The sequence below is a fragment of the Oncorhynchus mykiss genome, chromosome 15 (assembly GCF_013265735.2).
Source record: "Oncorhynchus mykiss isolate Arlee chromosome 15, USDA_OmykA_1.1, whole genome shotgun sequence".
In the NCBI taxonomy this organism is placed as follows: Eukaryota; Metazoa; Chordata; class Actinopteri; order Salmoniformes; family Salmonidae; genus Oncorhynchus; species Oncorhynchus mykiss.
The window spans coordinates 7,050,170-7,194,348 of NC_048579.1; the positions used below are offsets into that span (position 1 = coordinate 7,050,170).

General features: G+C 42.9%; 5 protein-coding genes across 8 annotated transcripts; 2 read left to right on the forward strand and 3 right to left on the reverse strand.

Moving 5' to 3' along the window:
• Positions 1 to 24,945: 24,945 nt before the first annotated feature.
• On the forward strand, positions 24,946 to 35,719 carry LOC110489539 (tissue factor). Its single transcript, XM_036945691.1, has 6 exons — positions 24,946 to 25,315; positions 29,478 to 29,586; positions 31,438 to 31,631; positions 32,054 to 32,238; positions 33,341 to 33,515; positions 34,465 to 35,719. The coding sequence occupies exons 1-6, from the start codon at positions 25,243 to 25,245 to the stop codon at positions 34,608 to 34,610; spliced, it is 882 nt and encodes a 293-aa protein (XP_036801586.1). The 5' UTR covers positions 24,946 to 25,242; the 3' UTR covers positions 34,611 to 35,719.
• A 329-nt stretch (positions 35,720 to 36,048) lies between these two features.
• LOC110489538 (tartrate-resistant acid phosphatase type 5) lies at positions 36,049 to 40,411 on the reverse strand. Its single transcript, XM_021562258.2, has 6 exons — positions 40,193 to 40,411; positions 39,521 to 39,711; positions 38,286 to 38,413; positions 37,855 to 38,046; positions 36,839 to 36,986; positions 36,049 to 36,723 (listed from the first exon to the last, which is right to left on the reverse strand). The coding sequence occupies exons 1-6, from the start codon at positions 40,260 to 40,262 to the stop codon at positions 36,484 to 36,486; spliced, it is 969 nt and encodes a 322-aa protein (XP_021417933.2). The 5' UTR covers positions 40,263 to 40,411; the 3' UTR covers positions 36,049 to 36,483.
• A 2,797-nt stretch (positions 40,412 to 43,208) lies between these two features.
• Positions 43,209 to 58,540, reverse strand: LOC110489540 (ATP-binding cassette sub-family D member 3). The gene is made up of 20 exons (XM_021562260.2): positions 58,333 to 58,540; positions 56,830 to 56,866; positions 56,629 to 56,730; positions 54,216 to 54,304; positions 53,468 to 53,537; positions 52,794 to 52,891; positions 51,874 to 51,997; positions 51,437 to 51,493; positions 51,192 to 51,334; positions 50,970 to 51,039; positions 50,763 to 50,832; positions 50,346 to 50,535; positions 49,953 to 50,117; positions 49,730 to 49,793; positions 49,326 to 49,403; positions 49,124 to 49,189; positions 47,088 to 47,297; positions 45,357 to 45,461; positions 45,115 to 45,171; positions 43,209 to 44,876 (listed from the first exon to the last, which is right to left on the reverse strand). Exons 1-20 carry the CDS (start codon positions 58,443 to 58,445, stop codon positions 44,799 to 44,801), a joined length of 1,986 nt encoding a protein of 661 aa, XP_021417935.2. The 5' UTR covers positions 58,446 to 58,540; the 3' UTR covers positions 43,209 to 44,798.
• A 1,497-nt stretch (positions 58,541 to 60,037) lies between these two features.
• LOC110489541 (rho GTPase-activating protein 29-like) lies at positions 60,038 to 89,394 on the forward strand. 2 transcript variants are annotated; one of them, XM_036945694.1, is made up of 11 exons: positions 60,038 to 60,222; positions 70,107 to 70,268; positions 70,743 to 70,852; positions 72,823 to 72,953; positions 74,228 to 74,320; positions 76,168 to 76,347; positions 76,744 to 76,881; positions 77,260 to 77,453; positions 84,788 to 84,890; positions 85,097 to 85,690; positions 89,262 to 89,394. In XM_036945694.1, the coding sequence occupies exons 5-9, from the start codon at positions 74,285 to 74,287 to the stop codon at positions 84,837 to 84,839; spliced, it is 600 nt and encodes a 199-aa protein (XP_036801589.1). In that variant the 5' UTR covers positions 60,038 to 60,222; positions 70,107 to 70,268; positions 70,743 to 70,852; positions 72,823 to 72,953; positions 74,228 to 74,284; the 3' UTR covers positions 84,840 to 84,890; positions 85,097 to 85,690; positions 89,262 to 89,394. The 2 variants fall into 2 exon arrangements, with proteins under 2 accessions (XP_036801589.1, XP_036801590.1); XM_036945695.1 differs by lacking the exon at positions 85,097 to 85,690 and having other exon boundaries at positions 89,262 to 89,393.
• Positions 89,300 to 111,053, reverse strand: LOC110489543 (very-long-chain enoyl-CoA reductase). Of its 3 annotated transcripts, XR_005036348.1 has the most exons (15): positions 110,916 to 111,053; positions 105,696 to 105,713; positions 104,963 to 104,983; positions 101,797 to 101,847; positions 101,619 to 101,670; positions 100,960 to 101,004; positions 98,111 to 98,214; positions 97,811 to 97,926; positions 97,222 to 97,327; positions 96,019 to 96,091; positions 95,820 to 95,863; positions 95,564 to 95,713; positions 95,390 to 95,435; positions 94,978 to 95,182; positions 89,300 to 89,409 (listed from the first exon to the last, which is right to left on the reverse strand). XR_005036348.1 is itself a non-coding variant. In XM_036945692.1 (14 exons), exons 1-14 carry the CDS (start codon positions 110,937 to 110,939, stop codon positions 95,055 to 95,057), a joined length of 978 nt encoding a protein of 325 aa, XP_036801587.1. In that variant the 5' UTR covers positions 110,940 to 111,053; the 3' UTR covers positions 93,689 to 95,054. The 3 variants fall into 3 exon arrangements, 2 of the variants coding, with proteins under 2 accessions (XP_036801587.1, XP_036801588.1); XM_036945692.1 differs by lacking the exon at positions 89,300 to 89,409 and having other exon boundaries at positions 93,689 to 95,182; XM_036945693.1 differs by lacking the exons at positions 89,300 to 89,409; positions 104,963 to 104,983; positions 105,696 to 105,713 and having other exon boundaries at positions 93,689 to 95,182.
• Between the last annotated feature and the right edge of the window lie 33,126 nt (positions 111,054 to 144,179).

A 144,179-nucleotide genomic window follows, 5' to 3' on the forward strand; every position in this document is an offset into this window, starting at 1 on the left:
TCACTCACTCTTCCTCGGTGTTCACATCCCTAAGGACATATCATGGTCCAAACACACCAAGACAGCCGTGAAGAGGGCACGACAACATCTCTTCCCCCTCTCAGGAGACTGAAAAGATTTGGCACGAGGCCTCAGATACTCAAGAAGTTCTCCAGCTGCACCATAGAGAGGCTCCTGACTGCCTGCAACTTTTATGTCTCATCACGTGCACTGCTGCTTCTGTTTATTATCTATCCTGACGTCTAGTCACTTTATCCCTACCTATATGTACATATCCACCTCAATGACCTCGTACCCCTGCACATCGACTCGGTACTGGTACCCCGTGTATATAGCCATGTTATTACCTCATACCCCTGCACATTGACTCAGTACTGGAACCCTGTATTCTGGTATGGAGGGGGCATTATAATCTGGTATGGAGGGGCATTATATTCTGGTATGGAGGGGGCATTATATTCTGGTAGGGAGGGGGCATTATATTCTGGTATGGAGGGGGCATTATATTCTGATAGGGAGGGGGTATTATATTCTGGTAGGGAGGGGGCATTATATTCTGGTATGGAGGGGGCATTATATTCTGGTATGGAGGGGGCATTATATTCTGGTAGGGAGGGGGCATTATATTCTGATAGGGAGGGGGTATTATATTCTGGTAGGGAGGGGGCATTATATTCTGATAGGGAGGGGGTATTATATTCTGGTAGGGAGGGGGCATTATATTCTGATAGGGAGGGGGCATTATATTCTGGTATGGAGGGGGCATTATATTCTGGTAGGGAGGGGGCATTATATTCTGATAGGGAGGGGGTATTATATTCTGGTAGGGAGGGGGCATTATATTCTGATAGGGAGGGGGTATTATATTCTGGTAGGGAGGGGGCATTATATTCTGATATGGAGGGGGCCTAATATTCTGGTATGGAGGGGGCATTATATTCTGATAGGGAGGGGGCATTATATTCTGGTAGGGAGGGGGCTTTATATTCTGGTAGGGAGGGGGCATTATATTCTGGTATGGAGGGGGCATTATATTCTGGTAGGGAGGGGGCATTATATTCTGGTATGGAGGGGGCATTATATTCTGGTAGGGAGGGGGCATTATATTCTGGTATGGAGGGGGCATTATATTCTGGTAGGGAGGGGGCATTATATTCTGGTATGGAGGGGGCATTATATTCTGGTATGGAGGGGGCATTATATTCTGGAATGGAGGGGGCATTATATTCTGGTATGGAGGGGGCATTATATTCTGGTATGGAGGGGGCATTATTTTTCTGGTATGGAGGGGGCGTTATTTAACACAGTTCTACTTGTTAATCCATAGTTTCTGCCAAATATCTGACAGCCAGCAGATTGTGTAAACACATAAGTTTCAGTTATCACACTAAGGATCACATTGATTTACTGTTTGATCTCTGACGACCGTGAGAAAAACTACAAACTGCTGTGACAGAACTGACTCATCTCAAATGGATTCTTCATCATAGTGTCCCTCCCATTAATCAGACATGTTTGGACAGAGATGTGTGGATAGGTGCTTATTTTATTGTGCTCTATTTCATCATGGGTTTTAGACTGGCTCTGTGGTTTATATCATGGGTTTTAGACTGGCTCTGTGGTTTATATCATGGGTTTTAGACTGGCTCTGTGGTTTATATCATGGGTTTTAGACTGGCTCTGTGGTTTATATCATGGGTTTTAGACTGGCTCTGTGGTTTATATCATGGGTTTTAGACTGGCTCTGTGGTTTATATCATGGGTTTTAGACTGGCTCTGTGGTTTATATCATGGGTTTTAGACTGACTCTGTGGTTTATATCATGGGTTTTAGACTGGCTGTTTGTGGTTTATATCATGGGTTTTAGACTGGCTGTTTGTGGTTTATATCATGGGTTTTAGACTGGCTCTGTGGTTTATATCATGGGTTTTAGACTGGCTCTGTGGTTTATATCATGGGTTTTATACTGGCTCTGTTATTTATATCATGGGTTTTAGACTGGCTCTGTGGTTTATATCATGGGTTTTAGACTGGCTCTGTGGTTTATATCATGGGTTTTAGACTGACTCTGTGGTTTATATCATGGGTTTTAGACTGGCTGTTTGTGGTTTATATCATGGGTTTTAGACTGGCTGTTTGTGGTGTATATCATGGGTTTTAGACTGGCTCTGTGGTGTATATCATGGGTTTTAGACTGGCTCTGTGGTGTATATCATGGGTTTTAGACTGGCTCTGTGGTGTATATCATGGGTTTTAGACTGGCTCTGTTATTTATATCATGGGTTTTAGACTGGCTCTGTGGTGTATATCATGGGTTTTAGACTGGCTCTGTGGTGTATATCATGGGTTTTAGACTGGCTCTGTGGTGTATATCATGGGTTTTAGACTGGCTCTGTGGTGTATATCATGGGTTTTAGACTGGCTCTGTGGTGTATATCATGGGTTTTAGACTGGCTCTGTGGTGTATATCATGGGTTTTAGACTGGCTCTGTGGTGTATATCATGGGTTTTAGACTGACTCTGTGGTGTATATCATGGGTTTTAGACTGGCTCTGTGGTTTATATCATGGGTTTTATACTGGCTCTGTTATTTATATCATGGGTTTTAGACTGGCTCTGTGGTTTATATCATGGGTTTTATACTGGCTCTGTTATTTATATCATGGGTTTTAGACTGGCTCTGTGGTGTATATCATGGGTTTTAGACTGGCTCTGTGGTTTATATCATGGGTTTTAGACTGGCTCTGTGGTGTATATCATGGGTTTTAGACTGGCTCTGTGGTGTATATCATGGGTTTTAGACTGGCTCTGTGGTTTATATCATGGGTTTTAGACTGGCTCTGTGGTGTATATCATGGGTTTTAGACTGGCTCTGTTATTTATATCATGGGTTTTAGACTGGCTCTGTGGTGTATATCATGGGTTTTAGACTGGCTCTGTGGTGTATATCATGGGTTTTAGACTGGCTCTGTGGTGTATATCATGGGTTTTAGACTGGCTCTGTGGTGTATATCATGGGTTTTAGACTGGCTCTGTGGTGTATATCATGGGTTTTAGACTGGCTCTGTGGTGTATATCATGGGTTTTAGACTGGCTCTGTGGTGTATATCATGGGTTTTAGACTGACTCTGTGGTGTATATCATGGGTTTTAGACTGGCTCTGTGGTTTATATCATGGGTTTTAGACTGGCTCTGTGGTTTATATCATGGGTTTTATACTGGCTCTGTTATTTATATCATGGGTTTTAGACTGGCTCTGTGGTGTATATCATGGGTTTTAGACTGGCTCTGTGGTTTATATCATGGGTTTTAGACTGGCTCTGTGGTGTATATCATGGGTTTTAGACTGGCTCTGTGGTGTATATCATGGGTTTTAGACTGGCTCTGTGGTTTATATCATGGGTTTTAGACTGGCTCTGTGGTGTATATCATGGGTTTTATACTGGCTCTGTGGTGTATATCATGGGTTTTAGACTGGCTCTGTGGTGTATATCATGGGTTTTAGACTGGCTCTGTGGTGTATATCATGGGTTTTAGACTGGCTCTGTGGTGTATATCATGGGTTTTAGACTGGCTCTGTGGTGTATATCATGGGTTTTAGACTGGCTCTGTGGTGTATATCATGGGTTTTAGACTGGCTCTGTGGTGTATATCATGGGTTTTAGACTGGCTCTGTGGTGTATATCATGGGTTTTAGACTGGCTCTGTGGTGTATATCATGGGTTTTAGACTGGCTCTGTGGTGTATATCATGGGTTTTAGACTGGCTCTGTGGTGTATATCATGGGTTTTAGACTGGCTCTGTGGTGTATATCATGGGTTTTAGACTGGCTCTGTGGTGTATATAATGGGTTTTAGACTGGCTCTGTGGTGTATATCATGGGTTTTAGACTGGCTCTGTGGTGTATATCTTGGGTTTTAGACTGGCTCTGTGGTGTATATCATGGGTTTTAGACTGGCTCTGTGGTGTATATCATGGGTTTTAGACTGGCTCTGTGGTGTATATCATGGGTTTTAGACTGGCTCTGTGGTGTATATCATGGGTTTTAGACTGGCTCTGTGGTGTATATCATGGGTTTTAGACTGGCTCTGTGGTGTATATAATGGGTTTTAGACTGGCTCTGTGGTGTATATCATGGGTTTTAGACTGGCTCTGTGGTGTATATCATGGGTTTTAGACTGGCTCTGTGGTGTATATCATGGGTTTTAGACTGGCTCTGTGGTGTATATCATGGGTTTTAGACTGGCTCTGTGGTGTATATCATGGGTTTTAGACTGGCTCTGTGGTGTATATCATGGGTTTTAGACTGGCTCTGTGGTGTATATCATGGGTTTTAGACTGGCTCTGTGGTGTATATCATGGGTTTTAGACTGGCTCTGTGGTGTATATCATGGGTTTTAGACTGGCTCTGTGGTGTATATCATGGGTTTTAGACTGGCTCTGTGGTTTATATAATGGGTTTTAGACTGGCTCTGTGGTGTATATCATGGGTTTTAGACTGGCTCTGTGGTGTATATCATGGGTTTTAGACTGGCTCTGTGGTGTATATCATGGGTTTTAGACTGGCTCTGTGGTGTATATCATGGGTTTTAGACTGGCTCTGTGGTGTATATCATGGGTTTTAGACTGGCTCTGTGGTGTATATCATGGGTTTTAGACTGGCTCTGTGGTGTATATCATGGGTTTTAGACTGGCTCTGTGGTGTATATCATGGGTTTTAGACTGGCTCTGTGGTGTATATCATGGGTTTTAGACTGGCTCTGTGGTGTATATCATGGGTTTTAGACTGGCTCTGTGGTGTATATCATGGGTTTTAGACTGGCTCTGTGGTGTATATCATGGGTTTTAGACTGGCTCTGTGGTGTATATCATGGGTTTTAGACTGGCTCTGTGGTGTATATCATGGGTTTTAGACTGGCTCTGTGGTGTATATCATGGGTTTTAGACTGGCTCTGTGGTGTATATCATGGGTTTTAGACTGGCTCTGTGGTGTATATCATGGGTTTTAGACTGGCTCTGTGGTGTATATCATGGGTTTTAGACTGGCTCTGTGGTGTATATCATGGGTTTTAGACTGGCTCTGTGGTGTATATCATGGGTTTTAGACTGGCTCTGTGGTGTATATCATGGGTTTTAGACTGGCTCTGTGGTGTATATCATGGGTTTTAGACTGGCTCTGTGGTGTATATCATGGGTTTTAGACTGGCTCTGTGGTGTATATCATGGGTTTTAGACTGGCTCTGTGGTGTATATCATGGGTTTTAGACTGGCTCTGTGGTGTATATCATGGGTTTTAGACTGGCTCTGTGGTGTATATCATGGGTTTTAGACTGGCTCTGTGGTGTATATCATGGGTTTTAGACTGGCTCTGTGGTGTATATCATGGGTTTTAGACTGGCTCTGTGGTGCATATCATGGGTTTTAGACTGGCTCTGTGGTGTATATCATGGGTTTTAGACTGGCTCTGTGGTGTATATCATGGGTTTTAGACTGGCTCTGTGGTGTATATCATGGGTTTTAGACTGGCTCTGTGGTGTATATCATGGGTTTTAGACTGGCTCTGTGGTGTATATCATGGGTTTTAGACTGGCTCTGTGGTGTATATCATGGGTTTTAGACTGGCTCTGTGGTGTATATCATGGGTTTTAGACTGGCTCTGTGGTGTATATCATGGGTTTTAGACTGGCTCTGTGGTGTATATCATGGGTTTTAGACTGGCTCTGTGGTGTATATCATGGGTTTTAGACTGGCTCTGTGGTGTATATCATGGGTTTTAGACTGGCTCTGTGGTGTATATCATGGGTTTTAGACTGGCTCTGTGGTGTATATCATGGGTTTTAGACTGGCAGTCCAGCAGCGTGCATGGAACAAGAAGATCCAAGCTGTTCCCAAGCCGGCCACAAGGGGGCAGATGACTGGTGTTTCAATGCAGGAGACAAGTGTGGAAATTGAGAAAGAAAACAATTGAATGTCCTCGGTTGACTTCAGTTTGTTATATCCTCTGATCTCATCATCGAAGTTTCCCTTGTCAGCTTTGGGGATTGTCTTATTCTGGCTGTCATTCCTTGGTGCATGACCTTCAATTGAAATGTTTATTTTTTTAACCTTTATTTAACTAGGCAAGTCAGTTAAGAACAAATTCTTATTTTCAGTGACGGCCTATGAAGAATGGGTTAACTGCCTGTTCAGGGGGAGAACAGATTTTTACCTTGTCAGCTCAGGGATTCGAGCTTGCAACCTCTCGGTTACTGGCCCAACGCTCTAACAACTAGGCTACCTGCCTCCCCAAAGCTACTGTCCAGTGTTTCCAGATTTCTATGAAATATTACCTATAATTAATTACCATTTCACTTTTATTGTACGTTAAAAAAGCATTAAAAATGTTCATGAGAGTAGACAGCTGATTGGCCAGATCATCCTCCTCTAGACCCGGGTCTCCCAAGGTGTTTCTGGTCACCTGATTAACTTTTATTATCAGCGGTGTGACAACTGCTCATCAATATCTGCCCCTACATTCTTAATAACCCTTTCCTGGTCAACAAGCACATCTGTGTGCTCGTCCTCCTCACCAGGTTCTTGACCTGACTGCCGTTCGGAGTCGTAAACCGACTTCGGTGGGAAAATGTTTACCTACGATGGCCACTGGCACGCTGGAGAAGTGTGCTCTTCACGGATGAATCACAGTTTCAACTGTACCGGGCGGATAGCAGACAGTGTCTGAATGAACTCAGTCCCTCTCCTGTCTACAGTGTCTGAATGAACTCAGTCCCTCTCCTGTCTACAGTGTCTGAATGAACTCAGTCCCTCTCCTGTCTACAGTGTCTGAATGAACTCAGTCCCTCTCCTGTCTACAGTGTCTGAATGAACGTGAATGAACTCAGTCCCTCTCCTTTCTACAGTGTCTGAATGAACTCAGTCCCTCTCCTGTCTACAGTGTCTGAATGAACTCAGTCCCTCTCCTGTCTACAGTGTCTGAATGAACGTGAATGAACTCAGTCCCTCTCCTTTCTACAGTGTCTGAATGAACTCAGTCCATCTCCTTTCTACAGTGTGTTGTGAATGAACTCAGTCCCTCTCCTGTCTACAGTGTCTGAATGAACTCAGTCCCTCTCCTGTCTACAGTGTCTGAACTCAGTCCCTCTCCTGTCTACAGTGTCTGAATGAACTCAGTCCCTCTCCTGTCTACAGTGTCTGAATGAACTCAGTCCCTCTCCTGTCTACAGTGTCTGAATGAACTCAGTCCCTCTCCTGTCTACAGTGTCTGAATGAACTCAGTCCCTCTCCTGTCTACAGTGTCTAAATGAACTCAGTCCCTCTCCTGTCTACAGTGTCTAAATGAACTCAGTCCCTTTCCTGTCTACAGTGTCTAAATGAACTCAGTCCCTCTCCTGTCTACAGTGTCTGAATGAACGTGAATGAACTCAGTCCCTCTCCTTTCTACAGTGTCTGAATGAACTCAGTCCCTCTCCTTTCTACAGTGTGTTGTGAATGAACTCAGTCCCTCTCCTGTCTACAGTGTCTGAATGAACTCAGTCCCTCTCCTGTCTACAGTGTCTAAATGAACTCAGTCCCTCTCCTGTCTACAGTGTCTGAATGAACTCAGTCCCTCTCCTTTCTACAGTGTGTTGTGAATGAACTCAGTCCCTCTCCTTTCTACAGTGTGTTGTGAATTAACTCAGTCCCTCTCCTTTCTACAGTGTCTGAATGAACTCAGTCCCTCTCCTGTCTACAGTGTCTGAATGAACTCAGTCCCTCTCCTGTCTACAGTGTGTTGTGAATTAACTCAGTCCCTCTCCTTTCTACAGTGTCTGAATGAACTCAGTCCCTCTCCTGTCTACAGTGTCTGAATGAACTCAGTCCCTCTCCTTTCTACAGTGTGTTGTGAATGAACTCAGTCCCTCTCCTTTCTACAGTGTCTGAATGAACTCAGTCCCTCTCCTGTCTACAGTGTCTGAACTCAGTCCCTCTCCTGTCTACAGTGTCTGAATGAACTCAGTCCCTCTCCTGTCTACAGTGTCTGAATGAACTCAGTCCCTCTCCTGTCTACAGTGTCTGAATGAACTCAGTCACTCTCCTGTCTACAGTGTCTGAATGAACTCAGTCCCTCTCCTGTCTACAGTGTCTAAATGAACTCAGTCCCTCTCCTGTCTACAGTGTCTAAATGAACTCAGTCCCTTTCCTGTCTACAGTGTCTAAATGAACTCAGTCCCTCTCCTGTCTACAGTGTCTGAATGAACGTGAATGAACTCAGTCCCTCTCCTTTCTACAGTGTCTGAATGAACTCAGTCCCTCTCCTTTCTACAGTGTGTTGTGAATGAACTCAGTCCCTCTCCTGTCTACAGTGTCTGAATGAACTCAGTCCCTCTCCTGTCTACAGTGTCTAAATGAACTCAGTCCCTCTCCTGTCTACAGTGTCTGAATGAACTCAGTCCCTCTCCTTTCTACAGTGTGTTGTGAATGAACTCAGTCCCTCTCCTTTCTACAGTGTGTTGTGAATTAACTCAGTCCCTCTCCTTTCTACAGTGTCTGAATGAACTCAGTCCCTCTCCTGTCTACAGTGTCTGAATGAACTCAGTCCCTCTCCTGTCTACAGTGTGTTGTGAATGAACTCAGTCCCTCTCCTTTCTACAGTGTGTTGTGAATGAACTCAGTCCCTCTCCTTTCTACAGTGTCTGAATGAACTCAGTCCCTCTCCTGTCTACAGTGTCTGAATGAACTCAGTCACTCTCCTGTCTACAGTGTCTGAATGAACTCAGTCCCTCTCCTGTCTACAGTGTCTGAATGAACTCAGTCCCTCTCCTGTCTACAGTGTCTGAATGAACTCAGTCCCTCTCCTGTCTACAGTGTCTGAATGAACTCAGTCCCTCTCCTGTCTACAGTGTCTGAATGAACTCAGTCCCTCTCCTGTCTACAGTGTCTGAATGAACTCAGTCCCTCTCCTGTCTACAGTGTGTTGTGAATGAACTCAGTCCCTCTCCTGTCTACAGTGTCTGAATGAACTCAGTCCCTCTCCTGTCTACAGTGTGTTGTGAATGAACTCAGTCCCTCTCTTGTCTACAGTGTGTTGTGAATGAACTCAGTCCCTCTCCTGTCTACAGTATCTGAATGAACTCAGTCCCTCTCCTGTCTACAGTGTGTTGTGAATGAACTCAGTCCCTCTCCTGTCTACAGTGTCTGAATGAACTCAGTCCCTCTCCTGTCTACAGTGTCTGAATGAACTCAGTCCCTCTCCTTTCTACAGTGTTGTGAATGAACTCAGTCCCTCTCCTTTCTACAGTGCATTGTGAATGAACTCAGTCCCTCTCCTGTCTACAGTGTCTGAATGAACTCAGTCCCTCTCCTGTCTACAGTGTGTTGTGAATGAACTCAGTCCCTCTCCTGTCTACAGTGTCTGAATGAACTGTCCCTCTGCTTTCTACAGGTTTTCACATGTGACTATGTGACTGGTGATTGTTACCAAAACCAACTTTGAATTTTAAACAATAACCCTGTGTTCGGGGCAGTTGTATGAAGTTGCTTAAAACACCATTCAACTGCATGTTAATGACAGGAACGTGTTCCTGTTGAGAGTGAACATTTACTATAGCCTGCTCCCCGATCTGTTTGTGCTTGTTTTGTCAACTCCTGTGGTCGTTGTATAGGAGCTGGGCAAGACAACACAAACAGATCTGAGACCAGGCTAGAAGCACCAGGTTGGCTACTTCCTGGGAGGTGGTGACCACAGGAACAAAGCCCCGTATTCTTCTACAGTCTTGGCAAAGCAGACACAGCCATGTGGCATGCCAGGTACCCAATCTCATTGGGACAAACTCAAACCTTGTCCCAGATCTGTTTGTGTTGTAAAGACAAATCCTATGACTACGAACGTAAGAACTTGCCTAACAGATCTGGGACCAGATTAAAATAAAATAAACAATTGGAATCATAAATGTGGTGAAATATTGGAATTTACATACCAGGAGGTTAATCATCTGTTAGATTATTACATCTGTTACTGACTGAGTGACAGTTTGAGTGATATTATAGGTTGGAGTATCTGTCATGACCTTACCTTTAAAAGAAATGTGCCTGTCACAATGCAGGCAGACTTAACACACTTGAACCTTTACTAAATATTGACAAATAATAAAATGGATGGAGCCCTGGCAGCATGGAGCCCTGGCAGGATGGGGCCCTGGCAGCATGGGGCCCTGGCAGGATGGGGCCCTGGCAGCATGGGGCCCTGGCAGCATGGAGCCCTGGCAGCATGGAGTCCTGGCAGGATGGGGCCCTGGTAGAATGGGGCCCTGGCAGAATGGGGCCCTAGCAGCATGGAGCCCTGGCAGGATGGGGCCCTGGCAGCATGGGACCCTGGCAGCATGGAGCCCTGGCAGGATGGGGCCCTGGCAGGATGGAGCCCTGGCAGCATGGAGCCCTGGCAGCATGGGGCCCTGGCAGCATGGAGCCCTGGCAGCATGGAGCCCTGGCAGGATGGGGCCCTGGTAGAATGGGGCCCTGGCAGCATGGGGCCCTGGCAGCATGGAGCCCTGGCAGAATGGGGCCCTGGCAGCATGGAGCCCTGGCAGGATGGGGCCCTGGCAGGATGGAGCCCTGGCAGCATGGAGCCCTGGCAGCATGGGGCCCTGGCAGGATGGGGCCCTGGCAGAATGGGGCCCTGGCAGAATGGGGCCCTGGCAGGATGGGGCCCTGGCAGCATGGAGCCCTGGCAGGATGGAGCTTTGGCAGGATGGGGTCCTGGCAGAATGGGGCCCTGGCAGAATGGGGCCCTAGCAGCATGGAGCCCTGGCAGGATGGGGCACTGGCAGGATGGGGCCCTGGCAGGATGGAGCCCTGGCAGCATGGAGCCCTGGCAGCATGGGGCCCTGGCAGCATGGATCCCTGGCAGGATGGGGCCCTGGCAGCATGGAGCCCTGGCAGCATGGGGCCCTGGCAGGATGGGTCCCTGGCAGAATGGGGCCCTGGCAGCATGGGGCCCTGGCAGAATGGGGCCCTGCACCATGGAGCCCTGGCAGAATGGGACCATTGCAGGATGGTGCTCTGGCAGCATGGGGCCCTGGCAGGATGGAGCCCTGGCAGAATGGAGCCCTGACAGGATGGGGCCCTGGCAGGATGGGGCCCTGGCAGGATGGGGCCCTGGCAGGATGGGGCCCTGGCAGGATGGGGCCCTGGCAGGATGGAGCCCTGGCAGCATGGAGCCCTGGCAGCATGGAGCCCTGGCAGCATGGAGCCCTGGCAGGATGGGGCCCTGGCAGGATGGGGCCCTGGCAGGATGGAGCCCTGGCAGGATGGAGCCCTGGCAGGATGGGGCCCTGGCAGGATGGGGCCCTGGCAGGATGGGGCCCTGGCAGGATGGGGCCCTGGCAGGATGGGGCCCTGGCAGCATGGAGCCCTGGCAGCATGGAGCCCTGGCAGCATGGAGCCCTGGCAGGATGGGGCCCTGGCAGCATGGAGCCCTGGCAGCATGGGGCCCTGGCAGGATGGGGCCCTGGCAGCATGGGGCCCTGGCAGCATGGGGCCCTGGCAGAATGGGGCCCTGGCAGCATGGGGCCCTGGCAGAATGGGGCCCTGCACCATGGAGCCCTGGCAGAATGGGTCCCTGGCAGGATGGGGCCCTGGCAGGGGGCATTGTTTCCTGGGTGTATCATCGAGGTAAGGAGGGGGCTCACCTTCACCTCCCTCAGAGATTCACATATGCATAAAAGGAAGTCACACTGCAGTGACGATGAAAATAAAAGGAGGGGTGTCTCCCCATGGCGTGTCCCACTCAGAGAATCAGAGAATCAACGTAGAGATAAGAAGGTTTAACTTACAGTTGAAGTCGGAAATTTACATACACCTTAGCCAAATACATTTAAACTCAGTTTGTAACAATTCCTGACATTTAATCCTAGTAAAAATTCCCTGTCTTATGTCAGTTAGTATCACCACTTTATTTTAACAATGTGAAATGTCAGAATAATAGTAGAGAGAATGATCTATTTCAGCTTTTATTTCTTTTATCACATTCCCAGTGGGTCAGAAGTTTACATACACTCAATTAGTATTTGGTAGCATTGCCTTTAAATTGGGTCAAACTTTTTGGGTGGCCTTCCACAAGCTTCCCACAATAAATTGGGTGAATGTTGGCCCATTCCTCATGACATAGCAGGTGTAACTGAGTCAGGTTTATAGGCCTCCTTGCTCTCACACGCTTTTTCAGTTCTGCCCACACATTTTCTATGGGATTGAGCTCAGGGCTTTGCGATGGGGACTCCAATACCTTGACTGTTGCCCTTAAGCAATTTAGCCACAACTTTGGAAGTATGCTTGGGGTCATTTTCCATTTGGAAGATCCATTTGCGACCAAGCTTTAACTTCCTGACTGAGATGTTGCTTCAAGATGTCCTAACTGACTTGCCAAAACTCTAGATTGTTAACAAGAAATTTGTGGAGAGGTTGAAAAACAAGTTTTATTAATGACTCCAACCTAAGTGAATGGAAACTTCGACCTAAACTGTATGTGGTTTCAGTCACAACACAGAGGGTACACAGCAGTCACAACACAGAGGATACACAGCATTCACAACACAGAGGATATACAGAAGTCACAACACAGAGGGTACACAGCAGTCACAACACAGAGGATATACAGCAGTCACAACACAGAGGATATACAGCAGTCACAACACAGAGGGTACACAGCAGTCACAACACAGAGGATACACAGCAGTCACAACACAGAGGATACACAGCAGTCACAACACAGAGGGTACACAGCATTCACAACACAGAGGATACACAGCATTCACAACACAGAGGATATACAGAAGTCACAACACAGAGGGTACACAGCAGTCACAACACAGAGGATATACAGAAGTCACAACACAGAGGGTACACAGCAGTCACAACACAGAGGATATACAGAAGTCACAACACAGAGGGTACACAGCAGTCACAACACAGAGGATATACAGAAGTCACAACACAGAGGGTACACAGCAGTCAACACAGAGGGTACACAGCATTCACAACACAGAGGATATACAGAAGTCACAACACAGAGGGTACACAGCAGTCACAACACAGAGGGTACACAGCAGTCACAACACAGAGGATATACAGAAGTCACAACACAGAGGGTACACAGCAGTCAACACACAGAGGGTACACAGCAGTCACAACACAGAGGGTACACAGCAGTCACAACACAGAGGGTACACAGCAGTCAACACAGAGGATACACAGCAGTCACAACACAGAGGGTACACAGCAGTCAACACAGAGGGTACACAGCAGTCAACACAGAGGATACACAGCAGTCACAACACAGAGGGTACACAGCAGTCACAACACAGAGGGTACACAGCAGTCAACACAGAGGGTACACAGCAGTCAACACAGAGGATACACAGCAGTCACAACACAGAGGGTACACAGCAGTCAACACAGAGGGTACACAGCAGTCACAACACAGAGGGTACACAGCAGTCACAACACAGAGGGTACACAGCAGTCAACACAGAGGGTACACAGCAGTCACAACACAGAGGGTACACAGCAGTCACAACACAGAGGGTACACAGCAGTCAACACAGAGGGTACACAGCAGTCAACACAGAGGATACACAGCAGTCACAACACAGAGGGTACACAGCAGTCAACACAGAGGGTACACAGCAGTCACAACACAGAGGGTACACAGCAGTCACAACACAGAGGGTACACAGCAGTCACAACACAGAGGGTCTACAGCAGTCAACACAGAGGATACACAGCAGTCACAACACAGAGAGTACACAGCAGTCACAACACAGAGGATAAACAGCATTCACAACACAGAGGGTATACAGAAGTCACAACACAGAGTGTCTTGACTGAACTATTTGAGCATAATGTGTGTGTACCAACAAAACCAATTGAGCAAATCCCATAACATTTTCATGTCGAAATAGCTTTTGGTTTCTACTATATAGCCTACAGTAGCCAATACAGTATGTGGTGTCGAAAACGTCTTGAGGCTAGGGGGCAGTATTCGGAAGGTCGGATGACTGACGTGTCCGAAGTAAACTGCCTGCTACTCAGGCCCAGAAGCTAGGATATGCATATAATTGGTAGTATTGGATGGTAAACACAGTTCCTAGGGTTTCCACACGATGTCAACAGTCTTTAGAAAGGGTTTCAGGCTTGTTTTTTGAAAAATGAGCTGGAATTTGTAGTTTTTCAAAGTGGCTTTCATTTGGATTGTAGTCTTGTGGCGCGCGTGGATGAGGGCGAGCACTTCGTTATTTATCTCCGGAATTGAACATACTATTCTCCGTCTTAAATGTTATAGTTTATTTACATATTAGGGTATCTGAGGATTGATTAGAAACGTTGTTTGACTTGTTTGGATGAAGTTTACCGGTAACTTTTGGGATTCCTTTGTCTACCTGTAGAACAAGTGGAACAGGTGGATTACTGAATCAAGTGTGCCAACTAAACGTAGTTTTTTGGGATATAAAGAAGGACTTTATCGAACAAAACTACCATTTTTGTAAAGGGAGGCCAGATGCTCGCTGGCTTTCCTTGCCTTCAATGCTACGGGCGGCAACAATGTCATCCTCGTCTGGACCAGACAGCATCAGATAGATGTGCTACACATAGAGAGACAGACAGAGGGCGCTGTTTCTCTCACTCGGATGCTTTCTCCTGTGAGATACATTGCAAATTGAACGAGAATCATGAAACACAGAAATATGAAAGATAAATTATGTTTAATATTTTTTTTTTCTCTGTACATTTTTTTTGGTAAGCCTGACTTCCCTTGGCATTCATGAATGCACGCCACTGGATACAAGAAACCACTTTCCAAAATAAAAGTCATTATTATTACCATACAGTGAATTAGACCATGTAGACGACCCCTCTGCCTATTGGCTTATTTGCATATTCAACCCTGTCTCATGGGCTACCCCCTCCAATAGAATTCACCCTGGCTCTACCTACAACAAATAATAGATTCAATCTTGCCAAATGTTGATTTGTTGCATTGGAAAGGGGCTGATATAATGTTAATTCGATCACAGAGAAAACATTGATCTATATAGTGCCAACTGTTGGGGCAAAATCAGTGAGTTCAATCTCTTGCATGGCAGTCCTGGTGGAGGTGTGTGGCCACACATTTTTTAACAATTTCAACTAGGCAAGTCAGTTAAGAACAAATTATTATTTTCAGTGAGAGCCTAGGAATAGTGGGTTAACTGCTTTGTTCAAGGACAGAACTACATATTTTTTACCTTGACTGCTTGGGGATTCAATCTTGCAACCTTTCGGTTACTAATCCAATGCTCTAACCACTAGTCTACTGCCGCCCCATGCCCCATGCTCTCAGCTTAGAGGGAACACTGGTAGAGAGGCCAAGTATCATACGTATATTTACAGTGTCCAATCCCGGTAGTCAAGGTTGGAGACGTATCTGTTTTGGGGAATTGCTTTATACTCTAACTAACTGCCTTAGTTAGCACAAAGTACAGCTATTCAGTATTTTGTATTTTTTGAAATTGTACCTTTATTTATACAGGTTTTTTATCATTGAGATAACATCTCTTTTCCAATAGAGACCTGGTCCAATAGCAGCAGGAGGAACAACGTTCCAGACAAAACAACTTACGTACACTAACACAACATTAAACAAAACTATAAACACACATACAGGCCAACAAAAACATTTCACGAAAGTCTTGACTAAAAACAGCTGTCCCAACGACAATTACACTCTTCTATGATATAAACATCGATCAAGTGTTTAAACTCCACCAACGAAACTAGATCATCACATTTTAAAATGTTCAGGAGAGAATTCCAGGACCACGGAGCTAAGTCACTAAAACTATTTCTACCATGACCTGTTCTAATTTTTGGTACTGTTAGAAGCAAATCAGAATGGGACCGTAATTGATGTTTATTTACTGACCTGACTAAAAAAGAATGGCCTTATAAATCATTGTATACCAGTGTTTAAGCCTACAATATGGCCTTATAAATCAGTGTATACCAGTGTTTAAGCCTACAATATGGCCTTATAAATCAGTGTATACCAGTGTTTAAGCCTACAATATGGCCTTATAAATCAGTGTATACCAGTGTTTAAGCCTACAATATGGCCTTATAAATCAGTGTATACCAGTGTTTAAGCCTACAATATGGCCTTATAAATCAGTGTATACCAGTGTTTAAGCCTACAATATGGCCTTATAAATCATTGTATACCAGTGTTTAAGCCTACAATATGGCCTTATAAATCAGTGTATACCCGTGTTTAAGCCTACAATATGGCCTTATAAATCAGTGTATACCAGTGTTTAAGCCTACAATATGGCCTTATAAATCAGTGTATACCAGTGTTTAAGCCTACAATATGGCCTTATAAATCAGTGTATACCAGTGTTTAAGCCTACAATATGGCCTTATAAATCAGTGTATACCAGTGTTTAAGCCTACAATATGGCCTTATAAATCAGTGTATACCAGTGTTTAAGCCTACAATATGGCCTTATAAATCATTGTATACCAGTGTTTAAGCCTACAATATGGCCTTATAAATCAGTGTATACCAGTGTTTAAGCCTACAATATGGCCTTATAAATCAGTGTATACCAGTGTTTAAGCCTACAATATGGCCTTATAAATCAGTGTATACCAGTGTTTAAGCCTACAATATGGCCTTATAAATCAGTGTATACCAGTGTTTAAGCCTACAATATGGCCTTATAAATCAGTGTATACCAGTGTTTAAGCCTACAATATGGCCTTATAAATCAGTGTATACCAGTGTTTAAGCCTACGATATGGCCTTATAAATCAGTGTATACCAGTGTTTCAGCCTACACAAGGTCAATGACGACCAGCCAACAGCGCTGTAGAGATCACAATGATGTGTTAGACGTTTCTGATTTGTAATGAACCTGAGGGCTGCATGACACACTGAATCAAGGCTGAGGCCTGCATATATATAACATCACTAAAATCTAAAACTGACAGTAATGTACACCAGTAATGTACCAGCTCCTTCCTGGCCTCCAGAGAAAAACAAGCATTATGCCTTTAATAAAAACTTATTCTCAGCTTGAGCTTCCTTATCAAGTTCTCTACATGCACAGTGAAGCTCAGCTTATCATCAACCCACACACCCAAATATTTGTACAATTTAACTTGCTCTATAGTATGTCCAGCCAATGTAGCAATGACATGATTTGTAACATGCCTGACATTTGAAAATACCATGCATTTAGTTTAACCTGAATTTAGAAATCATACAGATTCTGTTGTATGATGTAAAATGCTCTTTGAGCAGTTTCAAAAGCTAAAGATAAACTACTACCACTTGAATAAAGAACAGTATCATCTGCATAACAATGAACATCCGCTGTTTCAATAAGATCCCCAATGTTGTTCATATGCAAAATGAACCACAGTGGGCCCAAAATAGAACCTTGCGGAACACCTGAGCACCACCTCTACGGACTCAGATTTACAACCATCCACCATTACACATTGTGTACGATTTGATAGGTAATTTATAAACCAATCTAGAGCATGACCAGTAATTCCACAACATTTTAACCTTTGCACTAACACAGCATGGTCAAAATACTTTGATAAATCAATAAAAACAGACACACAATGTAACTTCTTATCAAGAGCACAGTGGATGTCATTTAAAACCTTCAATGTTGCTGAAACAGTGCTGTGGCCAGACCTAAAACCTGGCTGCATTCCATTTAAGATGTTGTTTTCATGGTGGTAGACCTTTAGCTGTCTACTAACTAAGGACTCCAGTACCTTTGACAGTACAGACCATTTTGATATGGGTCGATAGTTGTCAAGTAGCGAGGGATCTCCACCTTTCAGGAGAGGCAGTACAAAAGCAGATTTCCATAACTTGGGGATTTCCTGAACATCAAGTGTGAGGTTAAAAATACATGTTAAGGGGAGAGCAATGATGTCTGCGACTAGGTGTAGGAGGCAGGGGTCTAGTTCATCAGGACCAGGGGATTTTTCTGCATCAATTTCTTTCAGGGCTTTACACACTTCTGAAACAGAGAAGGATGAAAATGAGAACCTGGTGAACCTGCACTATAACAACAGCCACCTAATTAAAACAGCTTTCAGAGTTCCCAGAATACTTGTGTAAAAGCCCAGTTGAAGATCCTTGCTTTAATTAAATCAATCTCCCTAAACTCTCTTGGCCAGAGTGGCTGTGGAATGCAGAGCAGAGCAGAGCAGGGCTAAAGCCAAGTAACACTACAGCCTGATCAATCTTCATCCCTGTCCAGACCAGACCCTTGCTCAGCTGATGAAGTCAGCGCGTGCATCCAACATGGTACACTACTCCCTACTCACTGCACTATATCACATCAGACCATAGGGATCTGGTCAATAGTAGTGCACTACAGGGAATAGTGTGACATTCGGGACATACACAGGATCTTGTGTACATCACGTCTTCCTGTTGCACAAAACACACACAGGAAGTTCACTCACTGGAACTTTGAATTTGATTAAAATGTAAAGATAAAAGTGAAGTGTAATTTAGTTGTAGCGCCTAAGTTGAATCAAATTAAGAACAAACTAATGATGATAATCACTGAACTACTACAAGGTGCAGGTCTGCGGTCTAAGTCTAGTGATAGCCTGGTTCATGTATCGCTATTGGCTGATACATTCTTTACGCGTCTATACAAAGTCCATGGAGTCACTCACTATGAGCCTCCTTACGTGTCTTTCAGTAAACTATTTAGATATAATGTGAGCGAAAACTGTGAGAAAGTCAAGACTACATTCTTAGAATGATAATGGTTCCTAAAGGGTTCTTGTTCGGCTGTCCCCATAGGAGAACCCTTTTTGGTTTCAGGTAGAACCCTTTTTGGTTCCAGGTAGAACTCTTTTGGGTTCCTTGTAGAACCCTCCGTGGAAAGGGAACCACAAGGGTTCTACCAGGAACCAAAAAGGGTTCTTCAAATGGTCCTCCTATGGCGACAGCCGAATAACCATTTTAGGTTCTAGATAGAACCTTTTTTTCGAACAGTGTATAATCTAAGTTTCTGGAGAATGTTTCCTCTTCAGGTTTTCTTTCAAACCTCCAAAGGAGCTTTAGAATGAAATCTCTCAGAGGCAGATCTAAATAGATTATATTTTCTGCTTATCTGACCTATCCTCTGGTCTCTCCTTCTCTCATATCTCCTTCTCTGGTCTCTCCTTCTCTGATCTCTCCTTCTCTGATCTCTCTTAATGTTGCACATATTGTTATAAAGTTAAACCAATGGTCACCAGCTGTAGACACAGTAGCATTACTCTGGTATGAGAGCTACATACTCTAGAATTACAGGAAGTGTAAAATGGGACTCTTTCAGGGAAGGGGCTGCTTGTTGCTGTAACTAGCCACTGACATTGTTTCCCAATCTGTTTGCAATTACCATAAGGGTTAACAGAAGGTTTACTAAATATGGTTGGTCATTGGCCCCCTGGGAATAACTGACCTTGGCTCCAGAAAATGAAGGATGGTTACTCCCGACCAAGGTTCTTGGCAAAGAAATGTTGCTATGCAGTATAGGTCCTATAGGAAATATCATCAGTAATGTAATCTATTTGAATCAATCAAAGATTTGATCAATTCACCTGCTGTCAAGTGTACTGTTGTCTTGTGGTAGAAGAGCATGTGGTCGATGAGTCCATGAGATGTAAAACATTCTATGAGCCACAGACACGTTCAGAATGATTTACAGCAGGATTAGTATGTGTATGTTGTCTTGTTATCACAACACAAGGAGAGGATCAGGACAATGAGACATCCCTCAAGGAGTGCGTTTCTTTCACGCAACATCGTTGTTCACAAACACACCCACAGTCTAACCTTGTGGGGACACACAATTCAGTCCCATTCAAAATCATATTTTCCCTAAACCTAACCCCTAACCCTAACCCTTAACGTAAGTCTAACCTAAACCCCCTAGAAATAGCATTTGACCTCTTGGGGACTAACAAAATGTCCCCAGTTAGTCAAACTTTCGTTCATTTGCGATTCTTTTGGGGACTTCTGGTCTCCACAAAAATAGTTAAACACGTCCACACACACACACACACGCACACGTACACACGCACGCACGCACACACACACACACACACACACACACACACACACACACACACACGCACACGCACACGCACACACACACAGACGCAGTGGTTGGGGAAACTCCTGGTCCCGATCAGACTGGATAGTGTGTCAGATTTCAGACGAGCAGTCAGTGTAAGCTGGGGTGTGGATGTCTGTGTGAATTCCCAATTGGTGAACATGATAGTTGCGACAATAGTGTGTATGTTTTACCACACCCAGCTCACTCTTGTGACATTATTCATCAGTCATGCTTTTTAATCATAACATGAATTTGGCTCTGGAACAATGTTATCAAAGTTGAGATCGGTAAGATAGCGACGTTTGCTTGATTTGGCAGGATGTACAGTTACCATGTGTCTTGTTGCTGTAACAGCATAGTGTGTACATATCAGTCAAGACCTGTAACTTTAGATATTAGTCATTGGGCCATTTCAACTATGTTCCAGGAATCTAGTGGGCTACATCGAGATATCCGATATCATCTTCTAGACACGTTGTACAGCCACAGGATTGTAGGGGGGGGGGAAAAGAACTATGTCTGTATATAAACACAATTATAAACTGGGTGGTTAGAGCCCTGAATGTTGATTGGCTGAAAGCCGTGTTATATCAGACCTTATAACACAGGTATGACAAAACAGTTTTTTTTACTGCTCTAATTATCTTGGTAACCAGTATCTAATAGCAATAAGGCACCTCAAGGGGTTTGTGATATATGGCCAATATACCATGGCTAAGGGATGTGTCCGGGCACGCCGCGTTGCGTCGTGCTAAACAACAGCCCTTAGCCGTGATATATTGGCCATACAATGCATTCGGAAAGTATTCAGACCCCTTGACTTTTTCCACGTTTTGTTACGTTACAGCCTTATTCTAAAATGGATGAATTATTTGTTGTTTTTTCTCATTAGTCTACACATAATACCCCATAATGAAGAATGGCGCCGAAGGAGAAGGCTGCCGTTTAACGGGCTCCTAACCAATAGTGCTATTGTGTGTTTTTTTTGTTTTTTTTGCGTTATTTGTAACTTATTTCGTACATAATGTTGCTGCTACCGTCTCTTATGACCGAAAAGAGCTTCTGGACATCAGAACAGAGATTACTCACCGCGAACTGGATGAAGGTTTTTAATTTAATGAGTCGGACGCAATGGATTTACTTCAGACATCGGACAAGGCCCAAATCCCCGTCATTCGCACGAAGAAGAGACATGAAGAAGAGACACGAAGAAGAGACACGAAGAAGAGACACGAAGAAGAGACACGAAGAAGAGACACGAAGAAGAGACACGAAGAAGAGACACGAAGAAGAGACATGAAGAAGAGACATAGGGAACGTACACTACCAGTCAACAGTTTGGACACACCTACTCATTCAAGGGCTTTTCTTTATTTCTTTATTTATTATTTTCTACATTGTAGAATAATAGTGAAGATTTTAAAACGATGAAATAACACATATGGAATCATGTACTAACCAAAAAAAAAAAGGGTTAAACAAATCAAAATATATTTTAGATTTGAGATTCTTCAAAGTAGTAGGGTGCCTTGTAAGGATCCGACGGTGAATGGGTAATCTGCCTCTACCATCCGTCCTATTAGATAACGTGGATCCGATGGGGAGTGGGTAATCTGCCTCTACCATCCGTCCTATTAACCAACGTGGATCCGACAGCGAGTGGGTAACCTGCCTCTACCATCCGTCCTATTAACCAACGTGGATCCGACAGCGAGTGGGTAACCTGCCTCTACCATCCGTCCTATTAGATAACGTGGATCCGATGGGGAGTGGTTAGTCTGCCTCTACCATCCGTCCTATTAGATAACGTGGATCCGACAGCGAGTGGTTAATCTGCCTCTACCATCCGTCCTATTAACCAACGTGGATCCGACAGCGAGTGGGTAACCTGCCTCTACCATCCGTCCTATTAGATAACGTGGATCCGACAGCGAGTGGTTAATCTGCCTCTACCATCCGTCCTATTAACCAACGTGGATCCGACAGCGAGTGGGTAACCTGCCTCTACCATCCGTCCTATTAGCCAACGTGGATCCGATGGGGAGTGGTTAGTCTGCCTCTACCATCCGTCCTATTAGCCAACGTGGATCCGATGGGGAGTGGTTAATCTGCCTCTACCATCCGTCCTATTAGCCAACGTGGATCCGATGGGGAGTGGGTAATCTGCCTCTACCATCCGTCCTATTAGATAACGTGGATCCGACAGCGAGTGGGTTACCTGCCTCTACCATCCGTCCTATTAGCCAAAGTGGATCCGACAGCGAGTGGTTAATCTGCCTCTACCATCCGTCCTATTAACCAACGTGGATCCGACAGCGAGTGGGTAATCTGCCTCTACCATCCGTCCTATTAGCCAACGTGGATCCGATGGGGAGTGGGTAATCTGCCTCTACCATCCGTCCTGTTAGCCAACGTGGATCCGACAACGAGTGGGTAATCTGCCTCTACCATCCGTCCTATTAGATAACGTGGATCCGATGGGGAGTGGGTAATCTGCCTCTACCATCCGTCCTATTAGATAACGTGGATCCGACAACGAGTGGGTAATCTGCCTCTACCATCCGTCCTATTAGATAACGTGGATCCGATGTGGAGTGGGTAATCTGCCTCTACCATCTGTCCTATTAGATAACGTGGATCCGACAGCGAGTGGGTTACCTGCCTCTACCATCCGTCCTATTAGCCAACGTGGATCCGACAGCGAGTGGGTAACCTGCCTCTACCATCCGTACTATTAGATAACGTGGATCCGATGGGGAGTGGTTAATCTGCCTCTACCATCCGTCCTATTAGCCAACGTGGATCCAACGGGGAGTGGTTAATCTGCCTCTACCATCCGTCCTATTAACCAACGTGCAATCATTGGATAATAAACTGGATGAGGTCCGATCAAGACTATCCTACCAACGGGACATTAAAAACTGTAATATCTTGTGTTTCACCGAGCCGTGGCTGAACGACGACATGGATAACATACAGATGGTGGGTTTTTAGTCCATCTGGAAGATAGAACAGCTGTCTCCGGTAAGACAAGTGGAGGAGGTCTGTGTCTATTTGTAAATAACAGCTGGTGCACAAAATCTAATATTAAGGAAGTACCGAGTTTAGGACTCTGGGTCTGAACACCTCGCTCTGCATCTGGATCCTGGACTTCCTGACGTGCCGACCACAGGTGGTGAGGGTAGGCAACATCACCTCCTCTGAACTGACCCTGCATATAGTATGGTATTTAACTGACCCTGTATATAGTATGGTATTAACTGACCCTGTATATAGTATGGTATTAACTGACCCTGTATATAGTATGGTATTGAACTGACCCTGTATATAGTATGGTATTGACCTGACCCTGTATATAGTATGGTATTAACTGACCCTGTATATAGTATGGTATTAACTGACCCCGTATATAGTATGGTATTAACTGACCCTGTATATAGTATGGTATTAACTGACCCCGTATATAGTATGGTATTAACTGACCCTGTATATAGTATGGTATTAACTGACCCCGTATATAGTATGGTATTAACTGACCCTGTATATAGTATGGTATTAACTGACCCTGTATATAGTATGGTATTAACTGACCCTGTATATAGTATGGTATTGAACTGACCCTGTATATAGTATGGTATTGAACTGACCCTGTATATAGTATGGTATTGACCTGACCCTGTATATAGTATGGTATTAACTGACCCTGTATATAGTATGGTATTAACTGACCCTGTATATAGTATGGTATTAACTGACCCTGTATATAGTATGGTATTGACCTGACCCTGTATATAGTATGGTATTAACTGACCCTGTATATAGTATGGTATTAACTGACCCTGTATATAGTATGGTATTAACTGACCCTGTATATAGTGTGGTATTAACTGACCCTGTATATAGTATGGTATTGAACTGGTCCTGTATCTGTGACCAACAGATGCATATCTGTATTCCCAGTCATGTGAAATCCATTGATTAGGCCTTAAATCATTTATTTAAATTGACTGATTTCATTATATGAACTGTAACTCAGTAAAATCTTTGAAATTGTTACATGTTGCATTTATATTTTTGTTCAGTGGAACTAGAAACGATCAATACAATAGAATGGCCGGCCCTGTTCTTCATTCACAATGATTACATAATTATGCATCCTTCGCTTCCCCTCACTCATCAACTCACCCATTCACCTCCTTTCTCCCCATCATACGTTACCTAATTTATCTCATCTGTTGTTATATGTGTGAAATTAGTTTCGGTATGAACCAATTATCTGGGAGATTATTCGCTAGGGTCACTGCACTTTCAACTGTCGGGAGAAGAAGAGGCGATGGGGGAAACCATTAAAAAAATGGTTATAAAATCCAGTTCTGTATGTGATATTAAGATTCTAACACGGACAGTGGGTTGTATAGACTTATTTAAGAATAGTCAAGGAAGTCGGGGGGGGGGGGGGGCATGATAAAACAAATGGCAAATGGCATGATAAAACAAATGGCAGATTAATTAATTCATGAGCAGCCAAAATGTCTTATTTCGCGGTTCTAGTGTTAAAATTACATTTTCTCTACACCCCATGGGGAATTTTTTTTAATAGAATTGCAGGAAACTAACTTTAAACATAGCATGTACTCACCGCAGTCAACTGGGGGGCCACTAAAATGTTTGTTTTTTTCTCGCATGATGTCATATGCTCGTGCGCTAATGTAATGTATTTGCACATGTCCATAAAACGTATTTGCAATGAATGACATTTTACGAGGCTACTTACAGGAAGCTATACACCAGCTGTTCGTTGTACAGTAGGCTACGATGCTTTTGTCATCACAAAACAAGTTAAGCAAGTTGCATACACTAGTATCAGAAGCCCATCCCACCCGGCAATAAACCACAACGCGTCTTTTTCTTTTTTAGACAGCGCGTTTAAACACGGACTGACAGTAGCTGGCCAAGACAAGGGAGCGGATTTCAATCAGAGGTGCATCGGTGCCGACTCGTTTCAGTGGCGCCCAGAGACCCGAGTCACGTTTCACTTCTACCTCCACTGGATTGCGGTTTTCACACGGACCTGTTGGAATATAACATGTTGAAAATGGAAAGGAAAACGTTTTGTATGAGATTGTGTACTGTACTATTTTTTACGAACTGTGTTTCAGGTGAGTCAAAAACTCCACGTGCAATTAAAATATAAAACTAGCCTCTACAATCCTAAAAGCTGTACACTAGACAAATAGTCCAGACGGGTTTAGCTGACAACATCACGAAAACGATGCACACGCTTCAATGGGGCAGAAGTCCACGTGTCGTTGTGATTCTGGATGTTCAGATAGTTAGGAACAATGAGCATGTTTACATGCGCACAGTATCCGGGATAGTAGCTCATAACCCACTTAATAGCTAATATCCCGTTTAAGATTTTATTCGGGGTAAACTGTTTACATTCACTTTTAATATCCCGCTCACGAGTATCCCTGTACCATACATAAAGACAATTCCTAATTTAAATTCATATAGGTTACATGGAATAGTAACTGAAATATGGACAATGACTGTAGGCCTATAATATAATATTAACTCCTAGTAAAATAGTACAATACAGTTTAATTTTGTCTCGGGAACAGCAACGGATAAATATTTTTTGTTTGTTTACATTTTAGTCATTTAGCAAACGCTCTTTTCCAGAGCAACTTATGATTTATTTTTTTCAGCATCTCTTGAGGAAATACGAATGTGAGTGTAACGCGTTATCTTTAACACTGTTATGCAAGAATACAGTATTTCGACCACATCAAATATGCAACTCAAGATGAACTGAAGTCTAATCAGAAACGTGTTTCATCGTTTTCTCAGCTTTAAAATGTCCTTAAAACCGGTCAAACCGATGACATTTTGGACCATGTTGCACAGGACAAATTTTTCCACTGTTTTGGAGTTCTTGCACATTTTTCTCCCCGGTCCCTAAATGAAACAGACAACTTTAGCGTTGTTAAATAGATTACTAATGCATTCATTCTGCCAATGTAAGACATTATTCTGGTGAGAACTACTTTATTTAGTCTTCTGGGGGCAACAAGTTATGACAGAAGAGAAGCTGCATGTATCAAACTATAGTTGACACACAGTGGCCTAACAAATGTAGGAAATCATAATAGGGCCTAACAAATGTAGGAAATTATAATAGGGCCTAACAAATGTAGGAAATTATAATAGGGCCTAACAAATGTAGGAAATTATAATAGGGCCTAACAAATGTAGGAAATTATAATAGGGCCTAACAAATGTAGGAAATTATAATAGGGCCTAACAAATGTAGGAAATTATAATAGGGCCTAACAAATGTAGGAAATTATAATAGGGCCTAACAAATGTAGGAAATTATAATAGGGCCTAACAAATGTAGGAAATTATAATAGGGCCTAACAAATGTAGGAAATTATAATAGGGCCTAACAAATGTCGGAAATTATAATAGCGCCTAACAAATGTAGGAAATTATAATAGGGCCTAACAAATGTCGGAAATTATAATAGGGCCTGACAAATGTAGGAAATTATAAGTAGAAACGTGTCTAAATTATGGTCAAGTAACGTTAGGCTACAATGTCCAGTACAGAGTATCAGCAAAAAAATAAAGATGATTATGGAATTATTATGAAGGATTGAAATGCTCAGGTAGCCTACTTTTTGAAGTAATTTGTTTGACAATCGGACTGAGTCATCACACAACACACATGACATGCGAAACTGAATACATACGTATCCTGAATAATAACGGGATATTGGTGTGCATGTAAACGGGTCAATGACAAGACGCTGTCTTGTGGAGAATCATGTGTCTAAATTCAGATCGTTTAATCTTGTTGTTGTTCTTGATACCATGTCTTGTTTTGAGAAGTATTGACTGATGTCATGTCTATGCTAATATGTCAAAAAAATTCGCTCGCTGGCTAACCAACAACTGTAACAATGTATTTGAGAGACAACAAGTGCTCATTGTGAAAATGTATTTATGTTTTCAATAAACATAGGAGACTAAATATAGTTTACACGTTGTCAACAACCTAAGCCAATCCCGTCTGTTTTACACACCTGTTGGTTTTGTTGCTAAACAACACACAAGTCTATATGGATAAATCACATACTGCATTTAAAAGCCACAATGTCCTCACTTTTTGCTGGCAACTTCTTGGATCAGGCTTAGTACAGGGAATGTCCCATGTGATGCTCTTCTGCAAAGGCACACTGTCCTAACTATTTCACTTTCACTCATTGTCATTGTCTAACATTACATGTAGGTAACTGATCTTGTCCTTCATGTAGGTAACTGATCTTGTCCTTCATGTAGGTAACTGATATTGTTCTTCATGTAGGTAACTGATATTGTTCTTCATGTAGGTAACTGATCTTGTCCTTCATGTAGGTAACTGATATTGTTCTTCATGTAGGTAACTGATCTTGTCCTTCATGTAGGTAACTGATATTGTTCTTCATGTAGGTAACTGATCTTGTTCTTCATGTAGGTAACTGATCTTGTCCTTCATGTAGGTAACTGATCTTGTTTTTCATGTAGGTAACTGATCTTGTTAATCATGTAGGTAACTGATCTTGTCCTTCATGTAGGTAACTGATCTTGTTCTTCATGTAGGTAACTGATCTTGTCCTTCATGTAGGTAACTGATCTTGTTAATCATGTAGGTAACTGATCTTGTTAATCATGTAGGTAACTGATCTTGTCCTTCATGTAGGTAACTAATCTTGTTAATCATGTAGGTAACTGATCTTGTCCTTCATGTAGGTAACTGATCTTGTTCTTCATGTAGGTCACTGATCTTGTTCTTCATGTAGGTAACTGATCTTGTCCTTCATGTAGGTTACTGATCTTGTTCTTCATGTAGGTAACTGATCTTGTTCTTCATGTAGGTAACTGATCTTGTCCTTCATGTAGGTTACTGATCTTGTTCTTCATGTAGGTAACTGATCTTGTCCTTCATGTAGGTTACTGATCTTGTTCTTCATGTAGGTAACTGATCTTGTTCTTCATGTAGGTAACTGATCTTGTCCTTCATGTAGGTAACTGATCTTGTCCTTCATGTAGGTAACTGATCTTGTCCTTCATGTAGGTAACTGATCTTGTCCTTCATGTAGGTAACTGATCTTGTTAATCATGTAGGTAACTGATCTTGTTCTTCATGTAGGTAACTGATCTTGTTCTTCATGTAGGTAACTGATCTTGTCCTTCATGTAGGTAACTGATCTTGTTCTTCATGTAGGTAACTGATCTTGTTCTTCATGTAGGTAACTGATCTTGTTAATCATGTAGGTAACTGATCTTGTTCTTCATGTAGGTAACTGATCTTGTTAATCATGTAGGTAACTGATCTTGTTCTTCATGTAGGTAACTGATCTTGTTCTTCATGTAGGTAACTGATCTTGTTCTTCATGTAGGTAACTGATTTTGTCCTTCATGTAGGTAACTGATTTTGTCCTTCATGTAGGTAACTGATCTTGTTAATCATGTAGGTAACTGATCTTGTTAATCATGTAGGTAACTGATCTTGTCCTTCATGTAGGTAACTGATCTTGTTCTTCATGTAGGTAACTGATCTTGTCCTTCATGTATGTAACTGATCTTGTTCTTCATGTAGGTAACTGATCTTGTTCTTCATGTAGGTAACTGATCTTGTTCTTCATGTAGGTAACTGATCTTGTCCTTAATGTAGGTAACTGATCTTGTTCTTCGTGTAGGTAACTGATCTTGTTCTTCATGTAGGTAACTGATCTTGTTAATCATGTAGGTAACTGATCTTGTTCTTCATGTAGGTAACTGATCTTGTTCTTCATGTAGGTAACTGATCTTGTTCTTCATGTAGGTAACTGATCTTGTCCTTCATGTAGGTAACTGATCTTGTCCTTCATGTAGGTAACTGATCTTGTCCTTCATGTAGGTAACTGATCTTGTCATTCATGTAGGTAACTGATCTTGTTAATCATGTAGGTAACTGATCTTGTTCTTCATGTAGGTAGCTGATCTTGTTCTTCATGTAGGTAACTGATCTTGTCCTTCGTGTAGGTAACTGATCTTGTTCTTCATGTAGGTAACTGATCTTGTTCTTCATGTAGGTAACTGATCTTGTTAATCATGTAGGTAACTGATCTTGTTCTTCATGTAGGTAACTGATCTTGTTAATCATGTAGGTAACTGATCTTGTTCTTCATGTAGGTAACTGATCTTGTCCTTCATGTAGGTAACTGATCTTGTTAATCATGTAGGTAACTGATCTTGTTCTTCATGTAGGTAACTGATCTTGTTCTTCATGTAGGTAACTATCCCAAGGCACAGAACGTTTCCTGGTTGTCTATCAACTTCAAAACACTGCTTATGTGGGATTCTAAACCTTTCAACTATTCATACACTGTTGAATATTCTGTGTAAGTAAATCATTTACATGCTGATATTACAGTGTTGTGAACTTACATGAAGACCGAACAATTCCATAAAATAGTGTATTTAACTGCCACTTCAATTATTATTAACTAAACATTGAAAAAGCTCCAGTTTCCTACATATCATGAGCCAAATGCTTTTATTACTTCCTACTACTATTCAAGAAATGAAAAGTCTCCATGAAACATAAAAAAGATGGTGCCTATAATCCCATGACCATGGGAGGCCTGCACTAATCTATTCTTCCCAGACTCAGTGGGTCAGGTCGATGTGTTGGAGACTCAGTCTCTGAAGGGTCAGGTCGATGTGTTGGAGACTTAGTCTCTGAAGAGTCAGGTCGATGTGTTGGAGACTCAGTCTCTGAAGGGTCAGGTCGATGTGTTGGAGACTTAGTCCCTGAAGAGTCAGGTCGATGTGTTGGAGACTCAGTCTCTGAAGGGTCAGGTCGATGTGTTGGAGACTTAGTCTCTGAAGGGTCAGGTCGATGTGTTGGAGACTCAGTCTCTGAAGGGTCAGGTCGATGTGTTGGAGACTCAGTCTCTGAAGGGTCAGGTCGATGTGTTGGAGACTCAGTCGTCTCTGACCTTGAAGAGTCAGGTCGATGTGTTGGAGACTCAGTCTCTGAAGGGTCAGGTCGATGTGTTGGAGACTTAGTCTCTGAAGAGTCAGGTCGATGTGTTGGAGACTCAGTCTCTGAAGGGTCAGGTCGATGTGTTGGAGACTTAGTCCCTGAAGAGTCAGGTCGATGTGTTGGAGACTCAGTCTCTGAAGGGTCAGGTCGATGTGTTGGAGACTTAGTCTCTGAAGGGTCAGGTCGATGTGTTGGAGACTCAGTCTCTGAAGGGTCAGGTCGATGTGTTGGAGACTCAGTCTCTGAAGGGTCAGGTCGATGTGTTGGAGACTCAGTCGTCTCTGACCTTGAAGAGTCAGGTCGATGTGTTGGAGACTCAGTCTCTGAAGGGTCAGGTCGATGTGTTGGAGACTTAGTCCCTGAAGAGTCAGGTCGATGTGTTGGAGACTCAGTCTCTGAAGGGTCAGGTCGATGTGTTGGAGACTTAGTCTCTGAAGGGTCAGGTCGATGTGTTGGAGACTCAGTCTCTGAAGGGTCAGGTCGATGTGTTGGAGACTCAGTCTCTGAAGGGTCAGGTCGATGTGTTGGAGACTTAGTCCCTGAAGAGTCAGGTCGATGTGTTGGAGACTCAGTCTCTGAAGGGTCAGGTCGATGTGTTGGAGACTTAGTCTCTGAAGGGTCAGGTCGATGTGTTGGAGACTCAGTCTCTGAAGAGTCAGGTCGATGTGTTGGAGACTCAGTCTCTGAAGGGTCAGGTCGATGTGTTGGAGACTCAGTCTCTGAAGGGTCAGGTCGATGTGTTGGAGACCTAGTCTCTGATCTTGAAGAGTCAGGTCGATGTGTTGGAGACCTAGTCTCTGATCTTGAAGAGTCAGGTCGATGTGTTGGAGACTCAGTCTCTGACCTTGAAGAGTCAGGTCGATGTGTTGGAGACTCAGTCTCTGACCTTGAAGAGTCAGGTCGATGCGTTGGAGGGCAGTAGGAGGGAGAAGGAATACTCGTCTCTGTTTAATTGAAGTACATTGTGTGTGACGTGGTGCAATGAGTTCAAGATTATAACTCAAGTTCCAAAATTGCAATTTTGTACTTTTTTTAGTGTTCAACCAAGCATTTAACTGTTAGTTACACCTGTTGTCTACGAAGCATGTGACAAATACAACCTGATTTGATTTGTAATGTTAATTCAGACCCAATGAATGACCTAATGCAACAAAACAAACATGTTTTGAAGATAACGATAACCCTACCATTCCATCTATTTAAGTGTTGGTCAGATAAGAGAGTGGAACCAACACTGTATTCGGACCATGGAGACTGAGTGTGACCTGTCCAACGTTCTGACTGACCTGAAGGCCACATACTCAGCTGACGTCTTCTCAGAACCCCTACACAGAGTGAACTCTGACCTCACAGAGTTCCCCCACACCAGTTCGGAAGGGTTCACCCCTTACCAAGACAGTAGGTACTCCCGCTGTAACAACCACCTGACTACTGTCATATTTTCCACATGCCATATTCTTTAAAATCACTGGGAAAAGAGGGTTCTTCTATAAATCACTGGGAAATGAGGGTTCTTCTATAAATCCCTGGGAAAAGAGGGTTCTTCTATAGATCACTGGGAAAAGAGGGTTCTTCTATTAATCACTGGGAAAAAAGGGTTCTTCTATAAATCACTGGGAAAAGAGGGTTCTTCTATAAATCACTGGGAAAAGAGGGTTCTTCTATAAATCACTGGGAAAAGAGGGTTCTTCTATAAATCAGTGGGAAAAGAGGGTTCTTCTATAAATCACTGGGATAGTTCAACAGCATGCCAGTGTCACCAAGTGGGCGCCAGGTGTGACAAGGAAGCATGTTGACGTCTCGTGGTATTTCCCTTCCAGCTCTTATAGGCAGACCTGAGTTCAAGATTGAGGTGAGCAAAGATAAGAGGAAGATCACCCTGTATGTGGAAGACCCTCCCGTAGCCCTGTTCAACGAGCAGAACAAACTAAAGACCATGCGGGATGTCTTCGCTGATGAGCTGCAGTACAAAGTCACCTTTGGGAAAGCAACGAGCACGGGCAAGGTAAGCTCAAAAGGGAGGACAGACCTACACTAGAGTAATATTTACAGTTCCTCAGAGTACTCTAGGGCCTGGGGCTATAGTACTCTAGGGCCTGGGGCTATAGTACTCTAGGGCCTGGGGCTATAGTACTCTAGGGCCTGGGGATGGAGTACTCTAGGGCCTACACTAGAGTAATATTTACAGTTCCTCAGAGTACTCTAGGGCCTGGGGCTAGAGTACTCTAGGGCCTACACTAGAGTAATATTTACAGTTCCTCAGAGTACTCTAGGGCCTGGGGCTAGAGTACTCTAGGGCCTACACTAGAGTAATATTTACAGTTCCTCAGAGTACTCTAGGGCCTGGGGCTAGAGTACTCTAGGGCCTACACTAGAGTAATATTTACAGTTCCTCAGAGTACTCTAGGGCCTGGGGCTAGAGTACTCTAGGGCCTACACTAGAGTAATATTTACAGTTCCTCAGAGTACTCTAGGGCCTGGGGCTAGAGTACTCTAGGGCCTACACTAGAGTAATATTTACAGTTCCTCAGAGTACTCTAGGGCCTGGGGCTAGAGTACTCTAGGGCCTACACTAGAGTAATATTTACAGTTCCTCAGAGTACTCTAGGGCCTGGGGCTATAGTACTCTAGGGCCTGGGGCTGGAGTACTCTAGGGCCTACACTAGAGTAATATTTACAGTTCCTCAGAGTACTCTAGGGCCTGGGGCTAGAGTACTCTAGGGCCTACGCTAGAGTAATATTTACAGTTCCTCAGAGTACTCTAGGGCCTGGGGCTAGAGTAATATTTACAGTTCCTCAGAGTACTCTAGGGCCTGGGGCTAGAGTAATATTTACAGTTCCTCAGAGTACTCTAGGGCCTGGGGCTGAACCCAGTGAGATAGAGGACATTTCTCAATGGTGTAGGAGGAGCAAGTCAAGGAATATAACTAAATAAGAGTTTGGCCAACGTGAAACTTCTGATTATATTGCATGGGAAATCTCTCCCATGTGTGTCATTAATATATACTATTTTAATGACGTTATACAACAGTATTGAACAAGTAATAGAAATTGAACTACAGAAGAAGACATAATACAAGCCCTTCGTTATGTAATTGTCCCTCTAGAAAACCAAGATGTCTGCCAGCAGTGAGATAGAGCTAGACAGGAGGGATATAGATCCTGGGGTGAGCTACTGCTTCAACGTCCAGGCCTACATCCCCTCCCGCAGCACAGACAAACAGCTGGGAGAGCTCAGTCAAACACAATGTTCACCGGGTGCCAATAAGTCCTTCTTTGAAGGTAAGGATACTAGCAATGCCACGGTTATCGGTTCAAGTCCCACAGGGATCACATGCTAATAATATAACGGATGCTGTCACTCACAGGTGGCTGGCGAGGGGAGGACGGCTCCTAATAATGTCTGGAACGGAGCAAATGGAATGATACCATTCCACTTAAACCGCTCCTGTCATTGGACGAGCCCGTCCTCCCCAATTAAGGTTCCACCAACCTCCTGTGCTGTCCCTGTACCTATTACCTATTACTTGTGCATCGGTTAAGTGGCATGTTACTGCATTCATTAAGGAAATCTGTGCCTGTTTTAATATATATATATATATATATATATATATATAACTCCATAATTCATGTTGGACATTATAATGAAGGGAGTTGATATTCATATGTTCTACTGAGAATATTGAACACTTAGCTAATGCCAAGACCTGGTATTACAAATATAGAATTACTCACTGTGAGTGATGAGGAGAAGAGGGTTTTAGGTGCTTATCGTTTACTCACTGTGAGTGATGAGGAGAAGAGGGTTTTAGGTGCTTATCATTTACTCACTGTGAGTGATGAGGAGAAGAGGGTTTTCTGTGCTTATCATTTACTCACTGTGAGTGATGAGGAAAATTGGGTTTTCGGTGCTTATCATTTGTCATAGTGGGTCGATGTGTATGGGATGCAAAAGGTGAAATAAATATTATTGACTCATGTTTAGACTCATGTGAAGTGCAACACTGCAAAAATTCCAGTGTGTGTGTGTGCGCTCGTGTGTGTGTGTGTGCGCTCGTGTGTGTGTGTCTGCGTGCACTCGTGTGTGTGTGTCTGCGTGCGCTCGTGTGTGTGTGTGTGTTTGTGTGCGTGCGCTCGTGTGTGTGTGTGTTTGTGTGCGTGCGCTCGTGCGTGTGTATATGTGAATCATCATGCAGCCCAATAACAGCCCACCATCCCGTTTCCTCTCCAGAGTTTGGAATCGGTGTGATCGCTGGGTTCCTCCTCCTCGTCATTACGATCATAGTAGTGGCTATCGTAGTCACAGTGGTGTGCTGCCAACGCACAAGGAAAGCCAACACAAGTGGGAAAGAAGGAGTGCCACTAAGAAGTGTGTAAAAAAAAAAAATGTATCGTCGACACACAATTGGGAACACAATGTACAGCTAAACTGGACTTTGAAATGGAGGCTGCAGGTCAACATTCTTCTGTGAAGTCGCACAGTGAATATGGTACACATAACTGTAGTGTAGATTTTGTTTCCGTACAAATATGTTCCTTTTTATTTGTTGAAGTGGCACATAATATTAGCTTTCAGAAACACTACCAACGTGTTTTATATATATATATATATAATTTTTTAAAAACTTGATATCGTCTTTGGGAAAATATATTTTGATTTTGGGAGACGGCTGAAAAAGAAATGATCTGGGAAATGATGATTAGTAGGATAGATCATTTTTTTCCGACGATCCCTAATGTATTATGTGTAGTCATTCTGGAAGTACTATTTGTTCATTTGGTTATATTAAGATATATTTATGTTTTAGAGCAGGGATCAACAGCTACATTCAGCCGCGGGCTGATTGTCTTCTTGAGCGGATGGTCGGGCCGGGAACATCATTACAAATCATTTGTACACTGTAAATTGACCACAAGAAGCCCAAACAGAAAGTCATTTCAAATCTTCACTACATTTGTATAAGATCACGTTTTGTCTCCATTATGCGTGGGAATATTTAGGAACAGACTTCTTCAAATTAAAATCATTAGGAGGCTGATTTCCTGGTGTTTTTACAGTCGATTGTGTCCACAAAATAAAAATAATTTTTTTATTTGTTATTTTCCTCTGAAAACTCCCGCAGGCCAAATTCGGCCCGCGTGCCGCCAGTTGCGGACCCCTGGTTTAGAGGTTTGAGTGATCAGTAAATAGTATTGTCTGGAGATTTAATATATATTTATACCAAACAGTTAGGCAAATACGTAAGAGTAAAAGCCATAAATCATACACTGTGGTCAAATTCATAGAGTATGCAATGTAGGTCAAGTCTCCAAAATTGCAAACAGGTAGTATGCTTGGAAAAAGGGTACATCCTGATGGTCATTGTAAAACAATGGATTTTACTTCCAAATGACCTTGAATGCTCCATTTAGATAGCTCACTCGTTTACATTTGAAGTTTCCTCATCTGTCTGTGTTTTACTTCAATAAATTAAACTATATAACGTGAAAGGACCGATTGCTACGTTCATTTTAAGATGTCAGGCTTGAAAATACATTCAACCATTTTGGTACCCAAACCAGACGCAACTGGTTTCCAAGTGGCCAAGAGACGTCATGTGATCTCTTACTGCCATCTAGGGGTCCAACTGGGTATCAGACAGGGGGATACATACATTTAAATCAATGGATAGATAGAGATTTCAGCTTGGCGAGTTGCAAAAACAGCTGCGCTTTTAAAATGTCTGTGTTCCAATGGGTATTCGCAAATGTGTAGAGGGCCACCATCAGGTCAAATATCTAATAATTAAAAAAACGTGTTATCCTTTTAGAACAGTAATTGGTGATGTATTTTATTTGAAACTTTAAAATCTCTTATGCGCCAACATGGGGACAATTGGGGGACCCCCCCCCCCAACCCCCTCCCCCCCTCTCCCCTCACACACTCCCTGAAAAAAATGAATTAATACAAATATGAATTTCAGTTGTTTTGTCCTGCTGTACCACAGGCTCTGTTGGTGTCACAGTTTCTGACACCTTTATCAGTTCCTACCTTTCTAACAGTACTACGCATGTGTTTGTTGGACTTACAGTTCTGTAACTGAAATGCACTTCATGAACGTAGTATACAATATAATGCCTTGTTTGGTCAACAATGTCAGGGTTTAAGAGGTTAAAAACAGACAGCATATTAGACCTATAGCAGTTCATTGTTGACTATCTGATGATACCTCTGTGTGTGTGTGTGCGTGTGTGTGTGTGTGTGTGTGTGTCAGACCTTGCGTTTTGCCAGTGCTGTTTGGTAAACACATTTCCCATCAGTCTGAATGTAGCTGATAGTCATACTGTTCTCTGTGACTACAAAGTAAGCGAATCCTCCGGACGTAAGGTTGACAGCGTTGGAGAACCGTTGCCATGACGACGGGAAGGTCTTGACGTGTTTGGTGGATAGGTCTACAAAGTTCCCGCTGCCGCTGACCACGTAGGGACTCCCATCATGCTCTCTGATAAACTGGTGAGAGTATAGAGAGTCAGGTCAACGTCAGTTGTCTTTTAAAACTTAACACTTCAAACTGTCACTTTGTTATTGTATGTATATGTATGGTCATAATATGTATAATAGCCACCTGTATGCTGTGGTCATGGCCACTCAGGTAGACTGTGACATTATACTTCTTCAGCAGAGGCCGTAGTCTACGCAAAAGACACTTTGTAGGGCCGTGATGACCAATGGACCACACAGGATAGTGACCAGCCACCACAAGGAACTCTGACCTGGGAGAGAATGACAGATAAAAGACCGTGTTAGCCCCCTGAGCTAAAGCAGAGGTATTATCTTCTGGAAGCTAGCACAAGTCTTCATGTGTCAGGAAAGGTTACTCATCGTGCGCGTGTGGTTCAACAAACCCAACTCTCGTTACAGGAGTTTTCTATTCCACATTCAGTAACAGTTGAGGAATGTGTGTGTAGCAGTGTGAAGGTATTTATTGATTCAAATAGTGATGAGAGTGGAGTCTAAAAGAGGGGTGTGGTCAGTCAGGGATCTCAAAAAGAGGGGTGTGGTCAGTCAGGGATCTCAAAAAGAGGGGTGTGGTCAGTCAGGGATCTCAAAAAGAGGGGTGTGGCCAGTCAGGGATCTCTAAAAGAGGGGTGTGGTCAGTCAGGGATCTCTAAAAGAGGGGTGTGGCCAGTCAGGGATCTCAAAAAGAGGGGTGTGGTCAGTCAGGGATCTCAAAAAGAGGGGTGTGGCCAGTCAGGGATCTCAAAAAGAGGGGTGTGGTCAGTCAGGGATCTCTAAAAGAGGGGTGTGGTCAGTCAGGGATCTCTAAAAGAGGGGTGTGGCCGGATCTCTTCATGGTTCGAAATCTTCACATTCTTTTCTCTAGGCCCAAACGACAACTTATTAAATCAAATACTTTTATTTTCCTCCACCTTGAAAAACATTTAATCCATCCAAGCCATTATCTACTCACAGAACAAGTTGTCTGCTGTTTCACCGATGTGCTTGAACAGTGTATACTTAATGAGAGGCTGTGTTTGACCTGTTGCCTTTCAGGGCCAGTTTCTCAAACCCAGATTAAGCATAGTCCTAGACTATCTATGCTTAATCTGGTTCCAGGAAACTGGACCATATGGACCTTACTTGCTGTTTGCCAGTCTGGAGTTGATCCAGTCCAACTGCTTGGCAGAAGCCCCCAGGACTTCCTCTCTTTTGGGCTGGGTCCCCTCATAGGTGTTCCCACATAGCACCACCGTGTCAATCATCAGGATGGTCACTGACACGTTACTCTGGGGAACCTTGAACTGGAGCTCATAGTACAACTCCGGGAACCTCCTGAGGCAACAAGAGGGGAGAACAACACAGAATGTCCTGTTTTGTGTGGCTCAGTTGGTAAGAGAGTGTCGCTAGCAAACAACAAGAAGGTTGTGGGTTGAATTCCCAAACAGGGATCACATACTCTAAATGTATACACTATTTGAATGAAAGCATCTGCTAATTGGCATGTTAATGTTGTTTTCAGGATGCGTGGCGTTAACACACCGTTTTTAAAGATCTCTACTTAAGCTGCTCACCATCTCTTCGATCTGCTCGAGTAAGCGATCTGAGCGGAGACGTTGTTAATGTGGTCATGGTTCCCTGCCACCAAGTACCAAGGGATGTCAACCAGCGAGGAATGGGAGAAGACACCCTCAAAGGTACACTGCAGGAGAAATAAAAAAGACCAAAAAAATTGATAATTACCAACCCAGGAAAATGACTGAAGGATGAAAAACTAGAGTGATATGATATATAACGGATATATATATAACATATCAATAGTCATAGTTAGTTATAATGAATAAAAATTATGTGTGCTGCAACACTAATACAATCTGAATGCTCTGAAGAAATAGTTGATGTACAATATTTTACCACAAGAGGGCATGACGCTTCACTTTATTTCAGGGGGGAAAAAAAAGGAGAATCAAGTGCTCTAGGAGTGAGAAAAGAAAGTGTCCTCTTCGCTATACAAGAACACGGTGATCTGAACGCCGTCTTGTCAGTTTGTATTACGTCACTGTGTTCTTCAACTAACAAGAGGATTCACTACAGACCCTGGTTTCGATTCCGGGCTGTATCACAACCGGCCGTGATTGGGAGTCCCATAGGGCGGCATACAATTGGCCCAGAGTCTTCTGGGTTAGGGTTTGGCCGGAGTAGGCCATCATTGTAAATAAGAATTTGTTCTTAACTGACTTGCCTAGTTAATAAAAGGTCACATTTTTTGTAAAATTATTTTTAAAACACATTCTCTCTCTCACAAAGTTGGCTGGCTGCTTAGAAACAGGGAACAACTGTGACACAACACTTCTTATCGCAATGCATATTTCACAATCTGTTACACAGAATGGAGCATTAGATATTTTGTTCGCTCTCTTGCCATTTTCAAAGTCCTTCCTTCCGTATGTCTGTTGTATGTGTGTTCCGTGTTCACATTCTTCACAATGCCACACACGACAGATAGGTTAGATATGTTGAGATGTTAAGTTACAATCTAACTGCCTATGGTAAGATATGTTTACTAGGAGTTGTCACAACAGTTGATGAGTTTTTCATCACAATAATGTTTGCTGTCGTGTGGCGTTTCAACCCAAGCCTATGGCTGCATTTACACAGGTCGAACATTTCTGATTTTTTTTTTTGTGCCAATAATTGGTATTTTGAACAAACAGATTAGATCTTGGCTGCCTGTGTAAACGCAGCCTATGTGTTGCAGTGTGAACAGTGCTGCAGAGCGACTGTATTGCGAACTGTAGTGTGAAGTGACCTTGAAGCGGTGATCATTCACGTCCTCCACTCCTTTGTAGTAGAAATGATCTCCCAGACTGAGGACAAAGTCCAATCCCAGAGTCTGTGCCGTCCGGGCGAGCTCTGCAGCGATGGCCTGCTCGTGAGGGGTGTAGTAGGGGAATAACGGGATGCCTCCCCAGTCCCCCAGCCCAACAAACCGCAGCGATGCTAAAGGACAGGTGACACATACAGTGGGGAGAACAAGTATTTGATACACTGCCGATTTTGCAGGTTTTCCTACTTACAAAACATGTAGGGGTCTGTAATTGTTTTTATATCATAGGTACACTTCAACTGTGAGAGACGGAATCTAAAACAAAAATCCAGAAAATCACATTGAATGATTTTTAAGTAATTCATTTGCATTTTATTGCATGACATAAGTATTTGATCACCTACCAACCAGTAAGAATTCCGGCTCTCACAGACCTGTTAGTTTTTCTTTTAGAAGCCCTCCTGTATACACAGCAGACCAAACTCTCATTCTTATTTTATTTTCTATTTCCATACCATCTCGTGTGCTGGAACCAAAGACACTCTTTGGTATAATTACATTACAGACTGAATATAAATGGATATTAGGAAACAACCACGCAGTAATTTAAGTAAGGAAGTTGATTTGGTAGATCTGGTAGATAGAAAAGCGTACCTTGTTCCAGTGGCTGGCAGCGTGGCCAGAATGCCAAGCACAGCATTAGCAGCAGATAAAGATGATGCATTCCACCAGTATGGAGAGGTGCAGACCTACCAAACAAAGACAGTGACCGATTTAGCAGTCATTCAAAGTGTCACACACTGAAACAGAAAAACAACATGGTTATGGTTCTCTTTAGAACCGTTTATAAAGAGGAAGTAGTATTGTGGTTTCAGAATAACTTCCTGAGAAGAAAAGACTCAGAACAACAGCTGATTGGCTAAGCAATGTCTATCTGCTCTGCAAACAGGAACTTTGAGTTACCTTTAAAAATAGATGCGATCACACTAGAAACCAATGCCGATCAGTCTAGACAATCAATTTATTTGACCAAACTAGCATACAATGGGGGTGTATAAGATTGCAATAGTATATTTGGAATGTAAATAAATGAGCTACATACAAGATATCAGCATAGGTTGGAAAAGCATTCCAGGTGTAGCTGGTTGAGAGAATGCCAAGAGTGTGCAAAGCTGTCATCAAGGCAAAGGGTGGCTACTTTCAAGAATAAAAAAATAGAACATATATTTCAATTTATTTAACACTATTTTGGTTACTATATGATTCCATATGCATTATTTCATAGTTTTGATGTCTTCATTATTATTCTACAATGTAGAAAATAGTAAAACAATAAAGGAAAACCCTGGAATGAGTAGGTGTGTCCAAACTGTCGACAGGTACTGTACGGTATGTGAATACAATTACATGAAAACAAGACATTTAGCACATAAATAAATAAAAAAACTGATTTTTTTTTCCACCTGAACTTTAACACCTGACTTAATCTATAGCCTGGCTATAAAGGTTCACTCAGTATGTCTCTTGATCTAATGATTTTGATGGGAAAGAATGGTCAGGCCACATCATGTGTGTACTTTAGTTCTATGCCCCAAAAGCCTGTAGTGGATATCAATGACCTTTCACCCAGTAAGACCGAGAAAGGGCGTGTTCAAGGCAACAAAAAAATAATTAAAAAAATGTACGACTCAGGTAACTTTTTTTTTTTTATGACTCTGAGCCAAGGTTCAAATTTGGAATTGGAAAAGTCCTTAGCTACATTACATTATGCCCCTGTATGAAACATATCTATGAGCTACTCAAGTGTCCTCATGAAGCAAATACATACTGTGAGGTCACAGCTCTCATCAAGCTAAATCTATGAAGGATAACAGATAAATGTCTATGGAGTTCATTCAGAACGGTGACATGTCACAGAGGACAGAACGCAGGTATTGTTTGAAGAGGTGCATTTTTAACCTTTACCCTTCAGGGATGAGTCATCCTCAATACCCAATCATTATTCAGGGAGGAGTCATCCTCAAGATCTAATCATTATTCAGGGAGGAGTCATGCTCAAGATCTAATCATTATTCAGGGAGGAGTCATCCTCAATACCTAATCATTATTCAGGGAGGAGTCATCCTCAAGATCTAATCATTATTCAGGGAGGAGTCATCCCCAATACCCAATCATTATTCAGGGAGGAGTCATCCTCAAGATCTAATCATTATTCAGGGAGGAGTCATGCTCAGTATCCAATCATTATTCAGGGAGCGTCATGCTCAATATCCAATCATTCTTCAGGGAGGTGTGTTTCTGTCCTCCCATCATGTGTCCCAAGCCCAGGGTTCAATTACAACTACCTATACTATACACAGTGTTACCTACCTAGTTGAAGTCAGAAGTTTACATACACCATATCCAAATACATTTAAACTCAGTTTTTCACAATTCCTGACATTTAATCCTAGTAAAAACTCCCTGTCTTAGGTCAGTTGGGATCACTACTTTATTTTAACAATGTGAAATGTCAGAATAATAGTAGAGAGAATTATTTATTTCAGCTTTTATTTCTTTCATCACATTCCCAGTGGGTCAGAAGTTGACATACCCTCAATTAGTATTTGGTAGCATTGCCTTTAAATTGTTTAACTTGGGTCGTACGTGTCGGGTAGCCTTCCACAATAAGTTGGGTGACTTTGTCCCATTCCTCCTGACAGAGCTGGTGTAACTGAGTCAGGTTTGTAGGCCTCCTTGCTCACACAGGCTTTTTCAGTTCTGCCCACACATTTTCCTACCTCATGAAGCCTCTATTTTATGAAGTGTACCAGTACCTCCTGCAGCAAAGCACCCCCACAACATGGTGCTGCCACCCCCGTGCTTCACGGTTGGGATGGTGTTCTTCGGCTTGCAAGCGTCCCCCTTTTTCCTCCAAACATAACAATGGTCATTATGGCAAAACAGTTCTATTTTTGTTTCAACAGACCAGAGGAGTTCTCCAAAAAGTACAATCTTGTCCCCATGTGCAGTTGTAAACCGTAGTCTGGCTTGTTTATTGCAGTTTTAGAGCAGTGGCTTCCTGCTTGCTGAGCGGCCTTTCAGGTTATGTCGATATAGGACTCCAGCTGTTTAATAAAGGCACAGTCAACTTAGTGTATGTAAACTTCTGGCCCTCTGGAATTGTAATAGTGAAATAATTTGTCTATAAACAATTGTTGGAAAAAATGACTTGTGTCCTGCACAAAGTAGATGTCCTAACAGACTTGGCAAATTATAAATAACAATAATTTGTTTGTGGAGTGGTTGAAAAACAAGTTAATGACTCCAACGTAAGTGTATATATACTTCCAACTTCAACTGTACCCACCACATAGTGTTACATATCCACCTACCTCATGTTACCTACCACAGTGTTTACCTACCTACCCACCCTTCACAATGTGTTACTTTCTATTTAATACTGAATCCTTTATAGAGATTTTTAAAAAAGGACATAAAAAACAGAAGCCCACTAAACACTGTCAGCAGGATATAACATTTTGGAACTTTCCAGATAGAAATATGTCATGTAGAACATGCCTATCTGACAACTAGAACCAGGAATTATGTTGGCTCAATTTAAAGCATTTCCATCTGCAACGTTCAACAACATTTGGCAACTGAAAGAGTCCCTGTGATAACAACACACTCCAGTCCAGTCTCTGTTTTAATGAAAATGCATTGTTGATACAGTTTATTGCAGGTGCATGCACTTTTTTTTAAGAGTCAAATCACTATATTACAGTCTCTCTCTCATATAACCAGGAGTTCTACAGAGCCTGTTTCTTTACAGTTCACAAAACAACAAAAAAAGACAAACACCATTGCTACAGTCAGTATATTATAGTAGTAGTTACTGTTGTGGTCGGGGAGGAAGCCTTCTGGGTGTCTGCAGATCAACAGCACCACTCTGATCCAAGGAAGAACAACAAGTCACATAATTCTCATAGATCAGTCGATTTGTCATCTAGTCCCAAGTCCACATACTGCTACAAGCAGCTGGAGAGAATGACTGATTATGTACGTAAATGCTTAAGACAGGAGACAGAAAACCTGGTCCAGGGGATTCAACCGAGTGCTGTGCAGAAACTTATTTGTGATCGATGATTTGTAAATGTGAGTGATTCAGAGCCTTGCTCGGTCCCTTCCTCGAACACACACCGGGCTCCTCTCATCAGCCCTTTCCTCATCTCTTTCTCAAAGTACATTGGAGAAAACCCAAGGCTCCTCTCCTCAGACCTTCTCTTTCACTGCGTTTTCAGAGGGAGGTGAGAACACGCTGAAAATAAAAAAAACTGAGAAAAAGCCACAGAGGAAGCACCTGGGGACAGGGATTCTCCAGCTTCAGGCAACACTTCCTCTTTACTCTACAGTAGGTCAGGCTTCATAACCCAAGGCCTAGGAGGACTAGCCTGGTCCTAGACAGTACAATCAAATCATGGGACCAGGCTACGAAAGGCATAGTACTAGCCTGGTCCCAGACAGTACCAACATATCAGGGACCACTATACGAAAAGGCATAGGACGAGCCTGGTCCCAGATAGTACAAACATCAGGGACCAGGCTAGGAAAGGCCTAGATGGACTAGCCGGGTCCCGGAAAGTACAAACATCAGGGACCAGGCTAGGAAAGGCCTAGATGGACTAGCCTGGTCCCAGACAGTACAAAGATCAGGGACCACTATACGAAAAGGCATAGGACTAGCCTGGTCACAGACAGTACAAACATCAGGGACCAGGCTAGGAAAGCACATGGAAGGATTTCACCCCAGCAGAGGAAACAAGCAGCTTCATTTGCATATTATACATATACCTTAAAAAAACAAAAGACAAGATAGCAGTTTATACTGTTACCTGCCCTCAGTGACTTGTTTAAAAGACCACTAAACCATCACCTGGGTCTCCAACTCCCTGTGTTAATTCATCAGATTAGAGTCCTCTGTAGGGGCTAACTCATCTTAATCATTATGAAGCATGATTCAGTTCACAGTTGTATAACACAAACATAATTCATCTGGATTGGGATTAGCCCATTCCGTAATCTGCATGAGTTTGGACCAATTTGGACCATAAATGACAAGTTATATACAATCACGTGACTAACAAGATGCTTTTAAATACGGATTTGTCAAAAAGAAAACAAAAAAAACAGGGTTACTTCAAAAACTTGGTTTTAAGTGCAGAATTAGTGAGCAACTTTTTCTAGGGCAAATTATGGTGTGTGTGGTTGTGTTGTTTGTCTAGGAGCCAAACTCAATGGTCTCCTCAGTGATGGGTTTGAAGTCGTAGTTCCCTCTCCCGTCCATGTGAAGGTAGTACTGGAAAAAACAAAGCTCAGTCTCAGTTCACCCAAACAGGATTTGGGTTTGGGGTTACACCAGAGCAACTTAAATAAACCCTTGCTTTACATGACACAAATTCAACAAAAGATACATATTTTAAAAACTGCCAGAAGGAGTCCCCCACAGTAATCTCCCAGAGCATTCCCAACAGTATACGGACACATCAGTAGCCACAAACTCCCCCCAGTGTTTCCCGAAAAGGTTGCAATCTTACCTCGTGATGTTTCCACAAAGACTTCCTGTGAGAGACGGTGAACAGACTGATGCCAACCTATTGAAAAAAAGACCAGGCATAAGCAGCTAGACAACCACACACACCACTTGTACATAACATATATTATTATTGATTAAAAACTGGAGAATTATAAAAAGACAGATTTAGAAGTAAAACACTCAGACATATATGTCAGTACATGCTACGAGTCCGGGCTAAAAAGGCTGGAGTGGTGTCCGTACCGTTCTGCAGTGGCTGTAGATGAAGTCCTCCACATCAACGCTCACAGCACTGGTGCACTCATCCAGGATTGCAAACTGGGGCTTGTGGTAGAACAACCGAGCCATCTACAGACACACGTGAAGCAGACCAAACCAAGTCAAAAATGGCTGTGTCCCAAATCGGTCTTGCATACTACATTACTAAAACTACACTGAACAAAAAATAAAAAGCAACAATTTCAAAGATTTTACTGAGTTACAGTTCATATGAGGAAATCGTTCAATTGAAATAAACAAATAAGGCCCTAATCTATGGATTTCACATGACTGGGAATACAGATATGCATCTGTCGGTCACAGATACATTAAAAAAATTAAATAAATGGGCCTCAGGATCTCATCATGGTATCTCTGTGCATTCAAATTGCCATCGATAAAATGCAATTGTGTTCGTTGTCCATAGCTTATGCCTGCCCATACCATAACCCTGCAATGGGGCTCTCTGTTCACAACAATGACATCAGCAAACCGTTCGCCCACACAATGCCACACACGTGGTCTGTGGTTGCGAGGCCGGTTGGATGTACTGCCAAATTCTCTAAAATGCCGTTGGAGGCGGCATATGGTAGAGAAATGAACATTCAATTATATGGCAACAGCTCTTATGGACATTCTTGCAGTCAGTGTGCCAATTGCATGCGCCCTCAACTTGTGACATCTGTGGCATTGTGTGACAAAACTGCACGTGTGTGTGTGTGTAATATATATATATATATATATACACACACACATACACACACATTTTACCCCCCTCTTCTCCCCAATTTTGTGGTATCCAATTGTTAGTAGCTACTATCTTGTCTCATCGCTACAACTCCCGTACGGGCTCGGGAGAGACGAAGGTTGAAAGCCACGCGTCCTCCGAAACACAACCCAACCGCACTGCTTCTTAACACAGCGCGCCTCCAACCCGGAAGCCAGCCGCACCAATGTGTCGGAGGAAACACCGTGCACCTGGGTACCTTGGTTAGCGTGCACTGCGCCCGGCCCGCCACAGGAGTCGCTGGTGCGCGATGAGACAAGGACATCCCTACCGGTCAAACCCTCCCTAACCCGGGCGACGCTAGGTCAATTGTGCATCGCCCCATGGACCTCCCGGTCGCGGCCGGCTGCGACAGAGCCTGGGCCAAAACTGCACATTTTAAAGTGGCCTTTTATTGTCCCCCAGCACAAGGTGCACCTGTGTAATGATCATGCTGTTTAATCAGCTTCTTGATATACCACACCTGTCAGGTGGATGGATTATCTTGGCAAAGGAGAAATGCTCACTAACAGGGATGTAAAACAAATTTGTGCACAACATTTTACAAAAAATAAGCTTTTTTTTTGTGAGTATGGAACATTTCTGGGATATTTTATTTCAGGTCATGCGTTTATATTTTTGTTCAGTGTACATACTGAGTACTAAATGGTAGTATTTAGTTTAATCTAATGCAATAAGCAACACGTTAGGCTCCTCCTAAATTTTCAGTATGTCACATCCTGTAAAACATTATTCATATACCCTAAATACCTAGTTTTTAGAAGGCCAGTATGATGTCACTCGGTGATAACGTGACAATAGGAGTGGGTGAACTAATAGATGGTGAAGTATCTCCAATGAGGTATGAGAAACCATTTTGATTGTATTTTTTTTATTTATTTCTAATAAAAACTATTCCATTCAGGAAGTATTCCTCTCATCCGTCTTACCGCCATCCTTTGCTTCTCTCCTCCACTGAGGACGTCCATCCAGTCCTGTACGGTGTCCCAGGTCCCCTCCCTGTCCAGGATGTGACCCAGCTGGACATTGTCCAGGTACTCCTTTAACACCTGGTCAGAGATTCCTTTTCTCTTCTGTTCCTCATAGGTGTCAGGGTAAATCACCTGATCCCTCAGGGTGCCAAGGGTCATATACGGTCTCTATAATAGGATTCAATAAGTCAAAGGTCATGTTGGGTCTGTACAATAAGATGGAAGAGGTCAGGGGTCATGGAGGATCTCTACAATGAGATGAAAACAGACAGACTAGAGTTGGCTGTCAATTTACAATTTGCCAAAACATGGAATAGAATACGGTAATAGGGGTGTAATGGTTCACCAAACCCACGGTTCGGCATGCATTAAGTTTTTGGGGCAACGGTTCGGTTTCAGTGCAGCAGGGGAATGAAATGCCATTCACAACGTTCAGCGTTCACAACGTTCAGCGTTCCTTCCATTGTCTGTTGTGACAGGATTGTTATTTTGGGCTTCTCAAGTTTTCACTCTGATGATGCGTTCATAACTATGTGGGCGGTGGGAATTTACCAGTTGTGAAGTCGTAAATACTAGTTGGATGCATTCATGCGATTGAACTAGTTGAAGAACGGCGATTGGCCAATGGCCAACAAGTTGTGTCAACCATAAACTAAAAGTACAGTTGTCAGGCTCATAAACAAACGATAGTGTTCAAAATGCTATTTAATAGATTGCTTTTTTTAATAAATAATGTGTTGTTGCATTTAACTGCCCGAAAATGCTGTTATAGGGACCATTTCCTTAGTAGGTGATGTCAGAGGTCACCATGTGTGGAGAAGTGCGTGCTCAGGATGACTGACGAGTTTCCCCACTAGTAACTACCAGTCGGAGGGCCATTCAAGTGGATTTTTCCCAGTAGCATGTGGTAAATTCCCACTTCCCACTTGGTTTAGGAACGCACCATGACACCGCCTTCTTCAGTGCCAGATTCATATTTGTGACTCTCATAAACGGGGGGGCCGTGTCGGTAGCACTTAAGTGTAACACAAGGTGCATTAGCCAATTCATTGAAAACTTTGGCTTGCTTATATAGTGGGTACTACCCGTTTACTGAAATGAGTGAGTCTCTTTCACGAGGTGCTGAAAAATCCCGTATTCTCAACCACCGAGAATGGCCGCATATCCGCGGCTATAAACCCAAAGACTGTAAAAAAATAAAAAAAAAACATAGCCCATCTATCATTCTTGTAATTTCTTTGGCCCGGTTAGAATCAGCTGCCGGTTAGAAAAGGGCTGCTTGAACGCAGAGGGAGACGACGTTGTTGTGTTGTTGTTTATTGGTGTTTACGTCTCGCTCTGGTATACTGGGCTGATGTCGGTGTAAAATGTGTCAACATATTGGTGGCGTTGGCAGCTGCATTGGCTTTTCTTTTAGAGCGTTTGAGACATACCGTCAACGTTTAAGATGGGGCGGCAGGTTAGCCTAGTGGTTAGAGTGTTGGACTAGTAACCGGAAGGTTGCAAGTTCAAACCCCCGAACTAATCTGTCGTTCTGCCCCTGAACAAGGCAGTTAACCCACTGTTCCTAGGCCGTCATTGAAAATAAGAATTTGTTCTTAACTGACTTGCCTGGTTAAATAAAGGTAAAATAAAAAAAATAAAAAAATCCACAACTCTCTTTCCCATCGCGGTTGTAACCTACTGGGAAGACAAAATGTTCCTAAAAATGTCCCACCACACCCACCATAGTACAGAGGTACTTCCCGGCTGCTCCTCACAAAAAGGACAGTTTGAACTGTGCCAGTTAATATTTGAATTTTGATCATGTTGTTTTAACGGTAAAGCTTGAAAAATGTTTCTCCCGGCACGGTTTTACTCAACTCAAATAGGCCTACAACGCAGTTGGGTTTACAGTGAGGACCAAACCCGAGGTTCCATACCAAACGGTTAGGTACGAATACGTTACATCCCTAATTGGTCATATAAAATACTCATGGCGTCCATTTAGTTACCTGAGGAACATAGAAGAGCTTCCCTCTCTCAGGCTTGGTCAGCCGTCCTCCGAACAGAGGCCAGAGCTATGGAGAAACACACCGAATGTTATCGCCAGGGCTTATCACTCTTAAGTTACGTCAACGCAAATAATAGATTTTGTTGCAGAACTTCCATCCCTCACCGGCATATCAATAGAACATAAAACGGAACATTCATCACCTCTCCCAGGACTCTGAAGAGTGAACTCTTGCCACAGCCATTGGGCCCACACACTAACACGTTGGTACCAGACCTCACCTGGGGGGGGTAAAGAGAGAGAGAGAGAGAGAGAGAGAGAATAACCTCATTGTAACATCCAGCGTGACCTTTCAAACTTTGAACGTTGACATCACTCATTAAAATCCAAGTGGTTTGAACATTCGACTTTAAAATACAAAAAAAAAAAAAAAAGTTATTTATGTCAAACTGACTGAATGACTAAACGAGTGGCACACATTCATTAGAGAGGCACTCCACTGTCATGTTAGTTTTAACTTGATCTGGATAACACACAGGTCTTATTGTCCTAACCAGATGTTCTCAGTGAGACTTATCCAGCATAGAGAAAAGAGAGAGATGCCTACTTCAAAGGTCAGGTCCTTGATCAGGATATCTCCATTGGGTGTTGACAATGGTGTGTGTTCAAACCTGCAGCACCAAAACAGTCAAAGACACTGCTCTTACTGACCACTCCTCCTCAGAAAACCCCTTGGCCGTGGACAACTTCAGTGAGGGTAACATATTAAAAAGAGATTTTATGCAGCCAATATCATGTACAGAAATGCAGAGAGGCTTTGTCACACATACTTGATGACGTGGTCAACGTTGATGATCTGTCCGCTGCCCGGGACAAGAGGGACTCTTTCTACAGCTTCTGATTCCTTGTCCTGATGAGAGACCATGGTGCGTTCGTACTTCCCAGAGTTCAGTTCCTTCAGGACCTTCATGAGCTCAGTGATACGCATGGTGAACCTGGGAGAAGGAGGGAGACCAGCCTAGCTCAGAACACCTCCTACCCAAGCACTATGGTGTGAAAGCTTGGAAAGCACCGATAGAAGAATTAAGTGGTCATGGAACGATAAGGCAGTTTAGTGGTCTATGTCTAGAACAGGCTACTACTTTGAATTAGAAATGGAATTTAATCAAATTCAATTGAATATGTGATTGGATCATAGTGTATTGGGAAGAGAGAAGTCTCACCCAGAGAGCCTGGTCATCTCTCTACCAGCCAGTACGATCCTTCCCAGAGCCTGGGACATCCTCAGTAGCATCCTGCCACTCTGGTAATAGTCCTCGAGCAACTCAGGTTGGCTGCTGTTCATGTGGCGGGGGTCGGCGAGGTTGAGGAAGGGCCGACTCACCACCAGGTAGCCCACCACAGTGGCTATGTCTGAGGGAAGGAAGAGACCCAAGCACTGGTTTAGTATAGGAGGTGATGCAATGAACAATGTTATTTTATGTTCGCCTGGCCAAGCAACGATAAAAATGTGGCGGCTGGACAGCGGCAAGTGGGAGAAGTGCAGAAATCAACTGGCCGCCATTTACAGATCTCTCTCTGGCTATGTAACTGACGATATCACCATATTCATCTGTAGGGTTTAAAACATCAGATCTTACACTTTGCGATCAGGCTGTCCACGAAGCCCATGGAGAAGCGGAAGAAGATAAACTTGTGCAAATGGTCGACCTGAGAAGACAGAAGACATCACGGCATTATTAAAACACTTTTAAACTCACAAAATCAGCAGTTTGTCCGTTTAGACAGAAGTGAAGACAGATCTTTAATGTACCTCGGACTGGCACACAGGACTAACGGTAACTCACCAGTTTCTTAAATGTTGAGTGAATCGTCTGTTTCTCTCTCATGTTCCCGTTGTAGAAGGCAATCTCCTCACTACGACAAAACATTACACGTTAAACATCATTTAGTTCTCTTTTTTAAAAACACCACGACAGGGGTGATTTAACAAGTTTTAATTTTTATTTTATTTTTTTAAAAGCACTCTATTGCCAACCCATGATGTACTCAGATCCAGGCCTTCACACCTGTTGGTGATGAGTCGCGAGTTGACATATCGGTACTCTCCCTCGTAGCGCTGCTCTGTCACCGTCATCTTACCGATGGGCCGTCGTAGTCTGGTCAGGAACAGGCCTGAGACCAGCAGGTAGGTCATCATACTCGCTGGGCCCTGAGCGGAAACGGTGACATCACATACAGAATATATTTCAGTACATTCTAAAAACCCGAATGGAATCTATTGGTTGCTTCTGGAATCTGAATTCGTATTCACCTGGGCACCGATGGCAGACGTCAGCTTGAAGATGTACAGTCCAATGTCCAAGAGAGGCTAAAGGGGATATGCAGTAGTGTTAACATGTAGATCTCCCTGGTGGAGTAGGGGGCCCGAGGGCACACAGTGTGTTGCGAAATCTGTCAATGTATTGTCAAATTGTATAAACTGCCTTCATTTTTGCTGGACCCCAGGAAGAGTAGCTGCTACCGTGGCAGGAACCAATGGGGATCAATAATAAAAACAAATAACAGCTTTCAGCAATATCATGATTTACACAACAAGTTAATGATAGACTAAGGTGTACTACAACAACCATACAAATTCCTAAACATACACCTTGGAACCACACACGAGAAGATATAGACAAGAATGTATACTTCGGGTCTTAAACAAACAGTAATCAGCATGATAGTTTAGGTTGTAGACTACAGTACCTTGCTGAGGTTGGAGTAGAGGTCCACCACGCTGTTACAGAACCTCTCTACGTCCTGAGTCAGCAGCTGGTCAGCGTTAGCGATACGGTTATCCAGGTTGCCCATTTTGTAGTACGTGTATCCTCTGGGGATGACACACATTTTGAGTGAGTTCAATTGCAGAGACTGACTATGGGAATGCACAGTAGACTGACTATGGGAATGTAAGGTTATGAGAAGAGGCAGTAGACAGAAGATAGTGCCATAGACAGACAGCGCGGTAGACAGTAGGGTATGCAGACAGTAGAAAGCGCAGTAGACAGTAGGGTATACAGACAGTAGACAGCGCGGTAGACAGTGCGGTATACAGACAGTAGGGTATACAGACAGTAGGGTATACAGACAGTACACAGCGCGGTAGACAGTAGGGTATACAGACAGTAGACAGTAGGCTATACAGACATTAGACAGCGAGGTAGACAGTAGGCTATACAGACATTAGACAGCGAGGTAGACAGTAGGGTATACAGACAGCGAGCGCGGCAGACAGACAGACGGCGCGGCAGACAGACAGACGGCGCGGCAGGCAGACAGACGGCGCGGCAGGCAGACGGCGCGGCAGGCAGACGGCGCGGCAGGCAGACGGCGCGGCAGGCAGACGGCGCGGCAGGCAGACGGCGCGGCAGGCAGACGGCGCGGCAGGCAGACGGCGCGGCAGGCAGACGGCGCGGCAGGCAGACGGCGCGGCAGGCAGACGGCGCGGCAGGCAGACGGCGCGGCAGGCAGACGGCGCGGCAGGCAGACGGCGCGGCAGGCAGACGGCGCGGCAGGCAGACGGCGCGGCAGGCAGACGGCGCGGCAGGCAGACGGCGCGGCAGGCAGACAGCGCGGCAGGCAGACAGCGCGGCAGGCAGACAGCGCGGCAGGCAGACAGTGCTTACTTGAGGTACTCGTCGTAGAGGTGTTTGGTTAGCCTCACTCTGAACCTCAGCTTCAGCTCATTCAGACCCAGCTTCAAGAAGTTATTCACCAATGCAATCTGTCAGTCAACAAAACATACACTTTAACATCAGCTCTTCATCAAAACACAACCTTAGTATACTGTCCAAACACAGATGAAATCTGGATTTGTTCAATCCCACGGGCAAAGAGACAGTTGAATACAAAGGCATGCAGAGAAAATTAAACACCAATTGTATAGAGGACGAGATACATTCTGTAAAAACATTCTGTAAAAACATTCTGTAAAAACTTACATATAACAAACAGAATATTCTCCAGTTATCCAGGCAATGTATGATCGATCCTATTATCTGGTTATTGCTAAATGATATTAGGAAGTGATGAGTTACAGTATTAAGGGAGGATACGAATAATATACAGTCAATGTTATTATGCTAATAATAATAATAATAATAATAATAATAATAATATCAGACGACCTCTGAGAATTTACAACAAAATAAGAAAGTCGACGGGAGTCGTCGCTGTACAACTAACCAACTACTGTAATATGACATTTATATATCAGAGGCAAAACAGAACCACAGACATCTAGAAAAATAGAGTCAATTGTTGGATGCAATGAAATACCAAAAAAAAAAAAAAAACTTACAAGTGGCATGACTTTGCAAAAGTTGAACAAGTAGTTCTTGAAATCAGTGTTGGAACGACCGATGATTGCGCTGCAGACCCAAAACATGCACAAGAACGAACCAACTGGGTCAGTGACATGGGACACACTGCTAGGCAAGACATTGGCAGATGAATGAATTTCACCTGTAACGGTTCTAGCCTCAGTAAGATCTGTTTATGCTTCAGCCAACTCATCTGCCATGATGGTCATGGGAAAAAAAAACCTGTTAAACTCAAGCACATACAGTACCAGTCAAAAGTTTAGACAAACCTACTCATTCCAGGGTTTTTCTTTATTTTTACTATTTTCTACATTGTAAAATAATAGTGAAGACATCAAAACTATGAAATAACACATATAGAGTCATGTAGTACATTGATATCTCTGCTAATGATACCACTGTGGGAGATTGAAAGGCATGTATTTTCCTGCGCAGGAATTCATTGATATGATCTGGGGCTGGGTTTCCCAGACCCGGAAAAAGCCTCATCCTGGACTAAAGCGCACTTTAAAAATGATTATCTCCATTGAACATGCGTCTTAGTCCAGTATCAGGCTGAATCTGTGTATGGGGGACCAGACCATCATATTTTAACCCCCTTCAACACGAACACATCCACCAAACTCATTGGTCATCTAGCTATAGTGAAGAATCACAGGTCACATGGCAAGTCAGGGTTCTAACCATAGAATGAGAACGCTTTCATTCTACCTCAGTGATTCTCACCTTTCAATCATGGTTCCATTCTGGATCATCCAGACATCACAATATGTCCTGGCCACCAACATGGCAGCTATGAGGACGAGGTATCCTGTCTGTGATGACAACGGAGGGAATAGAGAAGTGGAAGGGAACAGACCAGATGAGCAAACCCATCACATGATTAAATACACAGATTAAACAATGCAATGGACAGTTCTTTAAGCAAATCAATGTCATGTTTGTATTGTAAATAATATGAGCAAACTAGATGCATGACTAATACATGGCAGTTCAAATGTAGAATAGACCTGTCCTTATCTAACTGACTGGTAGAATAGACCTGTCCTCATCTAACTGACTGGTAGACCAGACCTGTCCTTATCTAACTGACTGGTAGAATAGACCTGTCCTTATCTAACTGACTGGTAGAATAGACCTGTCCTTATCCAACTGACTGGTAGAATAGACCTGTCCTTATCTAACTGACTGGTAGACTAGACCTGTCCTTATCTAACTGACTGGTAGAATAGACCTGTCCTTATCTAACTGACTGGTAGACCAGACCTGTCCTTATCTAACAACATGACAGGTAGAATAGAGAATAGACCTGTCCTCATCCAACTGACTGGTAGAATAGACCTGTCCTTATCCAACTGACTGGTAGAAGAGACCTGTCCTTATCTAACAACATGACCGGTAGAATAGACCTGTCCTTATCTAACAACATGACCGGTAGAATAGACCTGTCCTCATCTAACAACATGACTAGTAGAATAGACCTGTCCTCATCTAACAACATGACTAGTAGAATAGACCTGTCCTTATCTAACAACATGACTAGTAGAATAGACCTGTCCTCATCTAACAACATGACTGGTAGAATAGACCTGTCCTCATCTAACAACATGACTAGTAGAATAGACCTGTCCTCATCTAACAACATGACTAGTAGAATAGACCTGTCCTCATCTAACAACATGACTAGTAGAATAGACCTGTCCTTATCTAACTGACTGGTAGACCAGACCTGTCCTTATCTAACAACATGACAGGTAGAATAGAGAATAGACCTGTCCTCATCCAACTGACTGGTAGAATAGAGAATAGACCTGTCCTTATCTAACTGACTGGTAGAATAGACCTGTCCTTATCTAACAATCATGACCGGTAGAATAGACCTGTCCTCATCTAACAACATGACTGGTAGAATAGACCTGTCCTTATCTAACAACATGACTAGTAGAATAGACCTGTCCTCATCTAACAACATGACCGGTAGAATAGAGAATAGACCTGTCCTTATCTAACAATCATGACCGGTAGAATAGACCTGTCCTCATCTAACAACTAGTCATTTTAGAGTTCATTCAGTAGAGGATGAACTCTGATACACCCAACAGACTTCATATCATCGTGACCTTGGCTTATCAAACAAACTGATCAGTATGACAGGTCTGTTCGGGCTCTGTGGGTGTTTTTTTTATTTATACAACACACAAGTTCAGACAATATTATAAATCATGTACACTAGAACAACGTTTGCAAATTGATCACACTTAATGAACTACAATGTCTGTTGAGACACACGTGCATAGAGGAAGAGATAAGTTGTGGCCGTAAAAGTGACGCAATGAAGGAGCACAGATCTATCTGTACAAGACAAGGCCGATTACCACAGAGACTAATTACTTCAAGGTTTAATGCTTATCATGTGGTGCTACAGAACACAACTTTATCGGCCTAGACGTCAACTTACCGTGGAAGTTCATCCATTTTTACAAGTGGCCTTATTTTCACTCTTTCTGTGCATGTAGTTGATCCCTAAACCATTATTATTTTTTATATATATATTTTGTTTCGTTAGAGTCCTCACTTGCCATTGACTACAATGCATTATGAAGATGTGTCTAAGCAGGTTGTAAAGCTCTCCAAAAACACTCCAAACCAACTCAAATTCCATCAGAATCTCATTCTGTATAATGTCTCTGCACTCAATTCTTGAAAAAAAAAAAAAAATCCTCTCTCTCATAAATCCATATTTTTTGTCGTTGTTGTTGTAAACCGCATCATTCAAACATGAATTTATGGCACAGTGAAGAAGAAAACAAAAGTCTAACATTTTGTGCAGAGACATCCAGAATGAGATTCTGATGTAATAGGAGTGTCTTGGAGAACTTGTCATAATGCATTGTAGTCAATCGCAAGTGATGACTCAGCAAAATGTGACAACCGATTTTCTGCTACAACCACATAATGAAAATAAGGCCACATGTAAAAAATAAAAATAAAAAAAATAGTGGAACTTCCCCTTCAATAATATTATACACATTACATAATAACGGACTTATAAAATGCCACTGGGAACTCCTCTGAGCTTGTTGTTTGTATGTGACCATATTGGTCTGTAACAAAAACAACCCAACCACAAAAGGCCCACCTCTTTGCAGAACCATCGAGGCACCATGATCCGGATGATCTTACTGATTCTGAGGAAGAAGACATAGTCCACCGCAGCACGGTCTTTCTTGGCTGCTTTGTCCTTCACAAAGCAAATGCAGGTGTCAGGGGACAAATGTGGCATGTAGTTGAGCATTTATTTTTTTTCATTTGTTGGATGCATGTGTGCTTGTGTACTTACTTCATTGCTCAACACCAGTTCTGAGCGTCCTTTTTTACTGTAAACGATAGATACGGCACATAGTCAGATACAAATGTTCCAACTAGACACGTGCAACATCATGCAATGAACACAATACCAAGGGTAAAACTGATTTAGTTTCATCATCGTCATCATAAATCGAGTGTAATGGTGTTTAGGTTGAATGTAAATGTTTATATATTTTTTTAAAGAAATCACATGGGAGTCTTGACACAGCATTTAACTTCTAACGAATGTGCTATTTTTAACTGTCAAAAATTACATCAAAGGGCAGCAAGCTGCTAATAAGCAACAGTGACTTCTGTTACATTGTTGAAATATTAGCCCTGCACAGCCATTTTGGTACTCCTCCCGCCGTTTCTAAAAAACAAAAAAAGATTCTGAAAGTTATAGAAATGCATTTATCAACATGCTATATTCGTTTTTGAAAAGTATATTATATTACAGACATCTTATTACATACTTAAGTTATATTATGTGAAATGAACATTAAAAATAGAAAGATACAAACATTTGTTAAAGTACTATGTTACCATCCCCACGACAACAAATGCATACTTCAAAGCACATAATTGTGTCCTTAAATCATTGTATTTAAATACTGTATAAGTCAATTTTTTTCCAATGGAGGACCAGCCAGGTCACCTGTCATACAAGACAGTATTCGATATGGGGATGGCAGTAAGCATCAGCCTCTGACTCCAAAGATTGCAAGTTTGAATCTGGTGATAGAAAGTTGTTTTTGAGATTTTTGTTTTAATCCTATCCCAAACCTTAACCATTCAGAGTTAATGCCTAACTGTAAGATTTCAGAGTTAATGTCTAAACTTACCCTTAAACACTTTGACATTTGAGAAAGATGGATGAACGTCTAATTCTGATGTAAAACGGAGCTAAGTTTCTTCCTAGGTTTTGGCCTTTCTAGGGAGTTTTTCCTATTCACTGTGCTTCTACACCTGCATTGCTTGCTGTTTGGGGTTTTAGGCTGGGTTTCTGTACAGCACTTTGAGATATCAGCTGATGAAAGAAGGGCTTTATAGATAGATTTGATTGGAAGGACCGCTCCTTCCGAGGAGTACCAATATGGCTGCCGGTGGCGTCAATGCCTCATTAAAATGAAGAAAAAAAAACATTAGCAAATCAAGGTTTATACACATCATTGCGACTATTCCAGCTGCACCGGGGTATAAAGACCTCTATTGTTTGCTAATGAGAATGGAGATTTACATTGACAGAGATATAATAACACAAACTTAAAATGTTACAACATGCGATATGCACAGCCATCAAAGATACCTGGGATATTATACAACTACAACATCTCACTGACTTTCAGACTTTACACCCGTCAAATGGGACAACGTTTATTGGCTTGCTGGCCACAAGTTCTGTGACACAATAACCCCTTGCATGGGCAGTCTAGCTACGCACAATTAAAGTACAACAGAGATTCGATTATACTTTTTCCCCCCAGCAACATACCCGCTTGACTTGCCTCCTCTTCTTCTTCTTTGCTTCAGGATGTATAAAACGAGTAGGACTCCGCCAGCTATCGAAGAGTTTTTAGCTGTCAGGTACTTACTGACGGCCGCCATATTACCGACAGTATCAGTGGATCAGTGCGCACCGACTGGCATGCTGGGTAGTGGGCAGGGAACAAATGAGAGTAGTCCGTCACCGCGGACGAGTGAGAGCATAGGTCAGTAGAGTCGAAGGAATGGTTCAAATAACTGACCATGCTATGGTTTAAGAAAAGCAGAACACCTCAGAATAATCCGTTTATCCCGGCTATGAGGCTTATTCTAAAGCCCATGGATAATTATATGACATGAGGATATTAAAATGAACAAGCTGTGTATTGCAAGTGTGAGTGCAGCTTTTATATAGGCTCGGTTATAGCAAGGACATGGAAATAAACAGTGACATGATATCATATCGCCGAATATCATCTACAGAAAACACTTTTTTTCTGAATAGGTTGGGGTATTGGTCTCTCCAGCCTACCGTTTGGAGAATGAAAGAGTCACTTTCATGGAGAAACAATTTTTAAAAAATCGTAAACCATACATTTTACGCTTAGTTATAGCGAAACACGTCAAGTCTCGTCTTCATTTTGACAGCTCGTTGCAATAGTGATTTTGGTCTTTCAGTAGTAAAATCTAGCTATTTTGCCCCAAGTGGTTCAACTCTACCATTGAAATCGTGATGCCGCTACGTCATCTCAAGGGCGGGGTTCGGTATGCAATACACTCACTTGTCGATGTGCTGGTGTGTGGTCCCACCTCAAAGATGACTGTAAAAGCAGGTGACTGTACGGTTTATTTGACAATGGTTTTGGTTAGTGGAATGTGCCTATATAAACTGAGTGTCAGCACACGTCTGCCAACTGGTGGATTGAAAGGCTACTATTAACCAGGAAAAACTCGACCAATATTTCAACCGTTTTATTCTGCTCACTAGGTGTCATTCTCAGCCAATGCTGGCTAGACCAAGACCACGCTGTTATACAGGACATACTGTGGCTTCTTCTCCAATTCTTCTTCTTTTAGCCGAATGGAATGGGCATTAGACCTAAAGCATTGAGATCAGATCTACCACATCAATAAAAGTAAATTTTTTATTTTTTTATGTAGCCAATCATTTATTGTAGCCCTGCACTATATAACTGAATAAAACAAATAATTTTGCATAATACATTTGAAATATATAGTTATATACCAGATAACAATGTTTTTTGATTTCTGAATCAATCACCATATAGGTCTGTATCAGGGTCTCCCATACTCGATCCAGACCCCCTTCAAATAATCAAAGCTTGATGATGAGTTGGATATATGAATGAGCTGTTTAGTGCTAGGGCAAAAACCAAAATGTACACCCAGGGGTTGCCCCAGGACCATGTTTGGGAAATCCTGGGCTATTCGAGTGTAGGTTATATAGGCTACAATAATGTTTTTTGCTGTGGGGGAAATTCAACTATGCCTCTTTCACCCTCCATCCATATTGTTCAGTTTAATTAGACACTTAATGATACACCAGTTAGATGAGAACAATTGAGTCACGACGCACCAAAACATAAGACACCTGATGTTAGGGGAGGGGATGGGACCCAAACCTCTTCTTCACAAGTCGCCTAGACCAACCAATCACAAGTTGCCCACTGAGTCACGTGAGAAGAGGAGGAGGATATTCGTGCCCGGAGAGTGAGCCGAGAGGCGGACGTCTGACAAAAAACACAATTTTGGGGAAGTTTTTTTAGCGGCTCAGACAGAGAGGCTTTAGGAAAGACTCATTGATTCTGTTGTGCATTTCAAGAGTAATCTACGATAGCGGTGATTTTACGAGGTGTAATGTTTCAGGACCGTACAGCAGGTGAGTGGGCTAGGCTGCTCTAGCCTATTTGATGAAATATTAACTGGCGGCGACTCTTAGATTGACTGAACCATCACTCGCATATAGGCACCTAGAGAGGTGAAGAAGTGGATATTTCTATATAAAACGATGTGATTTTTGGTTAAATATTGGGGGGGGGGGGAAATACAAAGGAAATGCATTTTATCTCAGCAATGGAATTACTTTTTGGCTGCATGATGCTGACATTTCTGTACAGTTAGGTCAGATCTTTTGGATGAGGAGATCCAGGAGAATTGGAGTAAAATGTCGTCCGCATATAACCACAAAAGTGTGTATAATACATAGACGTGTTCATATTACCGTAATAACTCATACAAATAGATATAATGTTCCCTTTAACTAATGTAGCCTAGCAACACATTGTAATCCTCCTACTGTTGTCATTTGCAAGGTGCTAGCTACAGCGTTAGAGAGTGATGTCAACAAAAATACATGTTTTCAAAAAAACGTTTAACATGCTAATAATATTGAATAATAATAATTATAACTTTATTTGATTGTCAAAGCTAATGTGGCTCCCGAGTGGCACAGCGGTCTAAGGCTGTGCTAGAGTCGTCACTACAGCCCCTGGGTCGATTCCAGGCTGTATCACAACCGGCCGTGATTGGCCCAGCGTCGTCCGGGTTAGGGTTTTTGCCGGGGTAGGCCGTCATTGTAAATAAGAATTTGTTCTTAACTGACTTGCCTAGTTAAATAAAGGTTGAATAAATACATTTGAATTGTGTTATGAACAAAACACTTTCCTTAGTTATATGATCATCTTTATGCGGTTTTTATTTTTTATTTTATTTATCTCAATACTGGACAGCTCGAAAATTACTTGGAGGGGCTAGTCCAATTTACTGGGGGGGCTGGTCCAATTTACTGGGGGGGCTAGTCCAATTTACTGGAGGGAGGGCTAGGCCAATTTACTGGGGGGGCTGGTCCAATTTACTGGGGGGGCTGGTCCAATTTACTGGGGGGGCTAGTCCAATTTACTGGAGGGAGGGCTAGGCCAATTTACTGGGGGGGCTGGTCCAATTTACTGGGGGGGCTGGTCCAATTTACTGGGGGGGCTGGTCCAATTTACTGGGGGGGCTAGTCCAATTTACTGGGGGGGCTGGTCCAATTTACTGGGGGGGCTGGTCCAATTTACTGGGGGGGCTGGTCCAATTTACTGGGGGGGCTAGTCCAATTTACTGGGGGGGCTGGTCCAATTTACTGGAGGGGCTGGTCCAACTTACTGGGGGGGCTGGTGTCAAAGTGTCATACAAATATTCACCCCCTCTCCTCAACTTTAAAAATATTTTCACATGACCCTCCTCTACTGTCAAATAAATCGAACACCCTCCCCCTCATAGAGTTAACTGAAAATAATGTTTATGACCACAAATAATAAGTAGCCAACCCTGTGTTTATAAACGTGGATAACAACTTTGCCACTTCAGCATTCATTTGTGGCACAGTCGATCCCACGTAGGGCTACGGGCCAGAATGTTGAGGGTTCGCTAACCACCACAGGCGAGCTCATTCTCAGATTTAACATTTTGATGCCATATTTATAATTACAGTGTATTCGGAAAGTATTCAGACCCCTGACCTTTTTCCAGATTTTGCAACATTACAGCCTTATTCTCTAAAATGTATTAAATTATATATTTTCCTCATCAATCTACATAATATAGACTACACTCAATCATATGACCCACTGAAGAGATGAGTCTTCAGTAAAGACTTAAAGGTTGAGACCGAGTATGCGTCTTTCACATGGGTAGGCAGACCATTCCATAAAAATTTAGCTCTATAGGAGAAAGCCCTGCCTCCAGCTGTTTGCTTAGAAATTCTAGGGACAATTAGGAGGCCTGCATCTTGTGACCGTAGCGTACATGTAGGTATGTACAGCAGGACCAAATCAGAAAGATAGGTAGGAGCAAGCCCATGGAATGCTTTGTAGGTTAGCAGTAAAACCTTGAAATCAGCCCTTGCCTTAACAGGAAGCCAGTGTAGAGAGGCTAGCACTGGAGTAATATGATCACATTTTTAGTTTTTTTTTAGCACTAACTGAGGTTTATTTAGTGCTTTATCCGGGTAGCTGGACAGTAGAGCATTGCAGTAGTCTAACCTAGAAGTAACAAAAGCATGGATACATTTTTTCTGCATCATTTTAGGGCAGAAATTTTCAGATTTTTGCAATGTTACGTACATGGAAAAAAGCAGTAGCGTGATGTTAAGACGATGCTAAGGAGAGCTGCTAGCTAGGCCTGCATTTGTTTGTATTCCCTTCTTCTTCTTCCACCCAAATTAAACAGGGCCACTCTCAAAAACGTATTATGCCTCCATCCCCCAGACAGACAGACAGACAGACAGACAGACAGACAGACAGACAGACAGACAGACAGACAGACAGACAGACAGACAGACAGACAGACAGACAGAGGGCCTAGACATCTCCATTGTTAAGCAGAGAGGAGAGAGGAGAGAGACTTCCTGGTCTCTTGACATCTCCATTGTTAGGCAGAGAGGAGAGAGACCTCCTAGTCTCTAGACATCTCCATTGTTAGGCAGAGAGGAGAGAGACCTTCTGGTCTCTAGACATCTCCATTGTTAGGCAGAGAGGAGAGAGACCTCCTGGTCTCTAGACATCTCCATTGTTAGGCAGAGAGGAGAGAGACCTCCTGGTCTCTAGACATCTCCATTGTTAGGCAGAGAGGAGAGAGACCTCCTGGTCTCTAGACATCTCCATTGTTAGGCAGAGAAGAGAGAGACCTCCTGGTCTCTAGACTTTTCCATTGTTAGGCAGAGAGGAGAGAGACCTCCTGGTCTCTAGACATCTCCATTGTTAGGCAGAGAGGAGAGAGACCTCCTGGTCTCTTGACATCTCCATTGTTAGGCAGAGAGGAGAGAGACCTCCTGGTCTCTAGACATCTCCATTGTTAGGCAGAGAGGAGAGAGACCTCCTGGTCGCTAGACATCTCCATTGTTAGGCAGAGAGGAGAGAGACCTCCTGGTCTCTAGACATCTCCATTGTTAGGCAGAGAAGAGAGAGACCTCCTGGTCTCTAGACTTTTCCATTGTTAGGCAGAGAGGAGAGAGACCTCCTGGTCTCTAGACATCTCCATTGTTAGGCAGAGAGGAGAGAGACCTCCTGGTCTCTAGACATCTCCATTGTTAGGCAGAGAGGAGAGAGGACGTCGACAGCCTGGGGGAATGGCGTCACTGGGATTACATACCAAGGGCCCTTAGGGAGCTCCAATAGAACTTTGTTCAAAAGTAGTCTACTATATAGGGAATAGGGTGCCGTTTCAGACACGGCCTGTTTAGCTGGACAGCGCTGCCTGCTCTGATCCTGGTTTATTTTCTCTCCTCCCCAGTGAGACTGGGACAGGAAGTTTATTGTGGAGATTGATTATAGACCTATTTACATTGGACTTTTTCCCCTTCTCTTTTTCTGTCATCACAAGGCAGGAAACTGTGCCTTTCCAGATTACACTTCAGTCAAATCTCTTCTCTTTTGGTAAAATCTCTGCTTTTTCAGTTAAATCTTTGCAGTTTCAGTCAAATCTCTTCTCTTTTGGTAAAATCTCTGCTTTTTCAGTTAAATCTTTGCAGTTTCAGTCAAATCTCTTCGCTTTTGGTAAAATCTCTGCTTTTTCAGTCAAATCTCTTCTCTTTTGGTAAAATCTCTGCTTTTTCAGTCATTTCAGGCCTAACTACTCTGATGAAGTGTTTTAGGGATAAATGACCATTGGTTTCTCCTGGCTCATGTTATGTAGACTCTCAATTTGTATTGCAACATATTTGGGTAATGATGACTTTCATGTTCGTGTTTGATATATATACTGAACAAAAATATAAATGCAACATGTAAAATCTTGGTCCCATGTTTCATGAGCTGAAATAAAATGCATTTTTTGTAAATAATTAGAAAAACCTTATTTCTCTCAAATGTTGTGCACGAATGTCTTTACTTCCCTGTTAGTGAGCATTTCTCGTTTGCCAAGATAATCCATCCACCTGACAGGTGTGGCATATCAAGAAGCTGATTAAGCAGCATGATTGTTACACAGGTGCACCTTGTGCTGGGGAAAATGAAATGCCCCTCTAAAATGTGCAGTTTTGTCACACAACGTAATGCCTCAGATGTCTCAAGTTTTGAGGGAGCGTGCAATTGGCATGCTGACTGCAGGAATGGCCGCCACGAGCTGTTGCCAGAGAATTTAATGTTAATTTATCTACCATAAGCTGCCTCCAACATCATTTTAGAGAATATGGCTGTACTAAAATGGAAATTGGTCCTGCCTCTCGCATCTCCTCATTGGTTTTTAGGAGCATACACCGACATGCCATCTCCTCATTGGTTATACCCATGTGGGTGACTGAAAGTTGAACTCAGGTCCACACTCCGGTCGGTTGTAGTAATGCTGTAAAGTTGGTTACCAACCACCATATGAAGTCAAAATAAGAAAAAGAAGCCCGAAGGAAGGAGGAGAGATGACGAGAAACACATCTGGTTTTCCGTTTTATCTGTGGATTAATTGTCGGAGTGAAATAAATATATAACGGATATTTCATGCTGAAACCCTCATATTGAACTTGTCTACTATCCAGTATCTGACCCGTATAGTGTTGAGACACATGCACATACATAAACACACTAGTCAAAGCCAGTGGCATGTCATTAGTAAAGATTGAAAAAGTAATGGGCCTAAACAGCTGCCCTGGGGAATTCCTGATTCTACCTTATGTTGGAGTTGCTTTCATTAAAGAACACCATCTGTGTTCTGTTAGACAGGTAACTCTTTATCCACAATATAACAGGGGTTGTAAAGCAATAACACATATGATCGATAATGTCAAAAGTCACACTGAAGTCTAGCAAAACAGCCTCCGCAATCTTTTTATCATCAATTTCTCTCAGCCAATCATCAGTCATTTGTGTAAGTCCTGTGCTTGTTGAATGTCCTTCCATATAACCGTGCTGAAAGTCTGTTGTCAATTTGTTTACTGTAAAATAGCATTGTATCTGGTCAAACACTATTGTTTCCAAAAGTTTACTAAAGGTTGGTAACATGCTGATTGGTCGGCTATTTTAGCCAGTAAAGGAGGCTTTACTATTCTTGGGTAGCGGAATGACTTTTGCTTCCCCCCAGGCCTGAGGGCACACGCTTTCCAGTAGGCTTAAATTGAATATATGGCAAATAGGAGTGGCAATATCGTCTGCTATTATCCTCAGTAATTTTCCATCCAATTTGTCAGACCCCGTTGGCTTGTCATTGTTGATAGACAACTATACTTTTTTTTTTACGCCTTCCACACTCACTTTACGGAATTCAAAATTACAATTCTTGTCTTTCCATAACTTGGTCAGATATATACCTAAATTTGCTAATCTTACCAATGAAACAATCATTGAAGTAGTTGGAAATATCAGTGTCCATTCATTAGAAAACCCAATCTGATTCAATGAAGGATGGAGCTAAATTGAATTATGGAGCTGAGTTTGCCATTTTTCAAAAAATTTAATTGAAGATGCTCCTAAGCTTTTTACTTTCGTTCTTTCTCATTTATCTTTGTTTCATACTATGGTTTCTTCTTTTTATTTAGATTCGTCACATGGTTTCTCAATTTGCAGTATGTTTGCCAATCGGTTGTGCAGCCAGACTTATTTGACATTCCTTTTGCCTCATCCCTCTCAGCCATAACATTTTTCAATTTCTCATCAATCCACAGGGATTTAGCAGTTTTTACAGTCATTTACATAATGGGTGCATCCTTATCAGTAACTGGGATAAGCCATGTCATAAATGTATCAAGTGCAATGTCTGTTTGCTCCTCATTACAAACCACAGACCAACACATATTGTTTACATCAACAACATAGGAATCCCTACAAACTTCTTGTATGACCTCTTATACACTATATTAGGCCCAGTGTTTGGAACTTTGGTTCTCCAAGATATGGCTGCTATATTGTGATCATTACATCCAATGGATTTGGATACTGCTGTAAAGATAATTTCTGCAGCATTGGTAAAGATGTTATCAATATATGTTGATGATTTAATTCCTGTGCTGTTTTGTAACTACCCTGGTAGGTTGAGTGATAACCTGATCCAGGTTACAGGAACTGGTTACAGTTTGCACTTGGTGGTCTATAGCAGCTTCCCACAATAATCGGATTTAGGTGAGGCAGATGAACCTGTAGCCATATTACTTCAACTGTATTTAAAATCAGATCCCCTCTAAGCTTTACATTAATGTGGTTCTGAATATAAACAGCAACACTTACACCACTGGCATTTGTCTTTTCTGTAGATGTTACAACCTTGTATTGCTATCACTACATCATCAAAGGTATTGTCTAGGTGAGTTTCAGAGAAAATACGAGTCATCTGTTACCATGCTGCCAAACATACCCTTGTAAAACTGACCATCCTACCAATCCTCGACTTTGGCGATGTAATTTACAAAATAGCCTCCAATACCCTACTCAACAAACTGGATGCAGTCTATCACAGTGCAATCCGTTTTGTCACCAAAGCCCCATACACTACCCACCATTGCGACCTGTACGCTCTCGTTGGCTGGCCCTCGCTTCATACTCGTCGCCAAACCCACTGGCTCCATGTCATCTACAAGACCCTGCTAGGTAAAGTCCCCCCTTATCTCAGCTCGCTGGTCACCATAGCATCTCCCACCTGTAGCACACGCTCCAGCAGGTATATCTCTCTAGTCACCCCCAAAACCAATTCTTTCTTTGGCCGCCTCTCTTTCCAGTTCTCTGCTGCCAATGACTGGAACGAACTACAAAAATCTCTGAAACTGGAAACGCTTATCTCCCTCACTAGCTTTAAGCACCAACTGTCAGAGCAGCTCACAGATTACTGCACCTGTACATAGCCCACATATAATTTAGCCCTATCAACTACCTCTTTCCCAACTGTATTTAATTTATTTATTTATTTTGCTCCTTTGCACCCCATTATTTTTATTTCTACTTTGCACATTCTTCCATTGCAAAACTACCATTCCAGTGTTTTACTTGCTATATTGTATTTACCTTGCTACCAAGGCCTTTTTTTGCCTTTACCTCCCTTCTCACCTCATTTGCTCACATTGTATATAGACTTGTTTATACTTTATTATTGACTGTATGTTTGTTTTACTCCATGTGTAACTCTGTGTTGTTGTATCTGTCGAACTGCTTTGCTTTATCTTGGCCAGGTCGCAATTGTAAATGAGAACTTGTTCTCAACTTGCCTACCTGGTTAAATAAAGGTAAAATAAAATAAAATAAATAAATAAACTAGCAAGTTATTCACGTCATGAACCTTGTTTCTTAAGCTACATATGTTAACGTAGGCTTTTTTTTTTTTTTTTTTTTTTTTTGCAAAAGCATGCTTGCTTGTTTTCGTTGCTTTTCTGGGAAGCTTAGCTGAAGCGGATATTCTCATGTTATTTCTGTTAGTACCGTCCGGGAGAGCTGCACACAGTGTCATTGGTTTTGAGACTCTGATTGGTTAACGATGATCCAATCGCTGATGCCTTAGTTTTGTACAACACCCCTCATTTTGACTTCATCACAAACAACTTCAATGATGTCAGAAGTATGTAGCTAAAATAGAACAGCGGAAGTATTCAGTTTGAGTCGTCAGGCAAATATTAAACACCAATAGTATTCACTAAGTTGATGGTTTATATTTAGGATAATGTTTTACAGCTTTGTCATTCTACTTTGTATTTTTTTTAAATCATCTTATTCATATATTTTACCCATGATAAAGCCACATAGAGGGCCAGAGATTATTTCAGACACCTGAGATAATCTGAAGTACTCAAAAGGTCCACTAGATGTATTGTGAGAATTTACATAAAATCTTTGAATGATACCAACATTCTGGTAGTTTACTGGTAAACATAGAAAGTTTCCAGTAATATCCCTATCTGAGAGAGAGAGAGAGAGAGAGAGATCCAGTCAAAAGTTTGGACACAAACTTATTTTTTATACATTGTAGAATAATAGTGAAGACATCAAAACTATGGAATCATGTAGTAACCAAAAATGTGTTTACATTGTTTTTCTAAGTAACCATCCTTTGCCTTGATGACAGCTTTGCACACTCTTGGCATTCTCTCAACTAGCTTCATGAGGAAGGGTTTTACAACTCTCTTGAAGGAGTTTCCACATATGCTGAGCATGTGTTTGCTGCTTTTCCTTCACTCTGCAGTTCAACTCATCCCAAACCATCTCAGTTGGTTTGAGGTTGGGTGATTGTGGAGGCCAGGTCATCTGATGCAGCACTCCATCACTCTCCTTTTTGGTCAAATAGCCCTTACACAGCCTGGAGGTGTGTTGGGTCATTGTCCTGTTGAAAACCAAATGATAGTCCCACTAAGCATAAACCAGATGGGATGGTGTATCGCTGCAGAATTATGTGGTAGCCATACTGGTTAAGTGTGCCTTGAATTCTAAGTAAATCACTGACAGTGTCACCAGTAAAGCACCCCCACACCATCCACCTCCTCCATGCTTCACAGTGGGAACCACATATACGGAGATCATCTGTTTACTCTGCATCTCATAAAGACACGGCGGTTGGAAACAAAAATCTCCAATTTGGACTCATCAACCAAAGGACAGATTTTCACTGGTCTAATGTCCATTGCTCGTGTTTCTTGTCCCAAGCAAGTCTCTTCATCTCATTGGTGTACATTAGTAGTAGTTTCTTTGCACCAAGTCAACCATGAAGGCCTGATTCACACAGTCTCCTCTGAACAGTTGATGTTGAGATGTGTCTGCTACTTGAACTCTGAAACATTTATTTGGGTTGCAATTTCTGAGGCGGGTAACTCTAATGAACTTATCCTCTGCAGCAGAAGCAACTCTGGGTCTTCCTTTCCTGTGGCGGTCCTCATGAGTGCCAGTTTATTCATAGTGTTTGATGGTTTTTGCGACTGCACTTGAAGAAACTTAAAGTACTTGACATTTTCCGGATTGACTAACCTTCATGCCTCGTTTATCTTTGCTTATTTGAGCTGTTCTTGCCATAATATGGATTTGGTATTTTACCAAATAGGGCTATCTTCTGTATACCACCCCTACCTTGTCACAACACAACTGATTTTAAGAATGAAAGAAATTCCACAAGGCACACCTGTTAATTTAAATATATTCCAGTTGACTACCTCATGAAGCTGGTTGAGAGAATGCCAAGAGTGCAAAGCTGTCGTCAAGGCAAAGGGTGGCTACTTTGAAGAATCTCAAACAAAAATTATATTTTGATATGTTTAACCCTTTTTGGGTTACTACATGATTCCATATGTGTTATTTCATAGTGTTGATGTCTTCACTATTATTCTACAATGTATAAAATAGTACAAATAAAGAAAAACCCTTGAGTAGGTGTGTCCAAACCTTTGACTGGTTCTGTATGTCTCTAAGGATAGTTTCTGTGTGTTTCCTTTTGCAGTGTGAGAGAAAATTGAAGTTGAACCATGAACAATGATTTAGTACTGATTCAGCACATGTTTGTTAGTGGGTTTTGACTTGAACTTTTTTGATTAGTTGTATGTACAGGGTACACATGGCATTCACCGCCCAACGAAATGCTCAATTGCAGTCAACTAGAAGGTATACTGCGTATGTCAGAATTGACATTTCGTAGCAGGTTATGATAACTTATACAGCAGGTTATGATAATTAATGGAACCGGTTAGGATAATTAGGTTAAGGTTAGGAAAAGGGTTAGCGTTAGGGTTAGCTAAAACCTCAATTTGACATCTGTATCCTGTCTAGACATGACTGTGTTAGTGTGTTTGTTTGCCTTGTGTTTCTCTTGTGTTAACGCTGTGTGTGTTTTCAGCATGAAACGGATAGCGCCCTGAGGAAGGCCCGTGTTCTGCAGGCCCAGAGACAGGAGGAGTATGAGAAGGCCCGGGTGTCCACCACCCGAGTGGAGGAGGAGCAGCTGGGATCAGCCAAGCTGGAGAAGAGACGCAGGCTGGAGGAGGAGGCTCTGCAGAAGGTAAGACATCGTACCTGAGGCCCATAGCTCGTCTAAGGCCAATAGCTCATCTATTATTACATACCATTATAGTCATTTAGAAGACTCATCCAGAGCGACTTACAGTAGTTAGTGCAATACTTTTTTTTTCGTACTGGCCCATAGCTCGTCCCTGAGGCCCATAGCTCGTCCCTGAGGCCCATAGCTTGACCGTGAGGCCCATAGCTCGACCGTGAGGCCCATACATCCTCCATGAAACCTATAGCGTAGCCCATGAGGCCTTAGTTACTCCCTGAGTCTCAAATCTTACCTATGAGGCCCAAAACTCATCACTGAGGCCTAGTCTTCACTCAGATACACAATCAAATAACAGTTAATAACTTCTTAGCAAATAAATTAGAATCCACATTCACATACTGAAGATATTACCATTTTGATCAGTGGATTGTAGTGGTGACATGTTGTTACCCCCCCCCTCCCTGCCTTGTTCCGTAGGCGGATGAGGCCAGAGGCCAACACTACATCGACTTCGTCAGGAGTCTTCCTGCCCATTTGGACAGACCCAGTCCTACTCCTTCGATGCCACTGTCTCGTACTGTAACAGGGTGAGAGGAACACCGGATGGATGATGTGATCTTGATTTATACTACTAATGCGGCTTCACTTGATCTAAACCTGAATAGCTGAAAGACCTAAAAAACATGTGATGCATCATCGTACCGAAGAGTCGTTATCAAAACAAATGAGTAGAGTTATTCTCTGTGGGAGAGTAGGGAGATTTTAACAGAGAGCTACTGCTTTAGACAGAAAAAAAATAGTTCTATATCCAGAGAGAGAGAGAGAGAGAGAGAGAGAGAGAGAGAGAGAGAGAGAGAGAGAGAGAGAGAGAGAGAGAGAGAGAGAGAGAGAGAGAGAGATCCTTCGGATATAAAGTAGGTTCTTTTTTTCGGACAAAATTTAAAATGTGTCAATTTGTTACTTTTCCCCGAGGTTGGAGCAATAACACGTTCAACTACTTAAGACATTGGCTCGTATCTAAGTTGTAGATTTCGAGAAAATGAACAACCTAAGGAAGAATTTTTCACTTCTCTTTTTAATTTTCCAAACCCCAAAACCTGGCCTAGTCTGTTTGATCTGTGTCTGTTAAGGGAATTTTTATCAATAATGACTAATTATGTATACATTTCAATCAGGACTGACTAATCAGAATACTATTATGTTACTGTATATGTACTAATCAGAATACTATTATGTTACTGTATATGTACTAATCAGAATACTATTATGTTACTGTGTCTGTACTAATCAGAATACTATTATGTTACTGTATATGTACTAATCAGAATACTATTATGTTACTGTATATGTACTAATCAGAATACTATTATGTTACTGTATATGTACTAATCAGAATACTATTATGTTACTGTATATGTACTAATCAGAATACTATTATGTTACTGTATATGTACTAATCAGAATACTATTATGTTACTGTATATGTATGAATTTTCTTTTTAATCCTAGTACGGAATATAATGTGTGTAAATATAATCAAGAATTAGAACAATGACTGTCTGTTCCTTGGTAGAAATGAATGAACTATATCGCCAGACTGGCTAGAATGCTTATCTACACTAGCTGACCTTGGCTCTAGGCGAGGAGGGAAGGCTTGAGAACTATAGAGCCTTTCTACCAGTGTCAAGAAGAGACGGAACATTTAGAAAACGCTGACGTCATTTTCAGTTTATAACCTGTGGTAAAATGTGTAAGGAGCAGTACTCTCGTGAATAAAGGCTGCTGTTTGACTTTAAGACTGGGCTCTGTCCATTTTTATACTAATAAGGGTCATACATATCCTTATGAATTGACAGAGTGTTTGATTTTAATTGGGTATTAAAACAGAGGAATTTAATTCCTGCAACAGTGTCCCAGAGGTTTTGCGATGTTGTGCCTCTGGGTTTAGAAACTCTCTGACTCTCATGACAAGTCGTTTTTTTTTTGTAGGCATAATTTCACCATGTTATCATCTGTGGAAGAGTTCAATTACTATCTCAGTTTGGTAATCTTTCATTATCCCGGTCGCCTAAAAGGCATTGAAAAGAAAATCACATTTTGAATGTTAAATTCATGCTTTCATAATCAACCCATTCATGATAAATCATTGTTGTTTGTATTCATTTGTAAAGAGGTCTTTTGGAATGGTATTGCTCTTTTGTGATTCTCAAGTGTTTCAATGTGAACCACTTGATACTAAATGAATGTGCTCCTCTTTCCCACGTGACCTACTCATTATGCTATCTAGGAAACAATTAGCTATCTAGTCCAGTCTATGGTTACTTTAGTTGGTTACTGAATTTCAATGACAGAATTTGAATAAAATGAATTACTAGTCTATTATTGTTTTTTCAAATGTTTTTTATTTAAATATAAAATAAACATGCATTAAAAAATAAAACTCAAAACAAATCCAAGTTCAGTATTCTACCATTGGATTAGATCAATACTTATACATGTGTAATTCTGACTTCTGACAGTAACAAATTACATGACTATTCCCTTTTGTTTGTCCCAGCTCTGAGGTTCCAGGGCCCGTTCCGAGCCTGGGGAACGGGTAGTCAGGGCGGGGTGGATGTGCAGTGACTCAGAGAGCACCGGAGGCAGCAGTGAGTCCCAATCCATGGATTGCCCCACCGCCAGCCTAAGGTAAGGCCTTGTCTTCCCACCCTTCTTAGCCCAGAGCCCTATCTCCACACAACCTACACTACACTAGCCTGTTAGTCAAGGCTAGTCAAGTTCTTCCACACAGATCTCGACAAATCATTTCCGCATGGACCTCATTTTGTGCACGGGGGGCATTGTCATGATGAAACAGGAAAGGGCCTTCTCCAAACTGTTGCCACAAAGTTGGAAGCACAGAATCATCTAGAATGTCTTAGCGTTAAGATTTCCCTTCACTGGAATTAAGGGGCCTAGCCCGAACCATGAAAAACAGCCCTAGACCATTATTCCTCCTCCACCAAACATACCTGGGGCAGGTAGCACCCTCCTAGACATGACACAGACAGACAGACAGACAGACAGACAGACAGACAGACAGACAGACAGACAGACAGACAGACAGACAGACAGACAGACAGACAGACAGACAGACAGACAGACAGACAGACAGACAGACAGACAGACAGACAGACAGACAGACAGAGCATGCCTGACATTTTCTGGAGTTTTGTGTTATTCTGGTCGGTGTTCATCCATGTGTTGCATTCTGTGGATTATGTAACATGCTGATTTCTGTTGTTTGGTTTTCATTATGTGTTATGATAGGTTTCATTTAAATTACTTCGAGTGTTACCATTTCTCTCATGCTGTTATCATACACAACAACAATTCCTGAGTGAGGTGTTTTAATTAACTAGTTTACAATGAACTTAATTGGATTGATCAATCTGACTCGTTAGAACCTTTTGAACTCATACAAATCTAGAATGATTGGAATGAGTGTTTGCAATCTAGCCAGTCGGTTCATTCCTTTATTCCCAAAGTGCCCCAATGTCTCGAGAAATGTGCCCTGTCACTGAGATGGGCCTCTTGTCCAGGCCATTATCAGAACGATAAGGGAATCAAGCAGAGGGATTCATCAGTGAATGGAGGTATGAATTGCCCAGAACATCTTGTGAGTGGTCCCTTGCTGGACTCCTGACCACTTGCCATTGGTGGGCGCAGGGGTGCCACGCCCCTCAATCTCAACCATGTCTTATAATAAGTGGACTCTTTGTCAGTCAGTCAGTTCATAATCAAGGCCTGAAGCTATGGCTAGAAAGGAGCAAACACTCTGAGATAACCTCCCAAACCAAGGATCTAGTACTATTACTAGACCAGGCCTCAGTTAGACAGGCGACAGTAGTAGTGAGTAGCTAGATCGTACTATTGACAAGATACCATGAGGATCTTTTGTGTGTTCACTGCCTCCTGCTCAGGGGACTTCAACATGAGATTACGCAGAACCATTTCCACGGGGACCATGTCGTCAGCGGATGACCTGGATGAGAGAGAGCCACCCTCAGACAACGGTGAGTCAGATAGTTCATTCATTTGATAGTGGCGCTAAACGTTTGCTTTGGAAAAGTATGTTGTCACACTTTTCATGTCAATAAAGTTTTGGGAATTTGAATTTGAGTTCAGAGAAGGTAGAAGGTGAGTGAGTGTGTGAGTGAGGTAAAACGGTTGGTCATACTTGAATTGTCCTAAGAGTATAGTGTAACAGTTCAGAATGTGTTAAAACAGTCTGTTGGAGAGGTGATCTCTTCAGCGGCAATGCAAAAGTAGCCTAGCGGCTAGAGCATTAGACCAGCAACCTAAATATTTCTATCTGGAATCTCAGAGGCGACAAGGTGACAGAGAACTGTCTATGTGCCCTTGAGCTGAGGCACTTAACCCTAATTGCTCCAGGGTTGCCATTGATAATGGCTGACCCTGGCTGTGACCCCCAGTCCCAGGGGGGTGTTGGTATATGTAAAATAAATAAAACATGTAATTGGAAAAAAGACAAATATAAACACCCCCAAAAAATTAATCTTAGAGGTACACTGACTGAGCAAAACAAGGTTTGGAATGACAGCAGAACATACACATGACCAAAAGTATGTGGACACCTGCTCGTCAAACATCTCCTTCCAAAATCATGGGCATTAATATGGAGTTGGTCCTCCCCTTTACTGCTATAATAGCCTCCACTCTTCTGGGAAGGCTTTCCACTAGATGTTGGAAAAATTTTGCAGGGACTTGTTTCCATTCAACCACAAGAACATTAGTGAGGTCGGGCAAAGTACCTGGAAGTACCTGGCCTATCAGCAGTTTGGAATTGGAAAGACTCACAGGAAAATAGGCGTAATGATCAGTTGCACATTAGGGGGTACTTCAGGTAGAGCAAAATGTGTTTGGGGGTACGGTAGGTAAATGTGTTTGTGGTACGGAAGGTAAATGTGTTTGTGGATACGGTAGGTAAATGTGATTGGGGGTACGGTAGGTAAATGTCATTGGGGGTACTGTAGGTAAATGTGATTGGGGGTACAGTAGGTAAGTGTGATTGGGGTACAGTTAATAATTAAAACAGGTTAAGAAGCCCTGTTCTAATCCCAATAGGAAAGAGTCTATAGACCACAGACCTCCATCATCCACCACTGGGTATCTTGGCCTCTTTCTGGGAGCCTGTACTATCCTCTCACTAGAACCTTCTCTCAGCTCTGCTCATTTTACATGGAGTTACATTACATCTTTATGAGACATTGAGATAATATTTGGATACATTGGAACAGGACAGTGAAAGATGGTTACTTGAAGGGAATTATTATTATTATTATTATTCAGATTATTATTATTATTATTATTATTATTATTCAGATTATTATTCAGATTATTATTCAGATTATTATTATTATTATTCAGATTATTATTCAGATTATTATTATTATTATTCAGATTATTATTCAGATTATTATTATTCAGATTATTATTCAGATTATTATTATTATTATTCAGATTACTATTCAGATTATTATTATTCAGATTATTATTCAGATTATTATTATTATTATTCAGATTATTATTCAGATTATTATTATTCAGATTATTATTCAGATTATTATTATTATTATTCAGATTATTATTCAGATTATTATTCAGATTATTATTATTCAGATGATTATTATTCATACGATTTATGTATCGCCGTGGCTCTGTGAGAGTGTGGCGCTAGCAACGCCAAGGTCGTGGGTTAAATTCCCGCTGTCGATAACATACTCACTGTACTGTTAGTCGTTTTGGATAAAAGCATATGCCAGGTGAATTATATATACAGTAGCTAGCTGACATGTTGCTAGCTGACATTAACTTTCGGACCCCTCTGCTGTTTTCCCAGTGCTTCCTGGCCTGCCATAAGAAGTGTCTGGAGACCCTGGCTATCCAGTGTGGTCATAAGAAACTGCATGGTAGACTACACCTCTTTGGTGTTGACTTCACCCAGGCAGTCAGGAACAACCCAGATGGAATCCCTTTCATCATCAGGAAGTGTACCTCTGAGATCACGCTGGACATGAAGGTTTTTATTTTACCTTTATTTTACCTTTATTTAACCAGGCAAGTCAGTTAAGAACAAATTCTTATTTTCAATGACATCCTAGGAACAGTGGGTTAACTGTCTTGTTCAGGGGCAGAACGACAGATTTGTACCTTGTCAGCTCGATGGTTTGTACTTGCAACCTTCCGGTTACTAGTTCAACGCTCTAACCACTAGGCTACCCTGCCGCCCCAAGGTAACATAATGCTAGCATTTTCAAGGAACATTATATAGCCTAGCTTGTTTTGGTAAATCTTCTCCATTGTTTCAGATGTCAACCCACCTCTGAAGATGTTCTGTTTTTGCGGGGAAAAGATGCTTGTTAGGATAATAAAATGGCCAAAATCTGAGCTGATGTGTTGTGTCTTGGTTGTCCAGGGGATCTACCGCGTGAATGGTGCCAAGTCCCGTGTGGAGAAGCTCTGTCAGGTATTTGAGAACGGCAAGGACCTCGTGGAGCTATCTGACCTTTACCCCCATGACATCAGCAACGTGCTCAAACTCTACCTGAGACAGGTGGGTCAGACAGACCAGACCAGACAGACTTCTTCAGGACAAGATAGTTACTATCCAGAACCTTAAAGTGTTCTTCGGCTGTCCCCATAGGAGAACCCTTTGAATAACAAACCTTTATTTTTGCTCCAGATAGAACCAAAAAGTGTATCCTATGGGAACAGCCGAAGAACCCTTTTCAAACCCTTTTTTCTAAGAGTGTAATTACAGAGTACCCCAGTCAGACAGACCGCACACTAGCCCAATAATGTTGACTTATCTTCCTTGTCTTCATTCATTGCTAGTTTATAGCTTCTCTCTTCGTCTCCATTCCTGTCTGTTGTATATTTGTCTTCATTCTAGTTTAAAATTAACTTCCTCGTTTATTTTCTCTCCCTGTAGCTTCCGGAGCCTCTCATCCTGTTCCGTTTCTACAATGACTTCATCGGCCTGGCCAAGGAGAGCCAGGACATCATCGTGGACGAGGTGGAAGCGTCCAGGGTCAGCCCCGCCTCCATGACCCCGCCGCAGGTCAGTGTGGAGCTCAATCGGATCCTGTTCAAGATCAAAGACCTCCTGAGACAACACCTGCTCAGGTACTGAATCTATTCAGAGAATTTAGATGAGTTGACAAGTGCTGCGCAATTCTGATTTTCATGTAAATAATGTATTGATGTCAATGGGAGACTTTGAGTTAAGTCAGTGGATCTTAAGGCAGAATACAATCCTATAAATACAGATACTTAAAGGCCCAGTGTAGTCAAAAACGGATTTGTTTGTGTTTTATTTGTATATATACAGTTGAAGTCGGAAGTTTACATACACTTATGTTGGAGTCATTAAAACTCGTTTTTCAACCACTCCACACATTTCTTGTTAACAATCTAGAGTTTTGGCAAGTCGGTTAGGACATCTACTTTGTGCATGACACAAGTCATTTTTGCAACAATTGTGTACAGACAGATTATTTCACTTATAATTCACTGTATCACAATTCCAGTGGGTCAGAAGTTTACATACACTAAGTTGACTGTGCCTTTAAACAGCTTGGAAAATTCCAGAAAAAGATGTCATGGCTTTAGAAGCTTCTGATAGCCAAATTGACATAATTTGAGTCAATTGGAGGTGTACCTGTGGATGTATTTCAAGGCCAACCTTCAAACTCAGTGCCTCTTTGCTTGACATCATGGGAAAATCAAAACAAATCCGCCAAGACCTCTGGAAAAAAATGTGTAGACCTCCACAAGTCTGGTTCATCCTTGGGAGCAATTTCCAAACACCTTAAGGTACCACGTTCATCTGTACAAACAATAGTACGCAAGTATAAACACCATGGGACCACACAGCTGTCATACCGCTCAGGAAGGAGACGCGTTCTGTCTCCTAGAGATGAACGTACTTTGGTGTGAAAAGTGCAAATCAATCCCAGAACAACAGCAAAGGACCCTGTGAAGATGCTGGAGGAAACAGGTACAAAAGTATCTATATCCACAGTAAAAACAAGTCCTATATCGACATAACCTGAAAGGCCGCTCAGCAAGGAAGAAGTCACTGCTCCAAAACCACAACAAAAAAAGACAGACTACAGTTTGCAACTGCACATGGGGACAAAGATCATATTTTTTGGAGAAATGTCCTCTGGTCTGATGAAACCAAAATAGAACTGGAATTGTGATTAAGTGAAATAATCTGTCTGTAAACAATTGTTGGAAAAAATAACTTGTGTCATGCACAAAGTAGATGTCCTAACCGACTTGCCAAAACTATAGTTTGTTAACAACTCTCAGACCATGAGAAACAAGATTCTCTGGTCTGATGAAACCAAGATTGAACTATTTGGCCTGAATGCCAAGAGTCACATGTATTTAATTGATTTTAGAATAAGGCTGTAACGTAACAAAATGTGGAAAAAGTCAAGGGGTCTCAATACTTTCCGAATGCACTGTAGTTTAGAAATGATCACATCTAAATCTGAAATGGTGAAAGAAAGGACGTTTTCACATGTTAACAGAACATGTAATTGATACTATTAAACACAACCATGATTCAACTAGGCAGATCGGATTCAACTAGGCAGATCGGATTCAACTAGGCAGATCGGATTCAACTAGGCAGATCGGATTCAACTATCAATTAGGCAGATCGGATTCAACTAGGCAGATCTGATTCAAGTGAGGCAGATCTGATTCAACTAGGCAGATCGGATTCAAGTGAGGACGTTCTTGCCTACTTCACCCATAATTCATTTCATTAAACACAAAAAAAGTAGTGTATAGTTCCAGTATTTAGCTTCAACACACACCAATTTTTTTGAGGGGGGAATTAACCACTGAAAACACTACCAAGATTGGAATTTACACTGAAAAAAACCGCAACATGTAAAATGTTGGTCCCTTGTTTCATGAGCAAAAGAAAATAAACCAAAACATTTTTCCACAAAAAGCTCATTGATCTAAAATGGGTTTGCATCCATGTTAGTGAGCTTGTATCCTTTTCCAATATAATCCTTCCCCCGTGACAGGTGTATTTCTGTCTTTAATAAATCCCTTTTGTGGTGAAAAACTCATTCTGATTGGCTGGGCCTGGCTCCCCAGTGGGTGGTTCTGTGAAATCAATAGGTAAGGTCCTAATTAATTTATTTCAATGGACTGATTTTTCTTATACGAACTGTAACTCTGTCAAATCTTTTAAATTGTTGCATGTTGCGTTTATATTTTTTTTCCCAGGATAGTTCCACTACAACCATGCTAACGCAACATTCAGTTTGATTACTTGTTGAATTACATGTAGTTCACTACTCCCCAACACTGTAAGCTTGTTATTTTCACCACAGTATAACTGTTTATTTTGTGAGAAAGCAATTCACGTGTTTACCTTCCTAACAGAACACACACTGTAAGCATGGTTCTATCTGGGACCCAACGCTAATGGTTCTATCTGGGACCCAACGCTAACATTCCCATGCTAATATCTGGGACCCAACGCTAACATTCCCATGCTAATATCTGGGACCCAACGCTAACATTCCCATGCTAATATCTGGGACCCAACGCTAACATTCCCATGCTAATATCTGGGACCCAACGCTAACATTCCCATGCTAATATCTGGGACCCAACGCTAACATTCCCATGCTAATATCTGGGACCCAACGCTAACATTCCCATGCTAATATCTGGGACCCAACGCTAACATTCCCATGCTAATATCTGGGACCCAACGCTAACATTCCCATGCTAATATCTGGGACCCAACGCTAACATTCCCATGCTAATGGTTCTATCTGGGTCCCAGCGCTAACATTCCCATGCTAATGGTTCTATCTGGGTCCCAGCGCTAACATTCCCATGCTAATGGGTCTATCTGGGACCCAATGCTAACATTCCCATTCTGTTTTTAATTATTTTTAATTTAACCTCCATTTGACTAGGCAACTCAGTTAAGAGCAAATTCTTATTTACATTGACGGCCTACCGGGGAACAGTGGGTTAACTATCTTGTTTAGGGGCAGAACAACATATTTTTACTTTGTCAGTTTGTGGATTTGATCCAGCAAACTTTCAGTTATTGGCCGAACGCTCTAACCACTAGGCTACCTGCTGCCCCTAATGATGCTTATACATTCTCATTCTGATCTGACAACTCCAAAGACCACTCTGCTGTAAAAAAAAAGAACTCCCAAAATGATGGCTCTTCTACCTAGAATGATGCTGAGTGCATTCCAGTCGGTGATTGATTGTGTAAGGTCTGCCCCTCCCTCGGCTTACCACCATACACACTGAGAACATTTCCCAGGGTTCAACCTTTATTCCGTCATTCCTCAGTGAGATGGACACTTCTGTCTTCCTTCATGTCTGGATGTTTCACATGTCAACGTCTCCTTCTTATAGGTGTCAGAGTCTCCCCAAAGTTTCAAAGGACTATCTATGTTAGTCTTCAATGTAAAGAAATACTGCTTCAATTTTCACGGAGGATTTTTCAAGTTCGTATCACCATCTCCCTGATATTATCAACTCAATGGTGCATCCTTCTCCTATTATCTGAGGTTTAAATCATTATTTCCTCTCTCTCTCTCTCTCTCTCTCTCTCTCTCTCTCTCTCTCTCTCTCTCTCTCTCTCTCTCTCTCTCTCTCTCTCTCTCTCTCTCTGTTTCTCTCTCTGTCCATTTTCAAATAAAAAATTTACTTTATTGGCATGACGCATCGATACATATGGCCAAAAAAAGATTTGTCATGGGCCCTCAGATCCTCAATAAGTTTTTCAGCTGCACCATTGAGAGCATCTTGACTGCTTGGCATCCGACTGCAAGGCGAGCTCCCTTGCCATCCAAGACCTCTATACCAGGAGGTGTCAGAGGAAGGCCCTAAAAAATTGTTCGAAGACTCCAGCCACCCAAGTCATAGACTGTTCTCTCTGCTACCACACGTCAAGCAGTACTGGTGCACCAAGTCTGGAACCAACAGGACCCTGAACAGCTTCTAACCCCTAAGCCATAAGACTGATAATTAGTTAGTTAAATAGTTAACCAAATAGCTACCCAGACAATCTGCGTTGGCCCTTTTTGCACCAACTTTTTTTAAATTATGACATATGCTGTTACTGTTAATTATCTGTCGCTTTATTCCTAGTTATACATACATATCTACCTCAATTACCTCGTACCCCTGCACACAACTCAGTACTGGTACCATGTGTATATAGCCTAGTTATTACCTCGTACCCCTGCACACAACTCAGTACTGGTACCATGTGTATATAGCCTAGTTATTACCTCGTACCCCTGCACACAACTCAGTACTGGTACCATGTGTATATAGCCTAGTTATTACCTCGTACCCCTGCACACAACTCAGTACTGGTACCATGTGTATATAGCCTAGTTATTACCTCGTACCCCTGCACACAACTCAGTACTGGTACCATGTGTATATAGCCTAGTTATTACCTCGTACCCCTGCACACAACTCAGTACTGGTACCATGTGTATATAGCCTAGTTATTACCTCGTACCCCTGCACACAACTCAGTACTGGTACCATGTGAATATAGCCTAGTTATTACCTCGTACCCCTGCACACAACTCAGTACTGGCACCATGTGTATATAGCCTAGTTATTACCTCGTACCCCTGCACACAACTCAGTACTGGTACCATGTGTATATAGCCTAGTTATTACCTCGTACCCCTGCACACAACTCAGTACTGGTACCATGTGTATATAGCCTAGTTATTACCTCGTACCCCTGCACACAACTCAGTACTGGTACCATGTGTATATAGCCTAGTTATTACCTCGTACCCCTGCACACAACTCAGTACTGGCACCATGTGTATATAGCCTAGTTATTACCTCGTACCCCTGCACACAACTCAGTACTGGTACCATGTGTATATAGCCTAGTTATTACCTCGTACCCCTGCACACAACTCAGTACTGGTACCATGTGTATATAGCCTAGTTATTACCTCATACCCCTGCACACAACTCAGTACTGGTACCATGTGTATATAGCCTAGTTATTACCTCATACCCCTGCACACAACTCAGTACTGGTACCCTGTGTATATAGCCTAGTTATCATTACTCAGTACTGGTACCCTGTGTATATAGCCTAGTTATTACCTCGTACCCCTGCACACAACTCAGTACTGGTACCCTGTGTATATAGCCTAGTTATCATTACTCAGTACTGGTACCCTGTGTATAAAGCCTAGTTATCATTACTCAGTACTGGTACCCTGTGTATATAGCCTAGTTATCATTGGCTCAGTACTGGTACCATGTGTGTATAGCCTAGTTATCATCAGTACTGGTACCCTGTGTATATAGACTAGTTATCATTGGCTCAGTACTGGTACCATGTGTGTATAGCCTAGTTATCATCAGTACTGGTACCCTGTGTATATAGCCTAGTTATCATCAGTACTGGTACCCTGTGTATATAGACTAGTTATCATTAGTACTGGTACCCTGTGTATATAGCCTAGTTATCATTGGCTCAGTACTGGTACCATGTGTGTATAGCCTAGTTATCATCAGTACTGGTACCCTGTGTATATAGCCTAGTTATCATCAGTACTGGTACCCTGTGTATATAGACTAGTTATCATTAGTACTGGTACCCTGTGTATATAGCCTAGTTATCATTACTCAGTACTGGTACCCTGTGTATAAAGCCTAGTTATCATTGGCTCAGTACTGGTACCATGTGTGTATAGCCTAGTTATCATCAGTACTGGTACCCTGTGTATATAGACTAGTTATCATTAGTACTGGTACCCTGTGTATATAGCCTAGTTATTGAACACACATTGCGTAACAATCTTCATTATCTTTCTATTATAAAAAAATGTATGGCCTTCTAATTTGCCCTCTGCTAAAGACAATTCTGCTCCGGAGGGGGAGTGGGAGAACAACAAGCAAAGCTGTCCGTCTCTTTTGTGTCCCTTCACTGTCTCTCCTAGGACACTCCATCTGAGTGGGCCTTCACTATCTCTCCTAGGACCCTCCATCTGAGTGGGCCTTCACTGTCTCTCCTAGGACACTCCATCTGAGTGGACCTTCACTGTCAAAGGACTATCTGAGTGGGCCTTCACGGTCTCTCCTAGGACCCTCCATCTGAGTGGGCCTTCACTGTCTCTCCTAGGACACTCCATCTGAGTGGACCTTCACTGTCAAAGGACTATCTGAGTGGGCCTTCACGGTCTCTCCTAGGACCCTCCATCTGAGTGGGCCTTCACTATCTCTCCTAGGACCCTCCATCTGAGTGGACCTTCACTGTCAAAGGACTATCTGAGTGGGCCTTCACGGTCTCTCCTAGGACCCTCCATCTGAGTGGACCTTCACTGTCAAATGACTATCTGAGTGGGCCTTCACGGTCTCTCCTAGGACCCTCCATCTGAGTGGGCCTTCACTGTCTCTCCTAGGACACTCCATCTGACTGGGCCTTTACTGTGTCTCTTAGGACCCTCCATCTGAGTGGGCCTTCACTATCTCTCCTAGGACCCTCCATCTGAGTGGACCTTCACTGTCAAAGGACTATCTGAGTGGGCCTTCACGGTCTCTCCTAGGACCCTCCATCTGAGTGGGCCTTCACTGTCTCTCCTAGGACACTCCATCTGACTGGGCCTTTACTGTGTCTCTTAGGACCCTCCATCTGAGTGGGCCTTCACTATCTCTCCTAGGACCCTCCATCTGAGTGGACCTTCACTGTCAAAGGACTATCTGAGTGGGCCTTCACGGTCTCTCCTAGGACCCTCCATCTGAGTGGGCCTTCACTGTCTCTCCTAGGACACTCCATCTGACTGGGCCTTCACTGTGTCTCTTAGGACCCTCCATCTGAGTGGGTCTTCACTGTCTCTCCTAGGACACTCCATCTGAGTGAGCCTTCACTGTCTCTCCTAGGACACTCCATCTGACTGGGCCTTCACTGTCTCTCCTAGGACCCTCCATCTGAGTGGACCTTCACTGTCAAAGGACTATCTGAGTGGGCCTTCACGGTCTCTCCTAGGACCCTCCATCTGAGTGGGCCTTCACTATCTCTCCTAGGACCCTCCATCTGAGTGGACCTTCACTGTCTCTCCTAGGACCCTCCATCTGAGTGGGCCGTCATTGTCTCTCCTAGGACCCTCCATCTGAGTGGACCTTCACTGTCTCTCCTAGGACCCTCCATCTGACTGGGCCTTCACTGTCTCTCCTAGGACCCTCCATCTGAGTGGGCCTTCACTGTCTCTCCTAGGACCCTCCATCTGACTGGGCCTTCACTGTGTCTCTTAGGACCCTCCATCTGAGTGGGCCTTCACTGTGTCTCTTAGGACCCTCCATCTGACTGGGCCTTCACTGTGTCTCTTAGGACCCTCCATCAGAGTGGGCCTTCACTGTCTCTCCTAGGACCCTCCACCTGACTGGGCCTTCACTGTCTCTCCTAGGACCCTCCATCTGACTGGGCCTTCACTGTCTGTCCTAGGACCCTCCATCTGACTGGGCCTTCACGGTCTCTCCTAGGAATCTCCATCTGAGTGTGCCTTCTGGGTAAGTGGGTGAGGCCTCGTGCCCTAGGGGGTAATAGGGAGGGGTAAAAAGAGGGCACCCTGTTCCTCTCTCTCTGTGTGGATCACACGCCCTCTCTGTCTTTGTCTCCTGTGAGACTAACTGCACTTCAGTGTGACAGAGTAAACTGGCCTGGTTGAGCCCAATGAGCTACAGGTGTCAGTCTGACTGACTACTCTCCCTTTCAGCTCCGCCACAATGAACGCTGTCTACGGAATCCCATTGGCTGGTGTACACAGGAACAGGAATGGGAGAAGCTGATTGAAGAGCGTAACACATTTTTTTTGTCATTGGATGCTACAATGCACTGTAGGGATGATGGTTTGCCAACTAATTAGTGTGTGTGATATGTTATGCCATCTGTGTGTGTGTGTGTGTGTGTGTGTGTGTGTGTGTGTGTGTGTGTGTGTGTGTGTGTGTTCATCTCAGTTGTTCCCCCCTGGGCCAATTCATGGCCTCCGCGGTGGTAATAGGCAGTGTTGAATGGCTCAATCAGACACGCTGTGGCTGCAATAGGAAGCCTGATGGTGAGGTGTCAGAGGAGATGAGACTGGCCCCCCCGGGCTGTTCCCATGGTCACATCCACACACACCTGGCTCCAAATAGGACGTGGTGGTGGTGCTGGGGTGTGTGTATAGACCATCGGGCCTAAGCAGGGTTGGCTGGTGTACAGCTCAGCCCAGGATACTGACGGGTGGTGTATCTGCACAGTGGTGGTTCCTGAACAGAACCTCTGCTCCAGAGACGCCAAGGGAAGACAGCTCCGCCAGCTACTGGAGAAGGTCACACACAAAGCAATACAGACACATACAGTACATAGTCTCTCTATCAGGGCTAACTACCGAGGGGTCTAGCTACAGACACTAAATACCGAGGGGTCTAGCTACAGACACTAAATACAGAGGGGTCTAGCTACAGACACTAAATACCGAGGGGTCTAGCTACAGACACTAAATACCAAGGGGTCTAGCTACAGACACTAAATACAGAGGGGTCTAGCTACAGACACTAAATACCAAGGGGTCTAGCTACAGACACTAAATACCAAGGGGTCTAGCTACAGACACTAACTACCAAGGGGTCTAGCTACAGACACTAAATACCAAGGGGTCTAGCTACAGACACTAAATACCAAGGGGTCTAGCTACAGACACTAACTACCAAGGGGTCTAGCTACAGACACTAACTACCAAGGGGTCTAGCTACAGACACTAAATACCAAGGGGTCTAGCTACAGACACTAAATACCAAGGGGTCTAGCTACAGACACTAAATACCAAGGGGTCTAGCTACAGACACTAAATACCAAGGGGTCTAGCTACAGACACTAAATACCAAGGGGTCTAGCTACAGACACTAAATACCAAGGGGTCTAGCTAGAGACACTAAATACCAAGAAAATACCTGCTGTGGTTATTTTTTAGAGATGACAGTTTGATTGTCTCATTCATTTCACCCTCATTTTTCTCTCCTCTCTCTATATTTCATCTTTCCTCATCCCATATCCTCTCTCTCTCTTTCCACCTTCCACCTTCCCTCTTCCCATATCCTCTCTCTCTCTTTTCCACCTTCCCTCTTCCCATATCCCCTCTCTCTCTTTCCCACATTTTCTCTTCCCATATCCTCTCTCTCTTTTCCACCTTCCCTCTTCCCATATCCTCTCTCTCTCTTTTCCACCTTCCCTCTTCCCATATCCTCTCTCTCTCTTTTCCACCTTCCCTCTTCCCATATCCTCTCTCTCTCTTTCCCACATTTTCTCTTCCCATATCCTCTCTCTCTCTTTTCCACCTTCCCTCTTCCCATATCCTCTCTCTCTTTTCCACCTTCCCTCTTCCCATATCCTCTCTCTCTCTTTTCCACCTTCCCTCTTCCCATATCCTCTCTCTCTCTTTTCCACCTTCCCTCTTCCCATATCCTCTCTTTCTCTGTTCCACCTTCCCTCTTCCCATATCCTCTCTCTCTCTTTCCCACATTTTCTCTTCCCATATCCTCTCTCTCTTTTCCACCTTCCCTCTTCCCATATCCTCTCTCTCTCTTTTCCACCTTCCCTCTTCCCATATCCTCTCTCTCTCTTTTCCACCTTCCCTCTTCCCATATCCTCTCTCTCTCTTTTCCACCTTCCCTCTTCCCATATCCTCTCTCTCTTTTCCACCTTCCCTCTTCCCATATCCTCTCTCTCTTTTCCACCTTCCCTCTTCCCATATCCTCTCTCTCTCTTTTCCACCTTCCCTCTTCCCATATCCTCTCTCTCTCTTTTCCACATTTCCTCTTCCCATATCCTCTCTCTTTTTCCAACCTTTCCTCTTCCCATATCCTCTCTCTCTCTTTTCCACCTTCCCTCTTCCCATATCCTCTCTCTCTCTTTCCAACCTTTCCTCTTCCCATATCCTCTCTCTCTCTTTCCAACCTTTCCTCTTCCCATATCCTCTCTCTCTCTTTCCAACCTTTCCTCTTCCCATATCCTCTCTCTCTCTTTCCAACATTTCCTCATCCCATATCCTCTCTCTCTTTCCAACATTTCCTCATCCCCATCCTCTCTATTTTCCACCAATCATCTTTCCATTTTTTTTCTCCTTCATCTGTTTCCTCCTCTCCTCCCCTAGCTTCATGCTGATGTTGAACTGTTGCTTCCTATCTTGATGGAGCAGGTGAGGGGTCTACTGTGTGTCTAGGTGGGTGAGGGGTCTACTGTGTGTCTATGATGGTGAGGGGTCTACTGTGTGTCTATGATGGTGAGGGGTCTACTGTGTGTCTATGATGGTGAGGGATCTACTGTGTGTCTATGATGGTGAGGGGTCTACTGTGTGTCTATGATGGTGAGGGGTCTACTGTGTGTCTATGATGGTGAGGGGTCTACTGTGTGTCTATGCTGGTGAGGGGTCTACTGTGTGTCTATGATGGTGAGGGATCTACTGTGTGTCTATGATGGTGAGGGGTCTACTGTGTGTCTATGATGGTGAGGGGTCTACTGTGTGTCTATGATGGTGAGGGGTCTACTGTGTGTCTATGCTGGTGAGGGGTCTACTGTGTGTCTATGATGGTGAGGGATCTACTGTGTGTCTATGATGGTGAGGGGTCTACTGTGTGTCTATGATGGTGAGGGATCTACTGTGTGTCTATGATGGTGAGGGGTCTACTGTGTGTCTATGATGGTGAGGAGTCTACTGTGTGTCTATGATGGTGAGGGGTCTACTGTGTGTCTATGCTGGTGAGGGGTCTACTGTGTGTCTATGATGGTGAGGGGTCTACTGTGTGTCTATGACGGTGAGGGGTCTACTGTGTGTCTATGATGGTGGAGTGTCTACTGTGTGTCTATGATGGTGAGGGATCTACTCTGTGTCTAGGACGGTGAAGAGAATCATCCTAGAGAAGGAGCTCAGCCTAAAAGAGACTCTGAAGGCCATGGGATCACTAAAGAGCTCCTGGGGGTCACCTGGTTCATAGACTTCTTCCTTGTGATGGCTTCCAGCACCTCCATGTCGGCCCCATGTCGGCCCTAGTTGGCCCCATGTTGTAAATGACCAAAATGACTAGTTAGTCAATGAGTACCCCTTTCCTGCAGTCAAATGATCAAATTGCCCTCTAGTGGCCTCATGGATGGAATGTTATTTTTATTTACATAATTAATAAACTCTTCTTTTTTTTTTTACCTGACGAAAATTTGGTGTTTCTATGTCAAACAGTTTTGTTATTTTTCAGTCTTCTGTTATGTGTGTAATATGTAATATTGGGATGAAAACTCAAAATTGAATACATTTCAACTCTGTATCTGACACAGTACAGGTATCTTGTTTTTGTAAGCCGTGTGTGTGAGGTGTATACTTTTGTTTCAAAGTAGATTTGTTTAAGACTACCAAGAAACACTCTGTGTATCCCTGATTTAGCCCACTGAAGCAAAAGGTTGAACAGCAGTCTAAGGCACTGCATCTCAATGCAAGAGGTTTCACTACAGTCCCTGGTTCAAATCCAGGCTGTATCACATCCGGCCGTGATCCGTAGGGCGGTGCACAATTGGCCCAGCGTCGTCCGGGTTTCGCCAGGGCAGGCCGTCATTGTAAATGCAAACATTTTTCTTAACTGCCTTGCCTAATTAAATAAAGGTTCAATTAAAACTTTTTTTTTTTTTAACATTGCTTTACAGAGCAGAACCTTTTCGGTTGCAGTTTGGAGTGTACTGTTGTGACCTCTAGTGGAAGAATAGGGGAATGAAATGTTCAACTTTATCCGACATAAATTTGTGATAATAACTGATGTGACGTCACCCTGTATATTTTTGTTTGTTTGTGAATCAAGTAAATAGGGACTGACTCTAAACACTAACAAAGCCAATGGATGCTTTATTCTGTCTTCCAGGGTGGTACAGGTGTTGAACTACAGCAGCCGTCTGATCCTGTTCCTCTTCCCGCTGACAAACACTACGGCAGACATCTTGCAGGGTTCCCCGCTGAGGAGACTAAAGTACCAGCTGACGAGCTGCCATTACCAGGACCAACGAGAGAGGCTAGGGAAGGGGAAAACAGAGGAGGAGGAAAAGGTACATTTCTGAAAAAGAGGGTAAATAACAACTTTCTTCAGGCAGTCAAAACACATTCACATCATCCACTTGTTGTCTTTTCAGAAAATAACTAAGTGGAGTAAAAAAAAAAAAACATATCAGGGCCATAGGGTCTTTGACTCAGCCCAGCATATATATATATATATATATATATACAGTGCCTTGCGAAAGTATTCTGCCCCCTTGAACTTTGCGACCTTTTGCCACATTTCAGGCTTCAAACATAAAGATATAAAACTGTATTTTTGTGTGAAGAATCAACAACAAGTGGGACACAATCATGAAGTGGAACGACATTTATTGGATATTTCAAACTTTTTTAACAAATCAAAAACTGAAAAATTGGGCGTGCAAAATTACTCAGCCCCTTTACTTTCAGTGCAGCAAACTCTCTCCAGAAGTTCAGTGAGGATCTCTGAATGATCCAATGTTGACCTAAATGACTAATGATGATAAAAACAATCCACCTGTGTGTAATCAAGTCTCCGTATAAATGCACCTGCACTGTGATAGTCTCAGAGGTCCGTTAAAAGCGCAGAGAGCATCATGAAGAACAAGGAACACACCAGGCAGGTCCGAGATACTGTTGTGAAGAAGTTTAAAGCCGGATTTGGATACAAAAATATTTCCCAAGCTTTAAACATCCCAAGGAGCAGTGTGCAAGCGATAATATTGAAATGGAAGGAGTATCAGACCACTGCAAATCTACCAAGACCTGGCCGTCCCTCTAAACTTTCAGCTCATACAAGGAGAAGACTGATCAGAGATGCAGCCAAGAGGCCCATGATCACTCTGGATGAACTGCAGAGATCTACAGCTGAGGTGGGAGACTCTGTCCATAGGACAACAATCAGTCGTATATTGCACAAATCTGGCCTTTATGGAAGAGTGGCAAGAAGAAAGCCATTTCTTAAAGATATCCATAAAAAGTGTCGTTTAAAGTTTGCCACAAGCCACCTGGGAGACACACCAAACATGTGGAAGAAGTTGCTCTGGTCAGATGAAACCAAAATTGAACTTTTTGGCAACAATGCAAAACGTTATGTTTGGCGTAAAAGCAACACAGCTGAACACACCATCCCCACTGTCAAACATGGTGGTGGCAGCATCATGGTTTGGGCCTGCTTTTCTTCAGCAGGTACAGGGAAGATGGTTAAAATTGATGGGAAGATGGATGGAGCCAAATACAGGACCATTCTGGAAGAAAACCTGATGGAGTCTGCAAAAGACCTGAGACTGGGACAGAGATTTGTCTTCCAACAAGACAATGATCCAAAACATAAAGCAACATCTACAATGGAATGGTTCAAAAATAAACATATCCAGGTGTTAGAATGGCCAAGTCAAAGTCCAGACCTGAATCCAATCGAGAATCTGTGGAAAGAACTGAAAACTGCTGTTCACAAATGCTCTCCATCCAACCTCACTGAGCTCGAGTTGTTTTGCAAGGAGGAATGGGAAAAAATTTCAGTCTCTCGATGTGCAAAACTGATAGAGACATACCCCAAGCGACTTACAGCTGTAATCGCAGCAAAAGGTGGCGCTACAAAGTATTAACTTAAGGGGGCTGAATAATTTTGCACGCCCAATTTTTCAGTTTTTGATTTGTTAAAAAAGTTTGAAATATCCAATAAATGTCGTTCCACTTCATGATTGTGTCCCACTTGTTGTTGATTCTTCACAAAAAAATACAGTTTTATATCTTTATGTTTGAAGCCTGAAATGTGGCAAAAGGTCGCAAAGTTCAAGGGGGCCGAATACTTTCGCAAGGCACTGTATATCTCTCTCTCTCTCGCTCTCTCAGCAGCAGCGCGTGTAGTGACAACTCTTAGATTTAAAAAAAACTCACCTTGTTTCTCTCTCTCAACTTTGTTATTGAAAATCTAGCTAGCAAGCAAGAGAATTTGGCTCATGAGATAATTAATAACCAGAAATGAATGGACATATATTTTATGTTCTTTAATGATTTATGTTTATTGACAAACACCTCAGAACTCTATAAACTTAAATAAACAATACAAATAAATATGAATAAACTATAACCAATTCAGAAGGGGGACATTTGCACCGTGAAGAACAGGTGGTTAAGTATCTGATTATCCTTCCATTATTAACAAATACCCACTTAATTCCTAATAGTGTCATCTAGTATTATGCACAGTAAATACAGCCGGAATTGAAGCCGTTGTGTTCTGTCTCCTTAGCAAATTGACTCCTGCCTCACCCACATTCTTACACGTCAGCTGTGTATCCAATGTCATTTCAAAGGTGAACAAGCGTACATTTTCGCTCTTAATTCTGTGAAGAACATAAGGTGTTTATTCTCCGGTGAAACAGAGCAGTACCTGCTTTTACAAACAGCTAGACTGCCCACGACAGCTGAAACAGAGCAGTACCTGCTTTTACAAACAGCTAGACTGCCCACGACCGCTGAAACAGAGCAGTACCTGCTTTTACAAACAGCTAGACTGCCCACGACAGCTGAAACAGAGCAGTACCTGCTTTTACAAACAGCTAGGCTGCCCACGACAGCTGAAACAGAGCAGTACCTGCTTTTACAAACAGCTAGGCTGCCCACGACAGCTGAAACAGAGCAGTACCTGCTTTTACAAACAGCTAGACTGCCCACGACAGCTGAAACAGAGCAGTACCTGCTTTTACAAACAGCTAGACTGCCCACGACAGCTGAAACAGAGCAGTACCTGCTTTTACAAACAGCTAGACTGCCCACGACAGCTGAAACAGAGCAGTACCTGCTTTTACAAACAGCTAGACTGCCCACGACAGCTGAAACAGAGCAGTACCTGCTTTTACAAACAGCTAGACTGCCCACGACCGCTGAAACAGAGCAGTACCTGCTTTTACAAACAGCTAGACTGCCCACGACAGCTGAAACAGAGCAGTACCTGCTTTTACAAACAGCTAGACTGCCCACGACAGCTGAAACAGAGCAGTACCTGCTTTTACAAACAGCTAGACTGCCCACGACCGCTGAAACAGAGCAGTACCTAGCCAACTGCTTTGCCCTAGTCTTTGGAAGGCCTGACTAAAAGTCTTCTTGTTTTTAGCTGATAGGAGGAGAACCCGGGGTGGTGGTGTGTTGCAATAGCCAATCCGTGACAAGGAAGACGAGTTGTGCGTTCCCGAGACGCCGTTCTGCACATCACTGTTGTACTCCTCCGTTGTTTGTCTGTTTGTGTTCCGCCTGTTAGCTTGCATGACTCTGGCCATTCTCCTTCCACCTCTCTCATCAACGAGCTGTTTTCACCCACAGGACTGCCGCTGCCTGGATGTGTTTTGTTTGTCGCACACCATTTCCGAGTAAACTCTACACCGCTCAAACTCAACTCTGGACCTGGAAACCAGTTCCACTGCTTTGTTTCATTGTTCCCTCTCTAATCGGGGACTGATTTAGACCAGGGAAACCAGTTCCACTGCTTTGTTTCATTGTTCCCTCTCTAATCGGGGACTGATTTAGATCTGGGACACCAGGGAAACCAGTTCCACTGCTTTGTTTCATTGTTCCTCTCTAATCGGGGACTGATTTAGATCTGGGACACCAGGGAAACCAGTTCCACTGCTTTGTTTCATTGTTCCCTCTCTAATCGGGGACTGATTTAGATCTGGGACACCAGGGAAACCAGTTCCACTGCTTTGTTTCATTGTTCCCTCTCTAATCGGGGACTGATTTAGAACTGGGGACAATTCATTATCAGGTAGAACAGAAAACCAGCAGGCTCCGGATCTCGTAGGGTTGAGTACTCCTGCCCTAAACACTGTCGTGTTTCAAAAGCCAAGGAGGCCGGACGTTTCTGAGGTACCGGAACCGGTCAGCCTGGCACCGACGATCACACCGGAACCGGTCAGCCTGGCACCGACGATCACACCGGAACCGGTCAGCCTGGCACCGACGATCACACCGGAACCGGTAAGCCTGGCACCGACGATCACACCGGAACCGGTCAGCCTGGCACCGACGATCACACCGGAACCGGTCAGCCTGGCACCGACGATCACACCGGAACCGGTCAGCCTGGCACCGACGATCACACCGGAACCGGTCAGCCTGGCACCGACGATCACACCGGAACCGGTCAGCCTGGCACCGACGATCACACCGGAACCGGTCAGCCTGGCACCGACGATCACACCGGAACCGGTCAGCCTGGCACCGACGATCACACCGGAACCGGTCAGCCTGGCACCGACGATCACACCTCGCTCAAAGTCGCTTAGGTCACTCGTTTTGCCCATTCTAACGTTCAATCAAACAGTAACTGAATGCCTTGATGCCTGCTTTATATAGTAGGCCACGTGACTCACTGTCTGTAGGATCTAAATATTTGTGTGAACTGGGCGGTGTACCTAATACACTGGCCAAAATGACTGTTAAAAGCATTTGTTGCTCATTGAATTCATTATTTAAATGATGGTGCGATTTTGTAAGCCTATATGTACTGTTTAAACATGAAGCTTTCTTCTGTGCATACAATTTTTATGCATATGCCAGATAACTGATTTGTATGCAAATGAGAGATTCTTGAATTGTCTGAGATAATAATTTCGAATAAATATTTTCTGTAACAATGATTGATTCTTTGCGAAATATGCACGACTCTTCTTTAAGATAAAAGACTTGTCTTTTTAAATGATCACAATTATTTATTTCATATGTACACTTTGTGTACAAAACAAGTTTGTCGAAAAAATGAGTTTGTCTATAATTTAGTTTGTCTAGAATTTGTACAGGATGCAACGGTGCCCCTTACATCTAGTAACACCTGAGAACTGGACGGATTGTAGTTAGTTTGAACGATAGATAAGTAATGCATAACTAAATCAGCCTCAACTTTCTCCCAAAGTTAAAATCATCAGGTCGTTTTGTTACTTTCAAACATATGTAGAGGTGGAAAAGAATCTAATTTAGAATTTAGAACATCTGCTAAAGTTCCATTTCTTCGTTGCTTCTAGATCACTTCTTAGTTAACCGATTCCATTTCCCCTTCTCTACTTACTCTGTAAACTGAAAATAGCCCTGATACACTTCAGCCGCAACAAATGTTGTTACAAGACGACTTCCTAAACGGGTATATCGTAGCAAGTTACAAACTCTTTTCTTCTAGGAAATGCACAATAACTTATTACAAAATCATATGGTAGATTATATATACTGTAACTCCAATCGTATATTCATAATTTAATAATTTCGGGTGATTTCCACCGTCTGAAGACGAAGAATACCAACAGCACCTGACCCTTCAGTAGCTGCATTGTAACAGTCAATCAATCCCCCTGATCGGTTAAATAAATCAATTAAATAACTTATCAATATAGCTGTGTCTCAAAGATTGAATTAAACATAATCAATACACAATCCACAACAGTGATGACACAATACTTTCTGTGAATTCTGTCCTTGATAGTTGTTGAAAAGATAACAGACCATTGCCATGACGCTAGATGAAGGAACAGCCAATGGGGTCTTCGTGCTTTGTGAGAAATACAGAAACCCACCAATCTCCAACAGCGTTTCCGGCAGGTTGATGCCTCTAATACTCCTCAGTCAGAATGGTATACGTTTTCTCGTGTGGTCAGAGGAGGAGTGGGATAATTGGCATGCGCAGGTGTGGGTAGTCCTTAAACTCCCTGGTGTAGGCTTTATGCTTCCCATTGGCCCAGATGGTCATCTGGATCAAACCAAAGAAGGTGAACAAGGCCACTGTGGAGAGACAGATCCAAAACAGATTGTACCTTAGTGGCAGCACAGTGCAACACACACACACACACACACACACACACAGACAGACAGACGTAGTAGTGGGAAAATAAATGCGTGAGTGAGTAAAATTACCAAAGTATTCATTAAATATGGGAAATAAACCTGAAATTCGTAAAAATGTATCAAAAAGGATCTGAGTCAACTGACCTGGAAGACACTGGGTCATGACAGAGAAACTTGCCCAGGCTCCTACCTAAATGAAAGAAATACCCATAACCTGTAACACCATTGATCATTTCAGAAACCATAACCATTAAGTCACAATATGTTGTAGCCATAGAAACAGGATCTATTTCTATGGTTCATAGCCTTCATCCTTACCTCGTAGGTATAATTGGGACAAGACACGAGGAAGAAGAGCCATGTGAATGGGTTCTTCGTCGGGCGAGGGAACTTTCTGCACTTGGGCCCACCTTCTGCCTTGAGGTTATTGAGGGCCACGTGAATGGAGAAATTACCAGCCTCACAAAGCTGCAGTCAAAACACAACATCCCGTTTAACACACCGCAAAGTCATCTGTAATAATTATTTATCGTGTTCATCACCCTCATCGGGTGTTTTGTCAACCAATACGTACCACAAATATAGCCAGTGCGTAGTTCACCTGCATGTCCCCATACGCTGTGGAGAGACATACACCATTTGGTTAGCTGGATGTCTGCTTGAGAGAAGTGATAGTGTTATTATTCAGATATACCTGCGTATAAAGAGTTGAGGAGGGGGCTGTATGTCTTGTTGAGGCACTGAGTGGTCGGTTTGAATGATAGAGGACTTACATGGAGGCGTGTACAGCGGATGGTTGATGTAGAAGGCCAACCACGCAGAGAAGGTCCAGTAATACACACAGCTCTGACAGAAAGAGAGGGAAACACCAGTAATACACACAGCTCTGACAGAAAGAGAGGGAAACACCAGTAAATCACACTGTCAATTTGGTAGTGTTTATTTAACTAGGCAAGTCAGTTAAGAACAAATTCTTATTTTACAATGACGGCCTACACCGGGCCAAAACCCGGACGGTGCTGGGCCAATTGTGCAGCGTCCTATGGGACTCTCAATCAACGGCCGGTTGTGATACAGCCTGGATTCAAACTGTAGTGACGCCTCAAGCACTGAGATGCAGTGCCCTTAGACCGCTGTGCCAATCGGGAGGCCAATATATTGTAAAAATAAATATTTTGAATGAGATCCAGATGTACTGCAGATAATACTGCAGATAATACTGCAGATAATACTGCAGATAGTACTGCAGATAATACTGCAGATAGTACTGCAGATAATACTGCAGATACTACTGCAGATAATACTGCAGGTAGTACTGCAGATAATACTGCAGGTAGTACTGCAGATAGTACTGCAGATAATACTGCAGATAATACTGCAGATAGTACTGCAGATAATACTGCAGATGGTACTGCAGATAATACTGCAGGTAGTACTGCAGATAGTACTGCAGATAATACTGCAGGTAGTACTGCAGATAATACTGCAGGTAGTACTGCAGATAATACTGCAGGTAGTACTGCAGATTATACTGCAGATAATACTGCAGGTAGTACTGCAGATAATACTGCAGGTAGTACTGCAGGTAGTACTGCAGATAGTACTGCAGATAATACTGCAGATAATACTGCAGATAGTACTGCAGATAATACTGCAGATGGTACTGCAGATAATACTGCAGGTAGTACTGCAGATAGTACTGCAGATAACACTGCAGGTAGTACTGCAGATAATACTGCAGGTAGTACTGCAGATAATACTGCAGGTAGTACTGCAGTAGTAGCAGTGTATTAAAAACCTTTGATAGGACAACGACAGAAGGTGACTGTATGTTTTGTATTGAGAATGTGAGGAGCAGTGGTTGTTATTGTCCATATACTGTAAATTAACGTAGCACTGTAAAGTACGCTAGTGATACTGTAAAATACATGGCTTCGAAGTAAAGTAGCCCACGTTGGAGCAGAGGAAGTCCGTACCCTGACTGTAGTCCTGAGAGGCACGGTGCCATGGGAGAACCGGTGCACAAAGACGGTCTCAATCAATCTCTTGATGTAGTGGCAGGTGTGACAGGCACAGGCTAGTCTGAAGGAGAGAGAGAGAGAGAGAGAGAGAGAGGTGGGAGAGAAAGAGAGAGGTGGGGGAGAGAGAGAGGTGGGGAGAGGGAGAGAGAGACAGCGAGGTGGGGGGAGAGAGATGTATTGGGAGAGAGAGAGGTGGGGAGAGAGAGAGGTGGGGAGAGAGAGAGGTGGGGAGCGAGAGAGAGAGAGGTGGGGAGCGAGAGAGAGAGAGGTGGGGAGCGAGAGAGAGAGAGGTGGGGAGCGAGAGAGAGAGAGGTGGGGAGCGAGAGAGAGAGGTGGGGGAAAGGTGGGGAGCGAGAGAGAGAGATGGGGAGAGAGAGAGAGAGGTGGGGAGAGAGAGAGAGTGGGGGGAGAGAGATAGAAAATTGAGGACGAGAGAAGGGGACATTGGACGGAGGCAAAGAAAAGAGAGAGACAGATTAATGTTAGATTGGATCTCATCTGAAGCCAATCAGTATGTTATTGGGTGTATTAGAGTCTGACTTACGTAACCACTGAGTTGGAGCTGGAGGTGAAGGCATCCTGCTGTGAGTAGATATAGGGAAGTCGGAAATAGAACAGAAGGTAGATAAACAGGGGGCCAATGTACTCCGCCAAAAACACCTGCCAACAGCGGAAGAGGGTGCGGTGCGTAAGATGTCCGATGTATTCATTACACATGTCAAATTAACATGCACTCGATGCCTGAAAGAAGAGGCTCTTGTCAAACGTTAACGTCCATAAGAGTCCAAACGGGGGGGGGGGGCTGCAGTTTGAATCAATAGGACTGTGTGTCACAGGCTCTTACCATTGTCCACCCGATCTGTGGACCCAGGTCTCTAAAATACATGGTTGCTGTGGTCCCAACTGGTAGGTTTTGTAATACAGCGTCGTCCTTAAGTGATTTTCCTTCTGAAAAATATATTAAAAAAAACAAAAAAACAAGATGTGAAAATAAAATGCAGAGTTTGGTTTTCCTGTTCCTGTTCAAACAGACCAATGAATTCATCTAAAAAGGATTGTAAGGATACTTCTTACATGGATTTTTTTTTCTTAGAACCAATCAATGTTTCCTGTTCTCTTGTCCTATAAGCTCAAGGTGACCTTACTCCTAACCTGTTTCTGTGGAGGAATAATTGAAAGTAATTTTAGTGTAAGCTCAACGGGGTAGATATTGACCCATTTAGTTTCAGCTAAATGAGATTGCCTTTCCGCTTCAAGTAACAAGCTATATTAAAGAGATTCTCCGCTACTTTTGTATTCTTTTTAGCCAGTAGTTTCTGAAAGTAGCACTCAATAGCCAAGGTCCCTGAAAAATGCATACTATGTCACATATGTGCAGATATGTGCACCATGACATTGCTCTCTCTCTCAGTCTCTGCTGTGTGAGCCGTTGGGCCTAAAGCTGCTCAGACCTCTTGCTAGCTGTCACTCAAATGCGGTGGCAGGTAGCCTAGCTGTTAAGAGCGTTGGGCCAGTAACCGAAAGGTGAAAAATCTGTCGATGTGTCCTTGAGTAAGGCACTTCTCCCTAATTGCTTCTGCATGTCTCTCTGGATAAGAGTGTCTGCTAAATGACTTAAATGGGAAAAGCTCATTGGCTAGAACTCGAATTGCACTTTGAACTACTCTTTGACACATTCAGCTCAAAGCGTGAGGTTTCAAAAATACTTTTCTTAGTCGCCAAAGTACTGGAGTCTTTAAGAGTGCACATGCTGGGCCTCTCGAGTGGGGCAGCGGTGTTAGCTGTGCCACTAGATATTCTGGGTTCCAGTCCAGGCTCTGTCGCAGCTGGCCATGACTGGGAGACCCATGGGGCGGCAAACAATTGGCTCGGCGTCGTCCGGGTTAGGGGAGGGTTTGCCCGGCAGGGATGTCCTTGTCCCATCGCTCACTAGCGACTCCTGTGGCGGGCTGGGCGCAGTGCAAGCTGACACGGTCGCCAGGTGTACGGTGTTTCCTCTGACACATTGGTGCTGCCTGGGTAAGTGGGCGTTGTGTCCAGAAGCAGTGCCGGCTTGGATGGGTCGTGTTTCGGGGGACGCACGGCTCTTGACCTTCACCTCTCCCGAGTCTGTATGGTAGTTGCAACGATGAGACAAGACTAACTACCAATTAGATACCGTGAAATTGGGGAGAAAAAAAGGGGTAAAAAAACAAACAACCCAATCATCTCACATTACGTTGTTTAGCTTGTGAACTTCGTACATTATATTGTCTTAAATATTGAAATTATTCCAATGCAATCAAACGATTCAAAATAAATGAGGGGAAAGCTGATTAACTCAACACTCTAGCAATTTTTTAAATTTGACCTTTATTTAACTAGGCAAGTCAGTTAAAGAACAAATTCTTATTTTCAATGACAGCCTAGTGGGTTAACTGCCTTGTTCAGGGGCAGAACAACAGATTTGTACCTTGCCAGCTCGGGGGTTTGAACTTGCAACCTTCCGGTTACTAGTCCATCGCTCTAACCAGTAGGCTACCCTGCCGCCCTTACCGGTACAGAGTCAGTATGTGGGACACCGGTTAGTCGAGGTAATTGAGATGATATGTACATGTAGGTAGAGTTATTAAGAAGTAGCCAGAGGTTAGAGCATTTGGCCAGTAACCACTGGTTCGAATACCTGTGCAGACAAGGTGAAACACGTGTCGATGTGCCCTTGATCAAGGCACTTATCGGGACATTTTTTTAATTTATTATTACCCAGCACCACCCCAACATCAACAACCTGTGAACGTTTCTATGTTCTGTTGTAAACAAAACACAGGAAGAAAAGTGTTTCCAATGACATCATTGGTGTACATCGTGTGATTTTAGCCAATTATGAGAAGGCATTGCTTACTAATTGGTGGATGATGTTAGAAAACATGTTCTTTACTACAAAACATTCGTAGTATGTTCACGTTCACGTTAATGACGGAGATGATGAATATGGAGTTGATGAAGAAAAAATGATGCTCGTCGAACATCTCGTTCTAAAATCATGGGCATTAATATGGAGTTGGTCCCCCTCTTTTACTGCTATAACAGCCTCCTCTCTTCTGGGAAGACATTCCACTACATGTTGGAACATTGCAGCGGGGATTAGGCCTGGCTCGCAGTCGGCGTTCCAAATTATCCCAAAGGAGTTCGATGGGGTTGAGGTCAGTGCTCTGTGCAGGCCAGTCAAGTTCTTCCACACCAAACTCGACAAACCATTTCTGTATGGACCTCGCTTTGTGCACTGGTGCATTGTCATGCTGAAACTGGGAAGGGCCTTCCCCAAACTGTTGCCACAAAGTTGGAAGCACAGAATCGTCTAGAATGTCTTTGTATGTTGTAGAGTTAAGATTTCCCTTCAATGGAACTAAGGGGCCTAGCCCGAACCATGAAAAACAGCCCCAGACCATTATTCCTCCTCCACCAAAATGTGCAGTTGGCTCTATGCATTGAGGCAGGTAGCGTTTTCCAGGCATTCGCCAAACCCAGTAAGGCCCATTCTACTGCCAATGTTTGTCTATGGAGATTGCACGGCTGTGTGCTCGACTTTATACATCTGTCAGCAACGCGTGTGGCTGAAATAGGTGACAATAAACATCAACAACAACGAAAAAAATACACTTCAGAAACATTTAGACTAACAGTACCAGTAGTCTAAACACATGACTCACTTACTGGGGTCGAGCTTGAGGTCCTGTCTGGCTGGATACAACTGTTGATCTGACACACACACGCAGACACACACACACACACGCACACAGAGTTTAGTTTCAGGTCTATAGTAGTAGTTCCTCACAACGGAGTAGACTTCAGCTGTAGTCTCACTGCCACCAACAGTTCCAGGATCTCTAGACGTGTGCTCGGTCTGTGGCTGTATTTCACGGTTTCCTTGCCTACACACACTGAACCGTTGAAAAAAAAAATCTGATGTGATATTTTAGATTATGGCATTCATCAAATTAGCTCTCATTTATAATCAAATTGATCAAGTTGATCCATACTGTACAGCCAATATATTTTAATTAGGCCATAGCTGTTACCTTTTATGAAGTTATTGTACCATCACTCATTCATATATATTTTATGTACATATTCTTTATCCCCTTACACTTGTGTGTATAAGGTAGTAGTTTTGGAATTGTTAGGTTAGATTACTCGTTGGTTATTACTGCATTGTCGGAACTAGAAGCACAAGCATTTTGCTACACTCGCATTAACATCTGCTAACCATGTGTATGTGACCAATAACATTTGATTTGATTTGTTACTAGACATTCTATCATGACCGGTTGATCAATTTATAGGATAATTACTAATGACATGTCAATACTTACATGACTTGTGAAAAAGTCTCTTGATGTCTCCTATTGTAACGTGGGGCTCCACCTGCAAATAAAGAACACATACGTCAATATGCAAGAATATCGACCAGAGAAATTCAAGCTCAATCAGAATCATTGAACTTTGGAGTAAATCCATATTGTGATTGGGTTTGGATATACAATGCTGTACCTTATCTAGAAAACACAGCTGTTGCCTGGTCCTGCCATCTAGAACCTCCACCTGTAGGAGAAAGCACCTGGTTAGTTTTCTGTATTGCAGCCACAGTGACAGCCTCAAACCCAGCAAGCATGTTCTAGATTTCAGTTTGATGTTCTAGATTTCAGTTTGATGTTCTAGATTTCAGTTTGATGTTCTAGATTTCAGTTTGATGTTCTAGATTTCAGTTTGATGTTCTAGATTTCAGTTTGATGTTCTAGATTTCAGTTTGATGTTCTAGATTTCAGTTTGATGTTCTAGATTTCAGTTTGATTTCTGTCAGAGAGAGAGAGAGAGAGACAATACGCTCGTGGTAAAGCAGTGTGATAATTTGTTGATAGCATTATGCCCTGTCCGCTGACTCATCATCACGACACATTCCCATTCCCAGCCTTAGTCAGTCTCACTCTCAAGGAGAACGTTCATCCCAGAATTCTCAGCGGCTTTTCTAAGCATTACACAACCTACACCAGGCTTTTGTCCACTCTTAGTGTTAAATCATACCTTCGTCGTTGCCACGGAGGTTTTCAACCTTTTGATGCCCTCCATCCGTCTTCTGACCGCACAACATATGTATTGTATAGCCCCGAGTCCTAGCCTGTCTTAACCTACACTACATTGTCACATGACCACAAGAAATAAAAGTGAAGTGCAAAAAAAATGTAAATAAATACTTTATACTTCCTTTTAAGAAGGGTGACATGTTTTTTTTTTTTTTTTTTTTTTTGCGAACAGCTTCAAGTCATAAAGGAACATGTTGGTCTAGGGGAGGTTGCAGTGAAGGCAGATCACCCCCCCCCCCCCCCATCTTAATTAGCCTTTTATTCAGGTGTTGATTTACATCACAGAAGGAGCTGTCTTCGGCGACTGCCCTGAGAAGCACTCGGTGGTCCGTCTGTAGTGTGGAGCTCAGCCGAGCTGGCGTATCTAAATGCCTCTAACTCTATAGTGTAAAATAACCCTCTAATGGATACGCTGTATGCACAGCTAAAGAAAATAACAGGGGGGGGGGGGGGGAGGATGGATAATGAGTCGATTCCTTCCTCACCACTGCTTGCCTGTGATTGGATGCAGTGTTAGGATGTTGGTATTGCATTAGAGAGGCTAGGACATAACCACCTGGTGTGGCGACACTTCTCTGAATCACAGGCGCATGTCAGGAGTTTTTTTTTCTGCCTACCCAAACTGCATTTCCAGGGGCGTTTGTTTATCCTGCTGACTGTGTGGTAGGAGAGCAGTGTCAGGGGTGTCACCATCTTTGTTTTGTCCTGCTGACTGTGTGGTAGGAGAGGAGTGTCAGGGGTGTCACCATCTTTGTTTTGTCCTGCTGACTGTGTGGTAGGAGAGGAGTGTCAGGGGTGTCACCATCTTTGTTTTGTCCTGCTGACTGTGTGGTAGGAGAGGAGTGTCAGGGGTGTCACCATCTTTGTTTTGTCCTGCTGACTGTGTGGTAGGAGAGGAGTGTCAGGGGTGTCACCAGTGTGTTGTCATTTAAAACAGTGTCTCAGTGTCGTGGTGTCCTTGTAAATCTAATTATCAGAGATGTCTCTCTCCTCTCTAGGGGACACAAGGCTCTGCTTATGGATCACGGAGAGCGAGATGGAGGGGGAGAGAGAGAAGGAGGGAGAGTAACTGCTAATCTACAAACATACCAAAGAATAGTTGTAATGTCCAAACCTATAATAACTGACCATACGGGAAGGGCATTTGACTTGAAGACAATAGTACGGACATACCATCCGTCCGCTCCCCTGGCCAGACAACGGCTGTTGTTGTAAATCAGCTCTTTTTCCAATCAGGAGGAATAATCGATAAAAGCACTCAGTTGCTTTCCGTGCTCTCCCTATTGACATCCTACCCTTAAATCTGCCCTAGCCTTCACAGGCATCCCCTATAGCCACTTTAGCCTCTCCTCCACTGTCGTAAATGCACAAAGTAACGATGAGTGATGGACAAGGCTTTCCCAGCAACACACACTAAATCGTGACTGACAGATCCACGGATGATTCTGAGTGCGAGTGTTTTTAGCTAAAGATGCTTCAGTGTTCTAAACTTAAACACTGGGAGGGATGAATTCAATTCATGAATATATTAATAATGTTTTATTTACGCGGCAAACGACCCATCCCGTACATAACTATTTGTCACCTTTAACCATGTTTTCATCCAACCATTTTTATACAAGTAAAATAGGCCTACATCTCAGATAAATTACTAATGACAGGTCTGATGGAAACCGCTAATTGTTGGTAAGCAAAATAAAATACATTCGAGAGTGGTAGATAATTTTTTGTTGTTGTCGGTTAATAGATCATTCAACAAAATGGCAGTGGCAAATATTAGTTTTTTTTTTTCTTCATTTAATTGTTGATTAAAAACAACTGTCGTGTCGCAGTAAATTTGCTGTCACGTGATGCCATTTCGTTTGATCCTCCCAGTACGTCTTGGAAAAGTAGGCTACAGAGGAAATAAATGATGGGTAAATTCACAGGGTGGTAAAAGTGTCCAGTGATGAGCTGAAAACACTCCTTTCCAATACATATTGAGGGTCTTAATATGCTAGTGACATAATCAGTGCTTAAACTAACAATTATCTCATCTCTTAGTCTCGGCGTATCCAGAATCTCATCATGCAGCCGACCCTCTGTCTACGGCAACAATTATCTCATCTCTTAGTCTCGTGTCCAGAATCTCATCATGCAGCCGACCCTCTGTCTACGGCAACAATTATCTCATCTCTTAGTCTCGTGTCCAGAATCTCATCATGCAGCCGACCCTCTGTCTACGGCAACAATTATCTCATCTCTTAGTCTCGTGTCCAGAATCTCATCATGCAGCCGACCCTCTGTCTACGGCCTGCTATCTAAAGACATTGTGCCAAGACCAGAGTTTGCTGTTTATCGCAATACTCTTTTCTTTGCCCAAAACCATAGACAAGAGTTAAGTCTGAGAAGCAAAGGAAAGTGATAATGACAAAAGTATTTTTTTTTTTATGAACTCTGCAAACAGCTCTTTCGGGTAAAATGTGCATTTTTTTTTTTTTTTAGGTGCCAATATTATAATATTTTTTGGGGTGGAAAATCTTTAGACAAAATGGATGGTAACGTAGCTATTGTGAAAGAAATGTAATATACATTACGGTGATTCTTCTGATGTTCCGCTGTGCCGCACAAAGAAAGAAAACGTATCAATACACCAGCAGCCGTGGTTCACCAAACAACAACATGTCAATAAAATAGATACAGGTAAGTCAATAAGGCAGAAGACATGTCTAGACATGTTAGCATGGCTCATGATATTTTGCCAATCAGTACAACACGAATGTGACCGTGAAACAAAAGTATGAATATAATGAATGCTAGTCTGATAGTCTAGGGGTTGCCTTCCACCTTGTGGTCCTTATTTTATGAATGTCTTACGAGACAAATAGTTGAGCGTGCCGGAGATAGTGTTTATAACTAAAGATGCTTTAGTGTTCTAGTTTAGAAACACTGGGAGTGAATTAATGCATTTAAAAAAAATAATGTATTTACGTGTCAAATTGTCTGTTGCCTGAGATAGTGTTTTAACTAAAGATGCTTTAGTGCATTTAAAAAAAAAATGTATGTACGTGTCAAATTGTCTGTTGCCTGAGATAGTGTTTTAACTAAAGATGCTTTAGTGCATTTAAAAAAAAAATGTATGTACGTGTCAAATTGTCCATTGCCTGAGATAGTGTTTTAACTAAAGATGCTTTAGTGCATTTTTAAAAAAAAATGTATTTACGTGTCAAATTGTCTATTGCCTACCCTCCGTGCCGGAGATAGTGTTTTAACTAAAGATGCTTTAGTGTTCTAGTTTAAACACTGGGAGTGTTAATCAAAAGTAATTACAGTTCTTCTGATGTTCCGCTGCACCACAGAAGGAAAGAAAGAAAGAAATATAAAATCATAATAATATACTTTACATTGGACTGGGCAGACTCAGCCCAACTACCAAACCAGTAGGTACAGTATAAAAAGACTTAACAATTATCCTCAAACTAAAATAAATACATAATACCAAGAGTTTATATCTACCTTGCGACCTTTTGCCACATTTCAGGCTTCAAACATAAAGATATAAAACTGTATTTTTTTGTGAAGAATCAACAACAAGTGGGACACAATCATGAAGTGGAACGACATTTATTGGATATTTCAAACTTTTTTAACAAATCAAAAACTGAAAAATTGGGCGTGCAAAATTATTCAGCCCCTTTACTTTCAGTGCAGCAAACTCTCTCCAGAAGTTCAGTGAGGATCTCTGAATGATCCAATGTTGACCTAAATGACTAATGATGATAAATACAATCCACCTGTGTGTAATCAAGTCTCCGTATAAATGCACCTGCACTGTGATAGTCTCAGAGGTCCGTTAAAAGCGCAGAGAGCATCATGAAGAATAAGGAACACACCAGGCAGGTCCGAGATACTGTTGTGAAGAAGTTTAAAGACGGATTTGGATACAAAAAGATTTCCCAAGCTTTAAACATCCCAAGGAGCACTGTGCAAGCGATAATATTGAAATGGAAGGAGAATCAGACCACTGCAAATCTACCAAGACCTGGCCGTCCCTCTAAACTTTCAGCTCATACAAGAAGAAGACTGATCAGAGATGCAGCCAAGAGGCCCATGATCACTCTGGATGAACTGCAGAGATCTACAGCTGAGGTGGGAGACTCTGTCCATAGGACAACAATCAGTCGTATATTGCACAAATCTGGCCTTTATGGAAGAGTGGCAAGAAGAAAACCATTTCTTAAAGATATCCATAAAAAGTGTTGTTTAAAGTTTGCCACAAGCCACCTGGGAGACACACCAAACATGTGGAAGAAGGTGCTCTGGTCAGATGAAACCAAAATTGAACTTTTTGGCAACAATGTAAAACGTTATGTTTGGCGTAAAAGCAACACAGCTGAACACACCATCCCCACTGTCAAACATGGTGGTGGCAGCATCATGGTTTGGGCCTGCTTTTCTTCAGCAGGGACAGGGAAGATGGTTAAAATTGATGGGAAGATGGATGGAGCCAAATACAGGACCATTCTGGAAGAAAACCTGATGGAGTCTGCAAAAGACCTGAGACTGGGACGGAGATTTGTCTTCCAACAAGACAATGATCCAAAACATAAAGCAAAATCTACAATGGAATGGTTCAAAAATAAACATATCCAGGTGTTAGACTGGCCAAGTCAAAGTCCAGACCTGAATCCAATCGAGAATCTGTGGAAAGAACTGAAAACTGCTGTTCACAAATGCTCTCCATCCAACCTCACTGAGCTCGAGCTGTTTTGCAAGGAGGAATGGGAAAAATTGTCAGTCTCTCGATGTGCAAAACTGATAGAGACATACCCCAAGCGACTTACAGCTGTAATCACAGCAAAAGGTGGCGCTACAAAGTATTAACTTAAGGGGGCTGAATAATTTTGCACGCCCAATTTTTCAGTTTTTGATTTGTTAAAAAAGTTTGAAATATCCAATAAATGTTGTTCCACTTCATGATTGTGTCCCACTTGTTGTTGATTCTTCACAAAAAAATACAGTTTTATATCTTTATGTTTGAAGCCTGAAATGTGGCAAAAGGTCGCAAAGTTCAAGGGGGCCGAATACTTTCTCAAGGCACTGTATCCATTGTTTAGCTTGGAATGGTGTATTCACATCCTGTCTTTAACATATACAATTCAACAAATCAAATCAAATCAAATGTATTTGTCACATACACATGGTTAGCAGATGTTAATGCGAGTGTAGGGAAATGCTTGTGCTTCTAGTTCCGACAATGCAGTAATAACCAACAAGTAATCTAACTAACAATTCCAAAACTACTGTCTTGTACACAGTGTGAGGGGATAAAGAATATGTACATAAGGATATATGAATGAGTGATGGTACAGAGCAGCATAGGCAAGATACAGTAGATGGTATCGAGTACAGTATATACATATGAGATGAGTATGTAAACAAAGTGGCATAGTTAAAGTGGCTAGTGATACATGTATTACATAAGGATACAGTCGATGATATAGAGTACAGTATATACGTATGCATATGAGATGAATAATGTAGGGTAAGTAACATTATATAAGGTAGCATTGTTTAAAGTGGCTAGTGATATATTTACATCATTTCCCATCAATTCCCATTATTAAAGTGGCTGGAGTTGAGTCAGTGTCAGTGTGTTGGCAGCAGCCACTCAATGTTAGTGGTGGCTGTTTAACAGTCTGATGGCCTTGAGATAGAAGCTGTTTTTCAGTCTCTCGATCCCAGCTTTGATGCACCTGTACTGACCTCGCCTTCTGGATGATAGCGGGGTGAACAGGCAGTGGCTCGGGTGGTTGATGTCCTTGATGATCTTTATGGCCTTCCTGTGACATCGGGTGGTGTAGGTGTCCTGGAGGGCAGGTAGTTTGCCCCCGGTGATGCGTTGTGCAGACCTCACTACCCTCTGGAGAGCCTTACGGTTGAGGGCGGAGCAGTTGCCGTACCAGGCGGTGATACAGCCCGCCAGGATGCTCTCGATTGTGCATCTGTAGAAGTTTGTGAGTGCTTTTGGTGACAAGCCGAATTTCTTCAGCCTCCTGAGGTTGAAGAGGCGCTGCTGCGCCTTCTTCACAATGCTGTCTGTGTGAGTGGACCAATTCAGTTTGTCTGTGATGTGTATGCCGAGGAACTTAAAACTTGCTACCCTCTCCACTACTGTTCCATCGATGTGGATAGGGGGGTGTTCCCTCTGCTCTTTCCTGTTTCCTAAATCTAGCTTCATGCTGTAGTGTTTGGTTAGAGTTTTCTCTTGTCCCAAATGGCACCCTATTCCCTATATAGTGCACTACTATTGACCAGAGCCCTATGGCACTCTATTCCCTATATAGTGCACTACTTTTGACCAGAGCCCTATGGCACCCTATTCCCTATATAGTGCACTACTATTGACCAGAGCCCATACCTCATATCACTGTATTGCTTAATTTTTTAAAATGTATATATTTTTAAATATTGATCTCACAAATGTTATCATTTGTACAGTTATTTATAGAATGTTTAATTGTTTGGCACATTTGATTTTGCAAAACTTTTTTTCTCGTTTTGCAACAAAAAAAATGTGATTGCAAGTCTCTCAAAAATGAAACCAAGTGATAGATATGTATTGGTTTGAAACCTATCATTGAACAACCCCATCTCTTTTTTTTCTCAACAAAAATCTAATTGACCAACATTTATGAAAATGTATATACGGCGTTTTGAAATGAAAGTCTTTATACAGATAACATATAAGTAAGTGAAACAGAAGAGGTGTCTAGAAATATAAGCATGGCTAATGCTAATGTTAGCCTGTCATTAGCATAGCACTAACATGACCTAAATAAGTATCAGGTAAACTAACGCTAATGTTAGCCTGTCACTAACATAGCACTAACATGACCTAAATAAGTATCAAGTAAACTAATGCTAATGTTAACCTGTCACTAACATAGCACTAACATGACCTAAATAAGTATCATGTAAACTAATGGTAATGTTAGCCTGTCACTAACATAGCACTAACATGACCTAAATAATTTTCAAGTAAACTAATTCTAATTTGCTGCCGTTAGGAGTTGCCTTTCACCCTGTGGACTTTATTTTATGAATATCGGTGGAGGTTTCTCTTCCTAATGTTGTTTGGCTGTAGAGTAGACCACAGCAATGGGAATGTGTGCTAATTTGGCATGCCTTGAGCCTGCCTTGGGCATCCCTGAAACTCTGACTAGCGCTGAGAACAAGGGAATGTGGCTTCCCTGTAACTCTGGCTAGCCCAGAGAAATAGCATAAATGTCAACTGGAGGCCTATAAATTGGCCTTAGATGGCAGATATGTTGCACTAGTATTCAATTACACATGCACTTGTTTGTGGTTAGAGCATAGAAAGAGATCTAGCTAGCCTAACAGACATGCTAGCTATTAGAGTTAACACAGCTAGCCTGGCAGCAGCAAAATTCTGTCCCACCAAGTCAATGGAAGCTAACGCTAATGACATTATTATTGACATTATACAGTAGGTGTGACTTGACCAGTCACCCCATATCTCAGCAGGTCCCTGCAGGCTGCTGGAGGAAACTGAGGAGTTGTTGGCTCAGGGGTTTCCTGCAGGCTGCTGGAGGAAACTGAGGTGTTGTTGGCTCAGGGGGTTCCTGCAAGCTGCTGGAGGAAACTGAGGAGTTGTTGGCTCAGGGGTTTCCTGCAGGCTGCTGGAGGACACTGAGGCGTTGTTGGCTCAGCGGGTCTCTGCAGGCTGCTGGAGGACACTGAGGAGTTGTTGGCTCAGGGGGTCCCTGCAGGCTGCTGGAGGAAACTGAGCTTTCGGTTTCGCTGAGCCATAAAGGGGTTTCACAGTTATAATGAGACGACAGACTGAGGAGAATTTCTCAGAATGTTAAAGTCAGGTTGCCGTGCCGTCCATTTTGTTGTCACAATAGCTCTCGACATAGATGGAGTCTCGTGGGATTAGAAAGGATTAGCCAAAAAGATTTGTGTTTTTTTTCTTCTTTCTCCAGAGCAACAATTTGAGAGCACACTCTTGCTAAGTAAATTACCAAAGAAACACAATGTATACATTTGAGAAAAATCAAGGCAATCAATGGGCCATGCTTCACTCATCATACAGACTTGTCACTAATTGATCACTCTGTTTGGTCTGATGTGACCCATTTATCATTCTAATGATCTTTCCTGACACACTTCTTGACACACAGTAGACTTCCATTTCCTGTCATTAGCGTCGACAAAAAAAGAATCCTCCATTCAACCGAGGCCTCTTCTAAGAGGTTAAAATGTGTGTTGTCGAGTGTCTCAACGCTATGGTGTTGAAGGGGGCTCTCAAAAACACACATACAATAACTGTCCTAATATGCCTAACGCGGACTTGGTGTAGTCATGATAATGGAAGAGCATATTTAACTGTATCAACGTTACGGTTTTCCACTTTTGACCACGACACTATGTAAGAAATGTATATAAAACACATCGCTTAAAAATAACTTCAATCTGTTCATGACCCCTATTACACTCAAGTATACGTCCAAACTCCAATCTTACCTCAAAGAAGGTGGTTCTGCTCATACTGTAGGTTTATACAGTGTGTCCTCGCCTATGTTCCTTAGTTAAAGTACCCCTCACACACACTAACACACACACACTACAAAGGAGCAGCTCTTTCCTCCCTGTGACAATCCCAGAACTGACCCCCCCCTGTCTCTCGCTCGCTCCCATTCCTCCCTCCCTCCCTCCCTCCCTCCCATCCTCCTTCTCTCTCTCGCTCCCATTTCTCCTTCCTTCCCTCCCTCCCATCCTCCCTCCCTCTCTTTCCCTCCCTCCCTCCCTCCCTTCCTCTGCCCTCACTGCTCATCTGTTCATCCGAGAGTAGCATCATAGGCACTCCAGAAACCCAACACCCTCTTTCTCCCTCCCTCCCTCTCTCCCTCTAGCTCCTTCCTTTCTCCTACTTTATGCCAAGCAACTTGGGGAAGCCCATGGTGGGGTATAGGCTAGCAAAAATAGAAAAAGGCCACTCCAAGCTATGGTCAGGAATGTATCTGGGCTGCATATTACTGCTGCTTGGCCAGCTGTTGGAAAGATAAAGAGAGCGAGAGATGGAGGGAGAGAGACAGACAGACGGGGAGGGGGGGGGGGGGGGGGGGGGGGGGGGGTGTAGTGTGTGTGTGTGTGTGCGCGTGTGTGTGGTCTAATATGGGTGTTACCTGATGACATGTACCTCCTGTGATGGATGTTATGTTTGTTTCCTGTTTAGTGACAAACCGTAGGTTGAACTACTTTTAACAAACAGAAACTTCAGCTAGCAATATCAATGTGTGTAGCCATGCAAGGCATTCTCCCAACAACCTTGCGGGGGGTGGCGCATTGCCTCCTGGGTAATGTAGTCTTAATGTTATTAACACATAACACAATGGACAGATCCGAGCGGGTGTTCTTTGACAGGGTTTGGGGTTAGATAAGGTTCACTCACAACAGACACACACATTTCCTAACCCTTAACCCTAAACACAATCCTAACCCTGACGTGTACCCTTACCCTATCCCTAACCCTATCGCTTAACCATTAACCCTAATTCTAACCCTGACCTGTACCCTAACCCTATCGCTTAACCCTTAACCCAAATCCTAACCCTGACCTGTACCCTAACCCTATCCTTAACCCCTAACCCTAATTCTAACCCTGACCTGTACTCTAACTCTATCCTTAACCCTGACCTGTACCCTAACCCTATCCTTAACCCTTAACCCTAACCCTATCCCTTAACCCTAATCCTAACCCTGACCTGTACCCTAACCCTATCCTTAACCCTAATCCTAACCCTGACCTGTACTCTAACTCTATCCTTAACCCTGACCTGTACCCTAACCCTATCCTTAACCCTTAACCCTAACCCTATCCCTTAACCCAAATCCTAACCCTGACCTGTACCCTAACCCTAATTCTAAAACTGACCTGTACCCTAACCCTAACCCCAAACCTAACCCTAGCACTTAACCCTAAAACTAACTGTAGCTCCTATCCCTAAACCTAACCCTGACCCTAACCCTAACCCTATCCTTAACCCTTAACCCTAATTCTAACCCTGGCCTGTACCCTAACCCTATCCCTTAACCCTAATCCTAACCCTGACCGGTACCCTAACCCCAAACCTAACCCTAGCTCTTAACCCTAAAACTAACTGTAGCTCCTATCCCTAAACCTAACCCTGACCCGTACCCTAATCCTAACCTTGACCCGAAAACCTATCCCTAACCTCAATCCTAACCTTAGCTCTTAACCCTAAAACTAACTGTAGCTCCTAAACCTGACCCGTACCCTAACCCTAACCTGAAAACCTATCCCTAACCCCAAACCTAACGCTTAACCCTAAACCTTATCCTAACCCTGACCCTAACCCTAACCCTATCCTTAACCCGAAAACCTAACCTTAACCCCAAACCTAACCCTAGCTCTTAACCCTAAAACGAACTGTAGCTCTTAACCCTAAACCGAGTGGTGGAAAAATTACCCAATTGTCATATTAAGAGAAAATGGCTAAAAGTGAAAGTCAGCCAGTAAAATACTATTTGAGTAAAAGTCTAAAAGTATTTGGTTTTAAATATACTTAAGTATCAAAAGTAAAAGTATAAATAATTTAAAATTCCTTATATTAAGCAAACTAGACAGCACAATGTTTATTTTTATTTTTTATTAATAGATAGCCAGGGTCATGCTCCAACACTCAGACATCCTTTACAAATGAAGGATTTGTGTTTAGTGAGTCTGCCAGATCTGAGGGATGACTGGGATGATCTCTTGATCAATGCTGAATTGGACCAAATTCCCTGTCAAAATGTAATGAGTACTTTTGGGAGTCAAGGATAATGTATTGGGTAAAAAAAGTACATCATTTTCTTTGGGAATGTAGTGAAGTAAAAGTAAAAGTTGTCAACAATATAAAGTAAAGTACAGATACCCCCCCCCCCCCCCCCCCCCCCCCCAAAAAAAGTAGTATTTTAAAGTATTTTTTGACTGAAGTACTTTACACCACTGCCTAAAAACCTCATTTTTAAACACTAAACACTAATTCTGACCTTAACCCTAAACGCCCTAAACGACATAGCAGTTGACCTTGTGGGGACTAACCAAAAGGGAGCTGTTCCAGAAGGAAACAGTTGACCGTCGCCTGGCACTGGATGGATGAGGTTGTTCACTTGATCCTGCGTTTTTGATATTTTGTTGCATTACAACCTGTCATTTAAATAGATTTTTATTTGGATTCCATGTGATGGACAGACACAAAATAGTCCCAATTGGTGAAGTGAAATGAAATATAGTGAAAAGTGGTGGGTGTATATGTATTCACCCTCTTTGCTATGATGCCCCTAAATAAGATCTGGTGCAACCAGTTACCTTCACAAGTCACATAATTAGTTAAATAAAGTCCACCTGTGTGCAATCTAAGTGTCACATGACCTGTCACATGATCTCAGTATATATTCACCTGTTCTGAAAGGCCACACAGTCTTAACAAGGGGCACCACCAAGCAAGCGGCACTATGAAGACCAACGAGCTCGCCAAACAGGTCAGGGACGAAGTTGTGGAAAAGTACAGATCAGGGTTGGGTTATAAAAAAATATCAGAAACTTTGAACATCCCACTGAGCACCATTAAATCCACTATTAAAAAATTGAAAGAATATGGCACCACAACAAACCTGCCAAGAGAGGGCCGCCTACCAAAACTCACAGACTAGGCAAGGAGGGCATTCATCAGAGAGGCAACAAAGAGAACAAAGATAACCCTGAAAGAGCTGAAAAGCTCCACAGCCGGAGATTGGAGTCTGTCCATAGCACCACTTTAAGCCATACACTCCACAGAGCTGGGCTTTAAAGACACAGTCAACTTAGTTTTATGTAAACTTCTGGCCCACTGGAATTGTGATACAGTGAAATAACTGTCTGTAAACAATTGTTGGAAAAATGACTTGTGTCCTGCACAAAGTAGATGTCCTAACCGACTTGCGAAAAAAAACTAGTTTGTTAACAAGAAATTTGTGGAGTGGTAGAAAAACGAGCTTTAATGACTCCAACCTACGTGTATGTAAACTTCCAACTTCAACTGTATGTTTATGTTTTTATCCTCTAACAATACAACAGCTGTGGGATTGGACCCTTTCTTCAATTTTTGCCTAAAATGACATACCCAAATCTAAAAGGGGACAGATATCAAAACTCTTCCGCAGTAGGATACACTTGTGCTTCCTCGCCAAAAGGAGGCTATTGAGGAGGGGAGGGCCGTCTTCCGCTGGCCTACTAACAAATTGACACACCAAACGACCACTTATCTCTTTCCGTGTCACGGAGGAAAGAGTTTGGAGGAGAGAGGATGGAGGACTGACTTTTTAATGAGAAAAGGCCTCTGTCTGTCGGTTCCTCTCTCTCTCTCTCCCTCTCTCGCTCTCTCTCTCGCTCTCTCTCTCGCTCTCTCTCTCTTTCAATTCAATTCAAGGGGCTTTATTGGCATGGGAAACATGTGTTAACATTGCCAAATCAAGTGAGGTAGATAATATACAAAAGTTAAATAAACAATAAAAATTGACAGTAAACATTACACATACAGAAGTTTCAAAACAATAAAGACATTACAAATGTCATATTACATACTGTATATATACAGTGTTGCAACGATTTTACAAATGGTTAAGGGTACACAAGGGAAAATAAATAAGCATAAATATGGGTTGTATTTACAATGGTGTTTGTTCTTCACTGGTTGGCCTTTTCTTGTGGCAACAGGTCACAAATCTTGCTGCTGTGATGGCACACTGTGGAATTTCACCCAGTAGATATGGGAGTTTATCAAAATTGGGTTTGTTTTCGAATTCTTTGTTGATCTGTGTAATCTGAGGGAAAAATGTGTCTCTAATATGGTCATACATTGGGCAGGAGGTTAGGAAGTGCAGCTCAGTTTCCACCTCATTTTGTGGGAAGTGTGCACATAGCCTGTCTTCTCTTGAGAGCCATGTCTGCCTTCGGCGGCCTTTCTCAATGGCAAGGCTATGCTCACTGAGTCTGTACATAGTCAAAGCTTTCCTTAAATTTGGGTCAGTCACAGTGGTCAGGTATTCTGACGCTGTGTACTCTCTGTGTAGGGCCAAATAGCATTCTAGTTTGCTCTGTTTTTTTGTTAATTCTTTCCAATGTGTCAAGTAATTATCTTTTTGTTTTCTCATGATTTGATTGGGTCTAATTGTGCTGCTGTCCTGGGGCTCTGTGGGGTGTGTTTGTGAACAGAGCACCAGGACCAGCTTGCTTAGGGGACTCTTCTCCAGGTTCATCTCTCTGTAGGTGATGGCTTTGTTATGGAAGGTTTGGGAATCGCTTCCTTTTAGGTGGTTGAAGAATTGAACATCTCTTTTTTGGATTTTGATAATTAGTGGGTATCGGCATAATTCTGCTCTGCATGCATTATTTTGTGTTCTACATTGTAAACGGAGGATATTTTTGCATGCAGTCTCAATTTGGTGTTTGTCCCATTTTGTGAAGTCTTGGTTGGTGAGCGGACCCCAGACCTCACAACCGTAAAGGGCAATGGGCTCTATGACTGATTCAAGTATTTTTTGCCAAATCCTAATTGGTATGTTGAATTGATGTTCCTTTTGATGGCACAGAATGCCCTTCTTGCGTTGTCACTAAGATCGTTCACATCTTTGTGGAAGTTACCTGTGGTGCTGATGTTTAGGCCAAGGTATGTGTCGTTTTACTGAGATTTACTGTCAGGGCCCAGGTCTGGCAGAATCTGTGCAGAAGATCTAGGTGCTGCTGTAGGCCCTCCTTGGGTGGTGACAGAAGCACCAGATCATCAGCAAACAGTAGACATTTGACTTCAGATTCTAGTAGGGTGAGGCCGGGTGCTGCAGACTTTTCTAGTGCCTGCGCCAATTCGTTGATATATATGTTGAAGAGGGTGGGGCTTAAGCTGCATCCCTGTCTCACCCCACAACCCTGTGTGAAGAAATGTGTGTGTTTTTTGCCAATTTTAACCGCACACTTGTTGTTGTGTACATGGATTTTATAATGCCGTATGTTTTACCCCCAACACCACTTTCCATCAATTTGTATAGCAGACCCTCATGCCAAATTGAGTCGAAGGCTTTTTTGAAATCAACGAAGCGTGAGAAGACTTTGCCTTTGTTTTGCTTTGTTTGGTTGTCAATTAGGGTGTGCAGGGTGAATACATGGTTTGTTTAACGGTAATTTGGTAAAAAGCCAATTTGACATTTGCTCAGTACATTGTTTTCATTGAGGAAACGTACGAGTCTGCTGTTAATGATAATGCAGAGGATTTTCCCAAGGTTACTGTTGACGCATATCCCCTTGTAGTTATTGGGGTCAAATTTGTCTCCACTTTTGTGGATTGGGGTGATCAGTCCATGGTTCCAAATATTGGGGAAGATGCCAGAGCTAAGGATGATGTTAAAGAGTTTTAATATAGCCAATTGGAATTTGTTGTCTGTATATTTGATAATTTCCTTAAGGATACCATCAACACCACAGGCCTTTTTGGGTTGGAGGGTTTTTATTTTGTCCTGTAGCTCATTCAAGGTAATTGGAGAATCCAGTGGGTTCTGGTCGTCTTTAATAGTTGATTCTAAGATTTGTATTTGATCATGTATATGTTTTTGATCTTTATTCCTTGTTATAGAGCCAAAAAGATTGGAGAAGTGGTTTACCCATGCTCTCTCTCTCTCTCTCTCTCTCTCTCTCTCTCTCTCTCTCTCTCTCTCTCTCTCTCTCTCTCTCTCACACTCTCTCACTCTCTCTCTCTCACACTCTCTCACTCTCTCTCCTGTCTCTCTCTCTCTCTCTCTCTCCTGTCTCTCACTCTCTCTCACTCTCTCACTCTCTCTCCTGTCTCTCTCTCTCTCTCTCTGTCTCGCTCTCTCTGTCTCTCTCTCTCTCTATTTCTCTCTCTCTCTCTTCCTCTCTCTCTCTCTCTCCCCCCCCTCGCTCTCTCTCTCTCTCTCTCTCTCTCTCTGTCTCTGTGTCTCTGTCTCTGTCTCTATCTCTCTGTCTCTCTCAATTCAATTCAATTCAAGGGCTTTATTGGCATGGGAAACATGTGTTAACATTGCCAAAGCAAGTGATGTAGATAATATATGAAGTGAAATAAACAATAAAAATTAACAATAAACATTACACATAGAGAAGTTTCAAAACAATAAAGACATTACAAATGTCATATTATATATATATATATACAGTGTTTTAACAATGTACAAATGGTTAAAGGACACAAGATAAAATAAATAAGCATAAATATGGGTTGTATTTACAATGGTGTTTGTTCTTCACTGGTTGCCCTTTTCTCGTGGCAACAGGTCACAAATCTTGCTGTCTCTATCTCTCTGTCTCTCTCTGTCTCTCTCTCTCTTTCTCTCTCTCTGTCTCTTCCTCTCTCTCTGTCTCTCCCTCTCTCCCCTCTCTTTCTCTCTCTCTCTCTCTCTCTCTCTCTCTCTCTCTGTCTCTCTCTCTGTCTCTCTCTCTGTCTCTCTCTCTGTCTCTCTCTTTCTCTCTCTCTCTCTCTCTCTCTCTCTCTCTCTCTCTCTCTCTCTCTCTCTCTCTCTCTCTTTCGGTGCATGCTGGGAGTTTTTTGGAGTTTGAGTGTTTGGTGTGGAAAGCTCTATCCTAACTAACTTTCTTGATTCTTTTATTTACATGTTATTTTCTATGGTGGAGGGTTAATTAAATATTTGTTTTAGCGGTATCCAAAGTTTTTTTTTAAAAGTTAGGGTGGAAGAGGACAGAGTAACTTTCCTGGGGGTTGGAAGGTGTAGTGTGCGCAATGGCTTCTCAGCCTAGCGCGGAGGAGACGCTGTCGATACAGCATGGATTCAGGTGTGTTCCTGAGAACGGAGTTAAGGTGGAGGAGGTTCTGCTCGCGGTCGGTGAACAGGTAGGAGCTGAGTTTATACATTCTGCTTCTAGAATGAACAAAGCTGTGGTTGTGTTCATGAAAAGGGCTAATTTGGTCGGTAGGCTAATTGCTAGCGGAATATTTGTAAGGGATGTGTTGGTGTCAATTTCACCTCTCTCTACCCCTTCAACAAGAGTTGTAGTGGCAAATTTGCCTCCGTTTATTACGGATGATCAAATTAGGAAAGAGCTGAGTCGTTTTGGTAAGTTTGCTAGCGGTTTCCGTGTACTGTCAGCAGGTTTTCAGGCAGATGCCGTTAAGCACGTTGTTTCGTTCAGGAGGCAAGTGTTTATGTTTCTGAACAATAATGAGCAACAGCTAAATGTGCATTTTAAAGTGAGGCATGGGGAGGGGCTCTATGCCGGTTTTGCCAGCACAGATAGTCTACGGTGTTTTGAATGTGGGGATTTGGGGCACAAGAGTTTTGCGTGCCCACATAAAGGCCATAGACAAGGTGAGGGTACAACGGCAGGTGGGGGAAATCGAGGTCAAAATGCAGGGGGTAAGGAGATGCAGATAGCAGAGGCTGGGCCTAGTCAGTCTAGAGATGGTGGTGTAGATGAGGCTGGGCCTAGTCAGGCTAGAGATGGTAGGGTAGTGGAGGCTGGGTCTAGTCAGGCTAGAGATGGTGGAGAAGCAGAGGCTGGGTCTAGTCAGGCTAGAGATGGTAGGGTAGTGGAGGCTGGGTCTAGTCAGGCTAGAGATGGTGGAGAAGCAGAGGCTGGGTCTAGTCAGGCTAGAGATGGTGGGGTAGCTGAGGCTGGGCCTAGACATGCTATGGAGGGTGGTGCAGATGATGCTGGGCCGAGTCATGCTATGGAGGGTGGTGCAGATAATGCTGGGCCGAGTCATGCTATGGAGGGTGGTGTAGCTGAGGCTGGCCCTAGTCATGCTATGGAGGGTGGTGTAGCTGAGGCTGGCCCTAGTCATGCTATGGAGGGTGGTGCAGATGATACTGCGTCTAGTCAGGTAATTCTAGTGGATGAGGAGAGTATAGTGGGGAAGTGTAAGAGATTAGGGGGGGAGGAGGAGGGTGTCAAGAGGAAAAATAAAAAGGGTGTGGACAAAGGCACCATGGAAATGTTGCCTGTTGCTGTGGGTGAGGCCCTAACCAGAGAGAAAGGGCAGGTGGTCAGGGTGGGAGATAGAGAAGAGGAGGAAAGTGAGTCTGAGGAAGAGGATGAGGAGTTATTTTTTTCAGACTCCTCTTCAATTGGCCCGGAGCTGACATCCAGTCAACCCGAGGGGTCTAAGTACACGTTGAGAGAACTGACAAGGTTCCTGAATGAGACTAAGGGGAAAAAAGTTAATCTTGAGGCTTTTTTTCCTGATCCTAGGAAGTTTGTAAGATCAGTACAACATGCTATGAGAAATGAGGGGCATGGTGTCCTCTCACCCAGGAAACGGTTTAGGTTGAGGAAGTGGGTCACAACAGTGCGTAAAGGTTTACCTTCAGACACTGTTTAGATGTTTAATTTCTTACTGACACTGGGGCTTTTTGAGCTTTGCTATTGGTCTATTTCTCTGCTGGCTTTTATCCCACTTCTTATGGAGACTCTTCGGGTAGGCTCGCTCAATATAAATGGCGCCAGAGATGCGGGAAAGAGGAGTGTGTTGGGTGAATATGTAAAACAAAAAAAAGTACAGGTGTTGTTTCTGCAGGAGACGCATAGTGATGTGGTGAATGAAGTTGATTGGGGGCTCTGGTGGAAAGGGGCAAGTGTGTTGAGCCATGGGACAAATCTTAGTGCAGGGGTGGCAGTCCTTTTTGCACCTGGTCTGGCTGTAAAAATTTGCTCCTCAAAGGAGGTGTGTAGGGGTAGGTTGCTTGTTGTTAAAGCAGAAATTAACAACATGTGTTTTGTCTTTATAAATGTGTATGCGCCTAACACAGGGAGAGAAAGAGGGGTTCTATTTGGGAGTCTTAGACAGGAACTCTCACAAGTAGCGCCTGAGGAGACGCTGGTGATCGGAGGTGACTGGAACTGTACAATGGATTTTACAAAAGACAGAAATGGGGAAGAGCCTCATTCAGTGTCAGTGGGAGTGTTAAGGGATATCTTTAATCAGTTTGACCTAGTGGATGTTTGGAGAACTAAACATCCAAACACAAGACAGTATACGTGGGTGAAGGTTTTTGGGGCTAGGGTGAGTGCAGCTCGACTTGATCGCTTTTACATGTCCAGGAATCAGAGCAATAGGCTGCTGGGTGCTACCATTCTCCCAGTGGGGTTTTCGGATCACCACATAACCATGGCTCGGCTGTCTATTTCACCAGGGCCCCGGCAGGCATCTTATTGGAAGTTCAATGTAAAGCTCTTACAAGATGCCACTTTTTGCTCAGGTTTCCAGACTTTTTGGGAAAGATGGGGGCAGCGAAGAGAGGAGTATGAGTCTCTGAGTCAATGGTGGGATGTGGGGAAAGTGCAAATTCGGCTTTTCTGTCAACAGTATACTGCTCTCTCATCCTCAGAGGCTAGGAGAGTATTGGGGGAACTAGAGCGGTGTATTAGTGAGATGGAGGTAGAGATGGTGGGGCAAGGCAATGTAGGCCTCCAGGCTAACTTAGCCGAATTACGTAGGGACCTGGGCAGTTTTTTCCAGGTTAAAGCAAAGGGTGCACTTGTAAGAGCTAGGTTCTCCATGCTCAAGGAGATGGATGCTCCCAGCTCCTTCTTCTTTGGTTTGGAAAGACAGAGCAGTGAAGCCAAGGGTATGCATTGTCTACGGCTGTCTGATGGGCGGGTGACCTCTGTGGTGGGGGAGATGCGGGAGCGGACTGTGGAGTTTTATACTGAATTGTATAGGGCAGAAATGTGTGATCCTATGTGTGCTCAGGTCTTGTTCGCAGGACTCCCTAAGCTCTCTCGGGCACAGAGGGATGAAATGGACATTCCTCTGTTGTCACATGAACTGGCAGAGGCAGTAACCCAGATGTCCCCCGGTCGTGCACCTGGGGTCGATGGACTTCCAGTGGAATTTTACAAAAAATTCTGGGGAACAATTGGACAGGATTTATTTTGCGTGTTGCGTGAATGCGTCAGGGTAGGAGAGTTGCCGATGAGCTGCCGTCGGGCGGCTCTGACTCTCCTGCCCAAAAAAGGGGACTTGTGTGAACTTAAGAACTGGAGGCCTGTGGCATTACTCTGTGCGGACTACAAGATTTTTGCCAAGGTCCTCTCTAACAGACTGAAGTCCCATCTGGACTCTATAATACACAAGGACCAGACATATTGTACCGGGACATGTTGGATTTGTCGAGAGGTTCTAATGTGAACTTTGGACTGGTCTCTTTAGATCAAGAGAAGGCTTTTGATAGAGTGGATCATGAGTATCTGTTTAATGTGATGTCTGTGTTTGGGTTTGGGAAGAGTTTTGTGACCTGTGTGAAGCTGTTGTATGCTGGGGCGTCATGTATGGTTAAGGTGGGAGGGGGGCTCAGTAGGCCAGTCTGGGTGAGACGGGGTATTAGACAAGGATGCCCTCTATCTGGGCAGCTGTACACACTAGCCATTGAGCCTTTTTTAGGACTGCTACGCAGGAGACTGCGGGGAGTGTGCTGGATAGGCATGGATGTGGTGACAGGAATAGCAGTCTCAGCATATGCAGATGATGTTTCTGTGATGGGCAAGATATGCAGGAACTAGAGACCAGTCTGAAGGTGTACGAGGGAGCTTCATCAGCTAAGGTAAACTGGGGCAAGAGCAAAGCTCTTATGTGGGGCATGGGGGGATAGGGCTCCTCCTCTGCTTCCAGGGGGTTTGCAGTGGGGTTGTGAAGGGCTTAAAGTGTTGGGGGTGTACCTGGGCTCGGAGAGGTGGGTCAGCAAGAACTGGGAGGGGCTGTCACAGGCAGTGGTGTCAAGACTGGCCAGGTGGAGGTGGCTCCTGTCCCAAGTGTCATATAGAGGGAGGGTGCTGATAATCAACAACCTGGTGGCATCTTCCTTGTGGCATAAACTGGCTGTCCTCAACCCCCCCGCCGGTCTGCTTGCAGACCTGCAACGCAAGCTGGTGGACTTCTTTTGGTCGGGACATCACTGGCTGAAGGCAGCAGTTTTGTACATGACCGTCCACGAAGGAGGACAGGGCTTGGTGGAACTGGAGAGCAGGATGGCTGCTTTCCGACTAAAGGCGGTGCAGAGACTGCTGTACCACACTGATGTTGGCTGGAGGGAACCAGCATGCGCGCTGCTGAGGAGAGCTGGCGGATTAGGGTTGGACAGGTAGCTGTTCCTCATGAGGCTGGAGAGGCTGAGTACAGCAGGTCTCTCAGAGTTTTACTCTGCGGTGCTGAGGGCCTGGCAGCTGCTAAGGCCCACACGAGAAGGGGGTGTGGAGCCTGGGCAGTGGGTGTGGGAGGAGCCTATCTTCCACAACCCAGCCATCCCTTTGAGATCGGTTCAGTCGGCCACCCTGCAGAGGCAACTGATGGCAGGAGGTTTACAAAGGCTGGGTGACCTGAGACTGCTGGGAGAGGAGGGGTGGAAAACCCCGGAGGTCTTGGCGCAACAAACAGGAATAACGTCTCTTAGGCTGCTGGAAAGATTCCTGGAGGAGGTCCAGGAGGCACTGTCTGAGCCGGTAAGGGGGGTGTTTGAGAGGCCAAAGGGAGAGGGGCCACCAATGTTCCCGCCACTGCAGGTGACGGCAGAGACTGGAGACTGGCAAGGGGGTCTGGAGGACTTGTTAGATTTTAACACTCCGAGCCTGGGGGAGTTTGAGGGGGTGGGAGGTAAAGCCCTCTACAACCTCTGCGTTAAGGTTAGGAGCATTAGAAGCCTAACAGGAGTGAAGGCACATCAGTGGCAGGGGGTATGTGGGGCGGAGAGTATGGTGGGTTTTCGATGGAGGGCGCTCTACAAACCCCCAGTACCAAAGAGGTCAGGGGACCTCCAGTGGAGGGTTCTTCATGGAGCCCTGGCCACTAACAGCTGGTTGGCACGGGTTGATCCGGGAATTGGGCAGGGGTGTCCTTTCTGTCAAATGAAATAAACTGTAATTCATGTGTTTTCTGTGTGCACCAGGTTAATGCCATTAATGTCTCTGTTGGAATGTCTGTGTGACAGGTTGGGGGTGGTTTTTGCTGTTGGGATGTTTATAATGGGATACAGGTATTCGAGTAAGGAGAAAGAAAAATGTGTTTTGTTGAATTTTCTGTTTGCTCAGGCAAAGTTAGCTATTTGGCTAACAAGGAGGAACAGGGTCAAAGGTGGGGGGATAACAGACCCTTTACTACTGTTTAATTGGATGGTCTCTGCGCGCCTTAGGGTTGAGTTTGAGTTCTATAAAATGATCAAATGTGTGGAGATGTTTGAGGAGATATGGTGTGTTGGGGGGGCTGTCTGTATTGCTGGGGAAGATGTTTTGGATATACGGTTGTAGGAGAGGGTTTTTGTGTATGGTGATTTGTATCATGTGGTAGAGGATATATTTTTATTTTTTATTTTAGGGGAGGGGGGGGGGGGGGTGAGTTTTAAATGAATTGAGAATGTTTCAATAAAGAAAGACCAAAAGTCAAAAGTCTCTCTCTCTCTCTCTCTGTCTCTCTGTCTCTCTCTCTCTCTCTCTCTCTCTCTCTTTCTCTCTCTCTCTCTCTCTCTCTCTCTCTCTCTCTCTTTCTCTCTCTCTCTCTTTCTCTCTCTCTCTCTGTCTCTCTCTCTGTCTCTCTCTCTCTCTCTCTCTCTCTCTCTCTCGCTCTCTCTCTCTCTCTCTCTCTCTCTCTCTCTCTCTCTCTCTCTCTCTCTCTCTCCCTCTCTCTCTCTCTCTCTCTCTGTGTGTGTCTCTGTCTCTCTTCAATCTGAAAGTGGTAGCCTTCAATAGAGAGCCCTTTTAATTTAGCCGAAATTATAGGAGCTTTTAATTTTAGCCCAATTAATGGAATCTATTTGCATAATGAATGTGAATAGCATTGGAGTGGGCCAGGATAAATCAATGGCTTCTAGAAGGTCGTCAGTCCTTAGGGAAGTTCACTCTGGGGTAACATAGCGATCCGAGCCCCACACTGGCTGCTTCTCATGATCAGAAGTTTGAGAAGCGCTGGGTGCCATGGTAACAGACACGTCTCTCCAAGGTTGGCGAGGTCGTTATTGACTTTTCAGCCTGTGTATCATCCTCAGTCCTCTCCGGGTGTCAGGGACTAGCAGCTAGCGCCATCTCTGAGCTCTCCCTTTGTTGATGAACAGGAACAGGTCTGGAAGACCTGTTGAAGACGGGGGGAATTTAGATGAAGGGGATCTGAGTCTGCTCAATGCAGTTGCCACGCTGCACAGGGAACAGAATGTGACGATTGCCTGCAGGATGTTTTCTTTTGACTTAAGGTCAGAGCTTGGTGAAGGCTTGTACAGGAGCAGTGGACTGGCATTGTGGTCATATGTCGGGGAAATGAAACCCGTTTCTACTGGGGGAGCACACAAGGGGCTTTATGATGTCAGTGTTCCGCTGAGACAGAAAATACGGTGTGACTGGGGAGGCTTATAAGTGAACAGTGCACTTCTCACGTGAGGATTAGTGTGTGTGTGTAAAACTAACAGAGATCTTCAATCATATATTGAATTTTGCCTGCAGGCAATTCTTCATTTACGGGTTGAATGGCTCGGTTAAAACTCAAATGCAAATTTAACAGCATAGTAACAACATGAATCATGCCAATATGCAAAAATGAAAAGTGTTTTCACATACCATAATTACATGCTTTTTTTATTGTCACTTTTGCCGCTCCATTCGGTATTTTTTATCTTCCAATAGAGTGTTATTTAACAACTTAACTTTAACAACTTAATTATAACTCATTATGTACAGTATGTAGTATGCTCTCTCACCAGCAGGAGGCGATATATACATTTTTTGCATAGCGTATCGACTGAAGTCATGTGGAGGAAGAAATCAACAGCATCAAGGGGTCACATATATTGTCGTTGTTAACCTCAACAGTTGATATCTTATGTTAATAATTATATAATAATATAATATATATAATATTATACATGCCATTTAGAAGGTACTTTTATCCAAAGAGACTTAGTCATGCTTACATAATTTTTTTGTAAAGCATCAAGGTCAACACGGAGGAGGAAGATTGGTAAATAACAGGTCTGTAGATAACAGGTCTATAAATAACAGGTATGGAGATAACAGGTCTATAAATAACAGGTCTGGAGATAACAGGTCTGGAGATAACAGATCTGTAGATAACAGGTCTGGAGATAACAGGTCTGGAGATAACAGGTCTGGAGATAACAGATCTGTAGATAACAGATCTGTAGATAACAGGTCTGGAGATAACAGGTCTGGAGATAACAGATCTGGAGATAACAGGTCTGGAGATAACAGGTCTATAAATAACAGGTCTGGAGATAACAGGTCTATGAATAACAGGTCTTTAGATAACAGGTCTATAGATAACAGGTCTGTAGATAACAGGTCTGTAGATAGCAGGTCTGTAGATAAAAGGTCTGTAGATAACAGGTCTATAAATAACAGGTCTATAAATAACAGGTCTGTAGATAACAGGTCTATAAATACAGGTCTATAAATTACAGGTCTATAAATAACAGGTCTGTAAATAGCAGGTCTGTAAATTACAGGTCTATAGATAACAGGTCTGTAGATAAAAGGTCTGTAGATTTATTTATTTTTATTTATTTATTTCACCTTTATTTAACCAGGTAGGCAAGTTGAGAACAAGTTCTCATTTACAATTGCGACCTGGCCAAGATAAAGCAAAGCAGTTCGACACATACAACGACACAGAGTTACACATGGAGTAAAACAAACATACAGTCAATAATACAGTATAAACAAGTCTATATACAATGTGAGCAAATGAGGTGAGATAAGGGAGGCAAAGGCAAAAAGGCCATGGTGGCAAAGTAGATACAATATAGCAAGTAAAACACTGGAATGGTAGATTTGCAATGGGAGAATGTGCAAAGTAGAAATAAAAATAATGGGGGTGCAAAGGAGCAAAATCAATAAATAAATAAAATACAGTAGGGAAAGAGGTAGTTGTTTGGGCTAAATTATAGGTGGGCTATGTACAGGTGCAGTAATCTGTGAGCTGCTCTGACAGTTGGTGCTTAAAGCTAGTGAGGGAGATAAGTGTTTCCAGTTTCAGAGATTTTTGTAGTTCGTTCCAGTCATTGGCAGCAGAGAACTGGAAGGAGAGGCGGCCAAAGAAAGAATTGGTTTTGGGGGTGACTAGAGAGATATACCTGCTGGAGCGTGTGCTACAGGTGGGAGATGCAATGGTGACCAGCGAGCTGAGATAAGGGGGGACTTTACCTAGCAGGGTCTTGTAGATGACATGGAGCCAGTGGGTTTGGCGACGAGTATGAAGCGAGGGCCAGCCAACGAGAGCGTACAGGTCGCAATGGTGGGTAGTATATGGGGCTTTGGTGACAAAACGGATTGCACTGTGATAGACTGCATCCAATTTGTTGAGTAGGGTATTGGAGGCTATTTTGTAAATGACATCGCCAAAGTCGAGGATTGGTAGGATGGTCAGTTTTACAAGGGTATGTTTGGCAGCATAAGTGAAGGATGCTTTGTTGCGAAATAGGAAGCCAATTCTAGATTTAACTTTGGATTGGAGATGTTTGATATGGGTCTGGAAGGAGAGTTTACAGTCTAACCAGACACCTAAGTATTTGTAGTTGTCCACGGAGCCGTCCAGAGCCGTCCAGAGTAATAATGTTGGACAGGCGGGTAGGTACAGGTAGCGATCGGTTGAAGAGCATGCATTTATTTTTACTTGTATTTAAGAGCAATTGGAGGCCACGGAAGGAGAGTTGTATGGCATTGAAGCTTGCCTGGAGGGTTGTTAACACAGTATCCAAAGAAGGGCCAGAAGTATACAGAATGGTGTCGTCTGCATAGAGGTGGATCAGAGACTCACCAGCAGCAAGAGCGACCTCATTGATGTGTACAGAGAAGAGGGTCGGTCCAAGAATTGAACCCTGTGGCACCCCCATAGAGACTGCCAGAGGTCCGGACAGCAGACCCTCCGATTTGACATACTGAACTCTATCAGAGAAGTAGTTGGTGAACCAGGCGAGGCAATCATTTGAGAAACCAAGGCTGTCGAGTCTGCCGATGAGGATGTGGTGATTGACAGAGTCGAAAGCCTTGGCCAGATCAATGAATACGGCTGCACAGTAATGTTTCTTATCGATGGCGGTTAAGATATAATTTAGGACCTTGAGCGTGGCTGAGGTGCACCCATGACCAGCTCTGAAACCAGATTGCATAGCAGAGAAGGTATGGTGAGATTCGAAATGGTCGGTAATCTGTTTGTTGACTTGGCTTTCGAAGACCTTAGAAAGGCATGGTAGGATAGATATAGGTCTGTAGCAGTTTGGGTCAAGAGTGTCACCCCCTTTGAAGAGGGGGATGACCGCAGCTGCTTTCCAATCTTTGGGAATCTCAGACAATTTTGGCAGATAATTTTAGAAAGAAAGGGTCCAGATTGTCTAGCCCGGCTGATTTGTAGGGGTCCAGATTTTGCAGCTCATTCAGAACATCAGCTGAGCAGATTTGGGAGAAGGAGAAATGGGGAAGGCTTGGGCGAGTTGTTGTGGGGGGTACAGTGCTGTTGACCGGGGTAGGAGTAGCCAGGTGGAAAGCATGGCCAGCCGTAGAAAAATGCTTATTGAAATTCTCAATTATGGTGGATTTATCAGTGGTGACAGTGTTTCCTATCTTCAGTGCAGTGGGCAGCTGGGAGGAGGGGTTCTTATTCTCCATGGACTTTACAGTGTCCCAGAACCTTTTTGAGTTAGTGTTGCAGGAAGCAAATTTCTGCTTGAAAAAGCTAGCCTTGGCTTTTCTAACTGCCTGTGTATAATGGTTTCTAGCTTCCCTGAACAGCTGCATATCACGGGGGCTGTTCGATGCTAATGCAGAACGCCATAGGATGTTTTTTTGTTGGTTAAGGGCAGTCAGGTCTGGGGAGAACCAAGGGCTATATCTATTCCTGGTTCTACATTTATTGAATGGGGCATGTTTATTTAAGATGGTTAGGAAGGCATTTTGAAAAAATATCCAGGCATCCTCTACTGACGGGATGAGATCAATATCCTTCCAGGATACCCCGGCCAGGTCGATTAGAAAGGCCTGCTCGCTGAAGTGTTTCAGGGAGCGTTTTACAGTGATGAGTGGAGGTCGTTTGACCGCTGACCCATTACGGATGCAGGCAATGAGGCAGTGATCGCTGAGATCTTGGTTGAAAACAGCAGAGGTGTATTTAGAGGGCAAGTTGGTTAGGATGATATCTATGAGGGTGCCCGTGTTTAAGGCTTTGGGGAGGTACCTGGTAGGTTCATTGATAATTTGTGTGAGGTTGAGGGCATCAAGTTTAGATTATAGGATGGCTGGGGTGTTAAGCATGTTCCAATTTAGGTCGCCTAGCAGCACAAGCTCTGAAGATAGATGGGGGGCAATCAGTTCACATATGGTGTCCAGAGCACAGCTGGGGGCAGAGGGTGGTCTATAGCAGGCGGCAACGGTGAGAGACTTGTTTTTAGAGAGGTGGATTTTTAAAAGTAGAAGTTCAAATTGTTTGGGTACAGACCTGGATAGTAGGACAGAACTCTGCAGGCTATCTTTGCAGTAGATTGCAACACCGCCCCCTTTGGCAGTTCTATCTTGTCTGAAAATGTTGTAGTTTGGAATTAAAATGTCTGACTTTTTGGTGGTCTTCCTAAGCCAGGATTCAGACACAGCTAGAACATCCGGGTTGGCAGAGTGTGCTAAAGCAGTGAATAGAACAAACTTAGGGAGGAGGCTTCTAATGTTAACATGCATGAAACCAAGGCTATTACGGTTACAGAAGTCGTCAAAAGAGAGCGCCTGGGGAATAGGAGTGGAGCTAGGCACTGCAGGGCCTGGATTCACCTCTACATCGCCAGATGAACAGAGTAGTAGTAGAATAAGGGTGTGGCTAAAAGCAATAAGAATTGGTCGTTTAGAACGTCTGGAACAGAGAGTAAAAGGAGGTTTCTGGGGTCGATAAAATAGCATCAAGGTATAATGTACAGACAAAGGTAAGGAAGGATGTGAATACAGTGGAGGTAAACCTAGGTATTGAGTGATGAAGAGAGAGATATTGTCTCTAGAAACATCATTGAAACCAGGAGATGTCATTGCATGTGTGGGTGGTGGAACTAATAGGTTGGATAAGGTATAATGAGCAGGACTAGAGGCTCTACAGTGAAATAAGCCAATAAACACTAACCAGAACAGCAATGGACAAGGCATATTGACATGAAGGAGAGGCATGCTCAGTCGAGTGATCAAAAGGGTCCAGTGAGTGGAGAGGTTGGTTGGGGGTCACGGCGATTTAGACAGCTAAATCGGTAGCAAGCTAGCATAGGAGCAAGCTAGCATAAGATGGAGGTCTGTTATTAGCCAACTCTTGCGTTCCGTCAGTAGATTAGTGGGTTTCCGTGTGGTAGAGGGGATGAATCCAAATCACACAACAACAACAAAAATAAAAACAATAGATATAGTTATAGAGGCCCAAGAAGAAAAATAAATCAATAAATAAAAATAAAATAAAAATTGTCCGATTGTCTATTCAGATAGCAGCCGATAAGATAGCCAACGGCTAGCAGGCCGCAGATGAGCGCCCAGGCAACGTTACGCCGGAGGAGCCAGCCGGACAGTTCCCTCGGGTAGACAACGTCGGCAGTCTAGCCGTGAAGGCCCGGTGGGGCTCCGCGTAGGCAGCAAAACGGGTCCGGATAGGTGACTGCAGGCCAGGAGTGATTGATGGAACTCTTCAGCTGGCTAGCTCCGGAACAATTTATGTTAGCTCCGGAATCGACGAAAGCCGATAGTCACACGGATAGCAGCTAGCTAGCTGCGAGATCCAGGCATGGACGTCCAGAGCCAGCGGCCGAAATCCAGGGACATGGAGAGAAAAATTGGTCCGATATGTTCCGCTCCGAGCCGCGCTGCGCTGCACCGCGCCGTACAAAACTGGCGATAGATTCTCGAGCCAAAGGACAGCCGATGACCACAAACCGTGGTCAGCTGAGTACCAACGATTAGCCAGTAAATAAGCTAACTAGCTTCTGAACTAGCCCCTGAACCAGCTTCAGAGTAGCTTCTGGACCAGCTTCTGGCTAGCTCCCGGCTAGCGTCTGGCTAATTTCTGGCTAGCCTCTCGGAGGATCACAGATCTGAGGTAAATAATACTTTTTTATATAAATATAAATTGGTGAAACGGATTGCAGGAGAGTGTTCTGAAGATGAGTTTTTAGAAATGTAAAAATGTATGTGAAAAAAAAGTTGTAAATATATATATATACGGGACACGACAGGACGAGGACAAAAATACGTCTGAACTGCTATGCCATCTTGGGAGAGATAACAGGTCTGTAGATAGCATGTCTATAAATAACAGGTCTGTAGATAACAGGTCTGTAGATAACAGGTCTGTAGATAACAGGTCTGTTGATAACAGGTCTGTTGATAACAGGTCTATAAATAACAGGTCTATAAATAACAGGTTTGTAGATAACAGGTCTGTAGATAACAGGTCTGTTGATAACAGGTCTATAAATAACAGGTTTGTAGATAACAGGTCTGTAAATAACAGGTCTGTTGATAACAGGTCTATAAATAACAGGTCTATAAATAACAGGTTTGTAGATAACAGGTCTGTTGATAACAGGTCTATAAATACAGGTCTATAAATTACAGGTCTATAAATTACAGGTCTATAAATAACAGGTCTGTAAATAACAGGTCTGTAGATAACAGGTCTGTAAATAACAGGTCTGTAGATAACAGGTCTGTAAATAACAGGTCTATAAATAACAGGTCTGTAGATAACAGGTCTGTAGATAACAGATCTATAAATATCTGGTCTGTAGGTAACAGGTCTATAAATAACAGGTCTATAAATAACAGGTTTGTAGATAACATGTCTGTAAATAACAGGTCTGTAGATAACAGGTCTATAAATAGCAGGTCTGTAGATAACAGGTCTCTTGATAACAGGTCTATAAATAACAGGTATGTAGAAAACAGGTCTGTAGATAACAGGTCTATAAATACAGGTGTATAAATTACAGGTCTATAAATAACAGGTCTGTAAATAACAGGTCTGTAGATAACAGGTCTATAACTAACAGGTCTATAAATAACAGGTCTGTTGATAACAGGTCTATAAATACAGGTCTATAAATTACAGGTCTATAAATAACAGGTCTGTAAATAACAGGTCTGTAGATAACAGGTCTATAACTAACAGGTCTATAAATAACAGGTCTGGAGATAACAGGTCTATAAATAACAGGTCTGTAGATAACAGGTCTATAAATAACAGGTCTATAAATAACAGGTCTGTAGATAACAGGTCTATAAATAGCAGGTCTGTAGATAACAGGTCTCTTGATAACAGGTCTATAAATAACAGGTATGTAGAAAACAGGTCTGTAGATAACAGGTCTATAAATAACAGGTCTGGAGATAACAGAACAACCTAACAGGCTGAACAGAGGGTGGATAGACAGCAATGGGATGGAAAGGTAGGCCAAATTGAAACCACCTGGAGATGAACTCTTGGTTAGAATGGTTCAACTCTAACCCTCGCTTCATGTCCACATCCTGGTTCAACCCTAACCCTAGCTTCATGTCCACATCCTGGTTCAACCCTAACCCTAGCTTCATGTCCACATCCTGGTTCAACCCTAACCCTAGATTCATGTCCACATCCTGATTCAACTCTAACCCTAGATTAATGTCCACATCCTGGCTCAACCCTAACCCTAACTTCATGCCCACATCCTGGTTCAACCCTAACCCTAGCTTCATGTCCACATCCTGGCTCAACCCTAACCCTAACTTCATGTCCACATCCTGGTTCAACCCTAACCCTAGATTAATGTCCACATCCTGGCTCAACCCTAACCCTAACTTCATGTCCACATCCTGGTTCAACCCTAACCCTAGATTAATGTCCACATCCCTGTTCAACCCTAACCCTAGCTTCATGTCCACATCCTGGTTCAACCCTAACCCTAGCTTCATGTCCACATCCTGGTTCAACCCTAACCCTAGCATCATGTCCACATCCTGGTTCAACCCTAACCATAGCTTCATGTCCACATCCTGGTTCAACCCTAACCCTAGCATCATGTGGAGAGGAAGCCTCTTTTGCATTCCAGTTAGACTAATATGTGAGTTTTAAAATCTTTGATTTATTTTAGAGGCCATAGTAGACATCAAATGTGGTTTGTTCTTATTCTGCACCAACTCCCTGTCATGACGTGGCCCTTTCTGGGTATAGATCGTGGCTTCCCCTTCTCTCACTCTCTCCTACACCCAGGTTCTGTTATCTCGGGTCGTAAATTTCCATGGCGGAGACTCTCTTCCCATTTTCATGCAGAAAGAGAAACCACAGAGTGAACAAAGGATTTCACGTGGCTGAAATCCTAAATCCCCAAAATGGGAAAATGAAACTATATGTCCACTTGTGAGAATGTGTGCAGTGTCTGTGGACACTTAAGGGACAGTTATGTTGAGTGTGTTTCATTTGGTGACCTCACGAGGGACAGGAAAAACACACAACGATATCTCCAAATGTGTATATTTCTCAATTATGGTGTTTGCATCTATTTCTTGTATAAAATGAAAGAGTAAAGATGAAACTATTTGTGAAATTATGTAATGTTACTTTAACCTTTAATTTTGAGAGAATTGTTTTCCCTGTAAAGGTTAACAAGTCAGTGGCCACGCCCCCTTGAGCACAGACATGATCAGGCGTCATTCTACTGTTATGAATAAAAGCCCCTCCTAAAATAATCCTCTTCAGACTAAGCAAACCCACAGCGTGAGCTGTGATTGTGAGTAGTTATTGAATTCCTAACCATACCACGTGGAGAATTGGCTACACGACTGGAAATGGTTAAACTCTGAGACTATCGATCCCTACAGAATGAGAGCAATTTTTTGTACTTTTTTGCTAGCGGGACACCTCGATAACATCCGGTGAAATTGCAGAGTGCCAAATTCAAATTACATTATTATAAATATTTAACTTTCATAAAATCACAAGTGTAACATGTCAAAATAAAGCATAACTTCTTGTTAATCCAGCCGCTGTGTTAGATTTCAAAAAGATTTTAAGACGAAAGCAAACGATACGATTATCTGAGGACAGCGCCCAGCGCCCAGCACACAAACCCATACAGACATTTTCCAGCCAAGAAGATTAGTCACGAAAGTCAGAAATAGCAATAAAATTAATCACTTACCTTTGATGATCTTCATATGGTTGCACTCACAAGACTCCATGTTACACAATAAATGTTTGTTTTGTTCGATAAAGTCCCTCTTTATGTCCAAAATCCTCCATTTTGTTGGCGCGTTTTGTTCAGTAATCAATTGGCTCAACGGCGGTTACAACAGGCAGGCGAAAAATCCAAATAGTACCAGTAATGTTTGTCGAAACATGTCAAACGATGTTTATAGACAATCCTCAGGTAGTTTTTTGTCTAAATAATCAATAATATTTCAAACGGACAATAGCGTCGTCAATATATAAGAAAAACAAGAAAGGCGGGCTATAGGTCTTGCGCACCAAACAGGTCTGGGGACTTTCCACTGTCCGCTCATTGAAACTGGTAATTATCCCTAATTTTTCAGAATAAAAGACTGAAACAATGTCTAAAGACTATTCACAGCTAGTGGAAGCCATAGGGAATGCAATCTGGGTCATAACCATTTATATGGTGGATAGGCTTTCAATGGAAAAACACCCATTAGGGAATCTTCCCTATCATTGTTAGTAACTGTCGTGTCTTTGGCTATGCCGGATTAAGTGGTATGACATGCTATTCTATAAAATAATTTCTCCGTAATTAATATTACCTGATTGAGCTAATCATGTAAATGTGTCGGGCACCACGAAATAATATTTATAGAGCTGTTATCTTCCGAATAAACTCTTAAAGACCTAGTAATATTTTACATCAATAGCAGTCAATATCAATCGTCATCTTAATTCAGTCTCATCTGAAAGTTGTAAATTCTTGGTTATCTGCACGAACCCTGGCTAACAAGTTGAATCAGCAATACAAAATTGGGTTTCATTGAAATTGATTTGAAAACATTTATTCACTAAATACCTAACTAATCACACAGAATAACACATACACATAATTAAATCATAACCTGATTACAAATTAAAGAAAAGGGGCTGGGTTTAGTGAAGGAGCGGGAAGACTGAGGAACAAAGGGAAGAAGCTGGGCTATCGTAAATACAGTATCTTATGCATTCTAAATTACCGCCCATTTGGAAAAGGAAAGTGCAATACATATTTACTCTGAGCTTCAGTAGGTTGGTGGTAGATGGAAGGCCGTGTTGCCTTTGTCCTTTGAAGAATGTCTCTGGTGGTCAATTGGATACGTTGTAGTAACGTCGTTGGGTGATAAGATGGGATACTCTGTCTGTTCCTTCCTAACCCTCGTTTGCATCTGCTGTTGCTAACTCAACGGCTAGAAGGTATCACTTCTGTAGTGAATAAGAGTTCAAAGTTCATACCATTCGCAACCAAGGCTCACGCTGATGTTGGCTTCGTTCTGTAGTTATTATCTGAACCATTCTGACATAGGACTGTCGTCCTCACATCATTGGAACAGGAGGTTATATTGTTGTAAAGGGCTTATGTAGGAACGGAGAGGAGGGCGTGTTTGAAAAGTTTTATAGCCCATGTCCCTTCACAGGGGCGGGCCACTGATTGAGCAGCCCTATTTTATGAAAACCCAAATCTCACATTTTAGAAGCTAAAATCACATTTCATCCCATCACAAATCATTTCATATTCAAACATTTAAATTGAACAACAATTCCATGTGAATCCGATAACTCTGATGTGTAGACTTTCCACTGTAGAGTTTATGTCATCTTATCATTGATGAGAATGTCTCAGATGACAACCGAACTGACATCATATTCATTAAGTACCACCGGATTACCAGAATATAGTTAATTTCCCCCCACCTTCTGATGTTCCCAGAATCTCTATGTTAACCAAGGGTTTTGCAAATGTAACCTCAGTAGGGTAGAGAGAGGAAAAAGGTTGGAAGAGGTATTTATGACTGTCATAAACCTACCCCCCAGGCTAACGTCATGACATAACTAATATCTACTGTTTGTTTGTTTATGCATTTCTGTGATTATTTAGTTAGTTAGTAAATGAATGATTAAGCCAATTGGTGTATGGATGATTCATAGTAAAAGCTGGGTTCGTGCAGATAACCAACCATTTACAATGTTCAGATGAGACTGACGTGAGGTAAATAATAATTAATTAATAGAAGACTAATTGATCAGATATTAAAATAACTGAAGAGTTATATTCGGAAAAGTATAACTTTGTAATCTGAAGATTTTCCTTCCTGCCCCGACTTCCTAGTTAATTAACTTTATATGATTAGTTTGATCACGTAATAATAATTACAGAGAATTGATTTGATAAAATAAGTCCTCACCTTTAATGATGCCAAAGACACCACATCCCTCTCATTCATCAAGTCATTTAACCTAGGACCTTTACCATACAGCACACTTCCTGAACCCGCATAAAGCAAGCCTTGGTCAAAGGAAAGACCAAGGCTTGCTTATCAGGAAGGATGACAGAACTCCCTCCACTTGACAGAAAGCGAAGGATGGCTCATTGAATTAAAGAGGGGGAAACCAGGTCAGTATATTAGAGGTATTATTTGTTTCAATTTTCCAGGAATTATTTATGGTGATGACTTCTGGCTGGCCAACACCGTAAGAGAAGAGAGCTTAATTAGTTTCTGCTGGAAGTTAATTGGGGGCTTGTAGTAATGTCAATGAGAGCAACATGAAAGGAAAAAGCTGATATTGCAATAAAAACAATCGCCTTGACTCAGGCCAGTTCCCGTCCGCCTTGCCACCAATACAATAAACTCATTAACTTAATCTCTTAATCAATGATAATGGACTGATGCGACTTCAGCAGAGACCAGGGCACTCGATTGGACAGGTTTCATCGCGACAGCAGAAACAGAGAGAAAAGGGTTGTGCAAGTTCAGTGTTTTCCTGAAATGACTTAAATAAAACTACATAGAGAGTGAAGTGGCCCATATCCGGGAATATAATTACTTCTGGTAATTGTAGTTTGGGAGGACCTTTTGGCTACTTTACTCTAAATACATGGGTTATTATTGATCTTTTTCAGACAATAAATGTACGGTATGTGATGGTGAATCAGACAACCATTACCCAGAAAACTTTCACCCCAGTTTATATATTTTTATATTTCATTGCAATTGTAAAAATAAAATAAAACCATGAACTGGGGTGAAAGTCTTTATCTGTGATGGCTGTCTGATTCACCATCATACAGAACATTACCCTGTCAGACTTTCCATTTCCAGAGGCCAGTTAATTGGGTTTTCATCCCAACTACTGAGTGGTATTTCTCATGATGGATGGCCTTTGTATGTATTCTTTATTTGTACTATTTTCTACTTTGTCTGACCCAACAGCCACTGATTTCTGTACAGCCCAACCACCACTGGTTTCTGTACAGCCCAACCACCACTGGTTTCTGTACGGCCCAACCCCCACTGGTTTCTGTACAGCCCAACCACCACTGGTTTCTGTACAGCCCAACCACCACTGGTTTCTGTACAGCCCAACCACCACTGGTTTCTGTACGGCCCAACCACCACTGGTTTCTGTACAGCCCAACCACCACTGGTTTCTGTACGGCCCAACCCCCACTGGTTTCTGTACAGCCCAACAGCCACTGGTTTCTGTACAGCCCAACCACCACTGGTTTCTGTACGGCCCAACCACCACTGGTTTCTGTACAGCCCAACCACCACTGGTTTCTGTACAGCCCAACAGCCACTGGTTTCTGTACGGCCCAACCACCACTGGTTTCTGTACGGCCCAACCACCACTGGGTTCTGTACGGCCCAACCACCACTGGTTTCTGTACGGCCCAACCACCACTGGTTTCTGTACGGCCCAACCACCACTGGGTTCTGTACGGCCCAACCACCACTGGGTTCTGTACGGCCCAACCCCCACTGGTTTCTGTACAGCCCAACCACCACTGGTTTCTGTACAGCCCAACCCCCACTGGTTTCTGTACAGCCCAACCACCACTGGTTTCTGTACGGCCCAACCACCACTGGTTTCTGTACGGCCCAACCACCACACTATAAGTTACTAACAACGACATGGCCAAAGAGTGAAGTCAGTATTTCACCCAGTCAGATGGTGAATACCTCAGATTTAATCTGGGGGTAATAAAGTGAGAAGTAAGACTTCCTCTGTTTTACTGCCAATTAGTAAGAGGCTCAGAGGTAACTTCTGACATAGAGTACCAGTCAAAAGTTTGGACACACCTACTCATTCAAGGGTTTGTCTTCATTTCTTACATTGTAGAATAATAGTGAAGACATCAAAACTATGAAAAACCACACGTGGAATCAAGTATTAACCCAAAAAGTGTTAAACAAATCAAAATATATTTTATTTTTGAGATTCTTCAAAGTAGCCACACTTTGCCTTGATGACAGCTTTACACACTATTGGAATTTTCTCAATCAACTTCATGAGGTAGTTAAAAGTTAATTTGTAGAATTTCTTTAATTCTTAATGCCTTTAAGTGAATCAGTTGTGTTGTGACAAGGTTGGGGTGGGATACAGAATATAGCTCTATTTGGTAAAGTCCTTATTATGGCAAGAACAGCTCAAATAAACAAAAAGAAACGACAATCCATCATTACTTTAAGATATGAAGGTCAGTCAATCTGGAAAATGTCAAGAACTTTGGAAGTTTCTTCAAGTGCAGTCGCAAAAACCACTATGATGAAACTGGCTCTCATGAAGACTGCCACAGAAAAGGAAGCCCCAGAGTTACCTCTGCTGCAGAGGATAAGTTCATTAGAGTTACCAGCCTCAGAAATTACAGCCCAAATAAATGCTTCACAGAGTTCAAGTAACAGACACATCTCAACATCAACTGTTCAGAGGAGACTGTGTGAATCAGGCCTTGATGGTCAAATTGCTGCAAAGAAACCACTACTAAAGGACACCAATAATAAGAAGAGACTTGCTTGGGTCAAGAAACATGAACAATGGACATTAGACGAGTGGAAATCTGTCTTTTGGTCTAATTTGTCCAAATTTGAGATGTTTGGTTCCAACCACCGTGTCTTTTCGAGACGCAGAGTAGGTGAACGGATGATCTCTGCATGTGTGGTTCCCACCGTGAAGCATGGAGGAGGAGGTGTGATGGTGAGGGGGAGCTTTGATGTTGACACCGTCTCTGATTTATTTACAATTCAAGGCACACTTAACTCTTAGGGCTAGGCCCTTTTGTTCTCCACCTCCTGTCTGAATGACGTCCCCAAAGTAAACTGCTTGTAGCTCAGGCCCTGAAGCCAGGATATGCATACAATTGGTATAATTTGAAAAAAAACACTTTGAAGTTTGTAGAAATGTTAAAATAGTGTAGGAGAATATCACAGAATAGATATGGTAGGAGAAAATCCAAAGAAAAACCAACCAGATTGTTTTGTTTGTTGGAGAGACCATCCTCTTAGAAATGCAAGAGTAAGGTCATATTGAGAATTAGCTCCCTTGATGCAATTCCTATGGCTTCCACAGGGTTTTGGCGGTCTATGTTCCATGTTGAACATTCTTCTTTCCGTAAGAAATATTATAGTTTGATTACATTTTAGGGTATCTGAGGAGTATATAGAAATGTATTTTGACTTTTTGAAACAAAGTTTAGGGAAACATTTTCGGATTCCTTTCTCTGCAAGTTGAACGGGTGGATTAATCAAATTGATGGCGCCAACTAAACAGACTTGTTGGGATGATGAATGAATGGATAATGAAGGATTTTATCTAACAAAACAACACTACATGTTATAGCTGGGACCCTTTGGATGACAAATCAGAGTAAGATTTTCAAAAAGTCAGTGAATATTTTGTTGTTAAATGTGAATTTATGAAGCCTGTGCCAGTGGAAAAATATTTATCCCATCTGCTTTGTGCTTAGTGGGACTATGATTTTTTTTCAAACAGGACAATGACCCAACACACCTCCAGGCAGGAGGAGGGCTATTTGACCTAGAAGGAGAGTGATGGAGTGCTGCATAAGATGGCTTCCACAATCACCTGACCTCAACCCAATTGAGATGGGTTTAGATTAGTTGGACCACAGAGTGGAGGAAAAGCAGCCAACAAGTGCTGAGCATACGTGGGAACTCCTTCAAGACTGTTGGAAAAACATTCCAAGTGAGGTTGGTTGAGAGAATGCCAAGAGTGTACAAAGCTGTCATCAAGGCAAAGGGTTTCTACTTTGAAGAATCTAAAATCTAAAATATATATTTTTGGTTGCTACATGATTCCATATGTGTTATTGCATTGTTTTGATGTCTTCACTAGTATTATACAATGTAGAAAATAGTAGAAAAAATAAAAAGCCTTGAATGAGTAGGTGCGTCCAAACTTTTGACTGGTACTGTATGTTCTCTAGCTTAGCTTTCAAAGTGATTTACATGGACTGGGTAAACTCAGCCAACCTACTTGCTTTTTATTGAACCTGGAAATACCCTTGATGTTAGGAACCTATGTTGTCATGGCACAACATGATTGATGGGTATGCATGGCAGCCATATAGCAATTTAACACGTTTTTAGGGGGGATAGCTACTTGTGGAAGAACTGAAACTGAGTTGGACTGCTATGTCTCCCCTATATCCTTCGGATTCCTTTATTGACTTCCGTCCTTTTCCCAGAACAGTCATTCTGTATAAACCTCAAAAGTACTTTCTGTAGAAAAGCCTTCCGATGAACTTTACACCACTTCTCTTCCAAACAATTGTATGCTCTTAAGATTGCCATGAATTACATCATCCATTTCTCAAACGATGTTTCAACCAGTCAGTAAGTAACATCAGTTCAGTGTCGTGAAGCATCTCTCCATGAGACACAGAAAGACAGTAGGTAAACAGAGACACAGGAATGTGATTTATAAACATGCATTTTTTATAAATCACATTCCTGTGTCTCTGTGTATCTACTATCTCTCTCTGTCTCAAGGAGAGATGCTTCTGTGTTCCACTGACTAGTACAGAATGTTCTGGCAAACATTTCCCCCTAGATCATACAGCCAATCGCTAACCAGCCACAAAACCACGTCGGATGTACCTTTTAGCCTTCAGAGCAGTACACAGGTGAATTCTGTATCTAATTCCAGTCACACAACTGCTGTCCTCAGCATTGCCACTTCTCCCATGTTTGTGACAATAAAAGATACATACATATATATATATAATAGCCCAGGGCAGTTTAGTGCTAGTGGGGGTGTTTGATTCTAGGCGCATAACAGAGAAAGTGCCCATGCAGCTAGAATCTTCCATGGTTTATTCAGCGAGCAGAGCAGAGCAGAGCAGAGCAGCTAACTCAAAGCACTGACACACTGTGTAGGGTTTTTGCATTGCCAGATGAAAGGGCAATCATATCTCTGTGGGGATAGTGAGTTTATCAGACTGGGCTCTTGTTGCTGACTTCCTCTCACTGTGTTCAACACTCATCTCCTTGACGGCACGAGGCTGTGAATGTTAAAGACTGGCGGCTTGAGGAAGATAAGCAAAAGTCCGTAAACGAGAATAGCCCTTGGCACGGACGCTTAAAGAGAACGTTAAAACTGAAGTGTGACTGAAAACTTGACCCCTTGTGTCTAGACATGAGGGGTCGTGAGTAGCCGTTGGTCCCCGTGATCTTTTAAAAAAAGTTGTTGTTTATATGCCGTATATGATTGAACTATTGATGTGTTGAGTTAAGGGGTAAGAACACTTCCTGAAGGCACGTATACCTAACCCTATCCCCTATATACAGAGGTATATCTAACCCTATCCCCTATATACAGAGGTATATCTAACCCTATCCCCTATATACAGAGGTATATCTAACCCTATCCCCTATACACAGAGGTATATCTAACCCTATCCCCTATATACAGAGGTATATCTAACCCTATCCCCTATAGACAGAGGTATACCTAACCCTATCCCCTATATACAGAGGTATATCTAACCCTATCCCCTATATACAGAGGTATATCTAACCCTATCCCCTATATACAGAGGTATATTTAACCCTATCCCCTATATACAGAGGTATACCTAACCCTATCCCCTATATACAGAGGTATATCTAACCCTATCCCCTATATACAGAGGTATATCTAACCCTATCCCCTATATACAGAGGTATATCTAACCCTATCCCCTATATACAGAGGTATATCTAACCCTATCCCCTATATACAGAGGTATATCTAACCCTACCCCCTATACACAGAGGTATATCTAACCCTATCCCCTATATACAGAGGTATATCTAACCCTATCCCCTATATACAGAGGTATATCTAACCCTATCCCCTATACACAGAGGTATATCTAACCCTATCCCCTATACACAGAGGTATATCTAACCCTATCCCCTATATACAGAGGTATATCTAACCCTATCCCCTATATACAGAGGTATATCTAACCCTATCCCCTATATACAGAGGTATATCTAACCCTACCCCCTATACACAGAGGTATATCTAACCCTATCCCCTATATACAGAGGTATATCTAACCCTATCCCCTATATACAGAGGTATATCTAACCCTATCCCCTATATACAGAGGTATATCTAACCCTACCCCCTATACACAGAGGTATATCTAACCCTATCCCCTATACACAGAGGTATACCTAACCATATCCCCTATATACAGAGGTATATCTAACCCTATCCCCTATAGACAGAGGTATATCTAACCCTATCCCCTATATACAGAGGTATATCTAACCCTATCCCCTATATACAGAGGTATATCTAACCCTATCCCCTATATACAGAGGTATATCTAACCCTATCCCCTATATACAGAGGTATACCTAACCATATCCCCTATATACAGAGGTATATCTAACCCTATCCCCTATATACAGAGGTATATCTAACCCTATCCCCTATATACAGAGGTATATCTAACCCTATCCCCTATATACAGAGGTATACCTAACCATATCCCCTATATACAGAGGTATATCTAACCCTATCCCCTATAGACAGAGGTATATCTAACCCTATCCCCTATATACAGAGGTATATCTAACCCTATCCCCTATATACAGAGGTATATCTAACCCTATCCCCTATATACAGAGGTATATCTAACCCTATCCCCTATATACAGAGGTATATCTAACCCTATCCCCTATATACAGAGGTATACCTAACCATATCCCCTATATACAGAGGTATATCTAACCCTATCCCCTATATACAGAGGTATATCTAACCCTATCCCCTACCCTAGGCAGAGGAATATTTATGGAGAGAGAGTGGGAGGATAACTCTGGTATGCATAAGGCAGACCTACCTCCACCTCGCCATGGGCGAAACAACCTCTGTGTGTCCCAGAAGTGATCGTTATTGCTGGGTAAGAGTCACCAGGAGATCAGCTTTCCGTTTCCATAAATGCTCCTTTGTGGCAAATCACAACTTAGTAGGCTAGATGGAAAAATGACTGATTGGTTGCCAAGGGACTTGCAAATGAATGGTATTTTTCTCTTTGTTGCAAATCAAGGACATGTTCGATCATTTGCTCGTGGATATGAACCTTATCAGTCTGTAGTGATATAGACCTGTTCAGTCTAATTATATAGATATACCTGTTCAGTCTGCAATGATATAGACCTGTTCAGTCTAATTATATAGATATACCTGTTCGGTCTGTAATGGTATTACTCTGTTCAGTCTGTGATGAAATAGACCTATTCAGTCTGAAATGATATAGACCTGTCCGGTCTGTAGTGGTATTACTCTGTTCAGTCTGTAGTGATATAGACCTGTTCAGTCTAATGAAATTAACCTGTTCAGTCTGCAATGATATAGACCTGTTCAGTCTAATTATATAGATATACCTGTTCAGTCTGCAATGATATAGACTTGTTCGGTCTGTAATGGTATTACTCTGTTCAGTCTGTGATGAAATAGACCTATTCAGTCTGAAATGATATAGACCTGTCCGGTCTGTAGTGGTATTACTCTGTTCAGTCTGTAGTGATATAGACCTGTTCAGTCTAATGAAATAAACTTGTTCAGCCTGTAATGATATAGACCTGTTCAGTCTGTGGTGAAATAGACCTGTTCAGTCTGAAATGAAAAATACCTATTCAGTCTGTAGTGATATAGACCTGTTCGGTCTGTAATGATATAGACCTGTTCAGTCTGTAGTGATATAGGACTAGCCGGCTGTGTTCACAGAGAGTGTGTGTGTCTGTGTGTCTGTGTGTCTGTGTCTGTGTCTGTGTGTGTGTGTGTGTGTGTGTGTGTGTGTGTGTGTGTGTGTGTGTGTGTGTGTGTGTGTGTGTGTGTGTGTTTGTCTGTGTGTGTGTGTGTGTGTGTCTGTGTGTGTGTGTGTGTGTGTGTGTGTGTGTGTGTGTGTCTAACCGCGTCCGTCCCCATGCATGCGTAATATGATTGGTGGATTCAAATAAAGTCTTTAAAGTGTTTCTGTGTGTGTGTGTGTGTGTGTGTATATATGAATGCGTACGTGCGTGTGCACGTGCGTAAGCCTGTTACCATGGCGCTACAGCCAGTCCAATGAGGTCCCTTTTTTTCCCCCTCTGACCGATCCCAGAGGAGAAAGAAAAATCCAAACACAAAGAGAGAATACAGAGATGAAAAAACTGCTGCCTTATAAAACATTCCATGTTTCATGGGTGGACAGTGTTGTACTGTGTATACACACCTGGATGTTTCCCCCTCA

Bases quoted from the DNA above. Each gene is read 5' to 3' on its own strand.
- LOC110489539 (XM_036945691.1), top strand. From the start codon at position 25,243: ATGTTGAAAATGGAAAGGAAAACGTTTTGTATGAGATTGTGTACTGTA. The intron at 25,316-29,477 runs GTGAGTCAAAAA...TTCTTCATGTAG, and splicing joins TTTTACGAACTGTGTTTCAG to GTAACTATCCCAAGGCACAG. The intron at 31,632-32,053 runs GTAGGTACTCCC...TTTCCCTTCCAG, and splicing joins GTTCACCCCTTACCAAGACA to CTCTTATAGGCAGACCTGAG.
- LOC110489538 (XM_021562258.2), bottom strand. From the start codon at position 40,262: ATGCATCATCTTTATCTGCTGCTAATGCTGTGCTTGGCATTCTGGCCA. The intron at 39,712-40,192 runs GTACGCTTTTCT...CCTGTCCTTTAG, and splicing joins CTGCCAGCCACTGGAACAAG to CATCGCTGCGGTTTGTTGGG. The intron at 38,414-39,520 runs GTCACTTCACAC...TTTCTCCTGCAG, and splicing joins TGAATGATCACCGCTTCAAG to TGTACCTTTGAGGGTGTCTT.
- LOC110489540 (XM_021562260.2), bottom strand. From the start codon at position 58,445: ATGGCGGCCGTCAGTAAGTACCTGACAGCTAAAAACTCTTCGATAGCT. The intron at 56,731-56,829 runs GTAAGTACACAA...TGCTTTGTGAAG, and splicing joins AACTGGTGTTGAGCAATGAA to GACAAAGCAGCCAAGAAAGA. The intron at 45,172-45,356 runs GTACGGACACCA...TTTTTTCAATAG, and splicing joins TCTACAGCCACTGCAGAACG to GTTGGCATCAGTCTGTTCAC.
- LOC110489541 (XM_036945694.1), top strand. From the start codon at position 74,285: ATGACCTGGATGAGAGAGAGCCACCCTCAGACAACG. The intron at 76,882-77,259 runs GTGGGTCAGACA...CTCTCCCTGTAG, and splicing joins TCAAACTCTACCTGAGACAG to CTTCCGGAGCCTCTCATCCT. The intron at 77,454-84,787 runs GTACTGAATCTA...TGTCTCTCCTAG, and splicing joins CTGAGACAACACCTGCTCAG to GACCCTCCATCTGACTGGGC.
- LOC110489543 (XM_036945692.1), bottom strand. From the start codon at position 110,939: ATGAGCAGAACCACCTTCTTTGAG. The intron at 101,848-104,962 runs GTAATGTATATT...TTTCTCCTACAG, and splicing joins GGAACATCAGAAGAATCACC to GTGGAGGTTCTAGATGGCAG. The intron at 101,671-101,796 runs GTACAGCATTGT...CTTTATTTGCAG, and splicing joins AGCTGTGTTTTCTAGATAAG to GTGGAGCCCCACGTTACAAT.